At 43.0% G+C, this 144,179-nt stretch overlaps 1 protein-coding gene across 1 annotated transcript; it reads left to right on the top strand.

Moving 5' to 3' along the window:
* The first annotated feature begins 75,349 nt into the window (after window positions 1-75,349).
* On the top strand, window positions 75,350-126,120 carry igsf10 (immunoglobulin superfamily, member 10). Its single transcript, XM_060834563.1, has 7 exons — window positions 75,350-75,476; window positions 77,599-77,897; window positions 78,158-78,287; window positions 81,430-81,820; window positions 98,396-102,796; window positions 107,003-107,906; window positions 124,082-126,120. The coding sequence occupies exons 2-7, from the start codon at window positions 77,686-77,688 to the stop codon at window positions 125,988-125,990; spliced, it is 7,947 nt and encodes a 2,648-aa protein (XP_060690546.1). The 5' UTR covers window positions 75,350-75,476; window positions 77,599-77,685; the 3' UTR covers window positions 125,991-126,120.
* Window positions 126,121-144,179: the final 18,059 nt, after the last annotated feature.

Below are 144,179 nucleotides of genomic sequence, written 5' to 3'. Positions count from 1 at the left end.
AGGGAAATGGGGCTAGCGTGGATGGACAGTTTGGTTGGCATTGACCAGTTTGGGCTGAATGGCCTCTCTTCATGCTGTAGGACTCTATGACTCTCTGAATCTAAAGTACTGGAGAACCTCAGCAGATCTGGCATCATCTCTGGGCAGAGAAGCAGAATTAACATTTTGAGTCAAAAATGTCTGATTCTTCTTTAGTTTATGTAATCAGTCTACAAAATGTAATCCTGTGAATGCAGGTATCACTCTGTTAAATCCAAAGTCAATAGATCCTCAAACATATGTAGTTCCTCAGAGTGCTTGGACCCAAGTCTCTTTGGACCTCCACTTCTTCTAGCTTTTCGCCATTTAGAAAGTACCTTATTACATTCATTTTAGGATGAGCTCATGTTGGATCACATTGAGATCTATTTATCTCAGTTGTGACCAATCATTTATTCCACGAAGGCCTCTTTGCAGTAATATGTGGCCAATTCTGCTACTTATATTGACATCTGCCTTTGCATATTTTTTTGTTACCTTAATATCAAGGCTTTAATGAATCCAGTGAATAATTGAGTCCCAAACACAGATATTTGTTTGACATCATTAGTCACTTTAGTTAAATTAGATTACCAATCTAATTCCCCCATGCTCTGTCTCGTGATACCCAGTCAATTTCCAAAGCAGGTCAATCATTTACCTTCAACATCATGTGTCTCAATTTCAGTTGAGTCAAAATGCAACTGCACAGGACTGAATTGCATTTGTGACAATGTACACGTACAAAGTGATTTTTTTATGAATAAAGTATATATTTGAAATTTTAAAAGTCTCAATTTTAGCTAGCTACAACTTGTAAAAGATTTTATCAAATGCTCACAAGAAGTCCATAGAAATCACATTAAATATATATATTACCTTTCCACTATTTTCATTACTGCTTCAAATATATTAAATCAGATTTTTGAAGAACAACAAACTTTATAAGGAAACGTGAGAGTGGAGTTTGTTGCATCTAAAATAATGGAATCTAAGCTATGACTAAAAACTAATTACTTACTACATTAAGTTCTTAAGAAAACAATACTTCAAAATTGCTGGGAAAATACTTGCGGTGAGGGAGGAATAAAAGGTGTCAAATAGAAAAACAAAGTTCCAGATGTGAAGTTTCTTTTTTCTTTAACAATACTTCAGATTTCATGCTAACCACAAACATCTGGCCGGATCAAGATCACCAACAGCTTGTGTGCAGCATGGATTAAAAAATAAACCTGATCCTGTGGATATACAATTTGAAGTAGACACTTGAGGGAAACACTGCTGGTTAATTTATTGAAAACCAAATGTGATGCATGCTCACTTGGCTAATGAGATTTCATGAATGTGGAGCAAATGACTTATTTGTATCAAGTGCTTAGATGTTTTATATTGGTTTCTCCCACTGAGACCAAAAGTGTTCCTTTAGACTGATTAGCGGAACCCTGGGCTATTTGATGTGGAATAAGTGAAACATAGATATGTCTGGAGCTTTATTGTGGCTCAAATCATCATGAGGTTTAAGTAAAGGATGCTGGAAACTCACTACTTGCTTTCTACAACCATGGTAACTGCAAAGAACTGAAAATATGATCCAGAATTCAGTGGCTGAAACAGCAGGAGCAATTAATTCAATATGAACATTCAAAAGAGAATTGATAAATATTTCAAGGATAGGGATCTTCTACATGGAATTATCTTGGTAGTTCTTATTAAAGTTAATCTTTCCCTGCACCTTTTCTGTTCTATTACCCTGGTGTACTTATGTATGGTATGATTTGCCTGGATGGCACTTAAAACCATACTTTACACTGTATCTAGTTACACATAGCAATAATACAAATCAAATCGATGTGTAATATGGGGTCTGCCAGTGCTGTATAATTCAATGATACTGATATATTTTTGATCTTAATGTAAGAATTATCACCAGCAAATTCTGAAATGTCAATTTTACTTTTGACAGATCATCATGCTATTTTCCAGATCTGTAGATTGTTAAGATGCAAAGATGGCTTTGAGTCAATTCTGGAATCCCTGCTATAGGAAGGATGTTGTGAAACTTGAAAGGGTTTTGAAAACATTTACAAGGATGTTGCCAGCATTGGAGGACTGGAGCTACAGGGAGAGGCTGAATAGACTGGGTCTATTTTCCCCGAAGCTTTGGAAGCTAAGGTGTGACCTCAGAGAAGTTTGTAAAATTATGAGGGGCCTAGATAGAATGAATAGCCAAGATCTTTTTCCCAGGGTACCAGCATCCAAAGCTAGTGGGCATAGGTTTAAGGTGAAAGATTTAAAAGGGACCTAAGGGACAACTATTTCACACAGAGCGTGGTGCAGGTATGGAATGAACTGCCAGAGGAAGTGGTGGAGGCTGACACAATTACATTTAAAAGGCATCTGGATGGGTATATGAATAGGAAGGGTTTAGAGGCACATGGGCTAAATGCTGGCAAATGGGACTGGATAAATTTGGGATATCTGGTCGGCATGGTGGGGTTGGACTGTACAACTGTATGGCTGTACCTTTTTCCTTTAGGAACAGAACAGGTCTGGCAGCACCTGTGGAGAGAAAGCAGAGTCAACTTTTCAAGTACAGTGACCCTTTTTCAGTTCTTGTTACATCATTTTCCATTGATGCTTTCCTTTTACGAGCCATTTTTGTTTAGGTTTTCTTCTATTCTTTCATGGAAAGTGAGCATTCAGCATTTGTTGTCCATCCCTAATTCCACTTCAACTGAATGGCTTGCTCAGCCATTTCAGGGGGAAGTTAAAAGGAACTCATAGTGCTCTAGGTCTGAGTCATATGTAGACCAGACCAGGTATGGGTGGAAAATTTCCTTCCCTAAAGGTGACATTAGTGAACCAGGTGGATTTTTTACAACAATTTTCACAACAACTGGGAATTTCCTTGATGTCCCATTGAAATCTCCCCCTGCATTCAATATTATTACAATAAATTATACATCTACCAATAAATTATACATCTCGTCCATTTCATTTGCTGTTTGTGGAATCCTGCTCTGCACAAATTGGGCATCATATTTCACCTGCAATTATTACTTCAGTTCAAAGTAATTCACTATTTGTGAAGCATTTGAATCATGACAATGAACTATTTCAATGTTTCTTTTTTAAGGCATTATTTTATGGGATGTGGATATTTATTGGCCAGTCTACCACTTGTTGTTCATTCCAAATTGGCCTTGAATGCTTGGTGGACCATTCCAGAGAAAAGCAAAATACTACAGATGCTAGAAGTCTGAAAAAAAATACAAAGAATGCTATAAATAAAACACAACAGATCTGGCAGCATCTGTATATGTTAGAGTTAATGTTCTTATATGACTTTTCTCCAGAAGTTCAGGGTGCTGAAGAAGATCCATCCAAACTTGAAATGTCAACTCTGTCTACACATGCTGCCAGACATTATGAGTTTCACCAGCATTTTAAAGGGTTGTTAAGAACTAAGCATATTGATGTGGGTCTGGAGTCAGTATCAGACCAGGTAAAGGACTTAGTTAATGAGATGATTTTTTTCACGAACACCATAACTTTCAGGCTATTAACTATTATTGCGGGATTTGAACCCGTGACCCCAAAGTACAAAGTTAGGCCAATAACCATTTGACACTACCACTGCACCACCATCACTCTAAGACTAAAGAGGCCATAGGACCATCTTGCATCTACTACTCAACTGCACTTTATTTAGTTGAACACAGCGTCAGACCTCACCACCGACTCCAACCTCTCCCCTCCAACATCATCTGCAGAACTCACCAACCGGGCATTAAAAATAATTAACAGCCCTAGAAAGAACTTTCCTACTAAATTTGAAAGTCATTCTTCACAGAATTATTGTAATGGTAACTAATTTGGAAAACTGGGGCTGCCAAAATTGCCCAGTTCAGGTTCATAATTGGTTTCCATTTGGTTTCCAAGTGAATACGTCAGGGGAGAATAGGGAAGCAGTTTGATCTTTTTCTGTTTTATTAACCTGGGCCCATTGATGAGGTTTATCCCATTGTATACCTTCAGAACAGGTACATTTGAGAAAATTTGATAGGCTGTATGGCCTACTTATGTTTTTAGTCATAGAATCATAAAGTGCAGAAACAGACCCTTTGGTCCAACCCATCCACGCTGAACATAATCCTACCTCCCTGCTCATCCAAACCTTCCATATTCATGTACTTATCCAAATGTCTTTTAAATGTAGTAATTATACCCACATTCAACAACTCCTCAGGACGTTCATGTTACATACAACCCACTGTCTGTGTAAAAAATTTGCCCCAATGTCTTTTTTAAACCTTTCTGCTGTCACCTTAAAAATGTGCCCCCAATCTTGAAATCCCCCATCTCATGAAAAAGACAACTACCATCAGCTCTATCTATATACATCATTATTTTATAAACTTCCATAATGTCACCTCTCAGCCTCGTAATCTCCAGTAAAAGAAGTCCCAGCCTAGCCAGCCTTTCTTCATAACTCAAACCTTCCATACCCGGCAACATCCTGGGAAATCTCTCCTTTATTCTGTCCAGCTTCCTATAACTGGGGTGACCAGAACTGGACACAGTACTCCAGAAGAGGCCTCACCAATGTCCTGTACAACCTCAACATGACTTCTCAACTCCCATACTCAAAGGACTGAGTATTAAAGGCAAGCGTGACAAATGTCTTTATAATCCCCTAGAGTCAAGATTAGAGTGGAATTCCTGATGAAGGGCTTTTGTCTGAAACATTGATTTTCCTGCTTCACGGATGCTGCCTGACCTGCTGTGCTTTTCCAGCACCATTCTAATCTTGACTCTAATCTCCAGCATCTGCAGTACCCACTTCCGACCTTTATAACCACCTTGTCTTACACCTTAAAAAAGTCTGCTGCTCTGACTTTGCGCACATCCACACTAATTAAAACAATAATTTCTTCCCTTAAGGTGAACTGACTATTTTGTTAAATGTTATTTTAATACAAAGGAATCTCCCAACAACATTGCAGTCTGTATCCAAATGCCATTTTTGACTGTGGTTGCTTTCCATGCTCTGTGTAAACAAGCAAAGGAAATAAATTTTGGAACAATTGGAACAAAAATTAAATTAAAAAGCAGCTTGTTATTTTTTGTAACAAAATAATTACAAACTGCTTGCAAAGTTTCTGAAGGCTTCTGCACATCTGAACATTTTGGCATAAGACAACACTTGATGGTAAAACAAATTGCAATCTGTGGTTACTTGTTTATTCCATTAGCGAAGTGAATCCAGCTGCTCCATATCAAACTCTTATCTTCTTGAAGATGCTTTTCGGTCTCTGGTGAAGAGGTCACAACCGTTTGTGCAAGTTGGATGATGGGGGAAGAGAGAAAAGGTGAAGGGTAACCATAAGAAAAATCAAAGCCATCCTCTATACAGGAACATTAATCTCACTTTGGAAGACTTGCATTCATGTGACACTATGCATGCTTTATAAGCAATTAAGTAATTTAAGGTCTGAAGTTTGGCTGCTCAGTTGAGGCTCAAGAAAATTTACCCACTCCACAAATCTGACGTCATTTAGCTGACTCCAAAAGGCTGGATTTTGATTCAGTGCCAGTCAAACTCTCTGGAAGTTCTAAGGGATGATCCTGGAATGAGGATGGTCTGGTGGTGACCACGGGTGGAAGGTCAGATTGGAATAGTCTGACGCTGTGTCAATGTCTTTGCAAAGGACAAAATAAAATGAGAAAGCACAACTCCATTCCTCACTCTCTATAGACTATCCTGTTTCTGTCATGCCTAATCTGCACACATTCAATGGTCAACAAATCTGGCATGATGGCAGCCAGCTGCTGATTTATATGGGGCAGCCACTTCTGAATTGGTCCAAACACAACTCATTTCCATCCCCATTCCTACCCCTACAAAAAGGTGTCGTTGCGAGGTATTGCATTTTGTTAAAAGGCAGGACTTATACAGTTAAAGGTAAGATCTTGGGTAGTTGTTTTGAAGTTGTGGGTGCACTGTACCTTTAAGGGAGCTAAAATTTCTGGCGAGCACAAAGTGTTCTGAACAAAGTAACAATGTAATATTTGGTCGAACAGCTAGCAGAAACAAAATCAAACACAAATTCAGCCAATCAGTTTAAATTATACCCCAAGACACCAAACTCCAATCAAGGTTGAATTTAGTATTTTGATAATATTAAAACCAATGAAACATTCCGATATTTTGGGGTACAAAACCAGAAAAAAATTAAAACAGTTGGGGGAGGACTGTTAAGCCACCAACAAGCACAGACTGCCAGCAGAACAGCTCACTGAGACATACCTGTCTATAAGTTTGTGCAGCAGAACATCAAGGCTGACCTAGAGAGAAAATCTACAGAAGACACTCGGAAAAGCTGACTGGTTTTGAAACATGATTTATTTTGTAAATTGTAATTGGGATTTTTATTGGACTAGTATTGTAGAGTGGGAGGTAAAAGACAGGTTTAAGAGAAAGGAGATGTAAATAGTTGTTAGTTAATATTCTCTGTTAGACGTAAAGAAGGTGGCACAGTGGTTAGCACTGCTGCCTCACAGCGCCTGAAGACCCGGGTTCAATTCCCGACTCAGGCGACTGACTGTGTGGAGTTTGCACGTTCTCCCCGTGTCTGCGTGGGTTTCCTCCGGGTGCTCCGGTTTCCTCCCACAGTCCAAAGATGTGCGGGTCAGGTGAATTGGCCATGCTAAATTGCCCGTAGTGTTAGGTAAGGGGTAATGTAGGGGTATGGGTGGGTTCCGCTTCGGCGGGTCGGTGTGGACTTGTTGGGCCGAAGGGCCTGTTTCCACACTGTAAGTCTAATCTAATCTAATAAAGTTCTTAAATTTTTACTTTAAATAGTGATTTTTGAGATAGTTCTTTGCCTCTCAAATTTTAACACATTACAGCACGGGGTGAATGGTTTCTGTGTGGCTGGTTTAAATTAGCAGAGGGATTTACCCCTTGTTGTAACAATAGTGTTGTCAAACAGAGAGGCCCAGGTGTTCAGGTACACAATTCTTTGAAGCTTGCAAACACATAGACAAGAAGGCATTTAGCACACTCATCTTCTTTGCTCAGACCATTGCATATAGCAGTCGGGATGCCATTTAAAAGGCATTTGGACAGGTACATGATAGGGAAGGTTTAGAGGGATATGGGCCAAACACAGGCAGGTGGGACCAGTTTTGTTTGGGAAACTTAGTTAGTATGGACTAGTTGGACTGAAGGGTCTGTTTCTGTGCTGGATGACTCTACGACCTCCAGCATTTTCACCATGCTAGAGTCTCTTCATCCTTGTGAAAATCAAGGTCTTGATACTGGAATGGTGAGCCAACAAGCAGCCTGGACTGGACATATGCAAAGGTTGGTTTGAATGTAGTCCGGAGTCCATGTGGGATCAGTTGGTTGCGGGGGGCAAGCACTGAGGAAGCAGATGTGGCTGTGGTAGCGAGTCTGTTTCAGGACATGGTTGAAGAGCTTCAGGGCAGAGGAGATGACCTGGGGGTTGCAGTGAGAGAGAGACTCACTGAGATTCTAGTAAAGAGAGGAGGAGAAATTCTTCAAGGTAGACATCCTTGCAAGAGGATTCGCAGTAAGGTTAAAATCAACTAGGCAAAAGTGAAGACTGCAGATGCTGGAAATCAGTCCTGATGAAAGGCTTGTGCCCAAAACATCGAGTGTCCTTCTCCTCAGATGCTGACCTGACCTGCTGTGATTTTCCAGCACCATTCTAATCTAGACTCTGGTTTCCAGCATCTGCAGTCCTCACTTTTGCCTGGAATGGTGTAAAGTTGAGCCTGGATTGTGGAATTCTTTAAAAATGACAGGAGAGACCCCAATTTGAAAGTCACCCCACCCCCCACACCAGCCATTTCTAGCAGATGACACTTTTTCTTATGGGTGGCAGGGATATGCAACATAAATCACACAGATAAGAAACTCAAACCTGGCAGGTCATTTGAAATTTGTGCTGAATTCAAAAAGGTTCAGTATTCATTGCTCCTAGGACGTTGATCTACAATCTGGGAGTCACAATTTGTTAGGAGATTCATAAACACCGTTAAAAGGCAGCTGTGGTCTGCTTAAGAGTCAACTTTGAAGTTATTTAACCACATGATTCTATGGAGTCATAGAATCATAGACTCATACAGCAGGGCTTCGGTCTAAACTGTTCATGCCGAACATAATCCCAAACTAAACTAGACCCACGCCTGCTCCTGGCCCATATCCCTTCAAACCTTTCCTGTTTATGTATCTATCTGAATGTCTTTTAAACATTACTGTACCCACAACCGCCACATCCTCAGGCAGATCATTCCACACACGAATTACCCTCATTTGACTTTCATGTCTATTTAAAATGTCTCTCCTCTACCTTAAAAATGTGTCCCAAGTTTTGAAATTCCCTATTCTAGGGAAAAGTCAGCTACCATTAACTCTATCTAAACCTCTCATTATTTTATAACTTTCTATCAGCTTGCCTCTCAACCTCCCATGCTCCAGAGAATAAGTCCCAGCCTATTCAGCCGTTCTTTATAACTCAAACTTTTCATACCCGGCAACATCTAATTCTTTAAACATGTCAGAACTAGGCTGAAGTGGTTGAATAGAGTTTTTAAAGGCATTTGTTAGAGTACATTGATTGACAGATCATCTGGTGTGGCTTGGATGATAACATTATCAGTTGCTTTTGCAGTTTTAGGAGACTTCATGGTTGACATTTTTCCGAAGAGATATTCTATGGATCGTTCATTATATCTGAGTTTCTAAACTTCCAATGCCATATATCTCCGCAACGTGTCTGAGTTCAGATTTTAATGCATATGTTTAACATGATATTAAAGGATGAGTTATTTTTAATATGGTTACTGAATAGAACTTTGCTAATTTTCATATCAAATTGACCACTAGAAGAGATTAGGTTTTACAAATTAAGTAGCAAGTATGCATTAGTGAGAGCTTGCTTGGGATTTTAAAAAGTGATTCTTTTCCTGTCTCCAATTGCTCTTGAGTTATGCATATAGAAGATAGTGGGTGCATGCTTATGGAGGAGGCATAGATGTTATGAGGTGACATGAAGTTGGGATAAGAGTAGGACAAGTGAGAGACAGAGAGCCTTACCACTGTATATAAAACTGGGCAAAAAGACTTAAAGCACTGACCACGTGAATTCAAGTCTCTGCAATAGACTCAAACCCATGGCAAGATGCTATTTGATATGTCATGGTAGACACCTCAAGCCCAAATGATGTAACCAATGGGCAAATTCAAAGAAACAGGAGTTATATGATGGGAAAGAATTGTGTCTCTTTTCAAAGAGGAATTAGATATGACTCTTAAGGTTAGGAGGATCAAAGGATATGAGGTAAAAGTGTGAATAAAGCACAAAGTTGGATGATCAGCCATGGTCATATTGAATGTAAGAGCAGGCACAAAGGGCCAAATGGCCTACTCTAGCTCCTCTTTTTTTCTGCTTCAATTAATGCTTTCTTCTCTTGTTCTAGGACTGGAGAGGGAATCTATGTGTCTAATTATCAATAAGACCATGAGATAAAGGAGCAGAATTGGGCTAGTAGATTTCTCAATTCCGTTATTCTGCCTTCTTCCTATAACCTTTGATCCTCTTACTAATCAAGAACCTATCTACCTTTGTCTTAAATTCATTCAATGACTTGGCTTCCACAGCCTTCTGCAAGAATGAGTTCCACAGATTCACCACCCTTTGGCTGAAGAAATTTAGATTAGATTCCCTACAGTGTGGAAACAGGCCCTTTGGCCCAACAAGTCCACATTGACCCTTCGAAGAGCAACCCACCCAGACCCATTCCCCTACATTTACCCCTGACTAATGCACCTAACACTATGGCCAATTCACATAACCTGCACATCTTTGGACTGTGGGAGGAAACCCGAGCACCTGGAGAAAACTCATGCAGACACTGGGAAAATGTATAAACTCCACACAGACAGGTGCCCAAGGGGGGAATTGAACATAGGTCTCTGGCGCTGTGAGGCAGCAGTGCTAACCACTGAGACACCATGCCAACCAATTTCTCCTCGTCTTAGGGTTGTCCCTTCATTCTGAGGTTGTCCCCTCAGGTCCTAGTCTCTCCTATTCGTGGAAACGACTTCTCCATATCCACTCTATCAGGCTTCTCAGTATTCTGTAAGTTTCAATCAGATTCCCCTTTATCCTTCTAAACTCCATCAAGTACAGATCCAGAGTCCTCAGCCTCTCCTCATAAGACAAAGAATCAAGTTCAAGGAGCACAGCGTCTCTGCAATTTCCAGTTGTTGTGGGAAGAAGTTGCAGGTAATGGAATGAATGTGTGAAACAACCAATGGAAGGATGTGAAGACAGGATGATTGATAAGGGTAAGTCATGAGATCAAATCTCCTTGAATTCATCCACCAATAGCTAGAAACACAAGTGTCATCTTTTTCCACGTTGAATGACAAAGCTCCAAAAAATGGCAGTCAAGATCCAACAGTGTGTATTGATCCATACTTTCTTGGTTTGATGTTGGTAGATACATTTCTCTAGTGGGCCCATAGGTGGTTTCTCCCCATCATGGCTTTACGGCCCCTCCATCAACCATAGCCCCTCAAACCCCAGCTCCACACTCGTCACCCCATTTTGCCAATTTACAATTCATGAATTCCTAAACATTCACTCAAAGCCCCATCCAACACTGTGTACCTCAGTCCCGAGGCCTCTCTGAGGCTGGCCTTCCTCATCCAGAGCAGGGGAAGCCCCCACCTCAAATCTATTCCAAATCAGTTGCCGGGTCAACAAGTGATCAAAGTGTCAGATGACCCTGCCTTTTTTTTTCAGCCAAGTGCTGGGGAATCCAGCACCTTAAATAATTCAGCCTCATGTTTCCTTCCTTAAAAGTTCAATTCCAGCCTCAGGCGACTGTCTGAGGGGAGTTTGCAGGCTCTTCCAATGTCTGCGTGGATTTTCTTCGGGTACTCCTGTCCCCTCCTCCAGTCCAAAGATGTGCAGGTTAAGTGGATTGGCCGCGCTAAATTGCTCGTGGTATCAGGGATGTATAGGCCAGGTGGGTTAGCCATGGAGAATGCAGGGTTACAGGGTTAGGTTCATGACTTTGAAAAGGTGGCCTGCTTGTTGGAGGGTCGGTGTGACTTGATGGGCCGAATGGCCTGCATCCACACTGCAGGGATTCTGTGAAAAGAGATTTATGAGTTTATTTTAAATTAGCAACCCAACAATTAAAGGGTCACTCATACCAATTTCTTCTTTGTAACAATTTTTAAAGGGAATACAAATCCTTAACCTACCATTGAGAGATTCACACTGACAGTCACAGAGTTAATCCAGATCTCTGGATTACTGATGCTGTAATGTGATGATGACTCGACTGAATACCAATGCATTGCATTTAACTACACTGCCTAATATCGCGCACCTAATGGAGTTACACACTACCTACTCTAGTGCTGTTGGATTGTAATAGGCACGAGGCTTCCAGGTCTAAAATCAATAACTAAACTTTAAATGCATTTTTTGACAGAGTGCCAAAATGAGCAGAGAAGTAACAAAGATTTCTGCTGAGAAGTGTGAAGTGATACACTTTGGTAAGGGGATTGAGGAAAGGCACTATAAAATAAAGGGTACCATCGACAGGCGCAGAGGGACTTGGGGTACGTGTGCACAACTCATAATAGATTGCGAGGCAAGGAGTAAAGGTATGAAGGGATCTGGGCTAAGGGCAGGAATATGCAGTTAGGCCACAGGTCAATCATGACATCACTAAATGGCTGAACAGGCTCGAGAGACTAAATGGCCTACTCCTGGGTGGGAAAGTGGCTGAAAAAGTATATGTGATCTTGGACATGGTAAATAAAGGTATTGGTGTAGAGTACAATAGCAAAGAAAGTCACGATCAAGCCTGTCTAAAACATGGGTCAAGATTAGGGTGGTGCTAGAAAAGCACAGCAGGTCAGGCAGCATCCCAGGAGCAGAAAAATCGACATTTCGGGCAAAAGAATTCCTGATGAAGGGCTTTTACCCGAAACGTCGATTTCCCTGCTTCTCAGATGCTGCCTGACCTGCTGTGCTTTTCCATCATCACTCTATCCTTGACTCTAATCTACAGTATCCACTTCTGCCCTGACTAAAACATGGGTTCAGCCTTCACTGGGTTATTGCATCCAGTTATGGCCATCATACTTTGGGAAGACAAGCAGGAGGCTGGAAGGGCACAGCAAGCCAGGCAGCATCAGGAGGTGGAGAAGTTGACATTTCAGGTTTAATCCTTCTTCAGGACTCCTCAAAACACTGATTTCTCCGCTTCCTGGGCTACCTGACTCTGCGGTTTTCTTTTGTCTGTAATCATACTTCGGCAAGGCACTGAATGCCTGAGAGAGACAGAGAGAGGAGAGAGAGAGAGAGAGAAGAAAAGCTTCACGAGAATATTTTTAGCGATGAGGAGCTTCAGTAATGTCTGGTGGCGAAAAACGGGGGCTGTTTTCCTTGGAGAGAAGACTGGGAGGAGATTTGTTTGAGATGTTCAAAATCAAAATGGCGTCTGGACAGAGCAGATGTGGGGAAAGCACACTTGCTGGTCGCAGGATTGCCAACCAAAGGACACCAATTTCAGATGATTGACAAAATAAATATAAGGAATAACCTTTTTAGGTGGTTAGGATCTGGAATGTAATGCTTGTAAGTGCAGTGGACAGAAGACTTAATCATGATTTTGAAAAGAGAGTTCGGATTGTATGAACAGGGCTTGGAATAAAAGGTGTATCAATAACACTGTTCTGGAAGACAGCTTGCATGCATATGACAGGCTGAATGTCTATACTGTTCTGCCTCCATGATTACATCTTTGGAGTCCTTTTCAGATTGTTGTTGGGCCACCTTTGTGATAAGGAGCCCTTGTGAAAGCCATCCAGCATTTTTCCAACTCCCGAACCCTCACGCCCAACCCTAATTTGGATACTGTAAGGCTGCAATAATGGGAACCTCTCAATGTGAGAGCAATGAGTCTGCATCTACTGCAGCTTCATATCCAGTTCCAACCCCAACAAGGATAACAATGCTTGGGCAACATAAAATGAATGGAGGTCTAGCGTTATGTCTGTAACCTTAAAGACAAAGGTCAGTAAATGAAGCATTGTTGAAGTCTGCTGAACAGCATGCAAGTATATAAATCAGGGACAGGAGTAGGCCATTCAGCCTTCTTCATTTAATATGATCATGGAGCTGGCATGTAGGTGAGATAACAGCTAATGTATATTATCCCCAAACTTCACAATTCCTACTGATAAAATGTGTGGCATTCCCTATGAACACTGTTCAGATATTTCATAATGTTAACACACGTTCTCATCGTGGTGGATTTGTGGAATATTTCTGGTTGATTTTTCTATCATTTCTCATTTCTTATTACTAAACACAATTTTTATTCAGAACAGCAATTCCATGCGGAGAAACCACTGATGCTCACAGATACTCTGTTTCATGGCAAGGGTCTCAGGACAGACATAAACCATTTATTGGTTTGGAGTATTAGCCAAATGAAGTTAACAACTAGTCTGTCCATCCAAATGAGAAGGTGTAAATTTGCGTTAAAGTTAAAGGTTTGAGTTTTCACAGGGTCTGACTTTGGTGAAGGAGAAAGTGAGGTCTGCAGATGCTGGAGATCAGAGCTGAAAATGTGTTGCTGAAAAAGCGTAGCAGGTCAGGCAGCATCCAAGGAACAGGAAATTCGACATTTCGGGCATAAGCCCTTCATCAGGAAGGGCTTATGCCCGAAACGTCTGACTTTGGTGAAACATTGCCAAGTTTCCTTCTCATTCAGTGTTGGATAGTCACATGCAGAGGAGTACCTATCAACTCTATATATCTCACTGTTGAGTATGCATTGAGATTTAATGTTTCAGAATCTAAGAGGGAGAGGAACTTTCTAAGGTAAAGATATCCATTGCTCTGTCTAGAGGTACTAAGCATTCAGTTTTTGAGAATATACAAGAATGGGAAGGTATGTCATGGACACCTAAACAGTTCTAACTGGACTAGTCAGGGTAAATGCAGGAAGGATGTCCTGATGGCTGGGGAGTTGAGAACCAGGGGTCAGAGTCTAAGGATATGGAGTTGACCATTTCAGATTGAGATGTGAAGAAATTCCTTCGCTCAAGGAACCTGTGGAATTCTCTGCCACAGAAAGTAGTTGAGGACAAATTATTGGATGTTTTCAAGAAGAAATTAGGCATAGTTCTTCAAAGCTAACGAGATTAAAGTATACGGGGAGAAAGCAGGGATAGGGCACTGAGTTCAGTGATCATGTTGAATGGTAGAGCAGGCTCGAAGGACCTGCTATTGTTCCAATTTCAATTAATCAATTTGTAGTCAGCTGGCCCTCTGAGAAAAGGATCACATTCAGTTTGGAAATGCTTCATGACAATCTGTTTCTGCAGGACAGGGTATTCTGAGAAGATTTTTGTTTTTTGGAGGAGCAGTGGAATAAGAACATTGGGGTTCTAACATGATATCCACCACTAGTAGACTTATTGAGATAGTTATGGATATAATCATGCTCCAACTCCTTATTATATCTGCCAGTGATGCTACTGCCAGACTGACCATGGGCACAGGATCCTTGCTCGTTGGTGAACACTGTACAAATCCTTCATGGTTCAAAGTAGGGCAGTTGGTGACACATTGGCCGATGAAGTTCCATGACATTGGTATGACATAACTTCCAGCAGCAGAGGAAGCTGACATGAGCACCATTCTCACAGGGCTATGCCACATTGACAGCATCAGGAATAACTGGTTGCACACAGGATGCGCTCCGCAAGAAAGTGAACATGAATTTTGTGCCTGGAATATTTTCAGTTATAGAGTCATAGAGATGTACAGCATGGAAACTGATCCTTCAGTCCAACACATCCATGCCGAACAGATATCCTAAATTAAACTAGTCCCATTTGCCAGCACTTGGCCCATATCCCTCTAAACCCTTCCTATTCATATACCCAACCAGATGCCTTTTAAATGCTGTAATTGTACCAGCCTCTACCACTTCCTCTGGCATTTCAGACATGCACCACTTTCTGCATGAAAATGTTATGCCTTAGATTCCTTTCATATCTTTCCCCACTCACCCTAAACATGTGTCCTCTAGTTTTGAACTTCCCTACCGTAGGGAAAATAACCTTGGCTATTATTATAAAACAGGAAAAAAGTCCTTATCCAAAACTCACCAGGGCTCTTGCAACAGCACCTTCAGAACCTGTGACGTCTACTACCTAGAAGGAGAAGGGCAGTAGATACATGGGAACACCACCACCTGCAAGTTCCCCTCCAAGTCTCTCACCATCCTGATGTGGAACTGCATCGTTATTCCTTCACTAACACTGGGCCAAAATCCTGGAATTCCCCAGTGCTGTGGGATCAGAGGGATTATAACAGTTCACAAAAATAGCATCACCTTCTCAAGGGTAATTAGGGGCAGGCAATAAATGTTGGCCCAATTAGTGATGCCTACATCCCATGAAAGAGTAAAAAAAATTCAAGTGGTGATTTAAGACAGTTCTTGATCATATTTTCCATAACATAATTTCTTCTGTGTAAATCAGTTATAATATTGGGCATATGTTATGTTTTTTTTTAATGTGGACATATCATTAATCTATCTTTCTGTGTGTGTTATGCAAGTTAATTGACATATTTCCAGAGGAACAGTAGGAATTCTTTGGCATGAGTCACAATAACACATGCTCAGCAATCTGTCCTTCTCTGGCTATAGTTCAAGAGCTACCATGGAACTAAGGCTTGCTGAGAAATATCTTGCTTTTAAAGACAATACAAGGAGTTTAAAAACAATGAATACATTTACACTAATTTATTTTTAGAGGTCTCCCAAAAGGTTTATAACAAAACCAAACTGTAAACTAGGGAAAGTAACATATTAATTTAAACTGGCTCAGTGGTTAGCACTGCTGTCTCACAGCATCAGGGACCCAGATTCAATTCCCACATTGGGTGACTGTGTGGAGTTTGTGCGTTCTCCCTGTGTCTGCGTGAGTTTCCTCTGGGTGCTCTGGTTTCCTCCTACAGTCTAAAGATGTGCTGGTCAGGTGAATTGGTCATGCTAAATTGACCATAGTGTTAGGTGTGTTAGTCAAGGGTAAATATAGGATAGGGGAATGGGGCTGGGTGGGTTACTTTTTGAAGGGTCAGTGTGGGCTTGTTGGGCCGAAGGGCCTGTTTCCATACTGCAGGAAATCTAATCTAATCTAATTTAATCTGCATGACATTCAAGAGGGGCAATGGATGATTATTTGGATAGAAATAATGAGCAAGGATATTGGGGGAAGGCAGTAGATAATAAATCAAAGGATGCTTATTTGAACAGCTAGTGCAACCAAGACAAGCCAAATGGTCTCTTTCTGCACCATCAGTAACAAAGAAAAACATAGATGCTGAAATCCAAGGTAGACAGCAGGAGACTGGAAGAACACAGCAAGCCAGGCAGCATCATGAGGTGGAGAAGTTGACTTGAGACCTGAGGGAGGGTTACACCAAAAACATTGACTTCTCCACCTCCTGATGTTGCCTGGCTTGCTGTGTTCTTCTAGCCTCCTGCTTGTCTTCCTGCATCATGGCAATTCAATGATTCTGTGATATGTACACTCAAACAGAATGGAGGGCCATTTGTTGGCTTTGTTGAGTTCACTGTCTAGCTATTTAAATTTGACCATGTCTGTAAATCAAGATTTTGCTTGTACGAAGATGTTCAATAGAAAATGTGTATTATAAATTCTATATTGTAAATGTCTGTGTATATATATATTGCTCTGAGCCCTCCAAGTATACAGTTTGAGGCTTAAACATTCAACTTTCTCAGGCACAATAGATATTTGTCTGTGTGCATTCAGTATGAGTCAGAAGATTTACCAGATATGAAAACGTTTCGGTTCCAATCTCTAATCTTTGTCGTATTTGGCTTTTTGGAATTGGATGCAGTCATCTTGAGAGCAGGCTGCTAGAGGGAACAGTTGTTGACATACATTATTTCTCAGAGTTGTTTGGTTGCCCTGGATCAATCACTTTGACTTCTTCAGAACAATGAGCAAAAGACAGGTATCCAAGATCTCATTGCCTCTCCATCCATCACTTTGGCCGAGATTGTCCTTGAGCTTATTTCATGAAGCTGTCCATGTTTTCATTCCTGTCAGATACTTGTATGGCAATAAGGGTATACAATGTACCATAAAATTTGTTGTGACCAGAGCTCTGCAATGTTTTATCCTAGCCTCTGCCTGCTCTCCATGTATTTTGTAGGGAGAGAAGAGGAACAAACTTCTGTCAGCTGGCTTCCGACTGCATTTCTTAATTCTATAAGAATTCCATAATATTCTGAAAAGTATCATTTCTTACAGGTGTGCTGCCTGCCATATTGGTGTAGGTCAATAAGTAGTCATCTCAGCCTGAGTTCGAAATAAGCATTAGCAAAATAAATGCAAATTGGGAGACAATGGGCCTAGTGGTGTTACAGTTCGACATTAACCCAGAAATTCAGCTAATGTTCTGGGGACCCAGGTTCAAATTCCTCCATGGCAAAAGGTGGAAATTAAATTCAATAAAGAGTCTGGAATTAATAGTCCAAGGATGACCATGAAACCATTGTCAATTGTCAGAAAAAGCTATCTGGTTCACTGATGTCCTTTAGGGAAGGAACTACCATCCTTAACTGGTCTGGCCTATGTGTGACTCCAGACCCTCAGCAATGTGGTTGATTCTTAACTGCCCTCTGGGCAAATAGGGATTGGCAATAAATGCTGGGCTAGCCAGAGATGCCCCCATCCCTGTGTGAATAATAAAAAATGCAAGGGGACCACCACAAAGTTGGGTTGCCCTGAGCATAGCCACTGTGCTCAACTCTGTAAAGATAAAGTCGCCACAGTCCCATATGGCTGTTCTCCCATTAAAGAGAGACAAAACAACACTGCAGATGATGGAATCCAAGGTAGACAAGCAGGAAGCTGGAAGAACACAGCAAGCCAGGCAGCATCAGGAGGTGCAGAAGTCAACATTTCGAGTGTACCCCTTCTTCAGGACTCAAGAGGAAGAGTTACATCCAAAACGTTCTCCAATTCCTGATGCTGCCTGGCTTGATGTGTTCTTCCAGCCTTATGCATGACTGATGACTGATATTGGTTTAACCTGAGGGTCACCACCAGGCCAGGAGCAAGGTTGAGAAGGTGGAACCTTCATAGTAAATGCACTGTTGGTATCACTCTGCATCACAAACCAGCTGTCCAGCCAACTGAGCTGCCAGACCCCTAATGCTCAAGTAACAGGTCTAACATGCAGTCTAACCAGCACTCTTAAACAGAACACAGTGGACAACCCTCCGAAAGGTATTTTCTGAAGAAGGATCACTGGACTCACAACGTTAACTCTGTTTTGCTCTCATATGAACATAAGAGATGGGAGCAGGAGTAGGCTATCTGGCCTTTTGAGACTGCTCTGCCATTCAGTAAGATCATGGCTGATCTTTACGTGGCCTCAGCTGAACCTATCTGCCCTCTCACTAAAACCCTTGATTTTTTACTGTTCAAAACTTTGTCAATCTTAGCTTTGACAGCATTTACTGAGGAAGCCTTAACTACTTAAATGGGAAGGGAATTTTATAGATGCATAACCCTCTGGGTGCTTCCACACCTTTTGAACTTCTCCAGGAATTTCAGTTCTTGTTTGTTTCAGATCTCTAGCATCAGCAGTGCCTTATTTTATTTCAACCCCAAAACGTATGTGAAGTAACAGCACAAAGGCTGGTCTCCTGTCATCAAGTCACCCTTTATTTGCATGGGCTGTGACCAGTCAGTTCAAAGCCAATTCCAAGAATCAAGGGACTCTCTGACTCTCCTGTTTGTTTTTACCTGAAGAGAGGAGATTCTGAATCTCCTGTTTATATCTGTCAGCCAGGGCTCCCTCACTGGACCAGGTTAACAACCCCAGTCAAGGATCTCACAGACAATGAGATCCACCTGGCCCTCATTCCAATCACTACGGTATGTTTGTCTTAAAATACTTGGCTGAATGATTAGTGGTAGAAATGGAATGGAATGGAAGATGTTTCCCAAATCATGGAAAAGAGGGGAAAGCAAGGATGGATATCAGCTTAGTGGCTGATGTCAGGATAGATATCAGCTTAGGGTGGCACAGTGGCTCAGTGGTTTGTACTGCTGTCTCACAGCACCAGAGACCCGGTTCGATTTCAGTCTCGGGCAACTAACTGTGTGGAGTTTGCACATTCTCCCAGTGTCTGTGTGGGTTTCCTCCGAATGCTCTGGTTTCCTCCCACAATCCAAAAATGTGCAGATTAGGTGAATTGACCATGCTAAATTGCCCATATTGTTCAGGGATGTGTAGGTTAGGTGCATTAGTCAGTGGTAAATATAGGATAGGGGAATGGGTCTGGGTGGGTTGCTCTTTGGAGAGTCAGTGTGGACTTGTTAGGCCAAGGGGCCTGTTTCCTCACTATAGGAATTCCATGATCTATTATCTTAGCTCTGTTGGAAGGAAGCACATGCCTTGCTGTGAGAAAGTTATGATTTCAACTTTTGCAAGAAGAACCCAGTCCAAGTTGATATTCCAGTGTAATTATTGTGATAATTATTCAAAAGATGTTAAATGAGATGTTAAAGGGGATCTCAGCTTATCATTCAATGGAGCTACATAGAGAGATGAAGGATACATTAAGAGGAACTTACTATTAATTTGGATCAGTTCAAGCAAACACCAAATAAAATTCAATTCTGTTAAATGTGAAGGGGGTGGGGGGGGGGGAGGGGGTTGCAAAATCTTAATGTAGGAGATTGTTGGTGCAAGAACTACTTTACCGTAGGAAGTGGTTGAGACTAAGCCCACGGAAAACGGAAAAAAAAGATATTGAAAGAATGAATGATACAAGGCTGAGATCAGAGAATAGGGCAGTGGGATTCAGTTTGATTTACTCCAGCCATGGCGTACAATGTGCCAAATGGACCCCTTCTATGATGCAAGCTTCTGTTTTGTTGGTAAATGCACAATACAGACATAGACTATATTGAATGGAAGAAAGAGAGTGGATCTTATAGAAATATATAAAATTATGAAAGGGACGGATAAGATCGAGGCAGGCAAGTTGTTTCCGCTGGTGGGTGAGACTGGGACTAGGGGACATGGCCTCAAGATTAGGCGGTACAGATTTAGGACAGAGATGAGGAGGAGCTGCATTTCCCAGAGAGTAAGGAATCTATTAAATTCTCCGCCCAAGGAAGCAGTACAGGTAGCTTCATTAAGTATATTCAAGACACAGTTGGATGGGTTTTTGCATGGTCGTTCGACATTTTGGGCCTAAGCTCTTCATCAGGATGAAGGGCTTATGCCCGAAACGTCGAGTTTCCTGTTCCTTGGATGCTGCCTGACCTGCTGCGCTTTTCCAGCAACACATTTTCAGCTCTGATCTCCAGCATCTACAGACCTCACTTTCTCCTCCTTTTGCATGGTCAGGCAAGTAATGGTTATGAGGGTAATGCAGGTAGGAGAAGCTGAGATGATGGATAGATCAGCCATGATCTTAATGAATTGCGGAGCAGGCTCAACAGACCAAATGGCCTACTCCTGCTTCTATTAGTGTGAAACTATGAAGTTGTACAGGCAATTATACAGGGACCTGGGAGTGATAATAGGCTTGTAACGTGAATGGTGCTGACAGATTGCTACAGCAATTCGAGAAGCCAGTAAAATTTGACAGCTCACACAGCCAGCGAAATAAGTCTATAAAACCTATTATTAAGGGCTCGTGGAATACTAGGAATATTACACATGGGTGTTCAGTTCCTCCTTTTACAATCAAGCCAAGACTGAGTAGGAGTTCTGCTTCACATCCAAATTAAAATGAATTTTTAAATGAATGTTGGGAACCCATCTTTTTCAAACTTGCCATTTACTGGTGAGTGGCAGATCACAAACCATTCTCCCATTTTTCATTCCAAAAAGATTAAGATGCTTTTTGTGATGATTTTTCTTTCACTAATTGGTGCTCACCAGAGCCATGGAATATTTCATCTGATAAGTAAAAAAGTATAATTCCATTCGTTCCAAATGAGTGCATTAAATAGTTCCATCTTCTGGTAGAAAATGGAGTTTCATCAAGAAATATTTTTTGTTAAATTCCGTCATTCAGCCTTATAAATCAACAAATTCTATTAAAACATGCTTCTAATGTTTTTTGAATAAAAACCAAACTGGGAGTTTGTTTTTTTCGCAAGGTTCCTCAGAATTCATTGCTGTAATGCAGAACTCATCTGTAGTCTCCAATGTCTCCCTGGATATGTGGTCAATGTTCCCTGTAAGCCGTGTCATTCTGATCGGCATGCAGGCTTATTGCTTTCCAATTCTAGAAGTTGTCGCCACATGTTGACCTCGGAGTAAAATTTAAAAGGACCATACACATAGCATGTGGTTATTGGATACTCCTCTCAGTAATTGAAATAAACAATGAGAACATCTATACAATAGTTGCTCTTTGATAAAACAATAATAACATGGTGGAAGAGGAAAGAGGAACAATTAATCCTGTTTACTATCCATGTGGAGGTTTGGTGGCAAAATAGACAGATATTTAAACAGTAAGGGAATTGAGGGCTATGGGGAATAGGCAGGATAATGGAGTTGAGGATTGTTGGATCAGTCATGACCTCATTGAATGGTTGGAACAGACTCAATGGGCTGAATGGCCTCCTTCTGCTCCTATGTCTGATGGTCTTATAGTCAAAATGATGGAGTGACTTTACCTGAGATGGAAGCACTAACGTTGAGTTCCATTCTGGGATTCGACAGTCAAGGAATATGCATTCATCACATGACCAAACAGATTGAGTGGAGACGCTAGAAGTCCTTTTAAGCCCACTGATGGCAGGTGATAGTATTGGGAAATGTTCCTATTTAGATATGTGATGAAAAGTAACACGATCCATACTTCAATAGTACAACACATGTGTAAAAGTGCATGCTGCCACAGGCTAGTGCCAACTCTTGAGTTAACTGTAACACATAGCCAGCTAAAAGCATAGAGTGTAGTACTTACTGAATGAAGTACTGTTTTGAACACAGAGTTATTGCTGATGGGTCTGGAGATAGATAGTGCTGAAATCAGAAGTTATAGTGCTGCTGCTTATAAAACAAAAAAAACTGCAGAGCATATCCTGTAAAAACAAGCTGGACTGGATAGAAGTGTTTGATTGCGGGTCCACTTGTCATTGATAATGAGATGAGATGCTTTTTGTTTCTATGAGTTGCTTATAATTTATCTAACTATTCAATCTACATGAAGATAGAGTTGGTGTCTATCGAAGGAAGTAAGCTCACAATCTTTACAATATCCCCACCATTACCGATATAAATGAACACATGCATTAGGAGCAGGAATAGACCATTTGGCCCCTCAAGCCTGCTTGTCCATTGCTGTTCTGATTTTGGCTTCAGGTCCACAACCCTGCCTCCTAATGGCTCCCTTTTTAGTCAGGAATCTAACAATGTCTGCTTTAAAGATAATCAATGACTCTGCCTCCATTTCTCACTGGGGAAGAATATTCTATAAAGTTACAACCCTCTGGGAGAAAAATAATACCCATCTTAGATTGGGGATCCCTCACTTTTAAACAGTGTTCCCTAACTTTTGCCTCTCTCACAAGGATAAACAATATTCTCCTTGTCAATTTCTATCAGGATCATATGTGTTTCATACAGCACAGAAACAGACCCTTCAGTCCAACCAGTCCATGCCTACCATGTTCCCAAACTAAACTAATCCCACCTGCTTGCACTTGACCCATATCTCTCCAAACCTTTCCTCTTCGTGAACTTAGAGGAGAAAGTGAGGTCTGCAGATGCTGGAGATCAGAGCTGAAAATGTGTTGCTGGAAAAGTGCAGCAGGTCAGGCAGCATCCAAGGAACAGGAAATTCGACGTTTCGGGCATAAGCCCTTCTTCAGCCCTCCTGAAGAAGGGCTTATGCCCGAAACGTCGAATTTCCTGTTCCTTGGATGCTGCCTGACCTGCTGCGCTTTTCCAGCAACACATTTTCAGCTCTTCGTGAACTTATCCAAATGTCTTTTAAACATTGTAACTCTACTTGCATCCATCACTTTTTCTGGCAGTTCATTCCAAACACAAACCACTCTTTGTGCAGAAAACCTGCCCCTTGTGTCCTTTTTAAATCTTTCTCCTCTCACCTTTAAAATATGTCCCCTAGTTTTGAACTCCCCCACCCTGGGGAAAAGACCCTTGTCATTCACCTTATCTACTCCATTCATGACTTTATAAATCTTGATAGAGTCACCCCTCAACCACCTACACTCCAGTGAAAAAGGTCACAGCCTTTCCAGTCTATTTATATCTCAAACTCTCAATTTCCAGCAACATTGTGGTAAACCTTTTCTGATCCCTCTCCAGTTTAATGATATATTTTCTATAACAGGCTGGCCAGAACTGCACACAGTACTCCAGAAGTGGCCTCAGCAACAATGAGGTCACTTTTCATTCTTCTAAACTCGAATATGAATTCAGCCTGTCCAACCTTTCCTCATAAAATAATCCTCCCATTCGGGTATTTGTCAAATGAACCTTCCCTGAAAGACTTCTGAAGCATTTATGTGCTTTCTGAAATAATGATACCAAAATAATGCAAAGTACTCTTAATGTGACCTCACAAACACTAAGCATAACTATAGCAAAACATCCATATTTTTAGGTGTCTTTCCATTTGGAATAAACAAGAATCATTTTGTTGGACTTTCTGATCACTTGCTGTACCTGCATGCTAATGGTTTTATGATTCATGAACTAGGACGCTCAGACACCCCTGTTTCTCAGAGTTCTGCCATCTCACAATTTTGTAGTTTGGATTCCAGCATGTGCAATTTGTTTTTTTTTTCAATTTTCCCTGCCAACGTGGACAATTTCATATTTCCTCACATTGTGCTACCAATTTATTTTGCTGACTTCATAACCTATATATGACCTTTCACAGACTCTATTTGTTTTCTGCATAATTTACTTTCTTATTTTGTGCCACCAGCTAATTTTGTAACCATAGTTTGATGAAAGTCCCATCATCCATCTGGTTATATAGTTTGTAAATGATTGAGGCCCTAACACTGATCACTTTATTCATCACATCCGACCAACCCAAAGCAAAACATTGATTTATCTGTTTATTTATTGACTAATTATTTGTTTGTGATATTTGGGCATCAGCATTTTATTGATCACTCCTAATTAGCCTAGAGAAGGTAGTGGCGAGACATCTTTATGAACATTTGCAGTTCTTAGGGTTTACAAACTCTGCTCCAGGAGTTTGATCCAGCAACAGTGAAGGAACTGTCAATATAATTCCACGTCAGGAAGGTGTGTGATTTGGAGGGGAACATATTGGTGGACACAGAGCTGCCGCTGTACATCAGTTGTAGACGGTGCATATGTTGATGTGGTGCCAACCAAGCAGACTACTCTGTCCTAGGTAGTGTCAAGCCTTTCAGTGTTGTTGGAGGTGCACCCATCCAGGCAAGTGAGGAGTATTCCATTGCACTCTGACTTGTGCCTTTTCGTTAGAGGATAGCACTGTGAAACGTGAACTAAGTGACTTGCTACAAAATTTTGAGTATCTGACCTGTTCTTGTCACCTCAGTATATGGCTAGTCCAGTTCAGTTTCTGGTTAATGCTAACCCCAAGAATATTGATAGTGAGGGATTCAGCGATGGAATTCCATTGACTATCAAGGGATGATGGTTAGATTCTCTTTGTTGGTGATTGTTATTGCCTGAAACACGTCTGGCAAAAATGTTACTTGCCAATTACCAGTGCAAGCCTGGAAGTTGTTCAAACTTTCCTGCGTTTGGATGTGGTGTCCTGTGAATAGTGCTGTCACAGATTGCATGTGATAGGTAAATTAGGTTTTTCTCTCTAGCTGATCCCCTCAACACTTGCCACAGACTCAGTCTAGCAGCTACTTGATTCAGAACTCAGCCAGCTCAGTCGCTAGTGTTGCTACCAAGCCATTCTAGGTGATGACATTGATGTGCCCTACCCAGAGTACATTTAGTGTTCTCTCCACCTTCAACATCCTCCAAATGGTTTTTAACATGGATTAGTTCTAATTCACGAGCCGCTTTGAAGGGGCTGGGCATTGGACTATGGATCTCTGCAAGAGGTTTCCTTGCTAATATTTGGCTTGATGTCATGTGATTCATGAGATCTACAGTCAATATGAAGGACTCCCAGGGCAACTCTTTCCTGACTGTAAACAACAGTGCTGCTACCTCCGGTGGGTCTGTCCTGCTGCTGGGACAGGGCATACCGAGGGATGGGGATGATGGTACCTGGAATGATTCTACAGAATCCCCACAACTTGGAAACAGACCATCTGGCCCAACAAGTCCACACTGATCCTCCAAAGAGCATCCCACCCAAATCCATCCCCCTATCCTATCCCTGCATTTCCTATGGCTAACACACCTAACTGACAAGCCCCTGAACACTATGGGCAATTTAGCATGGCCAATTCACCTAACCTGCGCATCTTTGGATTGTGGGAGGAAACCAGCGCACCCAGGAGAACGTGCAAACTCCACATAGATGGTCACCCAAGGGTGGAATCGAACCCGGTCCCTAGCACTGTGAGGCAGCAGTGTTGACCACTAAGCCACTGTGCTGCCCACTGGGGATGACTTGTCTATGGGACAGCTTTCCTGGTATTGGCAAATGCCTAAGATGTTGGTAAAGAGGACATTGTAGGATCAGCAGGGCTATGTTTATCATAATCACTTCTAGAGCCTAGGTTGACAATAAGTTATCTGACAAGTTTCTTTCCTCTGCTTCCTATTAACCAATCAATTCTCATCTATCCGAATTTGAGTTACCCTCACATGAATAGCCAAAGAGATATAAAATACGATGAATCATTTACCTTATAATCACCTGGAGTATTGCACACAATTTTGGTCCCCTTAACTGAGAGGGATTGAGTTGTACTGGAAACAGTTCAAAGGGTCAGAGCATTGAGTCTAGGAGTTGGGAGATCATGTTGTGGCTGTACAGGACATTGGTTAGGCCACTTTTGGAATATTGTGTGTAATTCTGGTCTCCCTCCTATTGGAAGGATGTTGTGAAACTTGAAAGGGTTCAGAAAAGATTTACAAGGATGTTGCCAGGGTTGGAGGATTTGGGCTTTAGGGAGAGGCTGGGTAGGCTGGGGCTATTTTCCCTGGAGCGTCGGAGGCTGAAGGGTGACCTCATGGAGGTTTATAAGATCATGAGGGGCAGGATAGGGTAAATAGACAAGATCTTCTCCCTGGGGGTGTCAGTCCAGAACTAGATGGTATAGGTTTAGGGTGAGAGGGGAAAAATTTAAAAGGGACCTAAGGAGCAATTTTTTTATGCAGATGGTGGTGCATGTATGAAATGATCTGTCAGAGGAAGCGGCGGAGGCTAGTACACTTACAAAATCTAAAAGCCATCTGCATGGATATATAAATAGGAATGGTTTAGAGGCACATGGGCCAAGTGCTGGCAAATGGGACTAGATTAGGTTAGGATATCTGGTCGGCATGGATGAGTGGGATCAAAGGGTCTATTTCCATGCTGTACTCTCTATGACTCAATGATTTATTTCAGATTTGAGGGGTTATCTTATGATATTGAGCTGTTTAGGCCTATACTCACTAGAATTTAGAATTACGAGATGTAATTGAGGCATTTAAGATGCTAAAGGAGATTCCCAAACTAGACATAGGGAGGATATGTCCTAGTGTGGGGGCAAATGAAATCTGGTAGTTGTCGCTAAGGAGTAGCAGATTTAAAGCCCAGATGAGGAGAAATTACTTCTCTTAAAGGGTTGTCAATCTGTGGAATTCACTACACAAGAGTGCGGTGGACATTGAGTAAATTTAGTGAGGACATAGGCAGATTTTTAATTTGTCAATGGCTAAAGAGTTATGGAGAGCAGGCAAGAAAATGGAATTGAGGCCAAGATGAAATCAACCATAATCATATTAGATGGTGGATCAGGCTTGAGGGGCTATACTATCTATTCCTGATCCTTCCATTCTTATGTTCATACAATAAATAATCTGATTTGGAGATGCCGGTGTTGGACTGGGGTGTAAAAGTTAAAAACCACACAGCAGCAGGTTATAGTCCAACAGGTTTAATTGGAAGCACATTAGCTTTCGGAGCGATGCTCCTTCATCAGGTGATAGCAGAGGGCTCCACTATCGCCTGATGAAGGAGTGGCGCTCCGAAAGCTAGTGTGCTTCCAATTAAACCTATTGGACTATAACCTGATGCTGTGTGATTTTTAATTAAATAATCTGAGTAATTGTGACAAATACTTAGGATAAAGAGCTTTGTTATTAATTACTTAATTTTTCTAGAAAACTTTGCCACATTTTCAGGAAATTATATGAATAACCTCAGATACACATGAAGTTGTCTCAATAAAATAGGGCTAATGAAAATCTTCGAATACTGGAAAATAACTCAGGATTTCTGACATATGTTTTTACTGAAGTTGCTGAGTCTGCTGGGACAACCCGACCACAATCAGTTCATGGAATTTAAAAAAGAAATAAACCAAAAATAGAAAGATGACTTCCACATCATTGAATAAAAAACTAAAGCGAGACAGGATCAAGTCTCTTGAGAAGGGGAAAAAAACGTATTTCCAAAGCAGAAGCCATTTGACATTTTGTGGAAATTAATCTCTTTTTAAAAGAGTAACTTCATCTGTGAGTGTCACACAACCATGCACATTTGCCAACATTTTTCAACTAAGTGAAAAAAAGGACTTGCCTTATTTTCTGAAATTTTGTATTACTGAAAGAACGAGAGAATAATGTGGAAAAAAATAAAGCAATTTGCCACTTTGAGGTTTTTGAGAAATCTAGGTTAAACGCGCAACTCATTATGAAGTGGCTACTGCACTGTCTTTCAAATGAGGTGTTGAACTTCTCAAGTTGATGTTCAAGATCCCATGATACTAATTTGATCACGTGGAATTTTCTCTGATGCCCTAATCAATATTCAACTGTCAACCAACCAGGCTGCAAAAATAAGTGTAATGTTTATTTGTCATCTGTTTATCAGACTGTAATGTTTACTTTTTTAACTTTATTTCTTATTTTCTAACTTAAATTTTAAGGTAATGTAACTTTCCTTTTCTTTACTTTTCTATCTGTATGAATGATTTATACCTTGGGACTTTGTACCTAAGATGGCCGGGTGAGGGGCAACACTGAATTGATTTTATTGTCACGTGTACCGAGACACAGTGATAAGCTTTGTCTTGCGAGCAACACAGGCAGATCACAGAGTTAAGTAGCATAGATAAGTAAATAATAGGTATACAGCAGCAAAAACAAAAACACAGGTACAGGTGAATGTTACGAGTTTGAAAGTCCAATCAGTATTCTAACAACAGTAGGGTAGAAACTGTTATGAAACTGGCTGGTGCATGTGTTAAGGCTTCTGTACCTTCTTCCTGATGGTAGAGGTTGTGGAAGAACATTGCCAGAGTGGGATGGATCTTTGAGAATGCTGGTGGCCTTTCCTTGACAGCGAGCCTGGTAGATGGATCTACAGATGGGAGGTTGGCCTTTGTGATTATCAGGGCCGAGTGCATCACTCTCTATAACTGTCTCCAATCTTGAATGGTACAGTTGCCATACCAGGTAGTGATACATCCAGACAGAATGGTCTCGATGGCACACCGATAAAAGTTGGCAAGGGTATTCACCGTCACGTCAAATTTCCTCAGCTGCCTGAGGGAGAAGAGACGTTGTTGGGTCTTTGTAACCAGTACATCCACATGAAGAGTCTAAGAAAGCTTGTTGCTGATAACCACTCCCAGGAGCTTGACACTCTCCACTCGTTTCACCTCTGCGCTGTTAATGTGTGGGGAGGGGACATGACTAACATCCTGCCAAAACTTTTCATTGTACTCCTGCACTTGAGTAGGCATGACAATTAATCTAATTCTAATTCTAAACAGACTATCTGGTCTTTATCACTTTTCTGTTTATGGAATCTTTCTATGCAATAATTGGGTGTCACTCTTTCAACATTGCAACTGTGACTACACATCAAAAGTTCTTAATTGATTCTCTGGTACTTTGTGAGGTTTTGAGTCCATGAAATGCTCTACATAAGTGCATTATTTAAAGTGTTTCAATATATCTAAACCAAATTTGTGATCAATTGCTGTACATTGGAAAAGGACATCCCTGACAATGTGATGGTAGATGTATAATTGGCTATGATTACCAGTTCCCTCAGTGCCCCAACCAACATTACCCATTCAACTAACCATTAGAATTGAATTAACCAGTAAATCTCTCATTGCTGTATGTAGGACCTGGTTCCACATAAAAAATTTCTTTTTTTCTAAACAAACATTATTTTAAGTCAATTTATTGTCAATGAAACACCTTGAGACATTTATGTGAAATATGATAAAGTGAATACTCAGGCTTTCATCTTACAGAGTCTTTCAGACGGGAACTTCCCCATAACGTGCTGAGCAAGCAAATATTCATCATGGCAACAGAGAGGCCATGGCAATTGGTCTGAAAGGTTAATCTTGGTGATTATCAGACAAGGGTGCCATTGTTTCCAATAGTGAAGGCTGGCAGCTCAGATCCATTGATTCAAGCAGTTTTCTTTAACTCTTGAGGTGCTGGAATTTTCTTTTTGAAAAGCTAACACGCTCACTTATCTTTTCTGCTCAACAATAATATGGCCAATAATTTTCACTCTCTATGGTTCCTTTGGCATAGTAAGCTACTGCAAGGCACTCCACAGGAGTGATATCTAACACTTCTGTCGTGTGATGGGATCATACATACGACAGTAATTATTGGGCAATGTCATCAGTATTATTGGACCACATGGAATTGTGATTTCAATGTGTAGGGCTCCCAGAGATGCCCTCACTTGTAAACAGAGCTATCCTTAATAAAGCTATATACTTAATAGAACTATACTTAATAAAGCCCATTAGTGGTCACTGATCTAGGTGTGAACATGATCTAATGACAATTCAATGCCACGCCTCACCTTTGGATATTTATTATACATGATGCCAAATGCTTATTTAGAATTGTTCCAAAAAGTGCCTAAGCTAAAGAGAGAGGGACAATAATGAAGGGAAAATATTCCAGAACCCTGGATCTTTGCCACTGAAGGTATGATTTCCAGTGATGGAGTGATAAATCCATAGAAATTAGAAGCAGGAGTAGGTCATAAAGACTTTTGAGCTCACTCTGTCATTCAATATGGTCATGGGGTGACCTTATAGAGGTTTATAAAGTCATGAGAGGCATGGATATGGTAAATAGACAAGGTCTTTTCCCTGGGGTGGTGGAGTGCAGAACTAGGGGTCATAGTTTTAGGGTAAGGGAGAAAAATTTAAAAGGGACCTAAGGGGCAACTTTCACACACAGAGGGTGTTGTGTGTATGGAATGAGCTGCCAAGAGGAAGTGATGGAGACTGGTACAATTACAACATTTCAAAGGCCTCTGGATGTGTATATGATTAGGAAGTGTTTAGAGGGATATAGGTCAAGTACTGGCAAATGGGACAAGATTAGGTTAGAATCTGGTCAGCATGGATGAGTTGGGTCAGTTTCCATGTTGTACATCTCCATGACTCTACGTCTTTATGATTTTATGACTCTATGTCTGATCCTCTACCTCAATGCCATATTCTTATTTTCTCCTGATACCTCTTGATCCCCTTAAAATCTAAACATAATCTATCTAGTTCATGTATATATTTAGTGACTTAGCCTCCATCTCCATTTGCAGTAGAGATTTGCACAGGTTCCACAGGGAAGGTAGTAAAAAAGGAAGGGGTGTGGCGTTGCTAATTAGAAATGGTATCATGACTGAAGAAAGGCAGTTCGAGGGGGATTTGCCTTTGGAGGTAGTATGGGCTGAAGTCAGAAATAGGAAAGGAGCAGTCACCTTGTTGGGTGTTTACTCTAGGCCCCCCAATAGCAGCAGAGATGTGGAGAAACAGATTGGGAAACAAATTTTGGAAAGTGCAGAAGCCACAGGGTAGTAGTCATGGGCGATTTCAACTTCCCAAATATTGATTGGAAGCTCTTTAGATCAAGTAGATTGGATGGGGCGGTGTTTGTGCAGTGTGTCCAGGAAGCTTTTCTAGCTCAGTATGTAGATTGTCCGACCAGAGGGGAGGCCATATTGGATTTGGTACTCGGTAATGAACCAGGACAAGTGATGGGCTTGTTAGTGGGTGAGCATTTTGGTGATGGTGACCACAATTCCGTGACTTTCACCTTGGTTATGGAGAGAGATAGGTGTGTGCAACAGGGCAGGTTTTACAGTTGGGGGAAGGGTAAATACAATGCTGCAAGACAGGATCTGAGGAGCATAAGTTGGGAGCATAGGCTGTCAGGGAAGGATGTCATTGAAATGTGGAACTTTTTCAAGGAACAGACACGACGTGTCCTTGATATGTATGTACCTGTCAAGCAGGAAAGAAATGGTCGTGTGAGGGAGCCTTGGTTGACGAGGGAGGTTGAATGTCTAGTAAAGAGGAAGAAGGAGGCTTACATAAGGTTGAGGAAACAAGGTTCAGACAGGACATTGGAGGGATACAGGATAGCCAGGATGGAGCTGAAGAAAGGGATTAGGAGAGCTAAGAGAGGACACGAAAAATCTTTGGCGAGTAGGCTCAAGGATAACCCCAAGGTCTTTTATGCGTATGTGAGAAACATGAGAATGATGAGAATGAGGGTAGGTCCGATCAAGGACAGTAGTGGAAGACTGTGTATTGAGTCGGAAGAGTTAGGAGAGGTCTTGAATGAGTACTTTTCTTCAGTATTTACAAATGAGAGGGACCATATTGTTGAAGAGGAGAGTATGAAACGGACTGGTAAGCTAGAGGAGATACTTGTTAGGAAGGAGGATGTGTTGGGCATTTTAAAAAACTTGAGGACAGACAAGTCCCCTGGGCCTGGCGGGATATATCCTAGGATTATATGGGAAGCAAGAGAGGAAATTGCAGAGTCGTTGGCAATGATCTTTTCATCTTCACTGTCAACGGGGATGGTACCAGGGGAGTGCAGAGTGGCGAATGTTGTGCCCCTGTTCAAAAAAGGGAATAGGGATAACCCTGGGAATTACAGGCCAGTTAGTCTTACTTCGGTGGTAGGCAAAGTAATGGAAAGGGTACCGAGGGATAGGATTTATGAGTATCTGGAAAGACACTGCTTGATTAGGGACAGCCAGCACGTATTTGTGAGGGGTAGGTCTTGCCTTACAAGTCTAATTGAACTCTTTGAGGAGATGACCAAGCATGTGGATGAAGGTAGAGCAGTGGATGTGGTGTACATGGATTTTAGGAAGCATTTTATAAGGTTACCCATGGTAGGCTTATGCGGAAAGTCAGGAGGCATGGGATAGTGGGAAATTTGGCCAGTTGGATAGAGAACTGGCTAACCGGTCAAAGTCAGAGAGTTCTGGTAGATGGTAAATATTCAGCCTGGAGCCCAGTTACAAGTGGAGTTCCGCAGGGATCAGTTCTGGGGCCTCTGCTGTTTGTAATTTTTATTAATGACTTGGAAGAGGGGGTCGAAGGGTGGGTCAGTAAATTTGTAGACGATATGAAGATTGGTGGAGTTGTGGATAGTGAGGAGGGCTGTTGTCGGCTGCAAAAGGACATAGATATGATGCAGAGCTGGGCTGAGGAGTGGCAGATGGAGTTCAACCCTGTCAAGTGTGAAGTTGTCCATTTTGGAAGGACAAATAAAATGCGGAATACAGGGTTAACAGTAGGGTTCTAGTAAGGGGAGGAGCAGAGGGATCTTGGGGTCTATGTTCTTTGAAAGTTGCCACTCAGGTGGATAGAGGTTGTAAGAAGGCCTATGGTGTATTAGCGTTCATTAGCAGAGAGATTGAATTCAAGAGTCGTGAGGTGATGTTGCAGCTGTACAGGACCTTGGTAAGGCCACATTTGGAGTACTGTGTGCAGTTCTGGTCGCCTCACTTTAGGAAAGATGTGGAAGCTTTGGAGAAGGTGCAGAGGAGATTTACCAGGATGTTGCCTGGAATGGAGAATAGGTCATATGAGGATAGGTTGAGAGGGCTAGGCCTTTTCTCATTGGAACGGCGAAGGATGAGGGGTGACTTGATAGAGGTTTATAAGATGATCAGGGGAATAGACAGACAGTCAGAGACTTTTTCCCTGGTACAACAGAGTATTACAAGGGGACATAAATTTAAGGTGAAGGGTGGAAGGTATGGGGGGATGTCAAGGGTAGGTTCTTTACCCAGAGAGTGGTGGGGGCATGGAATGCGCTGCATGTGGGAGTGGCAGAGTCAGAATAATTGGTGCCCTTTAAGCGGCAATTGGATAGGTATATGGATAGGTGCTTACACTAGGACAAATGTTCGGCACAACATCGTGCACTGAAGGGCCTGTTCTGTGCTGTATTGTTCTATGTTCTATGTTCTCAACTTTTTTAATGAATCATTTCTGCATTTCATTTCTAAAAGGCCTACCCTGTATTGTGCGATTGTGTCTCTTGGTTCTAGACTCCCCAACCAGGGAAAACATCTTTCTTGAATCGGGTATGTCCAGCCCTGTTAAAATTTTATAGATTTCAAACATATCCCCTCTGATCCTTCTGAACACTAATGAATTCAGGCCCCATTGAACCAATTTCTCCTCATGGGACAGTCTTGCCATTCTCGGTAACCTAGATAACTTCCATTGCATCCCCTCTGTGACAAGTATATCCTTTCTTCGGAAGGGATAGAAAAACTGCTTGCAATACTCCAGCTGTGGTGTCACCAAGGCCCTGAATAACTGCGATAAGCCATCCCAACTTCTCAACTCGAATCCTCTTGTAATGAAGGCCAACATACCATTTGCATTCCTAGTTCCTTGCTGCACCCGCGAACAACTTTCATTGACTGGTGTACAAGGACATCCAGGTCATTTTGTATTTCCACACTTCCCAACTTAAGTATTACCATGTCTTTTTGTTTCTCACACCTAAATGTATCCTTTACAATTAACCACATTGTACTGTGTCTGTCATGTGTCTGCCCACTCACTCAACTTGTCTAAATCACCTTGAAGCCTCCATGCATCCTCCTCACAACTCCCAATCCCACCCTAATTTTATGTTGTCAGTGAACATGCAAATATTGTATCAAGGATGTGTAGTTTGTTAAACTGGAGAAGTGTAGACATTTCAGAAGGTTACAAGATTGAAGAAAGTGACAGCAAGGAGAGAGGGGAAAGTAGAGAGTGGAAAAGAAGAAGAAGAAATTTTCAAAAAGGCTGAGAATTTAAAAATTCAGACATTAGCAATTTGGGACCTAAAGCTAGATCAGCAAGTACAGGCATAATGGTGATCAGGAAGAGTTAGCATAGGTCCTTCCCGTATGGAATTTCAGAATGCTTGAATATAATCATGTTAAGAGGTCATAGGTAAGAGATCATTGTAATATAATCTTTAACAAATATATGCTCAGAAAAAGCTACAAAGAATGCTATTGAAATATTACTTTGGTGTTAAATCTCTATTTACTTCTATATAATTCACAATTTATATGCATGCGTTGCATTCTTAGAAATTATTGTTGAACCAAAAAATAAACCTGTAACCACCAATGTGCCAAAAATATTGTCCAGGATTTTAACAAAAACAAGCCCTCACTTCAGTTTCTAACATATTTGAATGTTTATTTTCGGATATTTAGGAATAAAAAGCAAAGTTGTAATGGTCGTCAAATTAAAACAAAAAACCGCGGATGCTGGAAATCTGAAACAAAACCAATTTCTGAAGAAGGGTCACTGGACTTGAAACATTAACCCTGTTTTCTCTCCAACCATGATGCCAGAGTTTCTCCAGCAATTTCTGTTTTCGTTGCTAGCTCTTGTTTTTCTCCCACCACAGGTGCTCCAAGATCAGCTGCGCATTTCAAACACATGCTGTTTTTATTTCACATTTCTAGCATCCGCAATATTTTGCTTTTGTTGGAGTTATGGTGACCCTGTCTCAAAACATAACGAGATCACTGTGCTCTGTTGTGGTTTCCATTAAGAGCAATTACACCGAGGACTGAGACGGCGCAGAAACATTTATAAGGATAATACCAGCCCTGAGAGATTACCCGATGTTAGAAGAGGTTGAAAGTATTTCAGCGAAAGGGGGTTGAGGGATGAAGTAATGCTGAAGCTGTTTGAAAGTGGTGAATTTCAGATATTTTCAATTATTGGGGAGTTTAGTAATAGTGATTGTAAATTTATGAGAGGCACTATTAAATTCAATAATGACTTTTGGAGAAGCATCATTAATAAGAGAATAGATAGAATGTACAATTTGCTGTGATTAAGTGTAGTGGAGGTGGATAACACAGACATTATTTAAAAGGAAACTACATTAGGCAGAAAGGAATAAAAGGTAGAAAATTGAATGACAGCAAGCTCAGATTGAGCTTTTATAGCACCATATGTAACTTAGATCCAATATGATGTTCCTATGCTGTATAACATAGTGTGATCTCATGTACTTTACATTTAATATAGTATAAAGGAATGTCACAAAAATAACTAACCATTCAACATTTAACTTCACCAATATTACGACCTTTCGTTACATCTCCCAATGTGTTTTTAACCTTTTCCTGAACACATCAAGATAAACATTAAGCTCCTCCACAAATGGATTTAAAGATAGTAGGGGAAAATAAAACCCAGTGGCTGGCCTACCTATTGCCCAGCCGTGCACTCCTGCCCCTTCCGAACATTTGCCAGCAATGCGGTGACAGTCTGGAAGCCCAGCCATCAATGGGTCGATTAGAGACCTTGGTTTGGCAATTCATCCCACCCATGGACATCATCCTGCCACCATGATTGAAGCTGCAGCAAAAGACGTCCACGTAAACACCCAGCTCAGTCTTCCCCGGGTTGGCTAATAGCAAACTGCTAGGTGCCTCTCCTGAGCGGCTCTCTTCAGTCTATCAAAGGGAGCATTCCCATGCCAAAGTGTAACTCCTGACTCTGCGGCCACCTCCCCAAACCTTCCTTGCTCTCATTGGCCCATCACTATGCTCCTGCCACCTTGTTAGTCCGGGAGATTCCTGCCAGGATGTTACTCCAGGGACCCCCTGCCACCGTGTTACTCTGGGATACCCCTGCCAAGTTGTTAGTCCTGGAGATCCCTGCCAGCCTATTACTCCGGGACACCCCTGCCAGCTTGTTACTCCTGGACACCCCTGCCAGCGCATTATTCCGGGGGACCCCTGCCAGCGTGTTACTCCTGGAGACCCCTGCCAGTGTGTTTCTCCGAGAGACCCCTGCAACCTTGTTGATCCTGGAACTCACTGCCACCTTGTTACCCCAGGAGACCCCTGCCAGCGCGTTACTCCGGGAGACCTCTGCCAGTGTATTACTACTGGAGACCCCTGCTCGCGCGTTACTCTGGAAGACCCCTGCCAGCATGTTACTCATGGACACTCAGGCCAGTGTATTACTCCAGGAAGCTCCTGCCAGCGTGTTACTCCGGGAGACCCCTGCCAGTGTATTACTCCAGGAGATCCCTGCCAGTGTGTTACTCCAGAAAACCCCTGCCAGTATGTTACTCCAGGAGACCCCTGCCAGCGCGTTACTCCGGGAGACCTCTGCCAGCGTATTATTCCTGGAGACCCCCGCTCGCGCGTTACTCTGGAAGACCCCTGCCAGCATGTTACTCATGGACACTCAGGCCAGTGTATTACTCCAGGAAGCTCCTGCCAGCGTGTTACTCCGGGAGACCCCTGCCAGTGTATTACTCCAGGAGATCCCTGCCAGTGTGTTACTCCAGAAAACCCCTGCCAGTATGTTACTCCAGGAGACCCCTGCCAGCGCGTTACTCCGGGAGACCTCTGCCAGCGTATTATTCCTGGAGGCCCCCGCTCGCGCGTTACTCTGGAAGACCCCTGCCAGCATGTTACTCATGGACACCCAGGCCAGTGTATTACTCCAGGAAACCCCTGCCAACGTGTTATTCCGGGTGACCTCTGCCAGTGTGTTACTCTGGGAGACCCCTGCCAGCGTGTTACTCCAGGAGACCCCTGCCAGCACATTACACCTGGAGACCCCTGCCAGTGTGTTACTCTGGGAGACACCTGCCAGTGTGTTTCTCCAGGAGACCCCTGCCAGCACATTACACCTGGAGACCCCTGCCAGTGTGTTACTCTGGGAGACACCTGCCAGTGTGTTTCTCCAGGAGACCCCTGCCAGCACATTACACCTGGAGACCCCTGCCAGTGTGTTACTCTGGGAGACACCTGCCAGTGTGTTTCTCCAGGAGACCCCTGCCAGTGTGTTACTCTGGGAGACACTTGCCAGTGTGTTACTCCAGGAGACCCCTGCCAGCGTGTTACTCCTGGAGACCCCTGCCAGTGTGTTTCTCCGGGAGACCCCTGCAACTTTGTTGATCCTGGAACTCACTGCCACCTTGTTACTCCGGGAGACCCCTGCCAGCGCGTTACTCCGGGAGACCTCTGCCAGCGTATTATTCCTGGAGACCCCCGCTCGTGCGTTACTCTGGAAGACCCCTGCCAGCATGTTACTCATGGACACCCAGGCCAGTGTATTACTCCAGGAACCCCCAGCCAGAGTGTTACCCCAGGAGACCCCTGCCAGCGTGTTACTCTGGGAGACCCCTGCCAGTGTGTTAGTCCGGGAGACCCCTGCCAGTATGTTACTCCGGGAGACACCTGCCAGTGTGTTACTCCAGGTGACCCCTGCCTGCATGTTACTCCTGGAGACCCCTGCCAGTGTGTTACTCCTGGAGACCCCTGCCAGCACGTTACACCTGGAGACCTCTGTCAGCGTGTTACTCCAGGAGACCCCTGCCAGTGTGTTACTCCGGGAGACCCCTGCCAGTGTGTGACTCCTGGAGACCCTGCCAGGATGTTACTCCAGGGACAACCTGCCAGCGCGTTACTCCGGGACACCTCTGCCAGCTTATTACTCCAGGAAACCCCTGCCAGTGTGTAAGTCCAGGAGACCCTGCCAGTGTATTACTCCGGGAGACCCCAGGCAGCGTGTTACTCCTGGAGACCCCTGCCAGTGAGTTATTCTGGGAGGCCCCTGCCAGCGAGTTACTCCAGGAGACCTCTGCCAGTGTGTTACTCTGGGAGACCCCTGCCAGCGCTTTAGTCTGGGAGACGTCTGTTAGTGTGTTTCTCCGGGAGATCCCTGCCAGCGCTTTACTCCTGGAGGCCCCTGCCAGCATGTTACTCTGGGAGACCCCTGCCAGTGCGTTACTCCTGGAGACCCCTGCCAGCATGTTACTCTGGGAGACCCCTGCCAGTGCGTTACTCCTGGAGACCCCTGCCAGCATGTTACTCTGGGAGACCCCTGCCAGCATGTTACTCTGGGAGACCCCTGCCAGCTTGTTTCTCTGGGAGACCTCTGCCTTGCCCATTAGTCTGGATCCAGCGTGGCTGACCTCTTCAAGTCTCAAGTGCACAACCCACAGTGCTCGTTGCTCCCAGTAGCCCTGGCAATCCTGGGGAGATGCTGGTCGCTGCTTGTTCACCAGCTCTCTGAGGTGTGACATCTTGTTACTGAAGGCTAGAAGTCTCATCTCACCTCTCCAAATTGCCAATTTGAGATGTAACAGCAGTAACGTAAATTCCCCCACAGCAGCAAACATATTAGCCTGGGCAGTGAGGACAGCAGCAACCTATAAAATCCAGCCCATCAATGTTCTACCGTGGAAGAGCTGTTTCTCTCTAGGTCCACAATCATCATGCCATGATCCAGGCTATGAAAAGGACAATATGAATTACAAAAGGACATGGATAATTTAGTGGAGTGGCCAAATAGGCAGCAGATGAGGTTCAATGCAGATAACTAGTGAACTGTCAGGTGATGTATTTTGGTGCATAGAACATTTAAAGACAACATAAAATTCTAAAGGTGTTGCAGGAGCAGACTCGCATGCACATTGTTTAAAATGGCAGGACAGGTGGGAGAGCAGTTAATAACATTTACAGATCGAGCAAACATCCCCAATATTCAAACCATTTGGACAAAACGCTGGGAATGGAGATTGCTGACAGGGATTGCTATTGTTCAGCCTGGAATCCCGATTTGGGATGGCAAGATGCCGGCAGGGTAAGACATTCTAGTTGGAGCTCCTTCGCTCGCCAGTGTCTTTTCCTTTACCTTTTTCTCCTCCTCTTTGCAGTTTTTTTTTTTGCTTCACCCCTCCCCCAACTTTTAACTATTCCTACCTGGAGAAAGGTGTCAAGGGAGAGAGTCGTGACTGGAGACCAAGTGGGAGCTAAGCGTACGGGCCAAGTCTCCCAGTGACAGTAGAGGGGAATTCCGAGTCCCGGAGCAGCATGAGGGGAATCCCGAGTCTCAAGGCAATGGGTGGGCCGAGTCCTGGAGTGATGGCAGCAGGATCAGGATTAGAGTGGAGCTGGAAAAGCACAGCAGATCAGGCAGCAGCCGAGGAGCAGGAAAATCAACTTTTCAGGCAAAAGCCCTTCGTCCCACCACTGCCATTCGTGTGGATTGCCTGTCATTCTGTAGCATGTTAAAGTTTGGTGATGGCAGCAGGGCAATTCTAAGACCCGGGCCGCTATGAGGAGAATCCCAAGTCCCGAGCGGCACAAAGGGAATCCCTGAGTCCCAGTGCAGCACGAGGTGAGGCAAATCCCAGGAGAGCACAACTTACCTTGTTGTTGCTGAGTGGCAGTGAGGAGCAGTCTGGAGGCTAGAGCGATGCGGGAACTTGTTGGACTTGGGGCTGTGCCATGTGCTGAGCTGCTGCTGTTTGAAATTCTTTCATGGACTGTACTGTAAATCCTTTTCACAATGTTCTAGCTACCTCACATTAACTCATTCTCAGACACTGTAAGTAATGTTGCTGCTTTCGTTTTAATCCTCTTTTGTACAGCAACACTTTTGTCCCTCGGTACTTATACGTAAGATGGCACCATTAAACGACACCCATTATAAAAACTTTCCCTGTACTCCTATACTTCTGCACAGGAGTACACATGATAATAAAAGGATATCCATTCAATATACACCTCCTCTTAAAAAGAACAATTGACCTAAACCAACAGATCCTAACCTGAGTTTCCTTTGGGGTGGCACGGTGGCACAGTGGTTAGCACTGCTGCCTCACAGTGCCAGAGATCTGGGTTTGATTCCCACCTCGGGACATTCTTCCCGTGTCTGCGTGGGTTTCCTCCGGTTTCCTCCACAGTCCAAAGATGTGCAGGTCAGGTGAATTGGCCGTGCTAAATTGCCCATAGTGTTTGGTGAAAGGGTAAATGTAGGGTAATGGGTCTGGGTGGGTTGCTCTTCAGAGGGTCGGTGTGGATTTGTTGGGCCGAAGGGCCTGTTTCCACACTGTAAGTAATCTAATCTAATCTTTACACCTCAGGCTACATAGCATAGACTGCATGGGTACCTACAGAGGTACTTGACATTCAACCTCAATCAAAACCCATTCACACACCCTCTAACCATCAGAAAGCCAATTTACCTTAGAAGAGAACATTAAGACTACAGCAAAAATGACAGATTTGGCAAGGGGGTAACAGTTGGTATAAGTGCCAGCCCCGATATCACCTGAGGAGGAATCTGAACAAAGAGTTTCCGAGTACAGGCCTGTCCAAACTGAGAACACCAACTGCAAAATCCTCAATAACTGAACCCAGGCATCCAGACCAGACACCGCCAAACCTGATCAATCACCAACTCCACTGAAGCTGCACATCCTCAGTCACAACGTAAGATGAAAACCCATCCTTCAAAGGTGAAGGAAATCAGGTACTCACCAGCGAAGTCAACACACTCCTCACCGCATGAGCGGACTCAATCCAAACTGGGAAAACCCTTAGCCGTCCAAAGTTTTCATCCAGGCTCCAAGTACGGAAAGCCAGACTGACCATTGGGACTTCAAAACTGCATTCTGAGTGATGAGCAGAACTACCAAGACCCTAAAGTTCCAACCCAGCTAGCAGGGACAGGAAGGCAGGTGATGACAGTGTTTTCAGACCCTTCTATAGGAATGTAAATTAAAATACTGTTTGTTTTCTGTGTAAAATAGTATCTAAAGGTTGTAATCTCTTTTCAAAGTGTATTTTTAAGTACTAGCGTGTTTCTGTGTATTCATTATATTAACCTCATTATATTAACCTCATAGAATTTATTGGGTTGCCCATTTCTTGAGTTATGATTATTTTTTGTGGCTAAATAAATGCAGAGATTCTTTTTGCCCTTAAACACCTGTCCACTGTCTCCTCAGTCACATCCCCATAAATAAGTCCAGTGTCCAGAACCTGGATGGGGGCGTGGTGGGGGGGGGGGGGGGCTGGGGGGGGGGGGGGGGGGGGGCGGGTGGTCAGGAAGCAATTCGAACTGCTTAAGTATCAGGAAAAGAACTGAATGCAAACCAGAACCCTACATCAGCTTTAGGAAAAGGAGCTTAGAGTACAAGAGCAAGGAGGTGAGGTTGAACTTGTGTAGGACACTTGTTAGATCTCAGCAGGAATATTGTGTCCAGTTCTGATGCCAAATTATAGGAATGATGTGAACGCACCGGAGAGAGTGCTGCAGCAATTTACAAGAATCGTTCCAGGAACAAGGAGCTTCAGTTATGAAGACAGGTTAAAGAAGTCAGGACTGTTTCCCCTGGAGATAAGAACGATGAGAAGAGATTTTGTTGTTCTGGCTCTTGGGAAAGTGCAAGGAAGAATTCCTGGGATGGCAAAGCAGACAAATGGGAAGAGGTTGAATCAGTTAGGGTTATATTCATTAGTGTTCAGAGGAATGAGCGAGATCTCTTGGAAACCTATGAAATTCTAACTGGACTAGAGAAGGAAGATGCAGGAAGGATGTTCCAGATGATAGGGGTCTCCAGAGCAAGGGGTCACCGTCTAAGGATATGGTGTAGGCATATTTAGGACTGAGATGAAGAGAATTTTAATCACGCAGAGCCTGTGGAATTCTTTGTCATAGGGAACTGTTGAGGCCAAAATATTGAATACTTTCAAGAAAGATCTAGATATAGTTCTAAGGACTAAAGGGATCTGAGGATATGGAGAACCAGCAAGAACAGGGTACAGAGTTGGATGATCAGTCATGATCATATTAAATGGAAGAGCAGACTCAAAGGGCCAAATGGCTTCCTCCTGCGCCTAGTTTCGATGTTTGCCTGTTTAACACAGTGGTAATGCCCTTGCAAGAGGTTGAAAGCAGAGTCACGAGTAGCTTTTGAAAATACTTGGAAACATATGCAGGGCTATGAGCATAAAATGGAGGAGTTGGAGTAATTAGATAGCTCTTTCAAAGAGCTACCTATAACACAACATGTGGGGAAAAGAAACAGTCTGAAGTCTAAACCTGCAAATTTTAGGGCTTCCTTCCTACGCTTGCTGATGTCTTTCTGAATGATTGAAACCAAATATGTTCTGTGTGCAATCTCACATCTACAATGTGTTGGTGTCGGAACTGATTGCCACCTAGGGATCATTGCTGAAAAGTGCATGTTTCTATTGATGGTGAGACAGGAGTCACCTATAATGCATCCACATTCTGGGCATTTGGGAAAATACGAAAATATAGAAGCAGAGGTATAGTTTTAAGGAGATACTTTGGGGCTCTCAATAAAGGTTCAATCCATTGAGAAAGAAATGGTCCATGTGAAGGATTTACAATCTTTGGCTAATTAAGAAAACTAAGGACAGTATCGAATTGAAAAAAAAGACATACAATGTGGCAAAGGTAACTGGCAGCCCAGAAGACTTGGAAAATTTTAGAAACCAGCAAAGGATGGCCAAAGAGATTGAAGTATGAGAGAAAGCGAGCAAGAAATATAAAAATAGTTAGTAAACGTTTTTGTAAGTATGTAAAAAGGAAAAACGTAGCTAAAATGAGCATTAGTCCCTTAGATGGTAAAAGTGGGGAATCAATACTGACAAATGAGGAAATGGCAGAGACTTTGCACAAATATTTTGTATCTGTTTTCATAGTATTGTTATGGCAACTGAGACCTCTATTTCATACAGCACTACCGCAGTTAGGCAGCAATGTGGGAGTTGAATAAAAAGAAATATAATCAGGAGATTTAGAATCCAAACAAAATGCCCACCTGTAAAAAATATATACAAACACTGTCACTGGCCACTTGGGTAGTTATTTTCTTCCTGGTAGTAGTATAAGAATAAAGTTTTCTGTACTTGATGTTTCTTCATTGTCCTGCACCTACACGCACACGACAGGCGGACTGACTCTGAGCTAGCTGGCCACGGCAGGGGAAAGCTTTCTTGACTGAAGACATTGCCTTCCTTTGGTTGTAGTTTTGTTTTGCTTTTTAGATTAGATTAGATTCCTCACAGTGTGGAAACAGGCCCATTCGGCAGCCCAACAAGTCCACACCCTCCCTCCGAAGAGTTCTGTTTCTCTGGGCTGTGTTCAGCTGGACCACCATCACAAAGACAAAGAAAGAAAAAGAGAAAGAAAAGGATATAAACAGGGGATTTTAGAATCTCTCAGTGCGGGGGGACTGACTTCAAGCTGGCTGGCCACAGCTGATGTACCAATAAATAAAGGTGACTTGGTGACGGGATATTGGCCTCTGTGCAGTTATTTCAGCAACCTTCATCTCTTAAGACAATGGTGTGTATCATGTTAAGCATCACTGCTGTGGCTCAGGAGCCCCATTCTGTCATGACCATCTGTGCTGCATCTGTTGCAGAAGAAGACAGTGGCCTGAGGAGATACATATTCTATTGCTTTCACAGTGGAAGCTGCAGAAAACATTTGAAGAATAGTAGAAAGATATGGAATTAAAAAGAGGGGAGGAACTTAAAACAATAATAAACACTAGAGGAAGACGTATGAGGAAAATTAATGAGGCTTGAGACTCCATGCCCATTTTGTTGTAATCTCCAAAGCTCAATATTATATTTCAAATATCAGTGACCTTCTGAAATAGGTCAACAATAGTGATTCTAGGAGTAAAAAGTGAGGTCTGCAGATGCTGGAGATCAGAGCTGAAAATGTGTTGCTGGTTAAAGCGCAGCAGGTCAGGCAGCATCCAAGGAACAGGAATTTCGACGTTTCGGGCACAAGCCCTTCATCAGGAATGATTCTGGGAGTATTATGATCTGAGCTGATGGTGGTACTGGACTAAACTCCAGAGTGAAACCCGAGACGGCAAAGTTCTAAATGAGAAACCCCTCCAATCCAAGACAGTCCACATGTGTTTGAGATTCTCCAGCCAGGACTTGGATGGTGTACAGATACCTTGTCAATAGCTCAGGAAAGATGTACTGGCCCTACAGTGGGTTCACAAGAATGGTCCCAGGAATGAAAAAAAGCTTAACATATGAGGAACATTTGAGGACTCTGGGTCTATACTTGATGGAGTTTAGAAGGATGAAAGGGGACTGAATTGAAACTTACAGAATACTGAATGGCCTGGACAGAGTAGAGGTTGGGAAGATATTTCCATTGGTGGGACAGACTAAGACCCAAGGACACAGCCTGAGAGTAAAGGGAATACCTTTTATAATGGAGATAAGGAAAAACTTCTTCAACCAGGGAGTGGTGAGTTCATGGAATTCATTGCCACAGAAGGCTGTGGAGACCAGGTCTTTGAGCATGTTTAAGCTGGAAGTAGCTAAGTTCTTGAGTATCAAGGGTTACAGGGAGAAAGCAGGAGAATAGGAGACTCAGATACTTATCAGTCATGACTGAATGGCAGAGCAGACTCTGATGAGCTGAATGGCCTAATTTCTGCTCCAATGTCTTATGATCTCATGGCAGGACAAATGTGTGTAAAGAAAGACTAGATTGATTAGGTTGTATTCACAGCTGTTCAGAAGAAGGAGGGAGAAATTCTTAGAAATCCATACAATTCTAACAAAAATAGACATGGTAAAAACAAGAAGAATATTCCTGGTGAGCAGGGAGTTCAGAACCAGGAACTCAATTTAAGGATATGGAGTAGGCCACTTAGGGCTGAGGTGAGGAGAAAGTTCCTTGTCCAGAGAGTTGTGAGGCCTATGGAACTCTCCACAGAAAGGTATGGTTTTGAAGACTGAATGTTTTCAATAAAGGAAATAGATGTAATTTTTTAAATGGAACAAGGGGTATGAGGAGAAAGCAGGAACAGAGCACAGTGTTGGATGATCAGTCATGCTTAGATAGGCTCAAAGTGCTTAATGGCCTTCTCCTACTCCTACATTTGCTTTTCTACGTTTATATGGAGCTGAAAATGTGTTGCTGGAAAAGCGCAGCAGGTCAGGCAGCATCCAAGGAGCAGGAGAATCGACATTTCGGGCATGAGCCCTTCTTCAGGAATGAGAAGAGTGTGCCAAGCAGGCTAAGATAAAAGGTAGGGAGGAGGGACTTGGGGGAGGAGTGTTGGAAATGCGATCAGTGGAAGGAGGTTAAGGTGAGGGTGATAGGCCGGAGTGGGGGTGGGGGCAGAGAGGTCAGGAAGAAGATTGCAGGTTAGGAAGGTGATACAGCATGAGTTCTGGTGCTCATGAGTTCTAGATTCTCCAACCAGGATTCGGATGGTGCACAAATGTCATGTCAAGAAGCTAAACCATTGACACTTGATCCACCTTCAGAAGCCCCTGAAGACGAGATTGTTGGGCAAAGTACCAGACATCGGAGTCCTCACCAGAGCTGATTTTTTTTTTAGATTAGACTTACAGTGTGGAAACAGGCCCTTCGGCCCAACAAGTCCACACCGACCCGCCGAAGCGCAACCCACCCATACCCCTACATTTACCCCTTACCTAACACTACGGGCAATTTAGCTTGGCCAATTCACCTGACCCGCACATCTTTGGACTGTGGGAGGAAACCGGAGCACCCGGAGGAAACCCACGCAGACACGGGGAGAACGTGCAAACTCCACACAGTCAGTCGCCTGAGTCGGGAATTGAACCCGGGTCTACAGGCGCTGTGAGGCAGCAGTGCTAACCACTGTGCCACCGTGCCGCCCCTATGCTAAACGTTCACATCATATTGAGACAGTCACAACTGAGTTCAGTGGGTCGGTGTGCCTGACATTTGCACTTACTTGACGCATTCTTGTCATGACCAAAGCAAGTTCTACAATTATACTCCAGAGGCTTCACTTAGGAGTTTAGCTTTGAGTTTGAGTTTTGCGAGAAAATTACCCCGAATCACTGCACCTACTGCAACCTCCTTTGAAAATGAATACACATCCAAGACAAAGAGAAGCAAGCCTTAATTTGATTTGATTTGATTTGATTTGATTTATTATTGTCACATGTACAAGGTACAATGAAAGGTTTTGTTTTGTGTGCAGTACAGGAAGATCACCACAGAAAGATCCTATAGTGATTAAATAGAGTGAGGAATACAAAGTTAAAGAAAGTGCACAAAAGCAAGATCAACGTTGTCGTGGGTGTGGGTATGTTCGCTGTCACAAAGCTAGTCCCTTTTTTCCTTCAAAGCTGTTCCTTGGCTCAAAGAGAGTCTGTCTTTGATTCTTTTCAGAGAGGTAATAAAGTGGGCCGGGCTCCGATCAGTTTGGTTCAGTACAGAGATGAAGGAGGATTTGCAGAGCTCTTTTCTTTATATGTAAACAGATGAGACTTCAGGCCAAAGTGGTCATGTTTTAGAAGTGACCTGTACAATGAAAAGGGAGTGGTCAGCTCTCTAGCTGAGCTGAGCAGCTTTTAGTTCAAGTCTTGAACTGGTTGGAAGTTCAACAGGGAGTTGTGTGGAAACTCTCTTTTTCTGCCCTTCAACTTCAACCTGTAGGCCTGTGTTCCATTTATACTGAATTGTAAAGAGAGTTTGCTTATTGGGATTGTTGTGTATATTCGGAACAGCATAATTAAGTCTAATTGGATAGTCTGAGTTCTGTAGGAGTTCTTTATTCTGTTCTTTGTGGTCATTAAGTGCTTTGAAAGGTTGATCATGGCATTAATCAACTCCAGCCTCCCCACTACTCTTGACCCACTCCAATTTGCATATCGGACCAACAGACCCACGTCAGATGCCATGTCATTTGCCCTTCACTCCTCCCTCAAACATCAGGATCCCACGTACAGCTACTTAAGAAGCCTACTCATTGACTACAGTTCAGTCTTCAACACTATTATTCCCTCGAGACTGATCACTAAACTTAATGATCTCGGATTAAGCCCCACTCTCTGCAACTGGATCCTCAGTTTCCTGACCCACAGGACACATTCATTGAATATTGGGGACAAAATTTAATCCTCACTAACACTCAACACTGGAGTTCCCCAGGGGGGCATGCTCAGCCCCCTACTGTACTCACTATATACCCATGACTGCGTCACCAAATACCAGACTAATGCCATTTACAAGTTTGCTGATGACCATAGACAGTCGAATCTCAGAAGACAAAACAGACTACAGACGGGAGGTGGAAGACCTGGTAAAATGGTGCACTGAGAACAACCTAGCTCTCAATGCTGGCAAAACAAAGGAATTCATTATTGACTTTTGGTGGGATGTAACTCATGCCCCCCTACACATTAACAGCACAGAGGTGGAACGAGTGGAGAGTGTCAAGCTCCTGGGAGTAGTCATCAGCAACAAGCTTTCTTGGACTCTTCATGTGGATGCACTGGTCACAAAGTCCCAACAACATCTCTTCTTCCACAGGCAGCTGAGGAAATTTGGCATGATGGCGATTACCCTTGCCAACTTTTGTAGGTGCGCCATTGAGAGCATTTTGTCACTCCCTGGTATGGCAACTGTACTATTCAAGACTGGAGACGGTTACGGAGAGTGGTGAACTCAGCCCAGACAATCACAAAGGCCAACCTCCCATCTATAGAATCCATCCAACAGGCCCACTGTCAAGGAAAGGCCGCCAGCATTCTCAAAGATCCATCCCACCCTGGCAATATTTTTCAACAACCACTACTATCGGGGAAAAGGTACAGCAGCCTGAACACACACCGTCAGTTTGTGAAACAGTTTATAGACAATAGACAATAGGTGCAGGAGTAGGCCATTCTGCCCTTCGAGCCAGCACCACCATTCATTATGATCATGGCTGATCATCCTCAATCAGTATCCTGTTCCTGCCTTATCCCCATAACCCTTGATTCCACTATCCTTAAGAGCTCTATCCAACTCTTTCTTGAAAGTATCCAGAGACTTGGCCTCTACAGCCTTCGGGGGCAGAGCATTCCACACACCCACCACTCTCTGGGTGAAGAAGTTTCTCCTCAACTCTGTTCTAAGTGGCCTACCCCTTAATTTTAAACTGTGTCCTCTGGTTCGGGACTCACTCATCAGCGGAAACATGTTTCCTACCTCCAGAGTGTCCAATCCTTTAATAATCTTATATGTCTCAATCAGATCCCCTCTCAGTATTCTAAACTCAAGCGTATACAAGCCCAGTCGCTCCAATCTTTCAACGTAAGATAGTCCCGCCATTCTGGGAATTGACCTTGTGAACCTATGCTGCACTCCCTCAATAGCCAGAATGTCTTTCCTCAAATTTGGGGACCAAAACTGGCACAATTCCAGGTGCAGTCTCACCAGGGCCCTGTACAGTTGCAGAAGGACGTCATTGCTGCTATACTCAATTCCTCTTGTTATGAAGGCCAGCATGCTATTAGCTTTCTTCACTGCCTACTGTACCTGCATGCTTGCTTTCACTGACTGATGTACAAGAATACCTAGATCTCGTTGTACTGCCCCTTTACCTAACTTTGACTCTACATAGGTAGTAATCTGCCTTCCTGTTCTTGCCACCAAAGTGGATAACCACACATTTATCCACATTAAACTGCATCTGCCATGCATCCGTTCACTCACCTAGCCTGTTCAGGTCACCCTGTATTCTCCTAACATCCTCCTCACATTTCACCCTGCCACCCAGCTTTGTGTCATCAGCAAATTTGCTGATATTACTTTTAATACCTTCATCTATATCATTAATGTACACTGTAAAAAGTTGCGGTCCCAGCACTGATCTCTGCGGCACACACTAGTCACCACCTGCCATTCCAAAAGGGAGCCGTTTATCACTACTCTTTGTTTCCTGTCAGCCAACCATTTCAATCCATGTCAGTATTTTGCCCCTAATACCATGTGCCCTAATTTTGCTCACTAACCTCCTATGTGGGACTTTATCAAAAGCTTGCTGAATGTCCAGGTACACTACATCTACTGGATCTCCCTTGTCCATCTTCGGAGTTACATCCTCAAAAATTCCAGAAGATTTGTCAAGCATGATTTCCCCTTCATAAATCCATGCTGACTCTGACCTATCCTGTTACTGCTATCCAGATGTGTCGTAATTTCATCCTTTACAATTGACTCAAGCATTTTTCCCACCACTGAGGTCAGACTAACTGGTTTATAATTCTACTCTACTGTTGTTAGAATACTGAATGGACTCCCAAAATCTTAGCATTCACCTGTACCTGTGTTTTGGTTTTTGCCGTTGTTTACCTATTATTTAGTTATCTTTGCTATTTAACTCTGTGATCTGCCTGTATTGCTCACAAGACAAAGCTTTTCACTGTGCCTGATACACGTGACAATAAATTCAATTCAATTCAATTCAATACACTTATCAAAACAAATTGCAAAGTTATGGTCTGAGCGGCCTGTTTAAAACTGTTTTAAGTGGTTTGGCCTAGTCCAGAACAGATTGGGAGCTCTTTATGGCATTTTAAACAGCACGTGGTAAGTGCTAGTGTCTTTATTTTGGGTTCTGGATTAGTGGTGCTGGAAGAGCACAGCAGTTCAGGCAGCATCCAAAGTGCAGTGAAATTGACGTTTCGGGCAAAAGCCCTTCGCTGCACTTTGGATGCTGCCTGGACTGCTGTGCTCTTCCAGCACCACTGATCCAGAATCTGGTTTCCAGCATTTGCAGTCATTGTTTTTACCTCTTTATTTCGGGTGTTGGTTCGTTGGGTCGACAAAGCTTGAGATAGTAATGGCTCTTTCAGTCGCCAAACATCTCATGGATGTGAATGTGGTGACTTTGGAAGTTTTGCAAAAAGTGAATAAGTCCAAGTTGCAAGAATTAGCAGAGAAGCTGAAATTAGAACTGTCTGCTTCTGTGAGGAAAAGAGAGATAATTACAGCAGTAGCTCAACTTTTAAACTTGCTAGAGAAACCATCAGAATCTATAGAGATGGCAAGAATTCAATTGCAAATGAAGCAACATGTGTTAGAGGCAAGAGATAAGGAAAGGACAGCAGAAATGAAACAGTTTGAGTTACGATTAGAAGCAGAACAGAGGGAAAAAGAAAAAGCAGCAGAACAGCGAGAAACAGAGAGCAGAGAATAGTGGAAAAAAGAGAGAGAGCAGAGAAAGAAAAAGAGAGAGCTTTTGAACTTCAAAAAGTGGCACTTAAAAAGGAAACTATGCAGAAGTAGGTATTGCAGATGCTGGAGATTCGAATCAAGATTAGAATGGTGCTGGAAAAGCACAGCAGGTCAGGCAGTGTCTGAGGAGCAGGAAAATTGACATTTTTGGCAAAAGGCCTTCATCAGGCCTGATAAAGGGCTTTTGCCTGAAACATTGATTTTCCTGCTCCTCTGACCTGCTGTGCTTTTCCAGCATCACTCTAATATTGACTTGAAAAGGAAAGTCAGCTTAAAAGGCTGGAGATAAAAGCTGAGGGTAGGCTTGGTGAGGAAGAGAGTGAGAATGAACAAGCCCGTGGTAATCAAAAGCCGAGTGAGAAACTGTTTAATTATGTTCAAGCATTGCCGAACTTGGATGAGAAGGATGTGGAAGCCTTTTTTATCTCATTTGAAAAGGTGGCTCAACAAATGCAGTGGCCAGTGGCAATATGGGTTTTGTTCATCCAAACGAAACTTGTAGGTAGGGCTAGTGAGATATTCGCATCACTATCAGAGGAGATATCTGGGGAGTATGAGAATGTGAAAAAAGCCATTTTAAGTGCGTATGAGCTTGTACCAGAAGACAATGCTTCAGGAATCTAAGGAGGGGACCCTGGTCAAACCTATATTGAGACTGAAGGATCAAACAGAGTAATTTCAGTAGATGGATAAGAGCTTTAAAAATCGAGCAAACCTATGATGACCTTAGAGAGGTAATTATTTTGGAGGAATTCAAAAATTCACTGTCTGAAGTAGCGCAAACTCATGTGGAAGAGCAGAGAGTTAAAACAGCGAGGTTAGCAGCTGAAGGAGCTGATGGTTATGAGCTGGTCCATAAAACACCGTTTAGCTTCCAGAGTCAATTGCAGTCCATGAGGAATAGAAACTGGGGCAAAAAGAAAATCCTCATGTGGAAAGGGAAAGTTAGATCTCAGTGAAGACCATAAGGATAACTTAACACAGGGAAAAAAAAGAAACCCTTGAGGGAGCAAAGAAGTTAAAAACTCCAGTGTTTTTATTGTAATAAAGTGGACCATATGAAATCACAGTGTAGGTGGGCTAGGAGAAAGCCAGATGTAGGAAAACCAGACAAGCCTGGAAGTTTTGTTGGACTAGTAACAAAAAGCACAAGGGAAGTTAGACAACTCCCTCAGAGTGTACAAGATGAACGGAGGTTGGTTAAGGAGCAAGTGCCAGATCCGCTTAAAAAATACACATGCAAGGGTAAAGTTTATTCACATTGGCAAGTTTATTCACATTCACAAGGTTACAATATTAAGGGATGCAGGATCCTCTCAGTCTGTAATGCTGAAGGATGAGGAGATATATACTCCTGAGGGACTATTGCCAGAAAAGGTACTGGTAACAGGAATTCACGGTGAGACAAAAAGTGCTCAGTTTTGTAAAGGGAAGCTAGAGAGTCCAGAGAAGAGTAGAGAATTTGTGGTAGGAGTACTGAACAAACTCTCAGCTCCAGGAGTACAATTTGTCCTTGTAAATGACATAGCTGATTCACCAGTAGGTGTGCTGTCTACTCTAGTTGAAATGTCAGTGGAGACGCAGGCAACTGAAGACATGGAGAATGTTTATCCAGGAATTTTCCTTGATCACAAAGGCACAAGTTGAAGCAGAAGAGACCAAAAGGCACAGATAAGGAAGCTGACAGAGTTATCCAAAGCTTACTTTGATCAGATAAGTGGAACAGGGAAGGAGCAAGTAGGTAAACATGCCAATATCGTTAGCTCTACTAAGCTGACTGAATTACAGCAGAAAGCTGAGAACTTAAAATAGTTATATCGAAAGGCATTTACTGAGAAAGAAAGTGAATGTATTCCTGTGTGCTATTGCTTAACAAATGATATCTTAATGAGGAAATGGAGACCATCACACATTCAGACAGATGAAAAATGGGCAGAGATTCATCAAATTGTTTTGCCAGTAGAGAATAAAAACTTCACATCCAAACTATTCAAGGAGGTTATGGATAACTTGGGAATAAAGCAATTCAAATCTATTGCACCCCATCTAGAATCACAGGGAGTGCTAGAGAGATGGCATCAAACATTTAAGACCATGTTGAGGGCTTATGGTCAGAATTATCCAGATGACTGGGATAAGTTTGGCGATCATAGAGACACAGAATGAATCGACCAAATTCAGTCCATTTGAATTAATTTTTGGGCATAAAATAAGAGGACCATTAAAATTGATTAGGAGAAATTATGAAGTCAGAAATTAATAAGTCAGAATTCAGAGACCACCCATTTGGACTATGTGTCAAGTTTTAGAAAACAATCAAATAGAGCTGGAGCGTTGGCTAGATAGCATTTAAAAGTATCACAGCATACAATGAAACAGAAAGCAGATAAGAAATCACAAATTTGCATTTTTACAAATGGGAGTAAGGTATTGGTGTTACTACCAGTAACAGATAAGCCTTCAAAAGCAAGGTTTAGAGGACCATATCAAATTGAGAGGAAATTGAGTGACAGACACGGACTCCAGACAGGAAGAAATCTCGTAGAGTGTGTCATGGGAATATGCTCAAAAGGTATTTTGATCTGGAAGGAAAGCAAGAGGAGAAGGTGTTAATGATTACAGGACAGAAGGAAGAACCAAGCTCCGAGGATTCTGAATTGGACATTCCTCAAATCAAATTGGACAATGAGGGAGTTGTCAAAAATTTGGATAAATTACTGAATTACCTTCCACAAGAAAATCAAAATGACCTGAAAGAGTTATTACTATCACCTGGGGAGATATGCAGAAATAAACTGTGTAAAACTAACCTAATTGCGCATGATGTAGATATAAGAGATGCTGTTCCGATTAAGCAACATCCTTATAGGCAAAATCCTCTAAAGGTGGCACAAGTTTGGAAGGAGATAGAGCGCATGCTCCAAGATGGCACAATCAAAGTGTGTTACAGTGACTGGAGCTAACCCAGTTGGACTTGCTTGATCAACTTTAGAAGACAGGCTTGGTGGTAAACCTAGCTAAAAGTGAATTTGCCAAAGTCCAAGTCACCTTCCTGAGCTATATTATTGGACATGGACAAATGGCCCCATTGGATGCAAAAACGATAGTAATTGGGGAATTTCCCATATCATCGACAAAAAAAATAGCTGTACTACGATTCCTGGAGTTGAATGGATTTTAACGAAAGTTTGTGCCAAACTTTAGCAGTGTGACTGCTCCACTCACTGAATTGTTAAAAAAAGGGCAGAAATTTCAGTGGACAGTAGGCTGTCAGATGGCATTTGATAGCCTAAAACCTGTATTAACCACTGCCCCAATATTAGCCACACCAAATTACACAAAGCCTTTCAAGGTGGCTATCGATGCGAGTGATGTGGGTGTCGGTGGGGTGCTCCTGCAGGAGGATGACGATGGCATAGAAAGACCCATCGGTATTTTTCCAGGAAGTTGAACATTCATCAACAGAAATATTCAACGGTGGAGAAAGAGCCTTTAGGTTTGGTGTTGGCCTTACAACATTTCAGTGTTTATATTACCAGCAATGCATCTGCAACAATCATATACACTGACCGCAACCCTTTGACATTTGTGGAAATATTTAAGGACAAAAATGCCAGATTGTTCAAATGGAGCTTGTTATTGCAGCCATTTAGTTTGACAATGGCGCATGTGGCAGATTGCGAAAACATGATTGCCAATGCATTATCGAGGCTCAAATGAGAAACAGAGGTGTTCGGTGGTAGGTGTACCCTGGCCTGAATTTGCATGTAGTTGTGCATGTTTATATGTTTATAGTTAGTGTAGTGTGTATATATGTTTAGCCTATTAACCGGGTTTTGAAGGGTTAAAAATGAAGGGTTAAAAATTTGGTCTTGATGGTCCATTTTTTTAAGGGGGGAGGTGTCACAAAGCAAGTCTTTTTTTTCTAAAAGCTGTTCCTTGGCTCAAGGAGATGCTGATCTTGATTCTTTTCAGAGGGACAATAAACCAGGCTCTGATCAGTCTGGTTATGTACAGAGATGAAAAGGATTTTGAGATTTTGTTTATATGTAAACAGATGAGACTTCAGGCCAAAATGGTCATGTTTTCAAAGTGACCGGTACAATGAAAAGGGAGTGGTCAGCTCTCTAGCTGAGCTGAGCAGTTTTTAGTTCAGTCTTGAACTGGTTGGAAGTTAAAAGGGAGTTGTGTGGAAACTCTCTCTCTCTTCTGCCTTTCAACTTCAACCTGTGGGCATGTATTCCATTGATACTGGATTGTAAAGGGAGTTTGCTTATTGGGACTGTTGTGTATATTCAGAACAGCATAATTATGTCTTGTTGGATTGGCTGAGTTCTGTAGGGGTTCTTTATTCTGTTCCTTGTGTTTCATTGTGTAATTTAGCGAATTCATTTTTGTCTCTTTTAAAATCCAGTAGTCAACCTAGCTAACTTAATCTGGATAATTTTCACTGTACATTTATTGAAACAAATTGCAAAGTTATGGCCTGAACACTTTGCTTAAGAATGTTACGAGTGGTCTGGCTTAGTACATATAACATCGCCGAGCTGAGAAGTTGATTTGCAAATGTTTTGTCCCGTGTCTAGGTAACATCTTCAGTGCTTTGGAGCCTCCTGTGATGCGCTACTGTACTGTGTCTTCTGGAAGTTATTTGGTTCCTTTCCTGCTGCTTCCAGTTGTCAGTTCCAGTTGTTCATTGTAATGGCTGATATATTGGATCCAGGTGGATGATGTGGTTGATGGAGTGCCATGCTTTTAGAAATTCTCTGGCTTTCCCCTGTTTGGCTTGTCCTATGTTTGTTATGTTGTCCCAGTCAAATCTGTGGTCCCTGTCATCTGTGTGTATGACTATTAGGGACAGCTGGTCATAGCATTTAGTGGCTAGTTGGTGCTCATGCATCAATATTAGATTTGAAATTTGAGAGGTCCACTCAGAAGTCTAATAACAGTGGAGAAGAAGCTGTTTTGGAACCTGTTAGTATGTGTTTAAGTTTTTTGTATCTTCTGCCTGACAGAAGCGGTTGGAAGAGATTATAATTGTGGAGGATTGGGGAGTGGAGGTCTTTGATGATATTGGCTGTCTTTCCTAGGCAGCGAGAATTATAGATGGAGTCAATGGATGGAAGGTTGGTTTGTGTGATGGACTGTGCTGTATTTACAACTCTCTATAGTTTCTTACGGTGATATCCTGAGGCAACATCTCATTCAAAATCTATCCACCAGCACTTGGTCAACTTTCAGAAGCTCCTAAAGATGAAATAGCTGGGCAAAGTACCAGACACTGAGATGCTCACCAGAGCTGATATACTAAGTATTCATATTGTATCAAGAGAGTCACAACTGAGTTTGATGGGTCAGAGTGCCCGACATTTGCACTTATTTGGTGCAGAAGCCTGTCTTATTTACAACAATACAGATTAAATGCACTTACCCTGTCAAACCCCTTCAAAAATGTGCATATTTTGAGACAATTAATATCTCATCTTGCTCGGGAGTGTAGGCTCAATTTACTAAATTCCTTATCGGAAGACAAATCTTTCATCCCAATAACCCAATTAGTGGGACTTTGCTGAGCTCCCTCCGATGGAAATACATTCACTTTTAGCTACAAAGACCAATCCTAAGTTCTCAAGATATGGTCTCACCAAGATGGTACATAACTAAGACAAATCAAAACAGACATTGCTGGAGAAAGTCGACAGGTCTGCAGCATATGTGGAGAGAGAAAGAGAGTACACATTTCAAATCTTGTGACTCTTCTTCAGAATGAGAATGAGCAAGGATAGGTGGGGTTTATACTGATGATGTAGGAGAAAGTGAGGACTGCAGATGCTGGAGATCAGAGCTGAAAATGTGTTGCTGGAAAAGCGCAGCAGGTCAGGCAGTATCCAAGGAGCAGGAGAGTAGGTTAAAATCTTCTAGGAGAAAGTGAGGACTGCAGATGCTGGAGATCAGAGCTGAAAATGTTTTGCTGGAAAAGCGCAGCAGGTCAGGCAGCATCCAAGGAGCAGGAAAAGGAGAGCAGGATGATTCCTGAAGAAGGGCTCATGCCCGAAACGTCGATTCTCCTGCTCCTTGGATGCTGCCTGACCTGCTGCGCTTTTCCAGCAACACATTTTCAGCTCTTTATGCTGATGATAGCAGGTGGGCCGGAGTGGGAGGAAGAGGAAGGAGTGTGCGGTGGAGAAGGAGCCCATTAGGAAAGTGTAAAAGGTTTGGCAGACACAAGGATTCAATGTAGTAGGCCGGAAAAAAATCAGTGGGACACCTGATAATGGGAATCATGAGTAGTTGAAAATGGGGTGGCTGTATGGAAATCAACTCATTTTATGACAGGACCTGGGGTTTTGGGCTTAGGTAATAGACAAGGAATGGGATGTTCATATTTTGAAATGGTTAAATTCAATGTTGAATCCTGAAGGTTGTGAGGTAACTCCATGGAAGGTGAGGTGCTGTTCCATCAGTTTGCATTGAGCTTCACTGGAGCACTGCTGCAAGCCTGAGACAGAAATGATAGTCAGGGAACATGAGTGACCTGTTGAAGTGCAGGCACCTGGAAGCTCAGGGTCTTTTTCATGGACAGAGCAGAGGTGTTCCACAAAGCTGTCACCCAGTCTGCGATTTGTCTCCTCAACGCAGAGGAGAACACATTGTGTGCAGTCAATACGACAGACTAGATTCATCTGGAACGTGTGTCTGGGGTCTTAGATAGTGAGAAGGTAAACAGGCTGCACGGGGGTCAGTTAGCTCAGATAGCTGGTGAATGAAGCATGGTGATGCCAACAACATGAGTTCAATTCCCATACTTGTTGAGCTCACCATGACGTTTCTGCCTTCTCAAACTTGCCCCTTGCCTGAGGCACAGTGACCCTCAGATTAAACTCACCATCAGTTGTTTCTCACTAATGACAGAGTGGAACTCTAAAGACTTTACCTTTTATAAGAGTAGCAAGACTTTATTACCCTTGTACTCCAATTCATCTGCACTAAAGACCAGCATACCATTTGCTTTCCCACACTTTCAATATTCTTGACCAAAAGACTATATATTAAATATTGGACCTGTAGTCCATATTTGTGGACTATTATCAATGGAAATAAGCTCCTGGTCTATGAATGACTGGTGGTATCTACAACGTTTAAACCTCTGCTTGTTTACATGTTGTGGCTGTACAGGATATTGGCTAGACCACTTTTGGAATAATGCGTTCAGTTTTGGCCTCCCTGCTATGGGAAGGAGGTTGTGAAAGTTGAAAAGGTTCAGAAAAGATTTGTAAGGATGGTGCCAAGGTTGGAGGGTTTGGGCTACAAGGAGAGGCTGAAGACTTATGCCTATGAACAAACAACCCAGCTTCTGTATTCCTGCAGCAAAGTTATGGACTGACTGAGCATGCTCCTGACCTGTTGCTGACCTGTTTTGCCGTTCACCATTGATTACCTTCTTGCTGCTTGTTCCAATACCATCCACCTCCTGTTCTGCTCCAGACTCCTGAGGATCAGAAGAAATGGACTTTTTAATTATTTTCCCACAGATTGAACCAGAAACAACAGTTCACGATCTCACAAAAACAATTAAAGACAGTGGAATGAAAACACTTTAATTGTGATCTCTGATGTTGATAAAGCATGATTTAAAGGTAACCTTCCAACAGGTGAGTAGGCAGGCATTTCAACAATTCTGCTTTACCCTTATTCAAAATAAATCAGAAGTGCTTTATTAACAAAGTGTAAATGTTTTTGAATTAGTTGTTTTAGCTCCAGGCAACTATGTTTGCAGTCTTTTCTTCAACATATACTGTCACCTTAGTTAACTTGGATACATTCTCATGTGGTTAAGTGCTCCATTTCTGAAAACGTTGCCCTCCCTTCCTGGTGACTGGAAAGAAATTTAAGGAGCAAACTGGACACGTTATATGCTGAGGGCTTTATTTTTAAGATTGTCCTTGTGCTAATGTCAATTTCACAATATAATTTCCTACCGAGTTTGCAGGTAGTGGTGCTCCCATAATTCTGCTGCCTCTGTCCTTCTAGATGGTAGTGATCATGGGTTTGGAAGGTGCTATCTAAGGAGCCTTGATGACTTTTTGCAGTGCATCTTGTAGATAGTACACGCGCTGCTACTGAGCATCAGTGCGGAGGGGATAAATGTTACCCTATCCCTGTAAGCCTGCATTTGCCATATCTAATCCATGTAGCCTGCACATCCCTGGACATTATGGGCAATTTAGCATAGTCAATCCACTTAATCTGCACATCTTTGGACTGTGGAGGAAGCCAGACCACTGGTAGGTAACTCATACAGACACAGGGAGGATGTGCAAACTCTACACAGCCAGTCACCCAAGAGTGATGACATTCAGGAGAAGCTTGTTAAATATATGAAGAGAGAAGGAATTGAAGATCAGTTTGCGTGTGTTAAACTAGAAGAAGTGAAAAGAAATTTGAGTGGAGAATATATTCTGGCACCTAGCAGTTGGTCCAAATGGCTTGTTTTCTGTGCATAATACTATGTAACGGTCACAGCTGTTACTTTATTCACTGTCTTGCCTTCCTTTGTATTAATTCAGACTCCAGCCATTGCATGATCTGACAGTCACGTCCCTGAAAAAAAACCATTAAACTCTTTGCCAAGAAATGTTACATTTGACTCAGGAGTTATAAAATTTGCAGTTTAAAAATAACACAATGAATCACTGCACTGTAGTTCACCTAACCATTCAGCTGTAATAAAATCAAACAAGTACCATAGCACAAAAAATAAGACTTGTGAAAATATTCCACTGTCTCGAGGATATTTGGCAATGAATGAACTTTGTCTCTGGAATGAACATTTTACAACAAAAAATACTCTGTTTTAATCCAGTTTTATTTAAAACTCAACTGTGATGCTGAGTATTGTACTTCTCCAATTGGCCCTCTTTATTTTTGTAATATCTCATTTGTGGAAATAGCGCAGACTGCTTCATGTAGTCACATAATTTTTCCTATTGTTGTGTAGACAGCCACAAACCTCCTTTCTGACAATGACCCACAAGTAATTAAGGAATGAATGGCCGGTTCATTTGATTTTGATGTTGGATCAGATTGGAATTTTAGCCATAACACCAGAAGAACATGCCACTTCCCTGTACTCTGTGATCTTTAATGTTCACCTGAACTGGAGGAGGAATTGGCCAAGCCTTTATCTTAAGATCTCTACTGAGAACTGGCTCTTCCAGCAACAACATAGATATTACTCTTCAGAAAGGATCAAGATCTATCCGGTTTGCCTTCTACTATCCCGGTAACTGAATGATATGATGAGAATAGAATTGTCGACTAATTAATTTGCAAAAGACTCAGAAATGTCAAAAGAAAAGAAACACCCATAGTGAAGAGTGGCAACTATGGGTTCAAGATTTAAGCTTCACTCATCCCCCAATCCTCCCTGACAGAATTATATCTGAACCACATCCATCATTTTCTGAATGAAGTCCACCAAATTTGCAGGTGAAGGGATCAATGCAAATGCTTCCCACCATCTCCCCAGGAAATCTGTTCTGTGGTTTGACCACTGAAACAATGTCTCCATGAACATATTTTCAAATTCAACTCCAACAATAAGTGTAGGATTGTACAGTACAGATGACTTCCATTCACCTCTTTCTCACTAAAAACATAACAATTTGTCTTTTCCTATCCCCAATCGAACACATCCTCTCAAATGTTCCTCACTCAGTGCTGTTCGAAAGTGTCAGTCCAGACCATAAACTAAAATCTTGATGTGGTTATCAATCCTGAGACTTTCTGATCCCAGATGTATGAACCACCTTCTGAGCTTGGCTGACGTATTCTAAGACATTATTTTTCTTTCTCCTCTTTTCTTTGGCCTGTGCAATTTTCCCATCAAGTAAAACATAACTCCAAAACTAATAACTCTTCGAGAGAAGGAATCTCTCCTAGCTCTGTGATAAATAGGAGGTGCCTTATTTCAAAGCTGATCATCCTCCTTCCAGCCTCCTAACCGGCCTACGTCCAGAACTCCACAATACCAGCTTTTAATTCAGAGAGAAGGGACTGTGTAACAACATGGGAGGTTTGATCACAACAGCTTCACCCGGAGACCTGGCCAGCATTTCAATAAATGTTGGCACGTACAAAGGTGGAATTCATGCTTAGATCAGGTGCTAGATTTGACACTAATCACTAACACAGATGTTTTGAATTGAATTTACTAAAGGTTATTTGAAGCGATGTTGGCAGGTTGACTTTTTGGCCGATGTTGTTGCGCTAATGACTGCACAAAGAATAGAACATTTTCTATGGGAGGTTTGAAAATAACATCATTAAATTGTGGTGCTTGAATATTTCCTTCTTCTTTTGCTTTTGAGTTTTCTTATCCTAATATTTCATTTCTGTTTGTTTGTCTCTGCTGTTCATCGTAATCAGTCAATTCTTATTTCAGAATTCTTTTTGTTTGCTTATCAATGATTATTCCTGTTTTTTCCTTTCCATTTTGTTTCATTACCTCTAGGTCCTCCTTATGCCCCATTGCAATTTCTGAACACAAAATCCCTACTGTGTGGAAGCAGGCCATTAAGCCCACATCAAACCTCTGAAGACCATCTCACTCAGATCCACCTCCCTACTTATCCCTATAAACCTACAGTTCCCATGGCTAATCCAAGTAGCCTGCACATCCCTGGACACTATATGGCAAGTTCCCATAGCCAATCCACCTAACCTTCAGATCTGTTGGCTGTGGGAGGAAACCAGAGCACCCAGAGGAAACTCACACAGACGGGTGAATGTGCAAACTCCTCATAGATAGTCACCCGTGGCTGGATTTGAACCCGGGTCCCTGGTGCTGTGAGGCAGCAGTGCTAACCACTGAGTCACAGTGCCAACCTAACATAAGAATGTGAAATAAGGAATAGACACAAGGGTAGGTGAAAGTAAGGACTGCAGATGCCAGATATCAGAGTCAGGGTTAGAGGGGTGCTGGAAAGGCACAGCAGGTCAGGCAGCATCCGAGGAGCAGGAGAATTGATGTTTCAGGCAGGAGCCCCTCATCAGGAATCATAGACACAAGATAACCTATTCACCTCCTTTAGCTTATTCTGCCAGTGTTGGCTGATCTGACTATGGCCTTAATTCCCTTTTTCTGCCTACTCTCATGCCCATTGACTCCCAAATAGATTAAAATTCTGTCTCATTTACCTTGAATCTATTCAATAAGTAGCCTTCATTGTTCTCTAAGGTACATAATTCCAGAACTAATAAATCTTTGAGAGAAGAAATTCATCCTAGATCTCTCATATGTCTGATTTCAAGGCTATTGTCCCTCCAATTTTAATTTGCCCCGTGAAGGGAAAAATCTCTCATTGTCAACACTATCAAACCCTTCCCACCAACCCAGACATTCCTCTTCAATAATATTTTTTCTCATTCCTGTAAACACAAATGAGTATAGGCTAGATAATTAAAACTGAAACTGTTATGGACCAGGCCAGACCCCCTCAAAACATTTCAAGAAAGTAGCCCAGACCCTAACTCTTCTAATTGTTTTAAGCAGGTGTAAGTGGATATTCCAGGAGAGATGCAGCTCGTCAATCCACTTTATTTTAAACAAAACAGAATTTATTTACAAGATTACCAACTGAAACTCAAACAAAAGAGAACAGAAAACAGAGTAACTTATCCAAAAACCCAACAGATTATTCGAAGTTAATGACGCTGTTCCAAATATTTGCAACAATCCCCTTTAACACCCTTTGGCACATAAGGTAAACTCAAACACAGAGTCTTACAAGAGACAGAGAGATGGCAGTATGGAACACCATCTCCCATGTAGCTGTGTCTTAGCTCAGCTGCCTCAAACTGCCTACTGCTTTTAGTGAATAGCCAAACTGCCAAAAATAATTAAATCAAACCAGAGAAAAACTGCACTGGGAGAACTGGCCACTCCCCTTTCATTGTGCAAGTTTTTTTTACACTTAAAAGCCTTTTGCCTAAGACAATATCTGTTAGCTATAATCAAATTAGCCCTAAAACCCATCCAAGCCAGACTTTTTGTAATCACTGCTTTCACTGCTTTTAAAGTCAAGGACAGCATAACTATGTTAAAGGAGCAGCATCGTCACATGGGGAAAGTTCTGGAGGCTGTTCTTTGGAAGTGAAGTCATGAGATTTGAAATGTCAGCTCTATTTTTCACTGCACAGATGTTGAGTTTCTTTGAGACTTTCTGCTTCTATTTCAGATTTCCGGTGTCTGTGTATTTTGCTTTCATTTGGGTAAGGAGTAAAATTGCTTAACTTTTCTCAGAAGACAATCATTTCATTGCAAAATCAACCAAGTGAGCTTTATCTACAAACATATTCCTTCTTTAATACAGAAATAAAAATGGTACACAGTATCCAAATGTTCTTTCTCCAATCAATCCACTTGCAATAAAGACTAAAGTCCAACTTGATATTTGATATCCAAATTGATAGTTATTTGCTGCACATATACAGGTCATTTTGCTATAATGTGCATTTCATTAACACAAATTCACTGCAATGCGATTGATGAATTGGGGATGCTGTTTCTGAGATGTGATCTTTTCTATCAGGTGTTGGCTGTAACATGATTACATCACCAACACTTTAAGCACTGTTTCTAAAGTGTGATTTTTCTATAATGCAGGTTGCAAAAGAACGCAACTATCAGGTTATAGAAGAACTACCTGCATACATTACTAACTTCTTGTCATTCTTGTACAAGAATGCCCAGACCTCTCTGCTCTACTACATTTTGTAGTTGTCAATTTGATTTGATTTATTATTGCTACATGTACCCAGATACAGTGCAAAATATTGTTTTGCTTGCTATCCAGACAAATCATACCTTATGTAAGTACATTAGGATAACCAAAGAGATTGCAGAATATAATGTTACAGCCACAGAGAAAGTGCAGATAAGATTAACTTTAATATATGAGAGTCTGGATGAGTGGTGCTGGAAGAACACAGCAGTTCAGGCAGCATCCAAGGAGCAGTAAAATTGACGTTTCGTGCAAAAGCCCTTCATCAGGAATAAAGGCAGAGAGCCTGAAGGGTGGAGAGATAAGCTAGAGGAGGGTGGGGGTGGGGAGAAAGTAGCATAGAGTACAATAGGTGAGTGGGGGAGGGGATGAAGGTGATAGGTCAGGGAGGAGGGTGGAGTGGATAGGTGGAAAAGAAGATAGGCAGGTAGGACAAGTCATGGGGACAGTAATATATGAGAGGTCTTTTCATAAGACTGAGAAGAGCAGGGAAGAAGCTGCTCTTAAATCTATTGGTAAATGTTTTTAAAGTATTGCATCTTCTGCCTGATTGAAGAGGGTGAGAGATTATAACCAGGGAGAGAGGGGTCTTTGATTATGTTGGCTGCTTTCCCGAGACAGAGGGAAGTATAGACGGAGTCAAGCGAAGGAAAGCTGGTTTTTGTGATGGACTGGCTTGCTTTCACAACTCTCTGTAATTTTGATATTCTATTCTTTCCACCACTACATTGTACTCAGCTGCCAGAATTGTGCTCACTTTTGTAATCTATCTCTATCCCTTTGTAGGCTCTTGGGGCTCGTTTTAATGCAAAAGAGAACACTTGATGAGCATCCACAGCAGAACTGACAAAGATGCTCAGCCAATTCTCTGACTGGTGGGCAAGACTCCATTGGATGAAATAAGCTGAAATAAGTGTCTTCACCAGGTTTAGTGAGAATAGACTCAACCTCTTCATCCAGATATTATTACAGACTGCAAGTAGTTGGGAGCCCAGCCATTGTCCTTCCAACATACTAATAATTACAGCTTGCCACCAGGAATTTGACCCATACATCTCCTATTATTGAGACAGTTCTTTATCCATTCGAATAAATCACCTTCAACGCAATGGGCTCTTACCTTGTGTGCAGTGTCCTTACATGGCACCTTAGCAAATGCCTTTTTGAAATCCAAATCCAATATTATCTACAGGTTCCTGTTATTCTGCCCTGCTTACATTCCCATCCGTACACTCTCATTCTTCCCAGCTGTTAAACCCAGTCACCATCTTTCCTATTTTTTATTGCTTCCCGGTTCTAACCAAATGAATTCTTTTGTGTTCCATATTGATGATATCCTATGATCTCCTTATTTGCTTTACGTATCACCAATTTGTAATCTAAGGATTGTTTTGCTGGCTTCTTTATTTCCCACAATTATTTTTTGATGTTTCTCCAGCTTTCTCACTGAGGTTAACAGCTTGTCCTTTGAAGGAGACATTCATAAATTAGTGTTGGTATTGAGTTAATGTTTCAGCGTATCATATATAATCATATGGTTCCTGGTATCATAAAAATAAATCTTTCACTAACTGCTTGTGTCATAGGATAAGATATATTTTAAAACTCTTGATATAATGTACTACCTTCCTTCATCATAATGCAAAATACTCTCATCAGTAACTTTTGAAGTACATAATCTAATGATATTTGCTTTTACAGTCAGACAGTTATACAACATGGAAACAGACCCTTGCATCCAACTCGTTCATACTGATTAGATATCCTAAATTAATCTAGTCCCATTTGCCAGCACTCTAAACCCTTCCTATTCATATACCCATCCAGATGACTTTTAAAATGTTGCAATTGTACCCATCCTCATAACTTCCTCTAGCAGCTCATTCCATACACGCACCACCCTCAATGTGAAAATGTTGCCCCTTAGGTCCCTTTTAAATCTTTCACCTCTCACCTTAAACCTATGCCCTCTCGTTTTGGACTCCCCTACTCTGACTATTTACCCTATCCATGCCCCTAATGATTTTGTAAACCTCTATAAGGTCATCACTCAACCTCCGACACTCCAAGGAAAACAGCCCCAGCCTTTTCAACCTCTCCCTATAGCTCAGACCCACCAACCCTGGCAACAACCTTGTAAATTTTTTCTGAACCTTTTCAAGTTTGACAACATCTTTCTCATAGGAGGGAAACCAGTATTGCACAAAATTCCAAAAGTATCTGAATCAATGTTCTGTACACCACTGGCCTAGTGATATTATCACTAGACTCTGAATCCAGTTGATCCTGCAATGAGCTGAGGACCTGGGCTTAGCAAAGGTGGAATTTGAATTCAATAAGAGTCTGGAATTAAGATGCTTGATCATGAAACCATTGTCAGGAAAACTCCATTAATACCTTTCGGAAAGGAAACTGTTAGATTAGATTAGATTCCCAACTCCTATACTTGATGCACTGACCAATAAAGGAAAGCATACCAAATGCCTTTTCACTATCCTATCTACCTGCGACTCCACTTCGAAGGAACTATGAACCTGCACTCTCATTAAATAAGTTCTAAAATACATGGGAGCAAATGTCAGATAATCAAAGTAAACTAGTTCTCTGATTAGGAGGAAAAAGATATCGGGCTGAAGCATCTTAAAAAGGGGAGAATTTCATCACAAACTGAAAGATGGCAATTTTTTACAGTGCACTTAAGTGGCATTTTTAAAACATTCGTTCACAGAATGTGGGCATCTCTAGCTAGGCCATCATTTATTGCCCATTCTTAATCAGTTAAGAGTCAATCCATTGCTGTAGATCTGGAGTCACATGTGGTCCAGACCAGGTAAGGATAACATGGGCAGCATGGTGGCTCAGTGGTTAGCACTGCTGCCTCACAGCACCAGGATCCCAGGTTTGATTCCAGCCTCAGGTGACTCTCTGTATGGAGTTTGTACATTCTCCCCGTGTCTGCGGGGATTTCCTCTGGGTGCTCTGGTTTCCTCCCACAATCCACAGGTGTGCAGGTCAGGTGAATTGGCCATGCTAAGTTGCCCATTGCGTTAGATCAGAGGGAAACGGGTCTGGGTCAGTTACTCTTTGGAGGGTCGGTGTGGACTGGTTGGGCTGAAGGGCTTGTTTCCACGCTGTAGGGAATCTAATCTAATCTAACAGTTTCCGTTCCGAAAGGTATTAATGGGATTTTCCTGACAATGGTTTCATGATCAAGCATCTTAATTCCAGACTCTTATTGAATTCAAATTCCACCTTTGCCAAGCCCAGGTCCCCAGATCATTGCAGGGTCAACTGGACTCAGAGTCTAGTGATAATCTCACTAGGCCAGTGCTACCTTTAGCACCACTGCAAGTTGTGTATCAGACACTTACACTGTCTGACTGACAAGGTATTCGCAGCAGAAAGACTAAGTCATACCTAAATCAAGTTGCATGTATTAACACAAGCTGCGCAGTGCAGTTTCTTTATAAAATACATTTGAACAACTCTGAACTACATGAATAGATTTTCAACGTGCCACCCAGGGATAAAACCTGTACTTATGGACAACAACTCTCCATTAGAGATATGGGGCCAGTACGTAACACCAGTTTTACGGTAAGGCAGCAAATTGAACATCTATCTCCATGTGTTCCAGTTTGCAATCCTGCATTATGCACTGTTTCAATTTATTAAATACACACGTTCGGAATCATTACTATACAGTAGCAGGCTCAACAATTTCAAAGGAGTTTACAAGTCTACAACCACACATAAATGACTAAAGTTCCTAATGTGAACCTCATTTGAAGATTCCAAAGCTTTGTACATCGCATAATGAATACCAGGCGTGTTCACTAAGTTCGAAGCTGGAAGGAGTTCAGGTGATTTCATATAAATCAATGGATACTCAGGATTGATGATATAAAGCATTCAACTCACTCAGCAAAAAAACCACAGGTCACGGTCAGCAATAAGCAGCTCACAAGTGTCATGCTAAAAAAAAACAAATGAAATTCTTCCAGATATTCCCTGCCAAAGCTTTTTGGAGGCTCATTAATTGGCAATATTTAGCAGTGGTAATAAGGCTTGCAACCTAATTAAAAACACTACAGGTAAGTGATTAAACACACCTGGAGAAGCTGTCTGCTGTCTGTATGAACCACCTCCAACAAGGTTTGTTTTGAAGGCCTGGTCTCTCTCCAAGAAGCCCAGAGATCGAATTTCAGAGAGTTCACAGAGAGCTATCAAATTTACGAGAACAATCAAAGTGACAGAAGGGAACTGTGCTGAAAACTCCAGATTTAACTGTGATTACTTACAAGATTGGCTATTCACAGAATGTGGCAGGCCTAATAATACAATATTGACATCAAGACTCAGCTTCACTGTCTGATTTTAAACTTGAGGCCTCAGGGACGGCAGTGATTTTTCAACAGGGTAAATATTGACCTGAATTGGCTGCTGTGATTACCTGGTCACAGACTGAGGCAAAGCCAGTGAACCGAAATAGAATACAATGAATGAGTTGCATTGAAAGTAACATATCACCCTAAAACAGTGAAACCAGACAACAAAGGCAACATCAAGAAATTCACATCTATATTCGGCAATGAGCCTGCGAAGTATTCAGCTTGGGAAGACATTGAAGTTACACTCAGGAGTACACAAATTATACTGAAGCAGCATGATTGGCACAGCAGAGTGAGAAAGCAAAATAGATTCATACCAATTTGGAAGATTTGCTTTCTTGCTTTTGCTCTCTCTCCTTACATCTTATCATCTTCCAAAAGAATCACTCGATGAAAGAGAAACTTATAAAGACAGCTATTGTAGAAAACACAAGGAGGCTGCAAATCTGACCACAGCTAAGGAAACAGAACAGCTAAATAGCCATGGATTCAGCTTCCATTCTCACAACTGAGAACTTTAAATTTCATACCTATCATTTACCCCTTACGCCCTCCCCCCATGCTCTCTTTTGCATATAAACCAGAATTTTCCTACCTACCAGTAGTTCTGAGGAAGGGTCACTGGACCCAAAACGTTAATTTTGATTTCTCTTCACAGATGCTGCCAGATGTGCTGAGCCTTTTCAGCAACTTTTTCGGTTTTTGTTTCTGATTTACAACATCCATAGTTCTTTCAGTTTTTATTTTAACTTGCATCTTCTGTTATCTTCCTGTTCCTTCCAAACACCCTTGCCCCCTCTTTTTATACCTATTACCTGTGTTTAGTAAGTTTTGGAAGTAGTGGGGTTTATTTATCTCCCTGCGATGAGTAAATAAGTTTTAAATTCTTTTTTACCTCAAGAAAACTTTTGATCTAGTTAACTAAGTTTTTAATTGAAGTGAGAAAGCTACATGCTAAGAATACATTTGTTGTGACTGACATAGAGGGAGTTAAAAAGTGAGGCAGTTCTCCCTCCACACCTGGTCATAATACCTGTCATTTTTAAACACTATGAACTCTCGTATTGTTAATATTGGAAAATATCGGAAATACAAAGCCAGAAAGTCAAGCTTTGAAGATTTTTTGAACAACACATCTCCATGTAAAATGAATATCTTTCGAGGTAATACCTGATTGTAAAAGTTATACTGGGCTTGTTTTCTTTAGGAGGAGACAGTTGAGAGAAGATTTGATATTGAAACTCCTGAGCAGTCCAGACAGGCCAAACAGCGAGGACCTATATTTTGCTTGTGGAACAATTAAGAGGCAGAGGGCATAGATTTAAGAGACTTGGCAAAAGAAGCCATGGTGACATAAGCATAAGCTCATTCATATAGCGAGTGGTTAGGATCTAAATACACTGCATAATAGTGGGGTGGGAAAGAATCAATTTAGGTTTTCAAAAGGGAAGCAGAACAAACAACAATCTGCTTTATTTTTATAATGTTAGAACAGTTATACAACCTGCAATATACAACTGATACTCGGATACCCAGAACTAGCCTGAGGTAAATATGGTTAACAAACACAAAAACTAATAGAGTATGTTAATTAGCAAATGCAGTTAACACAGATCATATGGACTTCTCAGCAATGCACACCCCACCTCCACCCCCAGATGTCAATCACACTGTTGGTCACCGTGTGGGCGGCACGGTGGCACAGTGGTTAGCACTGCTGCCTCACAGCGCCTGAGACCCGGGTTCAATTCCCGACTCAGGCGACTGACTGTGTAGAGTTTGCACGTTCTCCCCGTGTCTGCGTGGGTTTCCTCCGGGTGCTCCGGTTTCCTCCCACAGTCCAAAGATGTGCGGGTCAGGTGAATTGGCCATGCTAAATTGCCTGTAGTGTTAGGTAAGGGGTTAATGTAGGGGTATGGGTGGGTTGCGCTTCGGCGGGTCGGTGTGGACTTGTTGGGCCGAAGGGCCTGTTTCCACACTGTAAGTAATCTAATCTAATCTAAATCCCATTAAAACTTCACGAGGCATTACAATTCTTTACTTTTGGCGATGTGGCCTTGAAACTCCTTCAGTGGTCATATCGTCATGGACTGCTCACATTCTGGTTGGTCACACTGCACTCCCGGGTCCGTGCAGTACCTTGGATTCTGCAAACTGCACTCCAGCACTTACTCACAGTCACACTTCAGTTTCACACCAGCAGCTCAAATCACCAAGCTTATACTGCCCCTGGGTTTTTCCCTGAGCTCTAATCTTGCTCAGCTGCATTAAATAGCTCTTACACCTCCTCCTTCCTGAGTTCTCATCATTTCAAACTATCCAACTATTCTTGAAACCTCTTCCTGAACCCCTAAGATATACCTTAGTTGCCTTTTCAGCAGTTTAGCCAAATAGGGCTGTTTACCATCTAACCTGAATCTCTCTATCTCTCTCACATAAGACATACTTCTTCATTCTATATCAACCCTGTCACCCTTGAACTATTCTTCAGTGACCCCTGAACAGCTTTTAGTGAATAAAGAAAGCCTCACAACAAGACCTGGGCAGCATGGTGGCTCAGTGGTTAGAACAATTTTCTCATTGTGCTAGGGATCTGAGTTTGATTCCAGCTTCGGGCGACTGTCTGTCTGGAGTTTGCACGTTCCTCCAGTGTCTGCATGGGTTTCCTTTGGGTGCTCTGGTTCCCTCCCACATCCAAAGATGTGTAGGTTTAGTGGATTGGCCATGAGAAATTGCCTGTACAGCTCAGAGACATGCAGGCCAGGTGGACTTGACATGGGGAATGCAGGATTTACAGGGATGGGGAAGGCCAGTATGGACTTGATGGGCCGAATAGCCTGTTTCTCCGCTGTAGGAATTCTATGATCTAGTGGTAAAAAGAAATTTTGGGACCCAATAGTCAAATATAATAAAAAGGATACCTTGGAAATCTTTGTTCCTGAAAGTCACCATTCACAGATTTCTGACTCCTGGGCAGAACAAATGGATAGAACAAAAGAAAACCAATTCATTACAAAGGGTACTATATAAATGCAAGTCTTTATTTTGAAAGTTACTATTTTACAATGCCCTAAGGGAGAAAATTCCAAGATTTTGACCCAGTTACAGTGACGGAATAGCAATATATTTCCAAATTAGGATGACGAGAGGCATGGAGAGGAACTTATAGGTATTATAGGTTCTTTCAGGCATGGATATATTAACCAACATAGCAATGTTATATCTACACTTATCCTCAAATTCTGCTAGCATCATTGATTTCATTCACATTTTAAACTAAAAGCCCCAATGGACCACACATGTTTTATATTTGTTAAGTATCTTAAATGTTGATTGTGGTCTGCTCATTATTGAAATGACTATTGAAATCTATGTTTACAATATAAAACTGTTCTGCAGCACTCTTTCTACCAGACACTCACGTTAGTACAGTGACATTAAAGAACCATTGAGCCTCGCTATTAGCTCTGCCTCTTGAAGTAATCATTTCCAGATGTTTTATACGACCTCTGTGGTGCTGTCCTTGGCAGTGATGTTATAAGGAGCAAAACACATAATAAATTCAGTGTCACATCTTTACACGTTGCAATGTTGGAGAATTCCTCTCTACAATAGTGGGACTATAGTGCAGTCTGAACCATGTTAATGGCATCAGTTTTCACTGAAAGATGGTCATTTGTTGAGACTGTGAATCATGAAACATGGGTAAAAATCCCATTAAATAGAAAAAGAGCAGCTTAGTCACGAAGTCACATTTGAAACTGAGATCACACCTTGAAACCTAAGACCCAAAATGTGAAATCTGGTGCAAATGAAGATCACATACTTGGTCACGATAACTTGATCATAAGTGGATATATTTTTTTAATTCATTCATGGGATATGGGCATCACTGGCTAGTTCAGCATTTATTTCCTGTCCCTAGTTACTCTTGAGAAGTGGGGGCGAGCTAACTTCTTGCATTGCTGCAGGTAGACCCACAATGCCCTATGGGAGGGAATTCCAAGATTTTGACCCAGTTACAGTGAAGGAATAGCAATATATTTCCAAATCAGGATGACGAGAGGCATGGAGAGGAACTTATAGGTATCCTATGTACCTGCTAACTTTTAGATGGAAGCAGTTGTGGGCTTGGAATGTGCTTTCCAAGGAGCCTTGCTGAATTTCTGTGGTGCATCTTGTAGGTAGTATGCACTGCTGCTACTGAATGTCAGTAGTGGAGGGAGTGCTTTCTTCTGGCTGTAGTACTTCCCGAGTAGGCTGTTTATTTCAAGCTTTTTGAGTGTTCAAAGTTAAAAATCACACAACACCAGGTTATAGTCCAACAGGTTTATTTGGAAGCACTAGCTTTTGGAGCGCTGCTCCTTCATCACGTGGTTGTCAGGTGTTGAAGAAACAGCACTTCGAAAGCTAGTGCCTCCAAATAAACCTATCAAACTATAATCTGGTGTTGCGTGATTTTTACCTTTGTCCACCCCAGCCAATACTGGCTCCTACAATTCTTGAGTGTTGTTGGAGTTGCCCTTTTCCAGGTAATGCCAAAGTTAGGTGCAAATTTCCAAAATGCTAATTAAAACAAAATCTGCGCGACTAAACTGGTCTTTCACTTGTTTGGCGAAAGTGAGGACTGCAGATGCTGGAGATTAGAGTTAAGAATGTGATGCTGGAAAAGCACAGCAGGTCAGGCAGCATCCAAGGAGCAGGGGAGTCGATGTTTCAAGCAAAAGCCCTGGTCATAGTCAATTAGTAGCCATGTGGTTAATGAATAGTAAAGGCTAATATAAACAGATATCATTGCCAGGGACTGGCATTTGGGGATAAAGGAGTGAGAAAGTGGAAAGAGAGAAATTGTTTTATTTAGATCAACAATGTGGCAGTGAAATGTCAGTGTCTGTATCAGTGTGAGCGTGAAAGAGAAAGACTTGCATTTATATAGCACCTACAGCAAACTCAGGATGTTACAAAGTGCTTTACAGACAATGAAATGTTTTAATATGCAATCATTTGTACTTGGTCTTAGTCATTCACGGAATGTGGGCATTGCTGGCTGAGCCAGCTATTATTGCTCAACCCCAATTCTCCTGGGAATTGTGTTGGTGAGCCACTATGTTAAACCGCTGTAATCCATGGCACACAGGGCTGGTAGTTATGCACAAAATATTGTTACAAAACACTGTTCACTTTGCCCACAAGCGATAAGACAATGACCAGTTAATCCGTCTTCATTGATTCTGTCTCTGGGACAAATAATGGTCAGGTTTTCAGGGATAACCCCCCTGCTGTCTATTGTACTAACTCCTTTGAGGTTAGCACATACAAAGATGAAGGGAAAACAGAAAAGGGGGCTGACTCATGCAGTATTGCAGCAAAATGTAATGATACATGTTAACAACATCTATTCAAATTATTACATATTTAACATACTAAAAAATGCACAATTACAGCAATTTTCTTTATACAGTGCCATAGGATCTTTTGCACCTATCCAGTAGAGTAGACAGGGTCTAGGTTCAATATTTCATGCAATAGTTAGCAGTTCTGACAGTGCAGTACTCCTTCAGAGCTGCTGTGGCCTCTCAGGATAGCCGCTTGAACCCAAATGTCCGTAGTGGGAATTGAACTCACAATCGTCTAACTGTGGTGGTACGTGTGACATGGCATGGGGTTGAGACATTAGGGTGGAGTAATGTCATAGGGATTCATTATCAGGGAGGCTAGACTGATTCTGTATGGGACATGGGCTCCGTTCACACTAGGGTAATGAGATTAAATGAATCAATTAGCAGTTGAAAGCTCATCTCAGTGACAGTGGCCATTAAACTATAACTGAAAGCAACCATCTGGTTCACCCACATCCTTTAGGGAAGGAAATGACACCATAAGAAATAGGAACAGGAGTATACCATTCAGCCCCTTTACCCTGCTCTGCCATTTAATCTGCTCTCCTTATTTGGTCTGGCCTACCAGAGGGAAAATACAATCATACTTGAAAATGAACATATTGGAACACCAGAAACAAAAGCAGAAAATGCTGGAAGAACTCGACAGAACTGATAGCACCAGTGCAGACAAAGTAGTATTATCTAATGTATAGTGATATTACTGCTAGACTATTAATCTAGTGACCCAGGTAATGTTCTGGGGTCCTGGCTTCAGACCCTGTCATGACAAATGGTGAAATTTCAATTAAATAAATATCTGGAATTAAGATTAGATTCACTACAGTGTGGAAACAGCCCTTCGGCCCAACAAGTCCACACCGACCCTCCGATGAGCAACCCACCCAGACTGTTCACCCCTGGCTAATAACCTGACACTACAGGCAATTTAGCAAGGCCAATTCACCTAACTTGCACACCTTTGGACTAGATTACTTACAGTATGGAAACAGGCCCTTCGGCCCAACAAGCCCACACCACCGACCCGCCGAGGCACACCTAGCCAAACCCATTCCCCTACATTTACTCCTGCCCCTAACACTACAGGCAATTTAGCGTGGTCAATTCACCTAACCTGCACATTTTTGGACTGTGGGAGGAAACTGGAGCACCCGGAGGAAACCCACGCAGACACGGGAAGAATGTGCAAACTCCACACAGTCAGTCGCCTGAGTCGGGAATTGAACCCAGGTCCGTGACCCTGTGAGGCAGCAGTGCTAACCACTGAGCCATTGTGTCACCCAGAGTGTAATGATGATCATGAAACCATTGCTGATTGTCAGGGGGAAAAAAAACCATCTGGTTCACTAGTGTCCTTAAGGGAAGGAAACTGCCATCCTTAACTGATTTGGTCTACATGTGACTCCAGACCCACAGCAATGTGGTTGACTTTTAACTGCCCTCTGGGCAATAAATGCTGGCCCAGCCAGTGATACCCTTACCTTGTGAATGAAAAGCAAAAAGCAAAGTTAGTGTTTCAGGTACAGAATAAACCTTTTTCAGAACTGGACCTGAAACGTTAATTCTGCTTTCTCTCCAAAGATGCTGCCAAACCTGGTGAGTTTATCCAGCACCTACAGACTTTTTTTTATTTTGGTACATCACTTTGAGGTGTAAAAAATGACATAAATATGCATAATTTGCTTACTGCTTTTTTCCTGCTAGACCTTATACTACTGCATTTCTATAGACCCTCTGAAATGGCCTGAGCAAGAGTTATGGCACTTAGAGGTGGGTAACAAATACTGGTGACATTTTGTGGTGACCCTCAATGACTGAACAAAAGAAGGGAGAGGAAGTGTGTTTGTGTATGAGGGATTTCTCTGGAAAAAGCATGAATGAGCTCAGCAGCTAAAAGTAGGGATAAGTTACAGGTTGGCAATATCTCATCTGAGAAACTGGGCGGGAAGAAGTAATAACAGCGCTCTCTCCCTCTCTCTGAAACAATTACATTCTAACTTCAGACACTTGCAAGTTTCTGGGGGAAGTGAGTATCTTGAACCGGGCTGGTTCAGGGACAGGACTAGAGAGAAAGGTTTGGTACTTATACAGGCCATTGTTGTGCTGGAGTGCGGGGTCTGTGGAACATCCTGTCCTCTCTTTCTCCCACACTCTACATTCAGAGCTGGGTTAGGGGCGGGACCTGCCTGCTGTCTGTAAAACTGCGCAGCTCCAGACTTGTCTAAACAAACGTCAGGCTGAATCAAACCTCCTGACTGCATCCTTTCTTTTTTGTTCACTACCAGAGGAAGGAGGATTGGGGCAACAGGTGAATCTCTGTAATCCGGGTTTGAATTGTTCCTGGACTGGACAACCTTGGAGCTACTACATTGAGTTGAATCCAAAGGTGATAAAGCTGCAGTTAAACCTTCGTTGCTGCTGAGCGGTTAGTGTTTTTTTTGTACTTCTCTTTGGAGGGGGGCTTTGTATTTTATCACGTTATGATGCACAGTAACTGCAAGGTGACAGTGCTTATTCCCCGCCCATGTGTGAATGTATGCTCCCCGCGTAAATTCAGTTGTCAAAACAAAAAAGTCATATAAGCTGAATATCTGCATATCTTTACTGGGGTGGGTGGGGAGGTGATGCTAGATTTCAGATGGATCGACTAGATAGTTGAAAAGGAATCCCCTTACACTTGGGAGGGCCGGCACATACTCAATGGGCCGAACGTCCGCCTTTTGCACTGTAATTTTGTACTGCACTGTGATTGGACTGGGCTAGCAAGGGGAACGAGTCTGACCCAGTGTGTCCTCAATGCAGACTTTCAAACTCCCAGCACTGTCTTAAATTGCCCTTCACAGCCACCTCGGAGAGAGACAGCACCCGTGCATTGGTCTGTCTCCCTCTTTCGCTTTCTATATATAAAACTCTGCCCAATTTTCAACCTCCTGATTGGGAACGCGCAGTTCCTGATTCTCATTCCCTTCCTCGTCAAACCATTACATCGTTATTTTATACATGATGTGTTGGTCTGGAGTGGACAAGTTCAGAAGTCACATACCAGGTTATAGTGAAAAAAGTATATTTAAAATCACAAGCTTCCAGAGCTCTTTCAGATAAATCTGTTGGAGTATGCTGAGATTTTCCAGCATTTTCTCTGTTGGACTATAACCTGGTGTCGTGTGACTTTTGCCCTTATGTGGGGGAAGGGGTGAGTTGGACACCATTTCTGCAAATTTTAAGAAACAGCTTCCTAAATGTGTGAGAACGAAGTGAATGATGATGAAGCAACGCTTTTGGAAGCGTTCACTGCGTTGGTGGTGGTGGTGAGGGAGTTGGGGAAGGCGGAATTGGAATGAGACGTTAATTGCAAGTTTCCATCCAGTTCTAATGAAACTGTGTTTGGGCTGAGTCTCAGACTTGAGCGCTGTGCGCCGAGTGTGCCAGTGTTGAGCTGGACTGGGAAGAGAGGGACGTGTGTGTGTGCTTGTCTGGAGGGATGGTGAACCCAGTCAGCAAAGCCAGGGAGGGGTGTGCTCTCCCTGCATTATCAGCCTTTCCGAGCTTCAATTCCACCCCGACGAAGACTAAAAGGGAGGAGTCACTGTCTGCTCTGAAGGATCCGGATACGTTTATAAGCCTGCTCGGGGCTTCCCATCTCCCAGAGCATTAATTCCACGACTGAACCACAAAACATTTGTACTTTTTGTGATATTTCACAGAATTGTTGTGGAACAGAAGGAGGCCATTCGGCCCATTGTGAGGCAAATGTTCTGTTATCAGTGCCAATCTCCTGCCCTTTCCCCAGATCCTCACACACCATTTCTTTCCATATTATCATCCAACTGAATGCTGCAATTGAATCTCCTATCACATTTCCAAGCGCATACCACACCTAACCACTGGCTGAATTTTCAAGGTAATCTATCACACAATGGAAACATAGAAAATAGCAGCTGGAGTAGGCCATTCTGCCCTTCGAGAATGCTCTGCTGCATGGTTGTGGCGGTTTGGACACAATTCCTGCAAATCTCAAGAAACATCTTCACAAATGGACCAGCTCCCACCTCTGTGTGGGAGTGAGGTGGATGAATGATGGAGTTAACAGTTGTTGGAATTATTCACTGCATTGGTGCTGATGAGTGGGGAAATGGAATGAGATGTTAATTGCAAGTTTCCATCCAGTTCTGTTGAAAGTGTATTGGAGCTGGGTCACGAACTCAGTCCCATATTCCTGCTTTCTCTCTCCATACCCTTTTAGTTGTTGTGGTTCTGCTCGCCGAGCTGGAAGTTTTTGCTGCAAACGTTTCGTTCCCTGGCTAGGGAACATCATCAGTGCTGTTGGAGCTTTTAGTCTTAAGAACTATATCTAAATCCATCTTGAAAACATTCAGTGTTTTGTCCTCAACTGCTTTCTGTGACAGGGAGGTATGTTAGCATAACATAAAATAGTGGTCTAGTAGTTTTACTGAGTTGTTATACTGCACTTATGCAATTCTGCACATGCAGTAATTTAAATTGGATCTCGGTTTTGAATACTAATGCTCACTTTTTTTTACTTTCAGTCTCACTCAGGCTCTTTCCAGTCTCTGGTCCGTTTGCAGGGAGTTTGACCTTGCGGCATGTAACTTATTGCTGAAGGGTCAAAGAGGATGAGTGCGGTCCGCCAAGGGAGGCCATCTCTCTCCTCTGGGCATTGTGGCCTGCTCGTGACCTTGGCAGCTCTCGCCGGGTGCTTACACCTCTGCACCGCTTGCCCCAAGCAATGTGCCTGCTATGTGCCAACCGAAGTCCACTGCACTTTCCGATACCTCAATGCCATCCCAGAGGACATCCAGACTCAGGTGGAGCGTGTAAATTTGGGGTGAGTTTCAGTCCAACTTTCCTTCTGTACTGCTTTGGACTGGTCCTCTTCCAATAAAGTTAAAAATCACATAACAACAAGTTAAAGTCCAACAGGTCTATTTGAAAGTACAAACTTTCGGAACTTGATGAAGGAGCAGCGCTTCGAAAGCTTGTGCTTTCACTAAACCTGTTAGACCATAACCTGGTGTTGTGTGATATTTAACTCCAGTCCAACACCAGCACCTCGACATCAATACTAAGGTTGTCATTTTCTTGCAGGTATAACAACCTGATGGAGCTAACGAGCACCAGTTTTACTGGATTGAAAAGTCTCGAACTGTTGATGCTTCATAGTAACAAGATTCAAGAGATACCAGACAAAGTCTTTCAGGATCTGCAGTCACTGCAGGTAAGGTCAATCAAAATAGTTGGAAAGAGAACTTTTATTTGTTCATTCTCAGGATGTGGGCACAGAGCACTGAGGAAGGCTTTTGACACACTGGCCTTCATCAGTTAGGGCATTGAGTATAGAAGTTGGGAGATTATGTTGCAGTTGTACAGGACGTTGGTGAGGTCACACTTGGAGTATTGTGTTCAGGTTTGGTCACTTTGCAATAGGAAGGATGTTATTAAACTGGAAAGAGTGCAGAAGAAAGTTACAAGGATGTTGCCAGGACTCAAGGGACTGAGTTACAGGGAGAGGTTGGACAAGCTGAGACTTTTTTCTTTAGAGCGTAGGAGACTGAGGGGTATCTTATAGAAGTGTATAACATCGTGAGAGGCCTGGGTAGAGTGAATGCACTCAGTCTTTTTCCCAGGGTTGAGGAATCAAGGACTAGACGCATCAGTTTAAGGTTAGAGAGGAAAGAATAAAAGGGAACCTGAGGGGCAACTATTTTACACAGAGAGCGGAACACATGTGGAATGAGCTGCCAGTGGAAGTGGCTGAGACGGGTAACATTAACAACATTTAAAAGGCATTTAGACAAATCGAACATCGAACGTAGAACAATACGTGCAGAACAGGCCCTTCAGCCCTCGATGTTGCACTGACCTGTGAACTAACCTAAGCCCATCCCCCTACACTATCCCATCATCATCCATGTGCTTATCCAAGGATTGTTTAAATCTCCCTAATGTGGCTGAGTTGACTACATTAGCAGGTAGCTGAAAATGTGTTGCTGGTCAAAGCACAGCAGGCCAGGCAGCATCTCAGGAATAGAGAATTCGACGTTTCGAGCATAAGCCCTTCATCAGGAAGCAGGTAGGGCATTAGCAGGTAGGGCATTTCACGCCCTTACCACTCTCTGCATAAAGAATCTGCCTCTGACATCTGTCTTAAGTCTCTCACCACTCAATTTGTAGCTATGCCCCCTCGTACAAGGTGACGTCATCATCCTAGGAAAAAGACTTTCACTGTCTATCCTATCTAATCCTCTGATCATCTTGTATGTCTCTATCAAATTCCCCCTTTAGCCTTCTTTCCAATGAGAACAGACCCAAGTCTCTCAGCCTTTCCCCATAAGAACTTCCCTCCAGACCAGGCAACATCCTGGTAAATCTCCTCTGCACCTTTTCCAATGCTTCCACATCTTTCCTGTAATGGGGTGACCACAACTGTACACAATATTCCAAGTGTGGCCACACTGGCGTTTCGTATAGTTGCAGCATGACATTATGGCATTGAAACTCAATCCCTCTACCAATAAAACCTAACACACCTTCTTAAGTAAATCTTCTTAACAGCACTATCAACCTGGGTGGCAGCTTTCATGGATACAATACATGGATAGGAAAGGGTTAGTAAGATATGGGCCAAGTGGAGGGAAATGAGGTTAGTGTGGATGGACATTTTGGTTGGCATGGACTAGTTTGGGCCAAAGGGCCTGTCTCCGTGCTGTAGGATTCTATGAGCTGGCAAGTCTGGTATCCATTTGCCTGTCCCTTATTGTGCTGAGCAGGAAGTGTCAGACCTGCATCCTGCAGTTTATTAGAAAGTTCAGAGTTTATAGCTTAGTGATCATGAAGAGAGAACAATGTATGCCAGAGTCAGAATGATAGGTCACATGGACAATATAAGTGTCCCCATGCAATTGCCACCCTGTCCTTGAAGGTGTATCATCGCGGGTTTGGCCAATACTGGCAAAGCAGCGTTGGTAAATTGCTGCAATGCATCATGGGCTAGAGCTTTTGATCATCAAACACTACTTGGCACAGTGGCACCTGACACATGGGAGTTGTCCTCAGTGTCAAATGAGACCTAACCTCCACATGGTTCCCTTTCCAGTGTTTGATGCAGGTGAGTCGTAGTAACTTCAGAGGGCAATTAGGAAACAGGCATATTGGACAGACTAACAGTCAGACTGGAATCATGTTTCAGCCAGCGAGGAGAACAATGGTGTTTTTCCTGCAGTAAAGAATGTTCATGTTTCCTCATTGCCCAACATGCTGTCACTTCAATACCTCATACTGTTTCTCCGATTGTTAGTTCAGGCCTCTGAGTTAGTACTCCACCAACACTCACAGGAAAGATCACAAATTTTGTTGTAAATTTCCAAACAGTAAGTGGAGAAATCAATGTCAGTTGCAATTCAAACAACATTTCTGAAAGGTTGACTATCTTAATAAATCAGCTTTTTAAACTGCTATTCCAGAATAATTCAGTTCAAGGTTACTTTGCTTCAGTTCTCAGGGACAAGCCTGGATAACTTATGTCTTTTCTTAACAATCTTCAGAGCCATTTGTTTCATTTTATTTTCCCTGTGGAGAATTGGCACAGGAAGGATAAGAAATGTTTTTTTATATAGGGAACTATGTGGCTGTAGAATGCATCACTGGAGTAGGACTTCAACATTCAAGATTGTGTTAGCTAAGTGATTTAAGGTAAGCTGATGACAAGTCATGAAGAGAGGTTACACAAGATTATGATTACTGCTGGTATGGATAATGAACACCGAGTTAGTCTAGTAGCCTGTTTGTATTCTACTTAACTATTCTATTTAATTCTATTTAGAGTTGGGCAATGTCCACGTCACCTTAAAACAGAAATGGATATACATGTAGCAGTGAAGTCAGCATCTGTTGTTCATGTGATTTTATCTCTCATCAATCACATGGCTAGTTATATCTTCCACACATGACTTCAATGTGTCAGGGCCCTCTGAGCAACGTATTTCTTCGCTCAAGTTGACAGAAAGTCCCCTTCGATTGCAGAGATTACCACAACAGAAACTAAAATGTAGTTGCGAGTGGATTCTGTCAAGCTGTAAAACTTTATTAGGTCCTTTGCCGATATATTCTGTACCTGTACACCTCCCTCCACTTCACCTGATGATGGAACAGCGCTCCGAAAGCTTGTAATTTTTAGATGAGTCTGTTGGACTATAACCTGGTGTCGTGTGACTTTTGACTTTGTCCCCCCCAGTCCAACACCACCATCTCCACATCATTTGATAGGTCCCTACAGTGTTGTGTGCATGACCATTGCTCAGATGTTTGTAGATATCATAGAATGGGCTATAATTGCCTCGTTTGTTGATTTCTTTTTAAAGGTTCTGAAGATGAGCTACAACAAGATTAAAGCACTGAATCGTGAGACTTTCCACGGTCTTCGGAGCATAGTGCGATTGCACATGGACCACAACAGCATTGAATTCATTAACCCTGAAGCATTCTACGGGCTAACTTCATTGAAACTGCTCCACTTGGAAGGAAACATGCTTCAGGAACTACACAGAGATACTTTTGTCACATTTCGCTTCAGCCAGATCTTCAAAATGTCTTCAATAAAGCACATTTATCTGTCAGATAATGCTCTAACATCCATTCCCAGTGATCTGATTTCTTATATCTCAGAACTTGAAAGCATCTATCTGCATGGAAACCAATGGTTTTGTGATTGTAACTTGAGGTGGTTAACTGAACTCAACGAAAGACTACCAGGTATGGTCAATCATTTATCTATCGTGCCGTCATTTTCAATAATCGCAAACAAATCACCACTATGTAGCACACTCATAGAAACCTCTTTCTGCACTGAAAGGTTTCTATGATTTTATGAAATGTAAGAACAGGAGTTGGCTATTCAGCCTCTCGACCCTGTTCCACCATTCAAGGAGATCATGGCTGATCTATGACCTAACCTGTCATTGGCCCATATTCCATAGTTCCTTTGTTTAACAAAAATGTATCTATAGTTTTGATTTAAAATCAAGAACAGATGTAGCAGTCATTGCCATTTGTGGAAGAGGGTTCCAAACCTCTACCCTTTGTGTGTAGAAGTGCTTCCTAACATCTCTCCGGAACGCTCTGGCCCTAATTCTCAGGGTGATGCCCATAGTTCTAGAATCTGCAACCAGTGGAAATTGTTTATTTTAATCTATCCTGTCTTTTCTTCTTCATTATCTTGAACACTTTGATCAGATCGCCCTTTAACTTTCTAACTTATAGAAAAAAAGGCATAACTTGTATAATCTCTCCTCATAACTTAAGCCCTGAAGTCCATGTATCTTTCTTATAAACCTATATCGTAGTTCTTCTGAGGCCAATATTTTCTCAAATGGTATCTGTTGCTGAAGTCTATAATCCAGGCACAATGCTAGATTCAACGGGGATGAAAATTCACCGTGACTTATTGTTCAAAACATTGTCTTGCACCTGAGACATTTATTTTAGAATTAGAATCCCTACAGTGTAGAAACAGGCCATTTGACCCAACAAGTCCACACTGACTCTCTGAAGAGTAACCCACCCAGACCCATTCCCCAACACCAATTACTCTAGACTTGTCCTAACTAATGCACCTAAACTACATATTCCTGAGCACTGTGGGTAATTTAGCATGGCCAATTCACCTAACCTGCACATCTTTAGATTGTAGGAGGAAAACGGAGCACCCGCAGGAAGCCCACGCGGACATAGGGAGAATGTGTAAACTCCACACAGACAGTCGCCTGAGGCTGGAATCAAACCCAGGTCCCTGGTGCTGTGAGGCAGCAGTGCGAACCACTGAGCCACCTTGCCACCTTGAATTTATTTCCAATAACTATATAATGAAGAATATCAGTCCATGTGGTGCCATCTATTTATCATTACCATCAAGATGAGATTTTACTCCAATATAGCTACCTTGTTTATGTACCATGCCATATTATGGCTGTATACTCTTAATTACATAAGGACGAACAGTTTAAAACTGATCAGAATTCATTTGCTCTTTGGTAAGGCGAGTACAAAAATTAGAAGACATTTTTTCTTTCCAACTCCAGATTCCGAAAGCCAGCAGAAAGTGAATGTGTTCCTCATTTGGATATACTTTGAAGTAAGATCTCTGAAGTGCTTTTTACAGTCTCAAATCCAAACCATTGCTCAACCTGTTGTGTCCTTAGCCAATTGGAAAATGTCTGGCCATTGTTAGTAGAGCAGGAGTTGGAAAGATATTAAACAAAGCTGATATTTAGAAGTTCTTAAGAACTGCACAGACTTTCATGAGTCTGCAAATGCTGTATGTCCACAAGGCTGCTGCCGTGGATATGGCAGTCAATGGAGTTCTGTGCACAAACAGAGAAATTAAAATTAAACCAGCCTTTTGAGACCAGGGAGAATTTAGAGAAACAGGTTACATTTTTCAATTGTTGATCAAGGGTATGATCTATTTGAAGGGAACAAAGGCATTTAGAATCATAGAATCCCTACAGCGTGGAAACAGGCCATTTGGCCCAACAAGTCCACACTGACCCTGTGAAAAGTATTCCACCCAGACACATTCCTCCACCCTATTACTCTACATTTACCCCTGACTAATGAACCTAACCTACATATCTCTGAACAGTGGGCAATTTAGCATGGCCAATTCACCTAACCTGCACAGCATTGGACTGTGAAGGACTACAATATAGGTTTACAAGAAAGATACCTGGACTTCAGGGCTTAAGTTATGAGGAGAGATTATCCAAATTATGCCTGTCTTTTTCAAAAAAATCAAGTTAAGGGGCGATCTGATCAAAGTGTTTGAGATAGCAAGAACCCAGAGGAAACCGTGCAGACACAGGGGAAATGTGCAAACTCTACATAGATGGTTACCCAAGGCTGTATCTGAACCTGGATCCCTGGTGCTGTAAGGCAGTAGTGTGAACCACTGAGTCACTTATTGCTGCAGAATTCAATATTACTGCAGCAACTACAGAGAGAAAACAGAGTTAATGTTTTGAGTCCAGTGACTCTTCTTCAGTCTGATAGTGGCAAGGAAAAGGTTGGCATATATGCTGAAGACAGAAGGTGGGGGGGGAAACAGAATGAGCAGATAGGGGGAGATGCAGCCCAAAGAGAGACAGAATGACAGTTAGGGAGTCACATAGATGGATGATAGTACATTCAGCTGAAAGGAAAGCTGACAAAGGGGACCATAAGTGGGTGAAAATGGGTTGGCTGTGCTGAAAGTAGCCCATGTCTTGACAGGGCTTAGACTTTTGGGTTGGGGGAAGGACATGGAAAAAGGTGTCCAGGTTCGAAAATGATTGAACTCGATATTGAGTCCTGAAGGCTGCAGGGTCTCCAAGAGGAAGAGGAGATGCTGATCTTCCAGCTTCTGCTGAGTCTCACTGCACTGCAGCAAGCTCAAGACAGAAATGCTGACCAGGAAACATGGCATAAGTATCCACTTCACAGTCACGGGTTTGTATATTGGGCCTCATCATATGAAATGATGGCCTTACGGAAGTAGGGGCAAATGAATGTACTGATTGTAATAACGTCAGCCAGGTGGACCTCATAGAATATGAGTTCCCTGATTAGGGCTGTTAGATCTAAATGGAGCAAGAGAACTCATACGCTGGTAACCAGGTGGGTGTGCACCATGGAAAGTCCTCCTATCTCTGGTTGGAACAGTTAAATTGCTTAGCAACATCGGAATCAGAACCAATCAAATAAACACCTGGTTAAATGGTCACCTGGTTCTAATAGAGGGTGACACAGATCAGCCACTTCAGTGATCACAAAAACCAGCTTTAAAAAAATCCGCTCTGGGCTCATAGAGCCATAGAGATGGACAGCACATAAACAGACCCTTCGGTCCAACTTACCCATGCCAACCAGATATCCCAACCCAACCTAGTCCCACCTGCCAGCATTTGGCCCACATCCCTCCAAATGCTTCCGATTCATATACCCATCCAGATACCTTTTAAATGTTGCAATTGTACCAGCCTCCACCACTTCCTTTAGCAGCTCATTCCATACACGTACCACCCTCTGTGTGAAAAGGTTGCCCCTTAGGTTTCTTTTGTATCTTTCCCCTCTCACCCTAAACCTATGCCCTCAAGTTCTGAACTCCCCCAACCCAGGGGAAAGACTTTGTCTATTTACCCTATCCATGCCCCTCATGATTTTATAAACCTCTATAAGGTCACCCCTCAGCCTCCGACGCTCCAGGGAAAACAGCCCTAGCCTATTCAACCTCTCCCTGTAGCTCAAATCCTCCAACCCTGGCAACGCCCTTGTAAATCCTTTCTGAACCCTTTCAAGCTTCACAATATCTTTCCAATAGGAAGGAGACCAGAATTGCATGCAATATTCCAATTGTGGCCTAACCAATATCCTGTACAGCCGCAGCATAACCTCCCAACTCCTGTATTCCACACTCTGACCAATAAAGGGAAGCAGACCAAATGCCTTCTTCAGTATCCTATCTACCTGCGACTCCATTTTCAAGGACCTATGAACCCGCACTCCAAGGTCTCTTTGTTCAGCAACACTCCCGTGGACCTTATATTAAGTGTATAAAGTCCTGCTAAGATTTGCTTTCCCAAAATGCAGCACCTCACAGTTATATAAATTAAATTCCACCTGCCACTTCTCCGCCCACTGGCCCATCTGATCAAGATCCTGTTGTAATCTGAAGTAACCTTCTTCGCTGTCCACTACACCACCAATACCTCTTACTATACCTCTTATACACTAACCATCCCTCTTATGCTTGCATCCAAGTCATTTATATAAACGATGAAAAGTAGTGGACTCAGCACCGATCCTGGGCACAGGCCTCCAGTCTGCAAAACAACCCTCCACCACCACCTTTTGTCTTTTACCTTTGAGCCAGTTCTGTATCCAAATGGCGAGTTCTCCCTGTATTCCATGAGATCTAACCTTGCTCACAAGTCTCCCATGTGGAACCTTGTTGAAGTCCAAATAGATCACATCTACAGCTCTACTCTCAATCTTCTTTGTTACTTCTTCAAAAAACTTAATCAAGTTTGTGAGACATGATTTCCCACGCACAAAGCCATGTTGATATCTCTAATCAGTCCTTGCCTTTCCTTGCCCACTGGTCTATAGTTCCCTGCCTTCTCCTTACCACCCTTCTTAAACAATGGCACCACGTTAGCCAGCCTGCAGTTTTTTGGCCCCTTACCTGTGACTATTGATGATACAAATATCTCAGCAAGAGGCCCAGCAATCACTTCTCTAGCTTCCCACAGAGGTCTCTGCCACACCTGATCAGGTCCTGGGGATTTATCCACCTTTAACCATTTCCAGACATCCAGCGCTTCCTCCTCTGTAATATGGACATTTTTCAAGATGTCACCATCTATTTCCCTATCTTCCATGTCCTTTTCCCCAGTAAATATGGATGCAAATTACTTGTTTAGTATCTGCCCCATCTCCTGCGACTCCACACAAAGGCCACCTTGCTGATCCTTGAGGGGCCCTGATCTCTCTCTAGTTACCCTTTTGTCCTTCATATATTCATAAAATCCCTTTGGATTCTCCTTAATTCTATTTGCTATAGCTATCTCATGTCCCCTTTTTGCCCTCCTGATTTGCCTCTTAAGTATACCTTTATACTCTTCTAAGGGTTCACTGGATCTGTCCTGTCTATACCTGACATATTCTTCCTTCTTTTTCTTAACCAAACTCTCAATTTCTTCAGTAATCTAGCATTCCCTATACCTAGCAGCCTTTCCTTTCACCCTAGCAGGAATGTACTTTCTCTGGACTCACGTTATCTCATTTCTGAAGGCTTCCCATTTTCCAGCCGTCTCTTTACCTGCAAACATCTGTGCCCAATCAGCTTTTGAAAGTTCTTGCCTAACACCGTCAAAATTGGCTTTCCTCCAATTTAGAACTTCAACTTTTAGATCTGGTCTATCCTTTTCTATCACTATTTTAAAACTAATAGAATTATGGTCACTAGCCCCACAGTGCTCCCCCACTGACACCTCAGTCACCTGTCCTGCCTTATTTCCCCAGATTAGGTCAAGTTTTCGCACTTTCTCTAGGTATATCCATATACTGAATCATAAAATTTTCTTGTACACACTTAACAAATTCCTCTCCATCTAAACCCTTAACACTGTGGCAGTCCCAGTCTATGTTTAAAAAGTTAAAATCCCCTACCATAACCACCCTATTATTCTTCCAGATAGCTGAGATCTCCGTACAAATTTGTTTCTCAATTTCCCTCTGACTATTAGGAGGTCTTTAGTACAATCCCAGTAAGGTGATCATTCCTTTCTTATTTCTCACTTCCACCCAAATAAATTCCCTGGATGTATTTCTGGGAATATCCTCCCTCAGCACAGCTGTATTTCTATCCCGTATCAAAAATGCCACTCCTCCTCCTCTCTTGCCTCCCTTTCTATCCTTTCTGTAGCATTTGTATCCTGGAACATTAAGCTGCCAGTCCTGCCCATCCCTGAGCCATGTTTCTGTAATCACTATGATATCCCAGTCCCATGTTCCTAACCATGCCTTGAGTTCATCTGCCTTCCCTGTTAGACCCCTTGCCTTGAAATAAATGCAGTTTAATTTATCAGTCCTACCTCGTTCTCTGCTTTGTGCCTGCCTGCCCTGACTGTTTGACTCGCCTTTGTTCTCAACTGTACCAGTCTCAGATTGAAATCTTTCTTCACTATCTCCCTGGGTCCTATCCCCCACCTTAAATCCTCCTGAGCAGCTCTTGCGTATCTCCCTGCCAGTATATTAGTCCACTTCCAATTTAGATGCAATCCGTTCTTCTTGTACAGGTCACTTCTATCCCAAAACAGCTTCCAATGATCCAAAAATGTGAATCCTTCTCCCGTACACCAGCTCCTCAGCCATGTATTCATCTGCTCTATCCTCCTATTCCTGTCCTCACTAGCTCATAGCACTGGGAGTAATCCAGATGTTACTACGCTCGATGTCCTTCTTTTTAAATTCCTGTCTAATTCTCTGTAATCTCACTTCAGAGTTTCAACCTTTTCCCTTCCTATGTCGTTGGTTCCAATGTGGACAATGACCTCCCGCTGGCCCCTCTCCCCCTTGAGAACATTCTGTACCCTCTCTGAGACATCCTTGATCCTGGCACCAGGGAACCAACACACCATGGAGAAAGTGAGGACTGCAGATGCTGGAGATCAGAGCTGAAAAATGTGTTGCTGGAAAAGGGCAGCAGGTCAGGTAGCATCCAAGGAGCAGGGGAATCAACGTTTCAGGCATAAGCCTGAAGAATTCCTGAAGAAGGGCTTATGCCCGAAACGTCGATTCTCCTGCTCCTTGGATGCTGCCTGACCTGCTGCGCTTTTCCAGCAACACATTTTTTCAACCAACACACCATTTTAAGTTTTCACTGCTGGCCACAGAAATGTCTGCCTGTACCTTGGACTCCAACCCATTTGTTTGACAAGACCTTGGCCAGGCCTTGGCTGAGAACCTTTAGCAGTGAAACTTTACAGATTAAGGGGACACCTACAGTTCCGGTCTCTTATGAGAAGCAGTTGACTCAGTTACCCCTGATGGTAATAATAGGCTTGGCCTCAAGCCTGATGGGATGAAATTGGTTGAAAAAAGATTCAACTTGATTGACTCAACACTTTTCCATTAGAAAATTTATAGCAATTGAATTAAGCTTTCTTGTTTAGTATTGTGTGGGTGTTCAGATAAGTGGGGTCTGGATGCTAGGGCAGTTGCTTGTTCCTCCTGCAGAATGTGGCAGGTGAGAGACATGGCACACGTCTCCGCTGGCTACATCTGCGGGAAGTGCACCCAACTCCAACTCCTTGAAAACCGTGTTAGGGAATTGGAGCTGGAGCTGGATGAACTGCGGATCATTCGGGAGTCTGAGGGGGTAATTGAGAGGAGTTACTGGCAGTTGGTCACTCCTGAGGCTCAGGATAAGGATGGATGGGTTACCGTCGGGGAGGAAACGGGACAGACAGACAGTGCAGAGATCCCCTGTGGACATTCCCCTCAGCAATAAGTATATCATTTTGGATACTGCTGGGGGGGATGACCTACCAAAGGAAAGCCATAGTGGTCAGTTCTCTGGCACTGAGCCTGACACTGTGGTCCAGAAGGGAAGGGGGCAGAATAGAAAAGCGCTAGTGGTAGGAGACTCGATTGTTAGGAAAATTGACAGGAGATTTTGTGGTCAGGATCGGGATTCCCGGAAGGTTTGTTGCCTCCCTGGTGCCACGGTCCGGGACGTCTCCGATCGGGTGTATAAGATTCTGAAAGGGGAGGACAAGCAGCCAGAAATCGTGTTACATATTGGCACCAATGGTATAGCCAGGAAAAGGATCGAGAATATAAAAAGTGATTTCAGGGAGTTAGGGTGGAAGCTGCAGAGCAGGACGAACAGAGTAGTGTTCTCAGGTTTACTACCAGTGCCACGAGATAGCGAGGCGAGGAACAGGGAGCGGGCGCAGCTTAACACGTGATTGCGCAGCTGGTGTAGGAGGGAGGGCTTCAGATATGTAGATAATTGGGATGCCTTCTGGGGAAGGTGGGACCTGGTACATGAAGGACGGGTTGCACCTGAACTGGAAGGGGACCAATGTCCTGGGTGGAAGGTTTGCTCGAGTTGTTCAGGAGGGTTTAAACTAGTATGGCAGGGGGGTGGGAATCTGAGCTACGTACCGGTGGTGAGAGTTGATGCAGATGAGGCACTAGCAAGTGGTAGCGCAGCCACTGGGAAGGAATTTCCTGAAAAAGAACCAAGGGATCAGTTAAAGTGTGTTTACTTTAATGCAAGGGGTATCAGGAATAAAAGTGATGAGTTTAGAGCATGGATCAGTACCTGGTGCTATGATGTTGTGGCCATAACAGAGACGTGGGTTTCTCAGGGGCAGGAATGGTTGCTGGATGTTCCAGGATTTAGAACATTTAGTAAGAATAGGAACGGGGGAAAAAGAGGAGGGGGTGTAGCACTGCTAATCAGAGAGGGTATCACAGCTACAGAAGTTACCATTGTCGAGTAGGGTCTGCCTACTGAGTCAGTGTGGGTGGAAATTAGGATCAGTAAAGGAGCAGTCACCTCATTAGGGGTTTACTACAGGCCCCCCAATAGCAGCAGGGAGATTGAAGAAAGCATAGGTCGGCAGATTTTGGAAAAGTGTGAATGTAGCAGGGTTGTTGTTATGGTTGACTTTAACATTCCCAATATTGATTCGAACCTCCTTCGAACAGATGGTTTGGAAGGAGCTGTTTTTGTAAGGTGTGTTCAGGAGGGTTTTCTAACTCAGTACTTTGACAGGCCGACGAGGGGAGAGGCCATTTTGGATTTGGTGCTCAGCAATGAGCCGGGGCGGGTGTCAGATCTTGCGGTGGGAGAGCATTTTGGTGAGAGTGATCACAACTGCCTCAAATTTTACATAGCTATGGAGAAAGAGAGAAGCAGGCACAATGGGAGGATATTTAATTGGGGAAAAGGAAACTATGATGCTATCAGATGTAAGTTGAGAAGCATGGACTGGGAGCAATTGCTTCATGGAAAGGGCCCTGTTTAAGGAACAGTCGTTGCAGGTGATGCATAAATGTGTTCCTCTGAAACAGGCAAGAAGGGGTAAGCTAAAGGAACCTTGGATGACGAGAGCAGAGGAGCTTCTCGTCAAAAGAAAGAAGGCAGCTTACATAAGGTGGAGGAAGCAAGGGTCTTGCTTAGCTCTAGAGGATTACAGGCAGGTGAGGAAGAAGCTCGAAAATGGTGTGAGGAGAGCCAGGAGGGGGCACTAAAAAGGCTTAGCAGGAAGGATTAGGAAGATTCCAAAGGCATTTTACACATATGTGAGGAATAAGAGAATGATCAAAGAAAGAGTAAGGCCGATCAGGGATAGCACAGGGAACTTGCGTATAGAGTCTGAAGAGGTTGGGGAAGCCCTAAATGAGTTTTTTGCTTCTGTCTTTACTGAGGAAAAGGACCTTGTAGTGAATGAAACCATCGAGAAGCAGGTAAGCATGCTGGAACAGATAGAGATTGAGGAAGCTGATGTGCTGAAAATTTTGACAAACATTAAGATTGACAAGTTGGCAGGGCCAGACCAGATTTGTCCTCGGCTGCTTTGGGAAGCGAGAAATATGATTGCTTCGCCGCTTGCGACGATCTTTGCATCCTCGCTCTCCATCGGAGTCGTACCAGAGGACTGGAGGGAGGAAAATGTAATTCCTCTCTTCAAGAAAGGAAATAGGGAAATCCCCAGCAATTAGAGACCAGTAAGTCTCACGTCTGTCATCTGCAAGGTATTAGAAAGGATTCTGAGGGATAGGATTTATGACTTTCCTTCCACTACCACTTGCTGTCTTCTGTCGACCAGCCAATTCTGTATCCAGACAGCTAGATTTCCCTGAATCCCATTCCTCCTGACCTTCTGAATGAGCCTACCATGGGGAACCTTATCAAATGCCTTGCTGAAATCCATATACACCTCATCCACCACTCGGCCTTCATCAACTTATCTAGTAACATCCTCAAAGAACTCAATAAGATTTGTTAGGCATGACCTGCCCCTCACAAAGCAGGTCATGCCTAACAAATCTTATTGAGTTCTGTGAGGATGTTACTAGATAAGTTGATGAAGGCCGAGTGGTGGATGAGGTGTATATGGACTTCAGCAAGGCATTTGATAAGGTTCCCCATGGTAGGCTCATTCAGAAGGTCAGGAGGAATGGGATTCAGGGAAATCTAGCTGTCTGGATACAGAATTGGCTGGTCGACAGAAGACAGCAAGTGGTAGTGGAAGGAAAGTATTCTGCCTGGAAGTCAGTGGTGAGTGGTGTTTCACAGGGCTCTGTTCTTGGGCCTCTACTCTTTGTAATTTTTATTAATGACTTGGATGAGGGGATTGAAGGATGGGTCAGCATGTTTGCAGACGACACAAAGGTTGGAGGTGTTGTTGACAATATAGAGGGCTGTTGTAGGCTGCAGCGGGACATTGAAAGGATGCAGAGATGGGCTGAGAGGTGGCAGATGGAGTTCAACATGGATAAATGCGAAGTGATCCAATTTGGAAGGTTGAACTTGAAAGTTGAGTACAGGATTAAAGACAGGATTTTTGGCAGTGTGGAGGAACAGTGGGATCATGGTGTGCAGGTACATAGATCCCTTAAAATTGCCACCCAAGTGGACAGGGTTGTTAAGAAAGCATATGATGTTTTGGCTTTCATTAACAGGAGGATTGAGTTTGTTGCAGCTCTATAAAACTTTGGTTAGACCACACTTGGAATACTGTGTCCAGTTCTGGTGGATACTTTGGAGAGGGTTCAGAGGAGGTTTACCAGGATGCTGCCTGGAATGGAGGGCTTATCTTACGAAGAGAGGTTGACTGAGCTCGGAATTTACTCATTGGAAAAAAGAAGGAAGAGAGGGGACCTCATTGAGGTGTACAAGATAATGACAGGCATAGATAGAGTTGATAGCCAGAGACTTTTTCCCAGGGCAGAAATTGTTAACATGAGGGCTCATAGCTTTAAGCTGTTTGGCGGAAAGTATAGAGGGGATGTCAGAGGCGGGTTCTTTACGCAGAGAGTTATGAGAGCATGGAATGCGTTGCCAGCAGCAGTTGTGGAAGCGAGGTCATTGGGGATATTTAAGAGACTGCTGGACATGCATATGGTCACAGAAATTTGAGGGTTCGTACGTTAGGTTTACCTTACATGAGGATCGATGGTCGGCACAACATCGTGGGCTGAAGGGCCTGTTTTGTGCTGTACTGTTCTACGTTCTAAAATGGCTGCCCCGGTTCTAATTAAATGCCCAGAAGTCTTTTAGGAAATTCTAGGGTCTATCAAAGGAGCCAAATCCACCTTCCATGTTGGCCAGCAACCAATTCCACAATTTTGCAAGGCCCTTATGGACAAAAGTAGAGGCAGAAAGCTGGAAAGCGAAGGAATCATTAAACCACCCCAGTTTGTGGAACGGGCAGCACCGATCGTACCAATTGTGAAGCCTGATGGGTTGTTTCACTTTTGTGGTAAAAAACAATGACTGCAGATGCTGGAAACCAGATTCTGGATCAGTGGTGCTGGAAGAGCTCCACTGGTTCACTTTTGTGAAGATTTTAATTAATCGGTAAATGACTTCTCGCAGCTTGATAAATACCCAATCCCTCGCATCGAGGATTTATACGCGTATCTGGCAGAGGGGTTGTCCTTCATGAAGCTGGAGATGAGCCATGCGTACTTACAGTTGTGGTTAGATGAGGATTCCCAGAAGTATGCTACAATTTATACCCCTAAGGGTTTGTAGTAATACACAAGACTGACATTTGGGGTATCGTCAGCCTGTGCCATTTTTTGGCAGACAATGGAGAACATTTTTGCAACTTCTACCTCGCGTCACCATTTATCTGGATGATGCGCTTATAACAGAGAAGACCAATAAGGAGCACTTCGAGAACTTGGACTTAGTCCTTTGATGTTTCTCCCAGGTGGGTATACATCTTAGAAAGGAAATAATGGGTAGTCCAGGCATCCCAAGTGAAATACCTGGACTACAGAGTCAACAGGGCCAGGTTACATCAGTTGGAAAATAAAGTGAGAGTTATGCCTCCACACAAGGCATCAGGGTAGTATAAGCTGATTGGTGGCACAATGGAGAGGAACACCCAATGGCATATGCATCTACAACTTTGGCTAATGCAGAGGGTAAATATACCCAGATGGAGAAGTAAGGTTTGGTGGTCACATTTGGTGTTAGGAAGTTCCACTCAATACCTTTTATAGCCACAAATTTGTGATAATAATGGACCACAAACCCCTGCTCGGTCCACTTAAAGAGGCCAAGATAGTGCCGCTCATAGCTTCTTGTCGAATTAAGCGTGGGCAGCACTACTAAGTGTGTACGTTTACAAGTTGGAGAACTGTCCAGGAGGCCAAGTAGCAAATGTAGATGGATTGAGCCACATCCCACTGGCAAACATCAGCTGTGATACTGCCACTGGAAGAGTATGTAATGGTTGTATATTTTCTGGGCACACTTACGGTCACAGCTGACAATATCAGACTTTAGACACAGAACATCTGGTCCTGACAAAACTGAAACAGCTGCTGGTGACGAGCAAGTTAAAAGGCTATCATAACCAGAACTGAAACCTTTTTGGACCTGGAGAGACTAGATCACAGTAGAGGGCGATGTATTATTATAAGGAGCAAGAGTGATTAGCCTGAGCAAAGGTTCCTTCCAGATACTGACTGAACTCCATGAGGGACATCCAGAGGTCTCCAAACAAAGATGTAGTTGAGAAGTTATGTCTGGTGGCCAGGATTAGGTACAAACATAGCTGCATTGGTAGGGCAATGCCCAGAGTGTAAACAAGGACAAAAATTACTGCCCACACCTCCCCCATATTCATGGGAATGGCCAGGTAAACCCTGGACTTGGTTGCAAATCGACTATGCGGGTCCAGTCTTGGGCTTGAGATAAGTCATTGCGGATCCCCACTCGAGATGGCATAGAGTTCATTCATCAAACACGGGGGGCAAAGATAGCAAAACTGCACACATCTTTTGTAGTAATGGACCCAGGAAATGTTGGTCACAGATAACGAGCCATTGTTTACGAGCAGTGAATTTAAGTAATTCCTAACGTCAAATGGAATTTGACATATAAGTACTGCGATACACCATCCATCATCCAATGGCTTTGCAGAAAGAGTAGTCCAAACTTTGAAGGCAGGTTTGAAGAAACCGCCGACACCTTTGCTCACTACCAAAACCTAAATGGTTATTGGACCACCCCTCGTGCAACTACAGCGATAGCTCCAGCAGAGTTGCTGATGGGGAGAAGACTCTGCACCAAGTTAAACCTGATCACCCCAGACCTGGTGGAGGAGGGGCTTTTGATGGTGAAACGGCATCAGGAACTCAAATACCAGACACTCTCTGCTAAGCAAGAGAGACAGTTTACTTCAAGGGACGAAGATTGGTGTTGGAACCATGGGAATGGCCCTGAATGGGTAAGAGTAGTGATTGTAATGAGGTCAGCTTGATCAACACGAGGTCAGGTCCAGTAACAGATAAAGATAAGAATGCGTGATGGTCCTGAACAAGCACGTGGACCATATGAAAGCCGTGAACTCGCAAATGATACAGGACCAAAACATGCTTGGCTCCTTGGAACAGTCGGAAAATCTGGTGGAACCTTATTTTCTCCCTCTGTCAATTGTTGAAAATATCTCTGAATCTGAGATGGACACAGAGTCAGAGGAACCTTACCCGGTGCTAAAACACCACAGAAGGCAACACAAGAGAAAGGACCAGCTTATGTCCTTGGACTCAGAGGGGGAAGGATGTAGTGATTGTAATGAGGTCAGCCAGATGGAATGTGAGTTCCCTGATTGGGGCTGATAACCTGGTCCAATCAGGGAGTGCTGACTGACAGATATAAGCAGGTGTGTCGCGTCTCGCACTTGCACACACACACCATGGGTGCTGGGGCAAAAATAAGCACTACCACAGTTAGGCGGTAGTGCGGGGCTAAAGAGAAAAAAAAAGAAGAAAAAAACAGGAGGAAAAAAAATAAACAGTTGTGTCAGACCTTCTGACATTCTGAGAGCTGGCTGTAATGGAGCTGGATCAGTGTCAAGGACTCTCCATGTGTAAACAAAGGATGACTTGGTGATGGGATTCCGGCCTCTGTGGAGTTGTTTCATGATTATCTTGTGCAAAATACTGAACGACAGGGCGGAATCTCATAACTTGGTACAATGTGACTAATGGTGTCCCACCAAGCTGAATGATAGGGACTCAACAATTCCCTGCTTTCTTCAACAACTAAGATGATCTGATGAAAAGCCACAATCCTAATTCGCTGGTAAGACAAAAGTGGTGGCAATGTACAGGCACAAGGACAAAGGTCAGGAGCTCCATTGCTGCCTCCTGATTCGATCTCCAGCCTGTACATGGCTGACCTGTTCAGGTGGACTCTGGACACTAGGTATTGAGTTACTGATGTACCCCCATCCCATGTCATGGAGATGTAAATGGAAACACGAAGGTACAAACTGATTATTGGTAGGTTAAGTGACTAGCCAAAACTTATGGCTAATGGATTTCAATATCAGCAGACATGGCATCCACCTGGAAGCTGTAAAAGGAGAGAAGAAGGTACATAGTACATAATAAATGGCACATACAGTTCCAGAAAATATTCAAAAAGGCTGATGTTTATATTTAGATGGCTAGGATACAATTGGGAAAAGCCTTATTCCAGCTCTCCAACGCCTTGTTTATAGCGTAGCTGGATACTGTGAGTAATTCTCAACACCACATACTGAGAAGGATATGTTGGCCTTAGAGAAATTGCAGGGAGGATTTGCCAGAATGAGATTTTGGGGATAAATCAGGAGGAGAGGTCACGCAAACTATATTCCTTGGAATTTAGAATGTTAAGGCATTGTTTCACTGAAGTTTTCAACATGTTAAGGGGATCCAACAAAGTAGAGTAGGAGAAAGTAGAGAAGGAGTAAGGGGCATTGTTAAAACTGAAGCAAGAGCTTTCAGCGATGAAAATCAATTGTAGAATTGTTAGGATGCAAAAGGAGACCATTTGGCCCATTGCATCTGCATCAGCTCGCTAAACAATTTGGCTTAGAGTCAATCTCCTGGCCTTTTCCTTGTTTCTATTTAAATAACCATTTAATGCCCTCTGGGATGTCTCGAATGTGCTGGACTCCACCACACCCCTAGCAAAGCATTCCAGGCATTAATTACTCGCTGTGTGAAAAAAAAATTGTAACTCGCATTTTCTTCTTGTGCAAGAAATCTGTGCTATCTGATTCTCATAAAGTCAGAGGTCACACGGCACCTGTTTATTTGAAATCACAAGCTTTCGGGGTGTTCCTCCCAAAAGCTTGTGATTTCAAATAAAACTGCTGGATGATACCTGATGTCATGTGACTTCTGACTTTGGCCAACCCAGTCCAACACTGGCACCTCCACACCATGGCTGCCATGTTCTCCTTATCTAGTTTATCCCAACCTTGCCTGGTTATGAAAACTTCTATCAAATCTCCTCTGAGCCTTCTCCTCTTCAAAAAATGCAGCCCCTCACTAGTAATTTGGGATCAGTTCTCCTAAAAGCCGTTTAGAAGTTTAGCATGTTCTTCCACAAGTAACAATTGACTTTTAAGCAATTGGTATCTTTAAAACGGAGATTAATAGATTTTTGTTAGTACAAGATTTGGGGCAAAATATTTGGAGCTGGGTCAAATAGTAACTGAATAATTAAATCAACTGAATGGATGAAGTGGACTAGTCTGTTTCCTGTGTCCTCTGGGACTAGGGACAGGATAACTGATGCAGCTTCTTCATTAGTCCAAGGGAGTGGGAGGCAGTGATGCCATGGAGGAAAAAAAACTTTGCACAATCCTTCTTTGGAATAAAGGAGGTATAATCTTAATTATATGGTGTTAGATAAACTTCAGCAGGTTAAAGCACATATCCAGGTATGACAGCTAGGCATGACATGACCTTTCCTTCAGTGCATGGAAAAAAATGCTTAATATGTCATAAACAGATAGATAATGTTGAATTAAGTTCCAAGCTGTGTGTGTGAAGGTCAAGTGGCAAGATGTTTTAATAAACTGTTTTCTTTACCTGTTTGAACATCTGTACTTTAAGTGTGTCTTCATAACTGTGAAAAAGGAGCCCTTCTGTATAAGGAGGTAAACTAATGTTCTGTCTTGTTGAGAGGAATCTCTAAGATAATCTCTCTTGATAATTGCTCTCCTTTAAATCTGAAAGAATCACATCATTTTGGATTGTCCAAACTTGACCGTGAATGTGTCTGAAAGATGTAGCTGTACTGTCAATTTCAGACTTAATGCTGAGTGGTGTGGGGAGTGCAGAGCTTTAGAAGTTTCAGTGTAACTTTCAGTAACTGCAAATTTTCGTAAAGATTCCTTCTCCTATTGCTTTGTTTGTTTTCAGAAACTAGAGAACATGAGTCTTAGATATGTGTTTTCTAGGCAAGTTCCCAGTTAAACAACAGGTTAAATAAATGTCAACATGGTAACTTGGCAGGAAATCCTGTCAGTTAGACCAGAACTAGAAAAGATTAAAAGGAATCTGAAAGATCATTGAACTCATTTTACTATTACACATCACAGTCCAACATTTTCCCATTTAATTAAACTTTGGTTTTTATAGATGTATGACAACATTGACTGCACAGATAATTAATTCCTTTCTCTTGGTTAATAATGCTTGCCAACTGAGGCATGAAAGAACCAGTAAAAATACTACTGATTTTCCTTTTTTCTACAGGAATAATCAAATGTAAGAGAGACCGGAATTACCCAAATGGTCAGATCTGCCCTTTGTGCGCGACTCCAGATGTCTCTCGAGGCAAAGATATTTTACAGCTACCTCCTTCAGTGTTTGCATGTGCACCACCAAGTATCCAATCCCCAATGAAAATCAGTAACAGCACTCTGCAAGAAGAGGGGGATTATGCAGCCGTTAATGCCAAGGACTTTGTGGCACCTTTAGGTCAGATGAGTTTGAACATGAGCGATCAATCCGGGAATGGCTGTGAAATAACCTGCAACATTCACAGACCCTCAGGAACACCACAGGTGAGCCTGGATCAAAAAGAAGGCTATGTGCTGCTAAACTCTTCCCTGTCAACCCTCCTGGTCTGCTATGTTGACTATGAACAGCTCCAGAGGCTTTGGGGCATCTTGGCAATGTACACTGATTCACCTCTACAACTTGAGAAGGACACAATGCTGAGCAAAACACCGCACATGAGTTATCTTTACAAACAGTCATCGGCCGCTGCCTTGCACCAGTTTACTGGCGTTGAGATGCAGATCAGGGCAAATCCTGCGTGGCTGATGCAAGATAAGATAACCCTCCAGATGGACAGGACTCAGACCACCTTGAATGTTTTGCAAATCAAATACCAGGTAGAGGTTCAAATTAACTTGCAAGACCTGGAAGCTAAGCCTGGGAAAAATAGTTGGGTGATGATAAAGAAAGCCAAAGGTGCAAAAACGGAACACTTTGTGGTGGTAGGTGGGACAGTGGAGTTAGAGTGCCAAGCTGTTGGTGACCCCAAACCCATCATTGCATGGATACTTCCAGATGGCAGCAAAATGCGCGCTCCATACAGTAGCGACGATAGCCGGGTTTCGGTCAGTGCAGATGGTAAATTCATACTAAGAATAGCTGACCTCTACGACACTGGCATCTATCACTGTGTGGGAACCAATTACCAAGATGCAGATGTATTGAGCTTCAGAGTCATTGTTCTGGACCCTAATGTGGCAGAGAACTATATAAATGGCCCTTACATTACTAAATCTGGTGGAGACTCAATCCAGCTTCCATGCCAAGCAACTGGCATTCCAAACGCATCCATTAGTTGGGTTCTTCCAGACCATAGAGTATTACATCAAACAACTGGGAATAAGGAGATAACCCCAAATGGAACTTTAAAGATAAAAAGGCTAACAACCAGGGACAGTGGCTTTTACAGATGTTTGGCCGCGAACCGTTATGGGATTGATCTCTTGGCATTACAACTAACGGTTACTGGCTCCAGAACTTCTTCTGAGGAAGAAATCGCTGAAAGTAACGATGGAGCAGAGGAAAACTTTGGGTCCGGGGACAGTGAAGAAGACGTGCTGGAGCCTGAAGATTTGGAAGATGGTCAGTTCTCTTCTCAGACTACCTCAGAGGATGAGACGTACTATACTACAACCAGCAGTTCACAGCCCACATCTTATCCAGAAACAAGCACAGCTGTCCCAGTTATCCCCAGGAGGAGAACTAAAGGCAGTGGCAGAAAAACGCATCAGCGACCCAACCGTAGACGGTTGAAACAGCCTCGAAGGAAAGTAGACCCTCTGCACTGGGCAGAGTACCTGGCGAAAGTCAGAGAAAAAGTCTCCACAAAAACCGCAACACGTAAAATCACCATCAAACCTCATGCGACAAATTTGACGTTGGAGCCAACTGCTGATGAGAAAGAAGCATCAGGGGTTGACTTGGGAAATGCAGAAGAGGAAGAATTAATAGTGGTATCAACCAAACTGCCTGTGGTTGTTTCAGGTATTCCGTCACATCCTATCACTGAGAAGTCAACAGAAATTAGTCCGCAGTTGAAATTAATTCTTCCGACTGTAAAGCAATTCCACACAACAGAGTTAGATGCAAAAGCTGCAGTTCCTCCAATTCTAAAGGGGGCTACAGATTCCAGTTTGTTTCCAAAGGTAACAGAGACCATTACCAAAAAAGAACCTACCAGAGTGATATCCCAGGGACCAACCGCAACTCCCCATGTACCTAAACCAACCGAAGCAAATGCAGAACTTCAGGTAACAGTTTCTCGCGACATTAAGCAAACCCATTACATGCCGACTTCAAGACCAACACCATTGACCACGGACAAATCAAAGGAACACACATCATCAATAGTTGACACAACAGGAAAGGTTGACCCTGCAAGGACACATGACTATCACACTCACATTGCAGCAGTAACTATGGCCAAAGAGGATGGGAATCGAATTCTGTTTAAAACCACTCAGACAATCACATTTCCATTGACCACGTCCCTGTCCACCATCCTCACTCAGCAGCTTCACATCGTAAGGGAAGCCACGACCGGTGCTCCAGTTTCCAAATCCCAGCGCTTTGGATGGCGACAGAAATTCCCCTATAGACGCCGTTTTGGTAAGTCCGGCAGACGGAGACACAGATACAAGATTGTGAGACCTGAGCTGAGGAGACCAGCGTGGTCTGAAGAGAGAACAACACTGTCCACCTTGATGCATTCTGCAGCCTCCAGCCCAAATCATATGCCCTCTGTCACCCAGATCCCACCAGGACCTCCACTTCCACAACCAGCACCGATGCCAAACGGAGCAAGTACCATATCTATGCAAGCACCCAGCCAGCAATCTGGAGATTCGAGTGCCAGTGAAACTACCACCAAACACACCAGAATTTATTCTAAGGAAGAAGTGCAAACAGTTAGTGATGCTGAGGTGGAACGGACCTGGTCACAATGGGTGACCAGGGCTGATACTGGAATACAAACTGCAGAATCTGAAACCATAACACAGCTCGTGGAGACTAGTTCAGTTGCCAGACCAAAACATACCGATGGGACATTATCAGAAAGGTCACTTCACTTTGACCTTCTCTCCACAGCGACTGTGACGACTGCTGAGCCTTCAACACAGTCCTCCAAGGTTATTCGTGGGAAAATCCCTTGGAATCGGCTTTTTGGATTAAAAAATCAGAAGGATGCTTTGAGAAGGCTTCGTAAACCCATCAAGAGTTCCCAGGCCAAAACTGCCATTCCTAAAATGTCCATCATTTTAACGAAGCCTACTCCTCACAGTGTGAGCACATTGCAGGCAGTAGGAGGCTCACTGAGACCACGCTTCTCGTCACCAAATCCCAATAGCAACCAAACTAAGGCAACTACGAGGCTCCCTACTGTTTTCCTCCATACCGCCTCTACCACAAATCCGCCAACAACAGTTAAAATTGTTCCCTTCACCTCAGAGACTGTGACCACCACTGCAGCCACTATCCAAACAACTCATGCAACACGCAGAATGGGATTCCGTCGGCGGAGACCTGGCAAGTTTAACAGAACAAGAAAGCGCCTATCATCGTCATGGTCAAACGTTAATCGTAACCGCTTGGTGGCATCAGCAGCTGAAAGTAGGAAGATGCGTCCAACAAAAACTAGGATTCCATTCCCTCCAAGCACTCAAGTAGCCACTGAAGCATCTCATGATGTTGCCATTGCAGCTAGCGCCACCACTGAAGATGCACAATCACACAAGTCTCTTTTAACCTCAGTTGGAGTGACTCCTGCTACAATCACAAGGCAGTATAATTCTAAAGTTCTACATCTGCCTAGCAAAACCCTTACCAGTCAGTCAACTGTAAAGCCACTCACCACACCCAATACAATAATCCTAATCCCACCTACTTCCAAAACCACAACAAGGGGAATTCCAACTGTTACCCTTCAATCATCCGGTTTCACAGAAGCAACTAGGTGGTCTACCATCAGAAAGAAAATTGATCCTACCAAAGTAATGCTGTTGCCCCCAGCTACTGAAAGCACCAGTGCCTCCACAACCATTGTACCATCCACTCAGCCAAGTGTACTTGCTACAACTGTGGCTGCGAGCTCCAAACAGCCACCAACCACTGCCAGGTCTCCTCCCAGGACTCTGCCCAGATTCCGCATCACCTTACACAGGTTTACCACATCTGTGCCTCCGAAGCGGGACCAATCTCTGCTGCCACAGTCCAGGATGGATACGTCACTTTGGCAAAACCTGCAGACCAAAGCCATAAGCACTATACAAACCAGTACTGAGACTAAATGGAAAACACCACTGAGTTTTACAGAGGGGCCAACTAGATACAGGGTGGCACCACCCCCATTGAACAGTGATCTTGAAAACACTATAGGGAATGAAGGGGGCAAAGATGAGTTTTTCAACAAGTCCAATGCTTTGTCACCCAATGTCATTGCGGTGGATCCCATGAGTCAGAATCATCCCTCCAAACCAAGACTGATCGGTGGAAACAAAGCCAGTTTCACCTTTGTGGCAGATTCTGATGCGTTTATACCATGTGAGGCAACTGGGAATCCTCTTCCCATCATCAGCTGGACAAAAATCTCAACAGGTAAGCGCGTGATGATAACAAGGCTTTAAGAAGTGTATTCGATTTTAGTTTTTAGGAAGAAAGGTCTTAAGACAGAGGTGTAAGGCTGTCTATTGAAATCCCATAAATAAATAGATTGTGAGGCCTTGGGTATTTTTTTAAAGTTAGAACAATAGAAGAAGCCTGAATGGGCGGGGTCAAGCTCCCACAGAACCAGGGGTTTGAGATTTAGCTTTTCAGGAGACTGGATGTGGACACTTTTTTTTTATCTTACTTACAACTGAAAGCCTGGGGTTCTCTTCACGCTACTAGAATTGCATGTAAGACTATCTGTTTTACTGAATTTATCATTGCCAATGGTTTTTTTATACAATGTTACTATATCAGAACTGTTACTGTTTATTAGTTAAATATTCTACTATTCTGGTTAAATTTTCCAACAGAGTTAAGTATTTCCAATTTCTTCCTTCTTTTGTTATATATAGCCAATAGTGTATGAATAAAGCATGTTTTGCATAACATCGAGTAGTTTGACCAATCGAATTGCATCTGGATTGCAATACCTTATACCTTAAAATAAGAAAAAGTTAGGGTCTAGGCTATCTTCTGAATATATTTTGAGGGGGTTTAGTCTGGTCCAAAACAAGTATTACCCAGTCATTTAATGATTTGAACTTTAAAGATGCACTGGATGTAAGTTTGCTCGCTGAACTGGAAGGTTCGTTTTCAGACATTTCATCACCATACTAGGTAACATCATTAGTGAGCCTCCAGAGAAGCACTGGTGGTAGGGCCCACTTTTTATGTATTTAGGTTTCCTTGGCTTGATTATGTCATTTCCTGCAGTGATGTCATTTCCTGTTATTTTTCTCAGGAGTGGTAAATGAGATCCAAGTCAATGTGTTTTTTGATAGAGTTCCAGTTGGAGTGCCACGCTTCTAAGAATTCTTGCACATGTCTCTGTTTGGCTTGTCCTAAGATGGATGTGTTGTCCCAGTCAAAGTGGTGTCCTTCCTCATCTGTATGGAAAGATACTCGTGAGAGTAGGCCATGTCTTCTTGTGCCTAATTGATGTTCATGTATTCTGGTGGCTAGTTTTCTGCTTGTTTGTCCAATGTAGTGTTTGTTACAGTTCTTGCAAGATATTTTGTAAATAACATTAGTTTTGCTTGTTGTCTGTCTAAGGTCTTTCAAGTTCATTAGCTGCTGTTTTAGTGTTTTGGTTGGTTTGTGGGTTACCATGATACCAAGAGGTCTGACTTGTCTGGCAGTCATTTCTGAGACATCTTTGATGTAGGGGAGAGTGGCTAGGGTTTTTGGACACATTTTGTCTGCTTGTTTGGGTTTGTTGCTGAGAAATTGGTGCACTGTGTTCATTGGGTATCTGTTCTTTTTGAATACACTGTATAGGTGATTTTCCTCTGCTCTGTGTAGTTTCTCTGTGCTGCAGTGTGTGGTGGCTCATTGAAATAATGTTCTTATGTATCTCCATTTGTGGGTGTTGTGATGATTGCTTCTGTAGTTCAGTATTTTGTCTGTATGAGTTATTTTCCTGTAGACGTTGGTTTGAAGTTCCCCATTGGCTGTTCACTCTACTGTGACATCTAGGAATGGCAGTTTGTTGTTGTTTTCCTCCTCTTTAGTGAATTTTTATGCCAGTAAAGGTATTATTGATGGCCTTGAAGGTTTCCTCTAATTTGTTTTGTTTAGTGATGACAAAGGTGTCATCCACGTAGTGGACGCAATGTTTGGGTTGGACGGTTGGCAGAGCTGTTTGTTTGAGTCTCTGCATTACTGCCTCTGCTAAGAACCCTGATATCGGAGATCCCATGGGTGTTCCATTGGTTTGTCTGGAGGTTTTGTTGTTGAAGGTGAGATGTGTGTTAAGGCATAGGCCCACTAGCTTGACAATAATGTCCTTGCTGATGATGTTGGTGATGTTTGGTGTATGTGCCTTTGGTTCTTCTAATAGCGCAGTCAGTGTTTCCTTGTCCAGGTTAATGTTGATGGATGTGAATAGGGCTGTTGCATCAAAGGAGACCATTATTTCATCCTCTTCTATCTTGGTATATTTGATGGTCTTCAGGAATTCTTGGGTGGAGTGAATGGAGTGGCGTGAGTCTTCTACTCAATGTTTTAGTCTTTGGTGTAGCTCTTTGGTCAATCTGTAAGTTAGTGTTCCAGGTAGCGAGACTATGGGTCGGGGGGGGTCTCCTGGTTTGTGAATTTTGGGTAATCCATAGAAGTACGGTGTCTTAGATCCATCTGGTTTCATGTTTTGGAAGTTAGTCTTATTTATTTCTCCAGATTCGTGAAGTTTGTTTTGAGTAGGGCTGTGATTTGGTTCTGTAGTTGGGCTCGAGTCTATCTCCACTCGTTAGTAATTGTTGGTATCTGCAAGCAGTGCATTCGCTTTCTCAACCTAATCTCTTTGATTTAAAATGACTGTCAAGCGTCCTTTGTCTGCAGATAGGATAAAAATATTTTTATCTTTTATACCCGCACAAGCAAACCTAAATACATAAATAAAAAACAAGCCATACCAGCAGTGTTTCACCGGAGGCTCATTGATGATGTTACTTAGTATGGTGATGAAACGTATGAAAATGAACCTTCCAGCTCTGTGAGCAAATGTACATCCAGAACCTCGTCCTGAGCACAAATCTTCTCCAAACTCATAAAAAGATGCGCCTTTGAATAACGCAGCTGACCCACTGTTCATCACTCCTTTGTTCATTCACCCAGTCACCCGATTGTTCTCTTATTAAGCCATCCATTCACTCTCATCCATTGTTTAAAACATTCATTGGTTCACCATTCACCCATTAATCCATTCACAGAATAACCTATTACATTGCTCACCCATTTACTCATTCATAAACATACTCATTCATTAATTCACTCACTTAATTATTCATGCAATGCATTTTGCATCAGACATGTCTTAAGACTGGTAGCAATTAATAATGCCATGCTTGGAAAGTATTTAAACGAAGCAGACACTAAAATGTCAGTGTAACTCCAGCCAGGAGTCATTCATAATCAATTGACTTGAGGACCCTTCGTGAAAGATCCTATGACATTCCTTAGGCCTTTGCTACATAATGTGTTGCTTTAATGATCCTCTAAACTGGGCTAAAAAGTACACAGTGGCTCTTTTGATTCCTATTGGTCCTGTACTGCTGAAACTTCACTTCCTTTAGCCTTTTAGGAAATTACACTTCTGTTAATTCTCTTCAAACACTTGCAATGCTCGGATCAGGTACAGACCTTGTAAAATTTATCAAAGCTTCTTTACAGTCATGCGAATAGCAAACTCCACAGGTGGGCACTGCCAGCTGTGAGACATTCTCCCCAGCTGTCAGTTTCATACCTGCGATGTGATGTAAAACAGCTCCAGCAAGCTGACAAGGGATATATTTGAATATGTGGTCATCTATCCACAGTTCAGTGTGATAGGATATTTGTTATTGTTAAACCATAGTTGTACACAATTGGAAACAGAGGAAGCTTTCCTCCCGTCAGTAATAGATTGTTTTAGTCTCCAGGAAGCCCAAGAAGGAAATGTTTCCTGCCCATCCTTGGTTGTTCTGAGGACTTTAATCATCAGTCCTCTAGTGTGGTATTGGAGTCATTTGTAGGGCAGATCAGGTAATGGAAAAGACCACTGAAGGGCAATCCTGAACTAATTGAAGCTTTAAGATAATGCTTTCTTGGTATTTGTCCACAGATTACCAACTCATTTGCCCTAATTTGCTTGGGTGAGGTTGTGAACTCACAACAGTTCAGATGTCTGTATGCTAACATAACCATAATTACATTGGTTGGACTTCTTTATCAACTAAGTATTAAGTACATAGCTGCTGCTGACTGTGAAATAAACTCTCTGACATGATTCTATGAATTCCATGATATCCTTTGACATTCTATGGTTTTTACATCACATAACTTAAAACTTATAATTTTAAATGTAAAGTTTTTAAAATATTCACTCATCTAACTTGCTTCTTGTTTACCACATATTTGGAGGAACCTAAATAATTTCCAAAGAACCTGAACTTTTTAAAAGTCAATGTATAATCTGCCACAAAGTTGGACTATTTTATATATCTTATAAATTTAAAAGTGAAGTGTAGGTTATAGATTTTATGTAATGTAGCATTTAATTACTTTGACACTTCATTTAATGCTGATTTGTTTGATATAATTCTGTGGTTCTTTTTGTAGGTGCAACAGTCACAGCTAAAGCTAAACGTGGCAATAAATTTGAGGTCTTTCCAAATGGCACACTGACCATTCAGAAAATCACAGTTCAGGACCGCGGACAGTACCTCTGCATAGCAGAAAACCAGTATGGTTCAGAACGATTTGTAGTCACTCTATCTGTCATAGCCTACCCTTCAAAGATATTAGAACCCAGAACGAAAGACATCACAGTCCATGCTGGGTACCCAGTGGAGATGAAGTGCCGATCTCATGGAAGACCAGCTCCAACAATCTCATGGATCCTTTCCAACAGGACCCTGGTGAGGAACAGCAGCCCATTCAATGGGAGAGTCTCGGTGTTGGCTGATGGCACCCTCAAGATTAAAGCAGTAACCGTGTATGATCAAGGGAGTTACAGGTGTGTGGCCAGTAATCCAGCTGGGATTGATACAGTCATAGTTAAGATGCAAGTGGTCGCTCAGCCCCCAGCTATTCTAGAAGCAAGGCAAGAGAATGTCAAAGGTCAAGAAGGACAGAACATCAGACTACCCTGCACTGCTGTGGGGACACCTGCACCTTCTGTCCATTGGCAGCTCTTTGATGGCACAGAAATCAAACCTTTGCAGTTTATCAACACAAAATTATTTGTCTTTACCAACGGGACACTTTACGTCAAATCCTTAACTCCGTCGGACAGTGGGAATTACGAATGTATAGCTACAAGTTCAACAGGATCGGAAAGGAGAATTATAAGTTTAATGGTGGAACGCAAACAGGAGATCCCTAAAATTGTTTCTGCTTCTTCAAGTAATAAGAAAGTGAATCATGGAGATAAATTACAACTCCACTGCTCAGCCACAGGTGATCCAAAGCCCAAGATCATTTGGAGATTGCCATCCAAGTTAGTTGTGGATCAGTGGCACCGGTAAGATTCCACATTTACTTCTGTCTCTTAGCCGACTTCTAGTTAACAATAGTTTTAGTAGACTCCTTGCAACAGTTTTAAACTCGCCCATGAGGCAGTGAACAAAAAGGATTGATGAAATGTTATACCTCTGGCAAGATTACCCTCCAGTGACTTTGAAGGATACCTTTACCAAATGTTGTCAGTTTCCTAATGATGAGCAAGGTTAAACATGTTTTTCTGTTTGAATAAATGTGAGGTTAGGTCAATCAGGTGTACATGAATACAATGGAATCTATTTTGAAAATTCTTCATAGTTACTCCGCCTGTCTTAAGGATTTGAATATGCTTTTGCTAAGAAACACTTAGAGAGTCAATGACACACTTTAGGGACAGTACAAAAGATAGCTGGTTGCTTAGGTATAACAGAGTCTAAGGTAATAAAAAAATTAATCCAATTAGAAATACTGCCCATTTTTAAAAAAACTAACCCTATCCATTGCTTTCAACTTTTTGTTCAAAGTGCCTTCTGTGAAATTTATTTCCTGTGCCCTGAATCTCAGGGTTTCTTTAAATTCTACTCTTTTGATTAAGCTCATGATCAAGCCACAGCAGATACTTCTTTCGTTTAAATGTCCTTTTTTTTCCCGGTAGGGTTTCTGTGAAGCACCTTGGGAGATTTGTCAAAAGAAAAGCATCATATTGATATACATTGTTGTGGCTTTGTTGCTGCCTGATATAAAAAATGCTTTATGTTTCTAGGAATGTAGGAAAATAGGAGTGGGAGTAGGCCATTCAGCCCCTCAGGCCTGCTCTACCATTCTAGCCCATGGTTGATCATCCACCTCAGCATCATTTCCAGCGCTGTTAGCAGCTTTCAGTGAGTTATGTACAGAGACACTCGGGTCTTTTGTAAATCAACATTTCCCAATCTCGACACTGAGGAAACATTCTGTATTTGAGTTCCTCCCACCAAAGGAGATAGCTTCACGCTTATCATATTGTGTTCCATCTGCCACGATTGTCTCAACTTGATCCTCCAGACCTTTGCCTACTCACTCAATGTATCTGTGTTCCTCTGCAAAGTTTCACAGTCCTCTGCACACTTTGCTCTGCCACTCACCTTAGTGTCATCAGCAAATTTTGACACCCAACACCCGTGTTCCAACTCCAAATCATCTATATAGATTGTAAATAATTGTGGTCCTAACACTGATTCCTGAGGCACATCACTAGTCACTGATTGCCAGGCAGAATAGCACTCATTTATCCCAACTCTTTGTTTCCTGTCAGTTTCCTGCTATTTCTTCCTTGATAATAGACTCAAGCATCTTCCCCACAACAGAGGTCAAGCTCACTGGTCTATAATTCCTCATTTTTTGTATGCTTCCCTTTTGAAACAGTGGTGTCACATTTGCTATTTTCCAATCTTCTGGGACTGCCCCAGAGTTCATCAAATTTCAGAAAATTACCTGCAATTTCTTCTGCCACCTCTTTTTGTATCCTGGGATGTTTTCCATCCATCAGGCCCAGGAGACTTATCTATCCTTTGCTCCATTAGCTTGCCCAACACTAACTCGTCCATAATAATAATTGTTTCCAGGTCCTCATCTACCAGGCGTGTCTGTTTCCTTTGCTCTAATTCATTCATGGGATGTGGGTGTCACTAACAATCCCTAATTATCCAGTGACAGTTCAGAGTCCACAACACTGCTATGGATTCAGACCCACAGGTAAGGATGGTAGATTCCCTTTACTATATGACTTTAGTGAACCAGATGGGTTTTTTTTTCCCAACAATGGTTTCACGGTCATCTGCAGATTCTTAATTCCAAATTTTTGTTTATTTAAATTCCACCATTTGCTGTGAGGGGATTCAACCCAGATCCCCGGAACTTTACCTGGGTCCCTGGATTTATCACCTCCCTGCCTTCCCTAATTCCATCTCAAGTTCCCATCCCCAAAGAAGCTAATTTAAACAAAAACTGAAAGAACTGCAGATTCTGGAAATCAAAAACAAAAGCAGCAATTGCTGGAAAAGCTCAGCTGGTCTGGCATCAGCTGTGGAGTGAAATCAGAGTTAACATTTTAGTTCCAGTTCTGACCCAAAACATTAACTGCGCTTTCTCTCTACAGCCGCTTCCCAACCTGCTAAGCTTTTCAAGTTAATTTAAACCTTCCCTAGGAGCACTAGCCAATCTCCCTGTGAGGCCATCAGTCGCAGTCCTGCTAAGGTTTACCCTGTCTTCCTTGTGTAGATCTCATCTGTCCCAGAAATCTGAAGCGCTCTCTCTTATATCTGTTGAATTACTCAACCTTATTATTCTATACATTGATTTTACACTCTTCCTTCCTTACAATTATTAATACATAATTGTATTGGGAGAAAAAAACAAGCAAAACATTCCCTAATCAATCACAATCTTTGGAAAGATGTAAAAACAGCTGGGTTGTTGTGGTGGGTGATTTTAACTTCCTCTGTATTGACTGCAGCTCACTTCATGCTCAGGGCTTGGATGGAACAGAATTTGTAAAGGCAATTCTGGGGGGTTTCTTGACACAGTATGTAAACTGTGTCATTCCTGATGAAGGGTCTTTGCCCAAAACGTCGACTCTCCTCCTTGGATGCTGCCTGACCTGCTGTGTTTTTCCAGAACCACACTCTCAACAATATGTAAACAGTCCAACCAGGGAAGGGTTTATGCTGGACCTGGTTTTAGGAAATGAGCCCTGCCAGGTGAGTGACGTTTCCATGGGGGAGCATTTTGGGAGCAGTCACATAATACCATGAATTTTAAGATAATCATTGAAATGAATAACAACAGTCCTCGGGCGAAGGTGTTAAACTGGAGGAAGGCGAACAACTACAATATTAGGCAGGAACTGGACAATGTTATTTGGATGCAACTGTTTGAAGGTAAATCCACATTGGACATGTGGGAGTATTTCAAACAGCAGTTGATAAAGAGTTCAGGTGCGGCATGTTCCTGCATTAATGAAGGATAGATATGGCAATTTTACATAAACCTTGGATGGCCAGGGATGGTATGATCTTGGTCAAAAAGAAAAACAAAGCATACATGAGACTTTGGAGCATGGGAAGTCCTTGACATATATAAGGAAAGTAGGAAAGAACATAAACAAGGAATTAAAAGGGTTATTCATATCTAAAAAGCAATGGATAGCCAGGGAAAGGGTTGGCCCACTCAAGGACAAAGGAGGGCATGTATGTGTGCAGCCGTAAGAGGTGACTGAGGTCCTAAACAAGTACTTTGTGTCAGTCTTCACCAAAGAGAAGGAATTGCTAGAGGATGATGTCAGGGAAGGGAGTGTTGAATTTCCAAGCCAAGTTGCAATTAAAAAGAAAGTGGTATTGTGCACCTTAATAAGTATTAGGGTAGATACATCCCCAGGTCCTGATGGGATCTATCCCAGAATATTTAAGGTGTCAAGAGAACAAATTGCTATCGCATTGACAGACATCTTTGTATCCACTTTGGCCAGTGGATTGGACAATAGCCAGTGTTGTTCCATTGTTTAAGAAGGATAACAGGGATAATCTAGGAAATTACAGGCTTGTGAGCTTCCGGTTGGTGTTGGGAAGTTACTTTCAACGATTCTCAGGGACAAGATCTATACACAGTTAGAAGCAAATGGGCGTATTAGTGATAGACAGCATGGTTTTGTGTGGGGGAGATCATGCCTCACTAACCTGATTGAGCTTTTTTAAGGAGGTGATGAAGATGATTGATGAGGGAAAAGTGGTTGATGTTGGCTACATGGACTTCAGTAAAGCCTTTGACAAGGTCCCTCATGGCAGACTGGTACAAAGGGTGAAGTCACATGGTATCATGAGTGAACCGGCAAAATAGGTACAGAACTGATTTAGAGTGTGGTGCTAGTTGGAAAAGCACATGAGGTCAGGCAGCATCCGAGGAGCAGGAGTATCAATGTTTCGGGCATAAGCCCTTCATCAGGAATGAGGCTTGTGGGCCAAGGGGTTGAGAGATAAAAGAGAGGGGGTGGGGTTGGGGGAGGGAAGATAGGTATCTGGGGCATGCAGAGTTGACTCACTAAGATCCTTGTAGAGAGAGGAGGAGAACTTCTGCAAGGAGGAGAACTTCTTCAATGCAGGCACCTTGTGGAGAGAAGAGACAGAGGGAAGCAGTGGAAGGATGCTTTTCGGAATGGAGGGTTCGTGGTCTACAAAAAAGATTTGGAGGAAAATGCAATTTATTTAATTAAATTTGCAGATGATATAAAGATTGGTGGTGTTCCAGATAGTGAGGAGGATTGTACGAGGATGCAGAGGGATATAGATCAGTTGGAGGCATGGGCAGAAAAATAGCAGATGGAAGTTAACCTGGACAATTGTGAGGTGATGCATTTTGGAAGGTCAGGTACAGGTGGAAATTATATAGTGAATGGCAGAACCCCTAGGAGTACTGATATGCAGAGGGATCTGGGTGTGCAGGTCCACAGATCACTGAAGGTAGCAGTGCATGTTGATAAGGTAGTAAAAAAGGCATGCTTGCCTTCATTGGAAGGGGCATTGAGTATAAGAATGGACAAGTTGTGGTGCAGCTTTATAGAACATTAGGGCCACACTTGGAATATTGTGTACAGTTCTGGTCACCACACTACCAGAAGGATGTAGATGCTTTGGACAGCGTACAGAAAAAGTTTACCAGGATGTTGCCTGGTCTCGGAGATTTTAGCTATAAGGAAGGTTAGATACACCGGGTTTGTTTTCATTGCAATGCAGGATGTTGAGGGGCAACTTGAAAGAAGTTTATAAGGTTTTGAATGGCATGGATAGAGTGGAAAGTATGAGGCTTTTTCCTAGGGTGCAGGGGTCAATTACTAGGGGACACAGGTTCAAGGTGCAGGAGGTGGGAAGATTTGTGACGCAAGTTTTTCACAAAGGGTGGTGAGTGCCTGGAAGGCGCTGCCAGTGGAGGTGGTGGAAGTAGACACAATAGCAGCATTCAAGAAGCATCTGGACGAATATGTGAATAGGAAGGGCAATATGGAACCGGTAAGTGAAGACAGTTTTAGTATGGAAGGGCAGAATATGTTGGCGTCGGTGCAGGCTCGGAGTGCCATAGGGCCTATTCCAGTGCTGTAATATCTTTGTTCTTTCTTCTTTGTACATATTTGTGGTATCAAATAGCAGCCAAGATTGAATAATGGATATTTCTCTCTACTTCTCGTCCTTTTTGAAGCCGCTGAGGTTTTGATGCTCTCACCAGCGACTCAGTTGGTGCTTCTTATTACTAATTAATCTTTGTTGTTTTTAGTCTGCCAGTGACATAGGCTGCACCTCCTCCCTCATTCCCCTGCTCATCCAAATTCACACTCAGTACCTCAGCGACATGCTTCTGTCTTTAGTATTACCTTAATCTGTGTGGTCAATTGTCTAAATCTTGATGCAAAACTTGCATTTGGAATATTATGAGCAGTTCTAGGTTCTGTATCTGTGGAAGGACGTGTTGGTGTTGGAGGGCTCCAAGAGCAATTCCGGAGATGATGGGAGTGGTTGAGGACTCTGGGTCTGTTCTCAGTCAGGTTTAGAAGCATGAGGGAGGATCTGATTGAAACCTACAGAACACAAAGACGTCAGGATAGAGTGGACTGAGAGAAGACATCTCCACTAGTAGGGGAGTCTAGGAGCCAAGGGGATAGCCTCAGAGCGAAGGGACAACCCTTTAGAACTGAGATGAGGAGGAACTTCTTCAGCCAGAAGGTGGTGAATCTGTGGAACACATTGACGCAGAGGACTGTGGAGGCCAAGTCATTGAATGTATTTCAGACAGAGATGTTCTTGATTAGTAAGGGGTCAAGGGTTACGGGGAGAAGGCAGCAGAATGGGGTTAATAAGCACATCAGCCGTGATTGAATAGTGGTAGACAAGCAGGTGTTTGGAAGAGTACAGCAAGCCAAGGAGCATCAGGAGGTGGAGAAGTCAATGTTTTGGGTATAACCCTTTTGCAGCACAGGGGCTGAGGGTGAGGGGAGCTGCAGATAAAGGGGATGGTGGGAGAGGGTTGTGGGTGGTGACGGGGCAGAGTGGTGACATAGAGATAGGTGAGCACAGGTAGAGAGGACAACCTGATTGGTCGATGGGAGGAATGAATCTGGTTGGTAGCTGGAAGAAAGGGTCGCTCCGAGGAATGGAAGGGAGGAGGAGAGGCTTGGAAGGGAGTTGGGGGATGGGAAGGAGATTATTTGAAATTGGAGAACTCAATGTTGAGTCCTCCGTGCTGTAGGCTGCCCAGGGGGAAGATGAGATGTTGTCCAATTTGCGGTCTGATTCACTGTAGCAATGGAGGAAGCCGAGGGTGGTCATGTCAGAGAGGGAGTGGTAAGGGGAATTAAAATGGGTGGTAACTGGTAGATCAGACTGGCACTTGCGGGCCCAGCAGAGATTCTCGACGAAACATGACCTTTGGTTATGTTTGGTCTTCCCGATGTAGAGAAGAGCACATAGGGAGCACCAGATACAGTAAACCAGGTTGGTGGAGAGACAGGTGAACCTCTGTCTCATGTGAAAGGACTCTTTGGGGCCTTGGATGGAGGTGAGGGGGTGGGTGGTTCTTCCAGCCTCCTACTTGTCTACTTTGGATTCCAGCAGCTGCAGTTTTTTGCCTCAAATGATAGAACAGTGGAGCAGACTTGATGGGCCGATTGGTTTAATTCGGCTCTGATATCACATGGTCTATCTTGGCACTGCTCTACTTGGTATTCAGAAAGACTGAATAAAAAACACACTCTGGCAAAGAATGACTTGCATTTATATAACATCACTAAAATTCTCAGGATTTGCCAAAGCATTTAGAATGAACTACATGCGAACTGTAGTCATTGCTGTAGTGGAGTGAATCATGGAACCAATTTGTGAACAGCAAGTTCCCACACACAGCAATGTGACTGGTCAATCTGTGTTAATGATATTGGTTGAGGAATAAATATTGACCAGGATACCAGGGAGAAATCTGCACCCATTTTTCAAATCATCCCATGAGGCATTTTTTACATCCACCTGAGAAAGCAAATAAGATCACAGTTTAATATCTCTCTTGAAAGATGACACCTCCAATAGTGCAGCAGTGCCTGAGGATCAGACTGACTGTTGTGATCGAGTCCCTGGAGTGGGGATTGAACATTCAATTTCTGCTCCTGAGTGCCACATCTGGGACACAGTTAAATAGAACCCATCACATTGTACCTGAAAGAGAAATTAACGTCAATATGCAACCTGTCCATCGTATGTCTAAGTGCCATCGGGTAAACAAAACCGAGCTTGTTTCTTTTATAACAAACATTGTTACTAAAAACTTTGAAAAACAACACACTACCATTGTGGTGATATCACCAGGATGTGAAATGATCATTTAGTAAACCTTCACGCCCTGAGTATTTGTCTGTCACATATGTTTAAACACTTACAAATAAATGCCATCAGTGTTCTCTCTCAAGTTGTAGTCTGACCTAACAATGTCAAGAGTCTTGGCCTATCACTGTCTATGTTTAGCAAAGGATGGAGGGGAGACTTCTTATTCATAGAATCCCTACAGTTTGGACGCAGGCCATTCAGCCTATCGAGACCATACCGACCTTATAAAGAGCATCCCATCCAGACGCCCCCCGCTCCCTCCCATTGACCCACCACCCCACCCCCCACTCCATAACCCTGCATTTTCCATGCACATTCCTGGATACTATGAGTAATTTAGATAGCCACTCCACCTAACCTACACATCTTTGGACTGTGGAAGGAAAACACATCACCCAGAGGAAACCCACACGGGGAGAACGTGCAAATTCCACAAAGACAGTTGCCTGAAGGTGGAATTAAACCCGGGTCCCTGGCGCTGTGAGGCAGCAGTGCTAACCACTGAGCCACTATGCTGCCCCATGTTATTGTGGGGAATTTCAGAAAATGGCTTGTGAACCTGCAGGCAAGCACATGAAAAATGCTGGATATTAAATTTGACTTGAGTAATCATTTGCAACTAGAGGGATGTTATAGCTTTATGTGAACAGGTGATAGTTTTCAAGCAGCAGGGTCCGGCTTGTAATTCAGAAAATTATCATTAGTAGCTGACTAGATGAATACTTAGCATGCACATATATCAACCCTTGTCTGCCAGCTGAATATTAATTTTTTTGTACATGTTAAAGTCACCAGTAAAATAACAGACAGAGCAGAGCCCCATGCAAACATATTGAGTGTCTGCCTGTTAATAAAGTCCAGAGGCGTTTCAAGCTTCTGATGTAAATAAGTTGTCCACTTGGCAACAGTTGCAGCAATAGCTAGCAACTCGATCGCGATCCTTTCAAAGCTGCTGCTTCGGAGTTCTAACTTGGATTGCCAGATGGAAACACCTACATACTGATGGTTCCATTAAACAGAGCAGCTCATTGGTTCACCCAGATCTTGGCTCAAGGAGTGGGACAAGTCTTCAGGTTGATTGTTGTGGCTTCATTTGAAGTAGATTCTTGATCAGCTGAATTTTTCCCAGAATCGGAGGAAAAAAACGAGAGAGAGAGCAGAAAACACAAAATCAAATGATAAGATTTAAAATCTGATTGAAGATTTGTAGCTCGGGTATCCGTTGTTGTGGTTCTGCTCGCCGAGCTGGAAGTTTTTGCTGCAAACGTTTCGTTCCCTGGCTAGGGAACATCATCAGTGCTGTTGGAGCCTCGCGTGAAGCGCTGCTTTGATGTTTCTTCCGGTATTTATATTGGTTTGTTCTTGCCGCTTCCGGGTGTCAGTTTCAGCTGCAGTGATTTGTATGTGGGGTCCAGGTCGATGTGTCTGTTGATGGATGTTCTTGCCGTTTCCGGGTGTCAGTTTCAGCTGTAGTGGTTTGTATATGGTGTCCAGGTCAATGTGTCTGTTGATGGAGTTTGGGGATGAATGCCATGCTTCTAGGAATTCTCTGGCTGTTCTCTGTCTGGCTTGTCCTATGATAGTGGTGTTTGAAACATCAAAGCAGCGCTTCACACGAGGCTCCAACAGCACTGATGATGTTCCCTAGCCAGGGAACGAAACGTTTGCAGCAAAAACTTCCAGCTCGGCGAGCAGAACCACAACAAATGATAAGATGGCTGGAACATCTAAAGTTGATTCATGAATGACTGCCCACTGAAAGCTCTGAATAACTTGCCATCACTGTCTTCCACCTTCGTGCTTTCAGTGTATGTGGCTGAGAATCAGAGGGGGAGCAGCATTATCTGTTAAGGTGGAAGGAAACCTCTCCTGTTTAATAACCTTGTGGGTAAAATTTGATGAAGGAAGCCTCCCCTGTTTAATAACCTTGTGGGTATAATGCGATGAGTGGAGTTTGCTTTTGCTGACATCTCGCGCACTTCCAAGTTGATAACATGTTACCATTGGGAGCTGACATCAAAATCTGCTCATACCTCCTTTGTGCAGCTTCAAGATTCATGCAACTCCTTAGACCCTCATTGCCCATGATTCTTGCAGCAAGCAGCAAAATGATTTATATTGGTGAATTCATAAAATGCTGGCTACAGTGTAGACTTTGAGGCAGTTAATCAGCAACAACAGTCAAGGTAGCTTTCTTGTTGTGAGGATCTGTTAGGGTCTTGGCATAATATATGCAGAGGTATAAAGTCGTCTGTGTCGGTTGTGGGCCAGAGAAAAATTATAATGGTGACTCATTTCCAGCATTACAATTGCTGGGGTTTACAAGAAGGAGTGCATTCAATAACACATATTTGCCTTAGTCGGACTCGCGATCCCCAGAGGACAATATTCACCTTGGGAAAGCTCTGAAAGACATTTTGAAACACAACTTAAGGATGTCCTGAGTGGTCGTAAAATTCAACAGTGCCCCAAGGATTGGAGCAGTGGGATAATGAAACTTTGTTTGGTCTCTTGAATTTTGGATAGACTATGGCTGACCCAATTCTTTTTTATATATGTGGAAGCATCAGATAGTCCAACTCTTCATTTCAATATGTCTTGAGACCCACTGCATATGTAAGCATTGCAGATGCTATTTAATCCCAGTAATGGCAGTAGAAAATACTTTGGACGAATGAATGTGGAGAGGTGATAGAATTTCAATGGTAGAGCAGTGAGAACTGACTGTGTGTGTGCCGATCTTTGAAGTAGCCAGGGCAAGTTTAAGGACATTTAAAATGTATGAGATACCTGGCTTTGTAAATTGGGGGCATTAGATGTCAAAATCACTTTCAAAATCTCTGTTTAAGCCTCAACTTGAGCATTGGGTACAATTTCACATGCACATTCAAGAAGAAAGCATCACCTTAAGGTGGTGGAATCGGATTTTACAGGAACTTTCCGAAAGATAATTGGATATATACTTGAGGGCTTTGAGGTATGGAATTCAATTGGATAGCTCTTCAAAGAGTTGCCACATGCTGAATGGCTTCTTTGCTGGGATGAGGGGATTGCCCTATGGAGAAGAATGAGGTAGATGAGGCTTATGTTCCCTCGAGTTCAGAAGCATGAGAGATAATGGGTGGCATGGTGGCTCAGTGGTTAGCACTGCTGTCTCACTGTGCCAGGGACTTGGGTTCAATCCTAGCTTGCATCACTGCGTGGAGTTTGCATATTCTTCCTGTGTCTGCATGGGTTTCCAACAGGTTCTCTGGTTTCCTCCCACAGTCCAAAGTTGTGCAAGTTAGGTGAATTGGCCATGCTAAATTGCCCGTAGTGTTAGGTGCATTAGTCAGATGGAAATGGGTCTGGGTGGGATACTCTTCGGAGGGTCGATGTGGACTTGTTGGGCAGACTGTAATCTAATCTAATAATCACTTTGAAACAAATGCCATTCTTAAGGGGTTTGTCACATGAAATCTGGAATATGGAGTCAAGTGTCGCAGCAAGAGATTGGCTCTGACAGAGATAAGCAAAGTTCAGCCAAAGGGTTGTGAATCTTTGGGACAAAGTTAAATAGTTTGGGATGTTTGGAATTTTCTGCTCCACATGGCTCTCAATGTTCTGCCATTGACTCAAAACATAGTTTTACAGATTTTTGGATTCTAAGGGAATTAAGGGATTCTTTAGGAAGAGCCAGTTGATGTAGAAGATGTGCCATGATCTTATTGAAGGACAAACTCGACTGGAAGGGTCACGTGGCCCACTATTTGCCAGTGTCCAGATAGAGATAGAGATAGAGAGAGGGGGAGAAGGAGGCATGTGCAGAGAAACAAGTGGAGTAGATTGTTCAGTGTGAGGTGGTAGAGTCTTTCAGTAAGATAACAGTCAGATTAAAGCCTGATATCTCTGGGAGTATAATTGTATTGCCCAGTCCAATCTTCAGAAATGATAAATAGTATTACAATCTCAAGCCAGAAGACAGTTATTGACCTTGCTTTCTCCTCAAACATTCTGTCTTAAACCAAAACTCATGATTATAGGCTTAAAATTACATGACAAAAGATATACTTCGTATGTACCTATATTCTTACAATCACCAAACTAAAAATAAGTACTATGATGAATAGATACTAAGGAAACAAATTAGCATGATGACACTTTTAATGTTGGCAGTGAGATATCAGTTCATTCTTATGAGTCAAAAAAAAATCCTTCCCTATCCACATAGACATACATACATTTTGCAAAGAATTTTTTAGTGCGAGTATGTAAGTAACATGCCTCAACTGAGCACTTTCAGGCCAGAGTTTGAATTGTCCAGGTACAACATAAAAGATCTCTCTCACTTTCCACCACGTATCAATTTTTGACATTGATTTTGGAAGATTGGTTAATAGTCTATAGTTTTCTCATGCACTTCAATGCAACTTTTTCACACTAAACTACTCAAAACTGAGTGCAAATTGCTTCTTTGGCTTGCTGTAGAAATTTATTAAGGGCAGATTGTTGAGGGTGGTGAAATAACTAGACAGAGGCCAGTATCCTGTCATCAAGTCACATCTTATTTACATGTGCATGGTGCTTGTCACTGATCCAGCTCCCTCAATGCCAGCTCTCCGAGTAGGCAGAACCTCTGACACTCCGTTCTAATCAGGGAACCCATATTCTATGAGTTCGGCCAGGCTGACCTCATTCCAATCACTACAGGTAGGTGCTGGGGCAAGCCAACACTCAAGTGCTGTGCCGAGTGTGGGGTGAGTGTGGAGGAGTCAGTGAGGAGTACTTGCTGAAACAGACAAGGGCAGTCCACACCAGCATTTCATCCAATTTTCTTACCAGCTTCACAGCCACCAAGGCACGTTTGCAACTGTGACTTCTGGAACTTGAAGTCAATACCGCGATTGGTGTGCCGACACCTTTTACCATGCATGAGATATTGAAGCAAACACAGGCACAGACGCACGCACAGACACACGCACAGACACGCACGCAGGGACACACACACACACATGCACAGACACACGCACACAAACACATAAACATATACGCACAACACACACACACAAACATAAACATACATGCAGACACACAAACACACACACAGACATACACACAGAAACACGCACACACAAACATACACACACACATGCACAAACACACAAACACACAGAGATACACGCACAGACACATGCACGTACATACAAACATGGGAGAAGATTTGTAGCTCGGGTGCTCATTGTTGTGGTTCTGTTCATCGAGCTGGGAATTTGTGTTGCAGACATTTTGTCCCCTGTCTAGGTGACATCCTCAGTGCTTGGGAGCCTCCTGTGAAGCGCTTCTGTGATGTTTCCTCCGGCATTTATAGTGATTTGTATCTGCCGCTTCCGGTTGTCAGTTCCAGCTGTCCGCTGCCGTGGACGGTATATTGGGTCCAGGTCAATGTGCTTATTGATTGAATCTATGGATGAGTGCCATGCCTCTGGGAATTCCCCGGCTGTTCTCTGTTTGGCTTGTCCTATAATAGTAGTGTTGTCCCAGTCGAATTCATGTTGCTTGTCATCTGAGTGTGTGGCTACTAAGGATAGCACTCATCCACAGATTCAATCAATAAGCGCATCGACCTGGACCCAAAATACCAACCACTGCAGCGGACAGCTGGAACTGACGACCTGAAGTGGCAGATACAAACCACTATAAATGGCGGAGGAAAAATCACAGAAGCGCTTCACAGGAAGCTCCCAAGCACTGAGGATGTCACCTAGACAGGAGACGAAATGTCTGCAACACAAATTCCCAGCTCGGCGAACAGAACCAAAATATACAAACACACATGCACAGACACACACACACAAACACGCACGCACGCACAGACACACACACATAAACACATACTCACAGACACAAACACATAAACATACATGCACAACACACACAAACACATAAACATGTATGCACAACACACACACAAACACACAAACATAAACATACATGTGCAGGCACACAAACACACATACAGGCATATACACACACTCACATGCACAAACACACACCCACACGCACAGAAATACACACAAACACACACCTGCACGGACACACAAACGCATCTACACACACACACACACACACAAACCCTTTTTGGATGAAACATTGATTCGCATTCACACATACCCTACATTAACTGTACTGGGCTAGATTTCACACACATTCTTTGTATGTTAAAGTTAAAATACAGCAGACACTGGAAATCTGAAATATGTACAGATGTGTACAGGTCATGTCGAGGATTTCTTGTTTAGAATCACATCCTGTTCCTTTGGTCTGACCTTTATTATTCATTCACAGGATATTGGCTTTGATGGCAGTATTTGTTGCCTGTCCTTAATTGCCCTCAAGAAAGGCAATTAATTGCCTTCTTGAACCATTATGGTCCTTGGGAATGTAGAGACATCTACAGTGCTGTTAGGGCGGGTGTTCCACAACAGTGAAGGAACAACAAAATAGGTTCAAATCAGGTTGATGTGTGATTGCAAGTGGTGGTACAAAGCCATGAGAAGACCCATAAAGGTTGGTCAGTGGTTAGCACTGCTGCCTCACAGCACAAGGGTGCCAGGTTTGATTCCAGCCTCAGGTGACTGTCTGTGTGGAGTTTGCACATTCTCCTTGTGTCTGCGTGGGTTTGCTCCAGTTTCCTCCCACAGTCCAAAGATGTGTAGGTCAGGTGAACTGGCTGTGCTAAATTGTCCATAGTGTTAGGTGCATTAGTCAGAGGGAAATGGATCTGGGTGGGTTACTCTTTAGAGGGTCAGTGTGGACTGGTTGGGCTGAAGAGCCTGATTTCACACTGTAGAGAATCTAATCTAATCTAAACTCCACCAAAAACTTAGAATCAGTGTTTGGATAGGAAGCAAGCATTTTCTTCTCTGAGGATTTTAATAAATAACAGTTGAATAATTCTACAACTTTGTAATCTACAGTTAGTCGAATGGTTTTATCATTTAGGCTGGAATTTTAATCTATTCAATGAGAAAAATATGAAGTACGTGGGTATCTTCAAAGTCCAATTTTTTTTATTCTTTCCATTCTGCCCCTGTAATTTGCTCTATTCTACAATTTTGGCCTCACGTGTCCCTTATCCTAAAATTACGCCCAAAACTTTTCATCTTCCCTCCTTTTCGATAGTCCCTAAGACTGAATTACTTCTGAAGACATCCATCCAAACCATTCTAAGCACCTTAGCATTAAATGTTACCTGGTAGTATGCTTCTATACGTGCCTTGAGATGGTTTACTGCTTGCATATTCATAGAAGGAGATCATGGAATCCGTGCAGTGGGAAAACAGGCCATTTTACCCACTGAATTCACATCAATCCTTCAAAGAGCATTCCACCCAGACCGATTTCCCCTATTCCTGTAACCCGACATTTCCCATGGCTAATCCACCTAGCCTGCACCTCCCTGGACACTATGGGCAATTTAGCATGGCAAGTTCACCTAACCTGCACATCTCTGTGACTGATGAAGGAAACTGGAGCACCTGGAGAAAACCCATGCAGACTCCACACAACAGCCAGCCAAGACTGGAATTGAACCCAGATCCCTGGCGCTGTGAGGCAGCAGTGCTAACCATTGTGCCACCCCATCATGTTAGTGGTACCAAATCTTTGCAAGTTTCTGTGAGTGTCCAGGCCTTTTATTTAGCATTTATTCACACATTCTCCTTTTGAAATTTGACCCCTCCCCTGGGCAGAACTTTTCATGTCCCCACTGCCAGGTTTGCAAATGGGAGAGTAGTTTTGTTTTAATTCCAATCATCATGATGGGAACTTGCAGTTTCCCAACGATTTTTCATTCATAACTATGATCACTTCAAAGCTTTTGTTAGATGTAACTGAATACACCAAGATTTATCCATTAATGTCTATGGAGTACGTCTGAGGGAAAATACTCATCCTGTCTACCTGTATCCAGAAGCTGCAGGGGCTAATCTTATCCATTCAGTGTGATTAGTTTAGTAAATGTGTTTTCTAACATGGGGCTGAATGAGTCCACAAACTGCTCTTCAGCAAAGTGAATGTTAAATAAGGATGTCCGCACTGATTTGGGGGAAATGGGTAAAACTCCCACCCTGGCTTTCCCATGGCTCTTCCAAACTCTCCACAGTTTTCAAGTAGGATGGGCACAGTTTGGGTTTTCTACCTTTTCCCAAATTGAAGCCCTTCACTGGGCAGTCAACGCTCACTTCAGGGTCATGTACTATCCAGCCTCGATTAAATACAGGCGGGGAAGGTTCCAGGGGGATACATTATGTAGTAATCCTTTGAACAGCCTCCTTTCCACATGGATACCTTCTCCCTCCCTTCCATCCTCCTTTCACCCCCTCTCCAAAATCTCCCACAAGCTCTGCACCCCGATCGTGCACTGTCTCCTTCCCAGTCCCAGCATCTCCAGCAAGGCTCCATACCTCACTGCCCTTTTCCATGCTATGTCACTATCAACACCTTCCAGGTCATGGGAATCCCCGCCAAGTGAGAGAGGAATTCCCTTCTCCAGCTGTTTGGCCCAATTTGAAGATTTAGCTGAACGTGAAGCAGCAAGTGATGGAGTTGGCGGGGGGGGGGGCAGGGTGGGGGAGTGGTGGGGGGGAGGTATCAGATGGTAGCACTGGGTCAGGTGGTGGGGTAGAGAAGGCCCCCGTCAGAAATATCCTGTTCCTTGTTCCATTCCCCTCTGTCCTCTCACATCCTCTCATTGGATGATCTTCCTTGCCCTTGTTGCCATCTCCGTGACTAACAAGATGATTATCTGTCTCCCTTTCAGATCAGCGAGCCGTGTCCTGGTGTGGCCCAATGGGACCCTGTCAATTGAATCAATCACAGAGCGAGACGCCGGGATGTACCTTTGCATCGCCCGAAACAGGGTGGGCGATGACATGGTGTCGCTGAAAATCGACGTGTCCATGAGGCCGGCGCTGATCGAGCACAAACAGTCCGTTCACAAGCACGTCTCGTACGGGGCCGACCTGCAAGTGGACTGCAAGGCCTCTGGCTCCCCCAAGCCCGAGATCTCCTGGAGCTTGCCCGATGGGACAATGGTCAACAACGTGTTGCAGGCAGATGACAGTGGCAGTAGGACGCGCAGGTACATAGTCTTCGGCAACGGGACGCTCTACTACAATAAGGTGGGGATGGCTGAAGAAGGCGATTACACATGCTATGCACAAAATACTCTGGGCAAGGACGAGATGAAAGTCCATGTGACCGTGATGACAATTGCACCACATATAAAGAAACCACACAAGGAATCCCTGAAGGTAACAAGTGGAGGCATTGCAATGTTTGATTGCCAGGCTGCGGGAAAGCCACTGCCAAGGATTCTATGGATGCTCCCCACAAATGAGATCATATCATTTTCCAAGAATCGGTATCACTTGCATTCCAATGGTTCACTGCTAATCAGGAATACCCGTCTCTCTGATGCCGGGAAGTACATGTGCATTGCTCGCAACCCTGGAGGTGATGATACGTACCTTTTCCGTTTGGATGTGGCCTCGAAGCCACCGCTAATAAACGGTTTGGCCGGGAATAAGACGGTTATCAAAGAGTACGCAGTAAGGCACAGCAGGAAACGGATCGACTGCAAGGTGGAGGGAGTTCCCAAGCCCTACATCACCTGGATTATGCCGGATAATATCATGTTAAATGCTCCGTACTATGGGAGCAGGATCGTGGTCCATCTGAACGGCACCTTAGAAATCCGCAATGTTAGGGCTACGGACAACGCCGAGTTTGTCTGCGTGGCCCGGAACGACGCCGGGGAAGCCACGCTGGTAGTCAACCTGGAGGTGACCCGGAGGTTACGGAGGCCCGTCTTCAAGAACCCATTCAACAAGAAGGTCGTGGCGAGTGGCGAGGGTCCCACCATCCTGAACTGCTCGGCGGATGGCTATCCGCCTCCAGAGATCATCTGGATCCTTCCCAATGGAACACGGTTCACTGGCGCACACAAGACAGCCCGCTACCAAATAAACAGCAACGGCACCTTTCTGATTCACAGCCCCACTGTTGAGGATACTGGCAAGTACCGGTGTGCAGCCAAAAATACAATTGGATATATCGAGAAACTGATTATCTTGGAGGTCGGTCAGAAACCCGTGATCCACATCAGGCCTCTGGGATTAATACGCAGCATGAGTGGGGATGCTTTATACCTTCACTGCTCTGCCAATGGTAGGCCAACGCCAAACATTGTGTGGACCGTGCCCAGTGGCTACATCCTCAACAGACCACAGATAAATCCTAGGTATATCCTGTTTGAAAACGGGACCTTGGTCGTCAGGGAAGTGAGTGTACGCGACAGGGGCAACTACATTTGCAAAGCGTACAACAACGCAGGTGACGACTCCATCATAACGTCGGTGATTGTCATCGCCTACCCACCTCGCATCACCAACGGACCACCCAAGTCGCTTCAGGTCTTCGCCGGCTCAGCTGTCCAACTCAACTGCATGGCGATTGGCATCCCCAGGCCAGAGATCGTGTGGGAGCTGCCGAACCACGCAGTGCTTTCCACATTCAGCAAGGGCCAGATGACTGACAGTGGGCTCCTACACCCACAGGGAACACTGGCGATCCAAAAGCTAACTGCAAAGAATTCTGGGACATACAAGTGCACAGCCAAGAGCCAACTAGGCAGTGACTCGCGAGTGACATATATTCAGGTCATATGAAGTGACTGTTCTTCATAAATACATCTCTATATTCTTATATTCATTTTTGAATATATATATATCTATATATTTTTTACAGAGATTAATATTATACTTTGATGTTGACAATTAAGTCTATGGACTGATTCAGTTGAGAATAAAATATTTTATTTCCCTGATTAGAGATCGGGTTGGGGTGGGGGGGGAGTGAAAATTTAAAAGAATGTGTTTCACAGGATACTGCTGAGATTGAAAGACACTCTGCTTTTAAAGCTGCCCAACCTTACTGTCCACTCAGATCAGCCGAGAGCATTATAGGTGTAAAGTCAATGATCCAGCCAAACTAATTGGATTGCCATTAGGATGTTGGCAAAACATTGGCCCTTATTTCAAGGGGGTTGGAGTATAAGAGTAGGGAAGTTTTACTACAACTGTACAAGTTGCTGGTGAGACCACAACTGGAGCACTGAGAGCAGTTTGATCCCCTTATTTCAGGAAAGTTGTCATTGTTTTGGAGGCAGTTCAGAGAAGGACTAGGATAATCCCTGGTATGGAAGGATTGTCTTATGAACAAAGGTACAACAGGTTAGGACCCTACTGATTGGAATTTAGAAGAATGATAGGTGCTCTAATTGAAAATACAGCATTCCTAAGGAGCTTGACAGGGTAAATTCTGAGAGGATGTTTCCCCTGATAGGAGACTCGAGAACCACAGGGTCCAGTCTCACAATAAAGGTGAACCAGTATAAGACTTAGATGAGGAGGAATCTCTTCTTTCAGACAGTTCTAAGTCTTTGGAACTTCTTGCCGGAGTGAGCTATGGGGTCAGAGTCCTTGTGTATATTTAAGGCTGAGATATGTTCTTTATCAGGAGGGGAATCAAGGGTTATGCAGAGAAGGTAGCAAAGAGGATGTGGGGAATAGCCATGATCCTATTGAATCACAGAGCAGGCAGAAGGGACAAATGGCCTACTCCTGTCCTTATCTCTTATGGTCTTTGGTGAGTTATATTAAAATTTCCCTCTCCCTCTAAAATTGGATAAGGAAAACCCTCCTCAGATCGTTCATTGTAACAACATCTTTTCAAAGTTAAACCAAGTTGGTGTCAGTGAGTGCATTAATTTCTCAACATGTTTATTACTCTATCTGAAAAATACCCAAGTTTTAGAGAGTGGTGCTATCATATGGACTGAAATATTTCATACAATAATTTATTCTGTGCTGCTTTGACACTTGACACTGAATTCTTGACCTGCCAAACATAGGGCAGAGTTCAACATCAGTGAACCATTAACACTCTTCTCATATCTCACACAGGAAGAAAGAATTCTGTCAATGACCTGCTGTCGCAGTATAGTTAATTTGCTTTTTCCCATCATTTATCACATAACATTATAAATCGAAGACTACCAAAGGTGAGGTGTAATATAATGTTTTTTTTAATTTTCAAAAAAGGTAAATAAAAGTTTTTTGTAAAGAAAAATACAGATGGCATATTGTCTGGTGTTGTGATTAACTGTTGGACACATCTTGCATTGATATTGGACTTATGTTACAAGTGTTACTCTCTCCCCCTCTGGATTTTCTCCAAACGTGCACAACCTCAAAAGGCTTCTACAAAGTGAATCCTTTAGCAGACAAATTTGCCGTCAAGTGATTATGTTTTTAATGCTTAGGTAGCTTCTAGCTGCCTATGCAAGGCAGATTTGATAAAGGAGCCCGGTGTCTCAGATCACACCACAGTGTGATAAATTACAGCAAAGCATAAAATATATCATTTGTCTTGCTGTTTTCAAAATGACTGCCGCTCAAAATGGTGGAGGATTCATGGTTGGCTGTTGAAACGAACGATGTCTAAAGTGATTAATGTATGCCTTGTCCCACGCAGTATTTTCGAATATCGAAATACTATACAAACAAAACCTGATGACGTAGGGAGTGCCAGGTAGAAATAATTATGTCCTATTGATGACAATAAATCAGATGACTATTTCCCTTGCATTTTCCTGGCAACTTTCGTACTCAGTGGTGGAACTAAGTAAAGTCGCCATTGAAACAAATAGCCTCATTAGGAAGAGACAGGTGGTGATGCTTTAAACTAAAAGTCACCACACCTCAGGTGAGGGGGAGGAGTTGAGAAACTGGAACCTTAATATTAACATCAGCTGCTATGGGAATTGAACCCATACTTTCAGCATTGCTCTGTATCGCCAAATAGGCTGAAGACTGTATAAGCTGAAAATGTGTTGCTGGAAAAGCGCAGCAGGTCAGGCAGCATCCAAGGAACAGGAGATTCAACGTTTCGGGCATAAGCCCTTCTTCAGGAATTCCTGAAGAAGGGCTTATGCCTGAAACGTCGATTCTCCTGTTCCATGGATGCTGCCTGACCTGCTGCGCTTTTACAGCAACACATTTTCAGCTCCGATCTCCAGCATCTGCAGTCCTCACTTTCTCCTTGAAGACTGTATAGACCTAAGTATTGTTTGGAATTTCCATCCAGTAATCTGTCAATTCATGGATGGAACCTGGAGATGAGGAGAAAAATGAGGAAGTCCTCTGTACATTTTGTTTGTTTAATGTGCACTGGATTTCCAATGGATTTAGAATTTCCATTGCAGTGAATAAATTAGCTCCTGACTCCCCAAAGCCTGTCCACCATGTACAAGTTACAAGTCAGGAGTGTGATGGAATATTCCCCACTTGCCTGGATGAGTGCAGCTCCAATAACATTCAAGAGGCTTGATACCATCCAGACTAAAGCAGTCCACTTGATTGGCAACACATCCACAAATGTCCACTTCCTCCACCTTTGATGCTCAGTAACAGCAATGTGTACCACCTGCAGATGCACTGCAGAAACTCTTCAGGCAGCAGCTTCCCAACCCATGACCTTCCATCTCAAAAGACAAGAGTAGCAGATAGAGGGGAACATCATCATCTGCAAGTCCCCCTCCAAACCACTCACCACCTTGTCTTGGAAATATATAACTCATCCCTTCACTGTCCTAGGGTCAAAATCCTGGAATCTGCTCCTGAAGTGTTTTATGGGTGTACCTACAGCAAATGGCCTGCAGTGGTTCAAGAAGTAGACAGGCAGGAGGCTGGAAGAACTCGCCAGGCCAGGCAGCACCAGGAGGTGGAGAAGTCAACGTTTCGGGTGTAATGCTTCTTCAGTTCAAGAAAGCAACTCATCAACACCTCAAGAGAAACTGGAGGCAGACAATAAATGACAGCCCTGCCAGTGACACACACACACACGCACACACACCATGAATGACCTTTTTTAGAAAATGGACTCCCAGCACACGCATTTGAGATGTATTGAAAATACATAATTCAACCTGGATCCACTGCAATGCTAACAAGAGAGGTACCTGTTCACCTCTGGTATTGAATACCAATTAATTCAAAGTTTGTGAGAAGATTTGTAGTTCGGGTGCTCGTTGTGGTTCTGTTCGCCGAGCTGGGAGTTTGTGTTGCAAACGTTTCGTCCCCTTTCTAGGTGACATCCTCAGTGCTTAGGAGCCTCCTGTGAAACGCTTCTGTGCTGATTCCTCCGGCATTTATAATGGTTTGTCTCTGCCACTTCTGGTAGAACAGCCAGGGAATTCCTAGAGGCATGGCACTCATCCACAAATTCTATCAACAAACACATCGACCTAGACCCAATATACCGGCCACTGCAGTGGACAGCAACTGACAACTGGAAGCAGCAGAGACACACCACTATAAATGCCGGAGGAATCAGCACAGAAGCGCTTCACAGGAGGCTCCCAAGCACTGAGGATATCACCTAGAAAGGGGATGAAACGTTTGCAACAAAAACTCCCAGCTCGGCGAACAGAACCACAACAGCAATACCAATTAATAGAATGTTACCACTTAGAAGATGACCATTTGGCCCATTGAATCAATACTGGCACTTTGAAAGATCAGTTGCTTCATTGCAAACCCTGCTTTTCATCCATAACCTTTCAACTTTTTTTGATTTCAGGTTGCTGTCCAATTCCCTTTCAAGTTATTTATGAATCATGGGCAAGAACTGATTGAGCAGAATGGCCTGTTGCTCTGCAGGGTATTACTTACATACAAATGCCTTCTACCACATTTTCAAACAGAGCATTTCCTACCTCAGCAATTCCCTGAGAGACAAAACTTCTCGCCATCTCCTTCTCATTTCTAAGTCAATGATTTTATGTCTATGACGTCCTGTTATTTGTGGTCACTGACTGTCACCAACTTTTAACTGCACAGGCATAGATTCTCACCAACTACAGTGTGAGAAATTCAAACTTTTTCATTGAAGAGAATTTATGTGCAGAGATAATCAGTTGCATAGGCCATCTTATCAAGATCTTGAAGGCTTATCAATCTATTAGGTCAATCTCTTAGAGGAGATTCACTCCAAGCTATTTTGAATAGAAATTAGAATAATTCTGTTGGGGGGGCTTTTAACCTTAGTTTATTGTGTACAAAGGACATTCAATATATTTGCTATTCATATACTACTTAATCACTGCTGATCCAATTGCTTCTGTATTCCAATTCATTGCAATCACTTTGTTTCTGATTTTAGATCACTGTAATGTGTGATATAGTATTTGTACAATCAGGTACATCCATAATTTATTCATAAACTTACAGAATAGAATTCACTCTGGGGGTTGATCCAAACATGTACAGAGCTGCAAAGCAATGCTGCAGTCTGTCTGGATAGTTCCATAAAATTAGTTGTGACAGAGCATAGAAAGAGGTCTATCATATGCATGTGGGATTTTTGAAAGAGCTATCTAAGCATTCCCACTCCCTTTGCCCTTTGGCCTACAAGTCCACACTGACCCTCTGAAGAGTATCCCACCCAAACCCATTCCCCTACATATACCCCTCACCTACACATCCCTGAAGACCATGGGCAATCCAGGATGGTCAATTCCCCCAACTTGCACATCTTCGGGAGGAAACTGGAGCACCCAGAGGAAACCCACACAGACACCGGGAGAATGTGCAAACTCCACACAGACAGTCACCTGGGGCTGGAATCGAAGCCAGGTCCCTGATGTTGTGAGGCAGCAGTGCTCACCACTGAGCCACCGTACACATTTTTACCCAATTCCCTTTGAAACTTTGTATGGAATCTAATTCCAGTATTCCTACATGCAGTGTCTTTCAGGTCTTAATAAATTGCTATGTAATTGTTTTGCCTCTCATATTGCCTCCAATTCCTCCTGGTTTTGAACACCTTTTGTCAAATCTATCCTTCTGCTCAAAGGAGAACAACCCAGCTTCTATTGTCTCTACACATAATTGAAGTGTCACACCATTAGTACCATTCGAGTATATATTTATATCCTCTCCCAAACCTTATAGTCTTTCTGAAATGTGAAGCCCATAGTGCACTCTTAAAGTTTTGCTCTATTTACTGATTTATAAAAGTTCAGCTTTTGTGCTTTTCTCTTATCACTGTCTGTTCTTCTCATCCTATGTTTATCACAGAACCACTGAAGTGTTATGGTACAGAAGGAGGCCATTTGGCCCATCGTGTCTGTACCAGCTCCTCAAATAAGCATCATTATCTAGTGCCAAACTCTTATTTTCTCCCCAGATCCTTGCACATTATTTCTCTCCATATAATTATCCAATACTCTTGTGAATGCTTCAATTGAGCTCACCTCCACTGCAAATCCAGGCAGTGCATTCCAACCCCAACTAGTCATCGAGTGCCAAAGATCCCAGATTAGTTCTGAAGCCATTTTGAACTAGCTTCCTACCTTCAAAGATCTTCTAAAGATATTTAACAAGCCCAGGAACAGGCCCTTCGGCCCTCCAAGCCTGTGCCAATCCAAATCCACTGTCTAAACAAATCGCCCAATTCCTAACCATTTGTATCCCTCTGCTCCCCACCTACTCATGCATCTGTCCAGATACATCTTCAATGAATCTACCATGCCTGCCTCTACCACCTCTGCTGGCAACGTGTTCCAGGCACCAACCACCCTCCGTGTAAAGTACTTTCCATGTGTATTCCCCTTAAACTTTTCTCCTTTCACCTTGAACACATGACTTCTTGTTATTGAATCCTTCACCCTGGGAAAAAGTTCACCTCTATCCACCCTGTCTACACATTTCATGATTTTGTAAACCTCAATCAGGTCCACCCTCAATCTCCTTTTTCCTAATGAAAACAATCCTAACCTACTCAACCTCTCTTCATAGCTAGCACCTTCCATACCAGGCAGCATCCTCATAAACCTTCTCTGCACCCTCTCCAAAGTGTCCACATCCTTTTGGTAATGTGGTGACCAGAACTGTACACAGTATTCTAAATGCAGCCGAACCAAAGTCTTGTACAATTTTAACATCACCTGCCAGCTGTTATACTCAATACCCTGTCCAATGAAGGCAAGTATACCATATGCCTTCTTGCAAACTCTATCCAACTGTGCAGCCACCATCAGGGTACAATGGACCTGAACTCCCAGATCTCTCTGCTCATCAACTTTTCCCAAGGCTCTTCCATTTACAGTATAGTTCACTCGAGAATTAGTCTTCCCAAAATGCATCACTTCACATTTGCCTGGATTGAACTCCATCTACCACTTCTCCCCCCAACTCTCCAGTCTATCTATATTCTCTTGTATTCTTTGACAGTCCCATATGCTTTCTGCTACTCCACCAATCTTCATGTCATCTGTAAACTTACTGATCATGAATTTGACCGAATATATCATGTGAATTTAAGAGCATCCTCCAAAAATTTGTTCTGATAGAATAATAATTTAATTCACTCTAGATAAATTCATGAGACCCTAAGTACAGGTTATGACTCATCGGCAAGTAACTGTATTAGTTAAAACTCTAATCCCCTTATCAATTCTCCTTCTAAACACACACAAACTCAGACAAATACAAAGTGCATGGATAGAAGGGTGGATAGAATATAGGGATGACAGTTCAGTGCTCCGCATCTACAGGGATTACTGTGATGATGCTTTTGCTGATCAGAATGTTGCTCTTCAGTCTTTCTTTTCAAGATCTTTTCACTTATTTGTAGGATGCACAGGGGATAAAGTTCTTTGACTTTTCAATTAAAAGTCAACAATTGGAAAAGGGAACTAAACTGCCTATTTTCAGGCTTGAGGTGCTTTCTACTGCAAAGGCTCCTCCAATGGTTTCTTCCAAATATTCTCACCCAAAGCTGTTCAGCTACCTGGCACCCAATCACAAAGTTGTCGGCAGGCAGACGGCCATTGTCCTCAATGATTGGTCATTGGCCCATAGACCAATCAGATACTTGTTGCCAGCCAAACATGGCTCTTCATCTCCAGCTCGTCTGCAAACCATTGCTTGTAAAAGCAGCTGTGTAAATAGTGCTTACAATGGACGCCAGGCCACCCACTTCTAAAACATGCTGCAATCCTTCAACAATGCTTGTGTTTTTTTAAACTTCTTTTTCCATTTCAGTTTTCAAACAGAAGTGCAGAAGAATAAAAAGATATGAGCTTCTGTGTTTTGAGGAATGATTTGATCATTGCCCCATGTCAGATTCTGAAATCAAAGGAGCAACAAGTGAACTTCCCTCTAAGTGGAAGGTAAAATGGTTGTGGTATTAAACTTTTCTGCGATCAGTCCCTTTAAACCAGCAGATGGTTCTTTCAGATTTCTTATGTATTTTAACACCCAGCAGGGCTGTACAATAGCAGAATCAAAGGTCATTTAGATTACTTTACTTATGTACGGTGTGGAAATAGGCCCTTCGGCCCAGCAAGTCCACACCGACCCGCTAAAGAGCAACCCACCCAGACTCATTCCCCTACATTTATCACTTCACCTAACATTACGGGCAATTTAGCACGGCCAATTCACCTAACCTGTGCATTTTTGGACTGAGGGAGGAAACCGGAGGAAACCCACACAGACAAGTTGCCTGAGGCGGGAATTGAACCCAGGTCTCTGGCGCTGTCAGGCAGCAGTGCAAAACACTGAGCCACCATGCCACCCATAGAGCCACCGTGTCACCCACTCCCTTCTCTCAAAGTTAAGCAGGGCACCCATAAAACACCATTATATAATTGTTAAATAGTGACAACAGAAAGGGGGGTCCATTCAACTCATTGTGTCTGTGCAGCCATCTACAAAGAGTATCTCAGATAGTGTCAATCCCCAGCTCTTCACCCCTTAGTCTTACAAAATTTTCCAATTGGGTTGTTTATTGTTTTTGAAAGCAGTTATGGAATTAGCCAGCACACACTTCCAGGCAGTGGTTCCCATTTCATATCCACTCGCTGTGACAAAAATCTTTTACTCATGTTCCCATTGTGTCTTCTGCCAAGTACATTAAATCAGTGACCTCTGGCTCTTACCCCCTCTGCCACGGGAATATTTGAGATTTCAATGAGGAAGTAATTTCACTGGAAGCTGGCTAGTGTGTTAAGTAATAAATGTACTGCAGGTTCACCATTTCAGCAGATCAGAAACAACTGGAATACATTGATTAGATTCTGATCGCTGTGTTTAAACAGTACAGTTAATCTGATTTCATCTACAGAATATTAACACAAAATCCCCACAGTGTGGAAGCAGGTCATTTGGTCCATTGAGTCCACACCGACCCTCTGAAGAGCATCCCACCCAATCCCTGTAACACTGCATTTCACTTAACCTGCACATCTTTACACTGTGGGAGGCAACTGCAGCACCCAGAGGAAACCCATACAGACACGGGGAGAATGTGCAAACTCCACACAGACAGTCGCCTGAGGCTGGAATCGAAGCCAGGACTCTGGCTGTGAGGCAGCAGTGCTAACCACTGAGCCACAGTACTGCCTGACAAACAGATATTTAAAATCTTGAATTTTTTTACCTAATTCCCTTTGAAAGTTTTTAAGGAGTCTAATTCCAGTACGCCTACATGCAGTGCCGTTCCAGCCTTAACAAACTGCTATGTAATTTTTTTTGCATCTCATGTTGCCTCCAACTCCTCCTGGTTTTGAACCCCTTTTGTCAAATCTATCCTTAGCCTCTTCTGCTCAAAGGCGAGCAATCACAGGCTGGAATTGAACCTGGATCCCTGATGCTGTGAGGCAGCAGTGCTAACCACTGAGCTACCATGGTGCCCTGTAATATCCACTATAATATTACTTAAAGAGGAATGCAGGCTATTAAAAAAATCAGAACTTCACAATGTCTGATAGCATTCCTGGACTTAGCTCAAAACGTCGATTCTCGTGCTCCTCGGATGTTGCCTGACCTGCTGTGCTTTTCCAGCACCACACTTTTCGACTGCTGTACCTGATAGCAGCTCAGCTAATTCAACATAATCTGAAGGCTTGAAGGGATTTGAGAAAACGCTGTTTCACCCAGAGGGTCTGAATTGCACTGCTTGGGAACGTAGCTACAGCAGTGACCCCATAACCTTCAAAAAATAGTTGGATGAGCGCTTGCAGTGTCATGATTAGAGTGGTGCAGGAAAAGTACAGCAGGTCAAGCAGCATCCGAGGAGCAGGAAAATCGACATTTTGGGCAAAAAGGAGGAAATGTCGATTTTCCCAATCTTTGGATGCTGCCTGACCTGCTGTGCTTCTCCAGCACCACTCTAACCTAGACTCTGATCTCCAGTCCTCACTTTTGCCTGGTTGCAGAGTCATACCACCTCAGGCTATGGGTCTAGTGCTGGGCAATGGGACAAGTGTAGTTTGAGTATATTTTTGGTGACACAGACTTGATGACCCGAGGGTACAGTATTGTTATTACTGAAGGCGATCATTGAACTATTTCACATTGCAATTCGCATTAACAACTCATTACAGGGTACATCCCATTTTAAGTTGCAGTTCCTGGAAACTACAACTTAAATTGTAATGATTTTTATTGAAACAATTTCTTTTCCCAGTTAGATGTATGTAATACTGACAGATACAATCCCAGCTGAAAATGTGTTGCTGGAAAAGCGCAGCAGGTCAGGCAGCATCCAAGGAGCAGGAGAATCGACGTTTCAGGCATGAGCCCTTCTTCAGGAATGAGGAAAGTGTGTCCAGCAGGCTAAGATAAAAGGTAGGGAGGAGGGACTTGAGGGAGGGGTGTTGGAAATGCGATAGGTGAAAGGAGGTTAAGGTGAGGGTGATAGGCCAAAGTGGGGGTGGGGGCAGAGAGGTCAGGAAGAAGATTGCAGGTTAGGAAGGTGGTGCTGAGTTTGAGGGTTGGGACTGAGACAAGGTGGGGGGAGGGGAAATGAGGAAACTGGAGAAATCCGAGTTCATCCCTTGTGGTTGGAGGATTCCTAGGTGGAAGATGAGGCGCTCTTCTCCAGCTGTCGTCTTGTTATGGGCTGGCGATGGAGGAGTCCAAGGACCTGCATGTCCTTGGTGGAGTGGGAGGGGGAGTTGAAGTGTTGAGCCACGAGGTGGTTGGTCCGAGTGTCCCAGAGGTGTTCTCTGAAACGTTCCGCAAATAGGCGGCCTGTCTCCCCAACATAGAGGAGGCCACATCGGGTGCAGCAGATGCAGTAAATGATGTATGTGGAGGTGCAGGTGAATTTGTGGCGGATATGGAAGGATCCCTTGGGGCTTTGGAGGGAAGTAAGGGGGGAGGTGTGGGCGCAAGTTTTGCATTTCTTGCGGTTGCAGGGGAAGGTGCCGGGAGTGGAGGTTGGGTTGGTGGGGGGGTGTGGACCTGACGAGGGAGTCACAGAGGGAGTAGTCTTTTCAGAACGCTGATAGGGGAGGGGAGGGAAATATATCCCTGGTGGTGGGCTCCATTTGGAGGTGGCGGAAATAACGACGGATGATACGATGTATATGGATGTTGGTGAGGTGGTAGGTGAGGACCAGTGGAGTCCAGTGACCCTTCTTGAGAACTCAAGAAGGTGATTAGATTAGATTCCCTACAATGCGGAAACAGGCCCTTTGGCCCAATAAGTCCACAAAGACCCTCCGAAGAGTAACCCACCCAGTCCCATTCACTTACTCCCTACTAATGCACCTATCACTATGGGCTATTTAACAGGGCCAATTCATCTGGCCTGCACATCTTTGGATTGTGGGAGGAAACCCACACATACATGGGGGGAATGTGCAAACTCCACACAGGCAGTTGCCAGAGGCTGGAATCGAACCTGGGTCCCTGGTGCTGCAAGGTGAGCCACTGGGCAAGGTTCTGAGGAAGGAGCGCTGGACCTGAAACGTTAACTCTGATTTCTCTCCACTGATGCTGCCAGACCTGCTGAGCTTTTCCCACAATTCCTGTCTTGTCTTTGATTTACAGCATCTGTTCTGTCAGTTTTTATATAGCTACATTTGTACAGTGCCTTTTATGGAGGAGTAAATGTAAGAAAGGAGGAGGTAATTTCAAATAAGGACAGTTTATGAATTTATCAAAGGGTATTAGAAAGGCTGGTTGAAAGTTGATCAATAGCTAGGATCATCGGAAAGCATTAGAGGATGATGAAGAAGGAAGGGCAGAAATTGTGAAGCATCTAGCCATAATCTCCTGGTCCTGGTGAGAGACGCAGGGTAGGTGTCAGATAACTAGAGAATTGGAAATCTTACAGCTTTGTTCAAAATTAGTGCAAAGATAAACTGCAAGCGAGTCAGTTAAACCTCAAGAATGAAAGGGCCACAGTCTGTGAATATAAGGTAGGCCACTTAGAACTGAGATGAGGAGTAATTTTTTTTCACCCAGAAAGTGGGGAACCTGTGGAATTCGGAATTCATGCCACAGAAAATAATTGAGGTCAGAATATTGAATGCTTTCAAGAAAGAGTTAAACACAGTTCTAATGGTTCAAGGGATGAAAGGGGATGTCCTCAGGAAGCGGACACTGAGTGGGATATGAGTGGTGCTGGAAAAGCACAGCAGGTCAGGTAGCATCCGAGAAGTAGGAAAATTGACGTTTTGGGCAAAAGCCCTTCATCAGCTGCCTGACCTGCTGTGCTTTTCCAGCACCACTCTAACCTTGACTCTAATCTCCAGCATCTGCAGTCCTCTCTCTCACCTGCTGAGTGGGATATATATCATGATGAGCCTGAATGGCCGGGCTTGCTTGTTTTTTCAGTGATTCCATCGTAGCAAGTTTTTACAAAGATAATTTAAGGACCTGGTCCAGGGTGCATTAATTAAAGAAAGGTCAGTGACTTATCTACTTTTAGTCCTATTGGTTGGCCAAATACTTTGTTCTTTTCAATCAAAATTGTTTTAAGACCTTTCATTCCGTTAGCATCTTGCTTATCCGATAACTTAGGGTTGTTCATAATGTCCTCTACCATGAAGACCAATGCAAATATTAATTCAAATTATCTTCCATGTCCCTGTCCCCAGGCATGAAGTCGCCTTCGTGTCATTTTTTTCCCCACGGATCCCATGCTCATTTTAGCTATTCTCGCCTTCCTGTTTGCTTGCATATTTCTTGCTTATTTTCATAATCAATTTTTCCCCTTTTTATTAGCTTTTCGGTCACCCTTTGCTAGTTCCAAAAAAAGGTCACAATCCTCTGATTTATCACTCGTTGGCGCCATTTTGTATGCCTTAGCTTTTGTTTGGATACTCTCCATTACCACCTTTGTTAATCAGGCATGATTCATCTTTCTCATCCATCCCTCTTTGTGACCCAAGTTTTTAAAAATGGACTGGAAACTGGCCAAATAACAAGAAATGAAGTGGTGGATATGAGCACAATTACAACCTTTAAAAAACATTTGGATAGATACATGAATAGGAAAGGTTTGGAGGGATATGGGCCAGGAGCAGGGAGGTGGGGCTAGATTAGTTTGGGATTATGTTCAGCATTGGCTGGTTGGACAGAAGGGTCTGTTCCCTTGCTGTATGATTCTAAATGGCGAGTAGTGTTAAACAGTACTGAAAGCAACAAATGCTGGAGATCACAACAGGTCAGACAGCATCTATGGAGAGACAGAGAGCTAATGTTTCAAGTCTAGCCGGCTCTTCATCAGAGCTGAAGTGGAATGTGGAGGGGACAGCATTTATGCTAAAGTTGGGAGAGTTGTGATGGTGCTAGGGTGCAAAGTGCTGGTGAAGAAAAGGTGTTGATAGTTCAGGTTAAGTAATCAGAATATGAGAATGACAGAACAAGTCCTATGGACTTGAAAGAGAAGACAGTTCCAGTGGGGTGGGGGTGGGGAGAGGGGACATGGTGGGAGAGAATGTAACAAGTAAAGCTGAAAGAAAGAGAAAAGATGGGAATGGGTTCCCAATTTGAAGGTGTTGAACTCAACATTAAGTCCAGAAGGCTAAGTGACTGGTCTGAAGATGAGATGTTGTTCCTCTGTTTGCGCTGTGATTCACTGGAACACTGCCAAGGACAGAGAGTGGGCATGTGAGCAGGCCGCTGTGTTAAAGTGACCGGTTATGGGAAGGTCGGGGTCCCTGCTCGCGGAGGGGTTCTGCAAAGCGGTCACCCAATCTGCGTTTGGTTTCTTTCATGTAGAGTAGGCCACATTGAGTGCAATGAATACAACACACAAAATTGCAAAAGGCACAGGTGAAATGTTACTTCACTTTGAAAGACTGTTTAGGCCCTTGGATGATGAGCAGGAAGGAGGTAAAGGAGCAGGTGTTGCACCTTCTCAGAGGAAGGTGTTGTGGGAAGGGGGAGGGGAGGTGATGTTGGGGTCGTGTTAGACAGTGGGCTTTTTCAATTGGAGGAAATATTCAATGGGGTTCCACAGAGTAAACTCGGGTATGTTGGTTAGGCCTTGGAATACATCAGTTAAGAATGTAATGGTGACAAACTCAACCCTTGTTTTCAATAGGTTTGGATAGGTGCCTGGAAAATAAATGTGCAGGGCCACAGGGATGGAGCAAGGGACTGGGACGAGCTGAATTGATTTTATAAAGTGAGTGCAATTCTGACAGTTGAAATGATCTCTTTCTCCGCTGTGACCATAATGGCGCAAACTGATAAAAGGTGATGCCACATTAAGGGAGATTTAGAGTTTGTAATAGCTCGGTTAACGCATTGGGTTTTAAGGAAGGTCTGAAAGGAAATGGAGCGATGGTTGAAGAGAAATCCAGAGGGGAAGAGACAAAATGGCTGAAAGCACATGACAGATGAACCAAAGACATGTGACCACCAATCATATGATGAAGTGACTGGAGAATGTACAAGATGCATGTAAAGAAGAGGTTCATGAGAATGGTCCCAGGAATGAAAATCTTAACATATGAGGGTTTGTATTCAATGGAGTTTAGAAGGATGAGGGGGGATCGAATTTAAATATGCAGAACACTGAATGGCCTGGACAAAGTCGATGTTGAGAAGATGTGTCCATTGGTAGGTGAGACTACCACAGCATTACAGTAAAAGGAAAACCTTTTAGAACAGAGATAAGGGGAAACTTCTTCAGCCAGAGTGTGGTGAATCTATGGAATTAATTGCCACAGAAGGCTGTGGAAGCCAGGTCACTGAACATATTTAAGACTGAGACAGATAGCTTCTTGAGTATCAATGGGATCAAGGGTTACAGGGAGAAAGCAGGAGAATGGGGTTGAGAAACTCATCAACCTTGATTGAATGATGGAGCAGATTTGATGGGCTGAAAGGCCTAATTTCTGCTCCTATGTCTTATGGTCTTCAGTCAAATTTGAAGTAGATTAGATTACTTACAGTGTGGAAACAGGCCCTTCGGCCCAACAAGTCCACACTGACCTGCCGAAGCGCAACCCACCCATACCCCTACATTTGTCCCTTACCTAACACTACGGGGCAATTTAGCACAGCCAATTCACCTGACCCGCACATCTTTGGACTGTGGGAGGAAACCGGAGCACCCGGAGGAAACCCACACAGACATGGAGAGAACGTGCAAACTCCACACAGTCAGTCGCCTGAGGCGAGAATTGAACCCGGGTCTCTGGCGCTGTGAGGCAGCAGTGCTAACCACTTGAAGTACTTGAAGAGTTTTGTGGCTACACAAATTTAAGGCTCTGAAGGGAGTGAGGACATCGAAGCACTTAAATATAAGGATGAGAGTTTCAAATTTGAGGTGTTTAGAGGTGAGCAGCCAGTGTTATTCAGCAAAAATAATGGCATTATTTTGACATGCAGCTCTGTACCTAGCTCTATGCTGTTCTGCCAGATTTGGGTTCATCCCAGTATAGAACTGCAAAGTAATTACTTCATAAAATGATAAACATTGGAGAGGCAGTGGCCGAGTGATATTATTGCTGGACTATTAATTCAGAGATTTCAGGTAATGTTCTGGTGACCTGTGTTTGAATCCTGCCATGGCAAAATGGCGGAATTTGAATTCAATAAAAGTCTGGAATTGAAATTTAATGATGACCATGAATCTATTGCCAATGGTCAGAAAAACCCATCTAGTTTACTAATGCCATTTAAGGAAAGAAATCTGCCGTCTTTACCTGGTCTGGTCTACATGTAACGTTAGACCCACAGCAAACTTGTTGACTCTGGGCAATTAGAGATGGACAACAAATGCTCGCCTAGCCAGGGATCCTGTGAATTAATTTATAAAAAAACATTCTCCCAGCTCCCAAGTTATGGTTTGGGCCCAAAGGTGGTGACAAGAACAACTGTAACTAAACATTGCTTTAAATTTGGGTGTACGAGACTGGACGTGCAACAGACAAAGGTAAAACTAAGGCCATAACAAATCATAACAAACAGGAAAAGGCCATTTGACCCCTTGAACCTGCTCCACCATTCAATAGAACCGTGTCTGTTCTGACATTCCTCACAAGCGGTTTCCAACCTTTTCCCTATAACCCTTGATTAAAGTATTATTTTTAAAAAATGGAACAGGTAGTAAATAAGACATAGAGATGACAGAAGAACTAGAATTAATGTTTGGGGTATTTCACGAGTGAAAATCTATTGTGTTCATTTCAACAGTATTATTACTACGGTAATAATTGTTCTCAATAGTCAAGGAGTTTTGATGTGATATTATTGTCACAGTAGATTTATTTAATAATTCAGAGGATGTGGGCATCACTGATTGGACCAGCATTTATTGCCTATCCCTTGAGAAGGTGTGGAACTGCCTTCTTGAATTATTTTACAGGACGTTCTACTAGAACATTTGTTTGATCAACGCAAATTGGCTATAACGCAATTAACGAATTGTGAACGTGGTTTGGATAATGCAAACTTTCTACTGACTGGGTATAGCGATTTTCTATTAAGGATCTTCTACAATGCAATTTTCAATAGCGGTTTTCCATAACGCGAGGTTGCAGAGATACACAACTGTGGCTTTATAGCAGAACGACCTGTAATCTACTTGAGTTGCAAAGAAACTGTCCAGAGTGTCAAGAGTTTCCTGGAAGTTTTTAAGGTGGGAACTCGAAAGTTGCATGGAAAGAAACACATTCATGACATAGAGGGGTGCCTGAGGGGAAAGCCTTACTTGGACAATTGTACACATTGTAAGCTAAACATGTTAATTGGTTACAGACAGAAACCACTTCTCTGGCTCTCAAAGTTGTTGAAAAAAGTACAGCTCCCAACAGGTGTCCAATGTTGGCTAAAATATGAAGAGGTATTGACTGGTGCAAGATTTGTGCATTGTGGTTTGGGCCACAGTAAGGTCTGAAATCAAATGTAGTGAGTGATTTGCTTAATTTTTAGAAATTCCCCGCAGTGGAGAATGGGTTCATACTCATTTCACACTTAACCAAGATGTCAAACCATCTCAAAGTGAATAAATTACTTCTGCTGTACTGTAACAGAGAATTCGGCAAACAAAGCAGTATTGTCTTAAAAGGCATTGAGATGAATGACCTGTTTGTTGGAAGCACTCGTTGATAGAAATGGTTTAACCAGGGCTCGAGAGGAACTCCCTCCATCAATTAATCTTTAACGTTTGCAAGAAAAGATTGGGGTTTGTTTCAAAGTTTTCCTTAAAAAGGCATCTCAATTGAAATGCGACCTAACTTTGTGCACTGGGATTGCAGGATATCCCCTTGTCTGGTTCACTTAAGGTCACAAACCTTGTGGTACCCAATCTGATCATCCTTCTCCAGGAAAGATGTTGTTGAACTTGAGAGGGTGCAGAAAAGAGTTACAAGGATGTTGCCGGACTCAAAGGTTTGAGCAAATAGGAGAGGCTGAACAGGCTAGGGCTGTTTTCCCTGGAGCTTTGGAGGCTGAGGGGTGACCTTACAGAGGTTTATAAAATCATGAGGAGTATACATATCCAAATTCTTTGTCCTAGGGTGGGGGTGTCCAAGTTTAAGGTGAGAAGGGAAAGATTTATAACGAACCTGAGAGGTAACATTTTCATGCAGAGGGTGGTGTGTGCATGGAATGAGCTGCCAGAGGAAGTGGTGGAGGCTGGTACAACATTTAAAAAGCATCTAGATGGGTATATGTATAGGAAGGGTTTAGTGGAATATTAGCAAAATGCAGGTAAATGGGATTAGATTAGATTCCCTACAGTATGGAAACAGGCCCTTCAGCCCAACAAGTCCACACTGACCCTCTGAGGAGAAACCCATCCAGACCCATTTCCCATATTTATCCCTGACTAATACACCGAACACTATAGACAATTTAGCATGGCCAATTTACCTGACCTGCACATCTTTAGATTGTGTGAGGAAACCAGAGCACCCAGAGGAAACCCATGTAGACACGGGGAGAATGTGCAAACTCCAACAGACAGTTACCCAAGGTGGGAATTGAACCTAGGTCCCTGGCACTGTGAGGCAGCAGTGCTAACCACTGAGCCACCATGCTGCCCTAATTAGAGCAGATTGGGATGAGTGGTCAGCACGGACGTGTTGGACCGAAAGGTCTGTTTCAGTGCTGTATAACTCTATGACTCTGTTGATTGCATGTGCAACCTCTGCACGAAATGTTGAACTCTCAGTAGGCCATCCAGCTGTGTGCACGGGACATAAGGGTAACCTGCACCTCCATACAGGGAGGCTGCACTTATACTCCAGGAACTGCAGCACTGGTAGGTAGAGGACTGTAAATGGTGAGTGAGGGCTGACAGCTTCTCAAGTAGGTGCTGGAGGATTTGGTGATGGAGGTTGGAAAGAGGAGCTATGTCATGCTTCCACAGAGCACAACGAGGCTGTCAAGACACACAGTGAGATGAAAAAGGGAACCAATGGGGAGGCAAGGGCCTAGCGGTACAATCGATAGAATATCAATCCAGAGAGCAGTAATGTTCGGGGGACTGGGTTGGAATCCTGCCATGGCAGATGGTGGAATTTGAATGTAATAAAC

Source organism: Hemiscyllium ocellatum, chromosome 13 (genome assembly GCF_020745735.1).
Source record: "Hemiscyllium ocellatum isolate sHemOce1 chromosome 13, sHemOce1.pat.X.cur, whole genome shotgun sequence".
Taxonomy (NCBI): Eukaryota; Metazoa; Chordata; class Chondrichthyes; order Orectolobiformes; family Hemiscylliidae; genus Hemiscyllium; species Hemiscyllium ocellatum.
Note: the sequence above shows the minus strand (reverse complement) of the source record. Positions and strands in the feature narration are given on the sequence as shown.

What these genes read in the sequence shown, in the direction of transcription:
- igsf10 (XM_060834563.1), top strand. Translation starts at nt 77,686, where the DNA reads ATGAGTGCGGTCCGCCAAGGGAGGCCATCTCTCTCCTCTGGGCATTGT. An exon ending in AGGATCTGCAGTCACTGCAG is followed by an intron (nt 78,288 to 81,429) that starts GTAAGGTCAATC and finishes TTCTTTTTAAAG; the next exon opens with GTTCTGAAGATGAGCTACAA. An exon ending in ACTCAACGAAAGACTACCAG is followed by an intron (nt 81,821 to 98,395) that starts GTATGGTCAATC and finishes TTTTTTCTACAG; the next exon opens with GAATAATCAAATGTAAGAGA.